The sequence below is a fragment of the Hippoglossus stenolepis genome, chromosome 22 (assembly GCF_022539355.2).
Source record: "Hippoglossus stenolepis isolate QCI-W04-F060 chromosome 22, HSTE1.2, whole genome shotgun sequence".
Classification (NCBI taxonomy): domain Eukaryota; kingdom Metazoa; phylum Chordata; class Actinopteri; order Pleuronectiformes; family Pleuronectidae; genus Hippoglossus; species Hippoglossus stenolepis.
This window is the reverse complement of record NC_061504.1, coordinates 13381643-13525821: the sequence shown is the minus strand read 5'-3', so window position 1 is coordinate 13525821 and position 144179 is coordinate 13381643. Positions and strand designations below refer to the sequence as shown.

The following is a 144179-nucleotide window of genomic DNA, read 5'->3' as shown; positions in this document are numbered from 1 at the left end:
TTTATCAAAAACTATAGCTACTAAGCAGATGTGAGTCATGTGAGTTTTCACACACTTAAAGTAATAAATAAACTATTCTCATTTTTTTTTAAACATTCCAGTGACCTCACTGGAACATGTGTCATGTTTATTCAGGGTCAGGGTCAGTGAGTACAGAGCAGTTGTCTGGTTTTGTGCTTATCACCAACTGTGTGGCCAAACTCAACACAAAAACACACAGAACAAACTAGAATGACAAACGACTGACTAGATGCAAATGCGGCTGCGTGATGTCACGGTGGGTGTGGCTCAGACGCAGTAATCACCTCTCTCCGAAAAACAAGTCGCAGCGACTCTCCACGCCCTCACCGCTTTGATCCATGGCCACCAGGAAGAGACTCATCTGAGGAAACCACACACTTTCCATGATGCTCTCTCTCTCTCTCTCTCTCTCCCCCTCTCTCTTATTTAAGCAGGAAACAGCTTCCATTACCCCCGGACTGCTGCTCCATGTGGCTCGGCCTTGACTCCCTCACCAAAAAACGTGCACACTGAACGCCTCACTCACTTTTTCCCTCTTCCATCCTTCACTTCCTGTACAATATGTTTTCCCTACTTCTGATTCGGCTTAACTCTGTGTATTTATTTAATTCATTCTGAGGTTTTAGGCCAGATGGAGGCTCTGGTTCGCAGCACTATAAAAAAACTTTAGTACGCAGATATCCCATTATTTTTATTCACACTCGTGGCTCTGTGGAACATCTTGATTTATTCATGTCCTGTGCTCGACAAGACAAAATGCACATAAAGCAGCTCCGGGTCGGACGGATTAAACGTGTTCGTAGCTGCACATGTTGATGCAGAAATTATTCAGTACCGCTCACACTCGAAGCTCCCCAATGCCAAGTGACTCAGTTCCTCAGGATTCTCAAGCTGGAGAAAACAAGGGAGGAATCACACATTTCATGTCTATATATAGAATGTTTGAGTTGAAACAATATAAGCCTCATATAGGTGTGTGTGTTTGTGGCAGTGTCTATGCCACTGTGTGTATTTATAGCAGTGACATTTGAGAGTGTGGGGGGGACCAGCCAAGAGCAGTTCTGAGCGTTCAGCCACTTCATGTGTCTGTAAATCACAGGTTCGGAAGTTACTGAAACTGAAGAGATTCACTGACACTGACACGTTTGTATTTTTGATCCACAAACTGATGTGCGACATTTTAAATATAGGCGACGGTGTGACTGTGTGTATGATGCGCGGCGTCAGGGCTTTTCTCACGGACTGGAATAAGAAGCCTGGGCTCCAGACGAGTGAGGCCATGATGTAAGATACACCGGCTTAGCTGCATATAACTTATTTGCTGATGACGTCCATCACCTTTTAAGGGCGTCCATCGTAAGCCATTGCATAATAGAAAAAAACCTCTGTTGGTTTTCCCCCATTCTGTGAAACACTGACTTCTCCTAGAGTGCCGCCATGAGGAGGAGGGGGGGGGGGGCACTAGTGGGTTTAAATTCTACTACCTGCTAAACGCTATCTTCTGCTGTGCTTCGCGTTTAAGAGCCAGTATGCTAACTTTATACCTGCCAATGATGTTTGCTTAACATGGGAGCTTAGCTTTACATATTTGTTAACGTCTTCTGAAAGCTAAAAGACGAAACAGACATAATAGAGCAATAACAGAGGAAATCATGCGGGGGGGGGGCAGTGTAGCCAATAGTTTTAGCAAGATGATCGTAAGACACAAGCTAGAAATGTCATCTTCTGGAGGAGAGACAACAGGTTCAAACACTGTTTGAAATGGACGTATGAAGCCTCAAGTCGTCTGTAGTCTGTGACTTCTGACAAATTATAGGAGCCTTTAAACGTACGTGACCACATTTAAAGGTTGTGTCGTTTCAGCAAATGTTGTTTGTCGTGTTCGCTCGAAGTCCACACGCCGACTGGTTCGAGTGTTTGTAGCATATTGCATGTAGCACGTTGCTGCTCTCGTGCAGTGACTTAGTGACTCTCCCTGGTGGAATGGCCAAGTTTCAAGCCCTGGGGCTGAGTCACTACACACACCCACAGACACACACACACACACACACACACAGACACACAGCCTGAGCGGGCCACACAACACAGCGTCTGACTGCAGCACATTTGTGCAAGATATAAATATGTAACATTTTCGATGAATATTACATCCATGTTCCTCTCACTTTATCTGGGACAGTGTATTCACACATACTGAATGTTTCGGAGCCGTGTGAGGAACCAGACTGTGCGAGCTGCAGCTCGGCCCAGATTAATGCCATATTATATTATGCCCTAAGTGGGCATTTAATTCTGATTGGTTGAAGAGAGGCTGTTAATTTTAGTTTTGCTGAAATGGACCCTTAGAGTGGAAGTGTTTAAATGCCATTTGGCAAATGACTGAGCAAACTTTTAGTATTACTCAAGTATATTATGATCATATTTTACGCTGACATGTTTTATCGTGGCTGAAGTTGGTTAGACTCCCTGAAGGCTCCAGGATCCAGGTTTTCCAATAACATCTGAAATGGGATAACAAAGCGTTAAAAGAAATAGTTTGACATTTTTACTTTCTCACAGAGGGTTACACTGTTAAAAAGAAGACAGATTCATCCTTCAGTGCATAACGCAGGGGAACAATAATACGGAGGCTCTGAATAGAGACACATAAAACACCTTTTTAACTCTTTAACACCTTGTAGTTTCCAAATAAAGAGAGACCACAGTCATAACGACAGATGGATGGTGTGAACGCACACAATGGACGATCCAGTCGAGACGCAGGAGCACACACCTGGTACAAGTCTTATTTACGCTGTAGCCACATTTTGATCCTAAACACAAAGTAAGATACTTCGGCTTGGTGACGCTTCAGCTCATTTTCATCTGCCAGATTATCCTCTGGTGTACAACGTTTCCATATTCATTTATCCCTGACTTGTTTACTCAGTACGTCTGTCTGTTGTCTGTCTGCTCTCAGGCAGTATAACTCACACTGTAACTGGAAAGTCCAATAAAAGGTCTGAGATAACCTTATCGTTCAGGTAGATAAGAAGGAACAGACACACACACAGACAGACACAGACACAGACACACACACTGGCTGCTGTCAGTGGACTCTGTCTCACCATGAGGCAAATATTGTCAGTGTCCATCCACCGTCTCCCAGAGCTAAAAATGAGAGAGAGAGAGACATTGTGCAAGTGTGAGCTACACTCAGTGACCGTGTTGCTCCAACCCCCTAAACATGACTCACACTTTTAACAACCCCCAAACAGCTGTGGGATCAAATCCAGTCCGGGCGCGTGCACGCTGTCAATTCACTGCAATTCATGACACAAGCTGTAGTTTCACAGGACAAAAGTATCCGGTTAAAAAACAAACTCTCTGCTCTTCACGTCTGCTGATGTATGAGAGAGGCCCAACATGCGATGGGGGCCTTGTCGTGATACCAGGAAGTGAGATCACCTCATCGTGACTCACATGGTTTGTTGGATTATCCGTGAAGTATGTGCGCTGCTGCCATCATGAAGGTCGATTTTGTCCATTATGATAGAGGCATGTGGACACTAGTAGGACGTATTAGTCATGCATCCAGGACACGTGCTGGGTTGATGTGGTCGAACCCCCTATTTATTTGTCTAAAAAATGTTTCTGCTGCTAGACCTTTATTATTTTTTAAATAAATATCTACATTTTGTAACTTTTTCTCTTCTTAAAACTTGATTAAATGGTCATAAAATGTATTTAATTCTGCACATGATATAAACATTGACAAAATGAGCGTTGCATCAGTTCTTTAAGATGGTCAATAATGATATTATGTCTCTAACGGAGACTGTTCAGAATGATGGATGTTGCGATCCCCCCCACACACACTGAGTCTTAGTCTGGTGGTTTTATTCCTGTGTATCATAGAGCATCACTGTTCAGTGAGACACGCTGTTAAGCACTGGCTAATAAATTACCAGAACGAACACGACCGCTGCTTGAGTTTATTTTTGAGCCGTCAATGTGAATTAAGTTGTCCTCAACAAATTCACCGCTGCGTATTAAATAGTTGCTAAAACCTGAAGTGTTTTAAGAAGAGAAGAGAATACACGTATATACTCGTCACCCCTTTTTAAAGATAAACCTTCTCAGTAAGGGAGCGGGACAGAAAGCATTGACAGATGGATTCAGTGTGTTTTGATCTTTTCATGGAAATCAACATTTTTATTTTTAACTAAACATGCAATTAAAGAAGTAACAATAACCTTGTATGGGGTTTCTCTGCTACGTAAAAATACACCGTATTTATAGTGTCTTATTTTGGTGATAAATATATCAAACCATATTACCATATGAAAGGTAAGGCTATTTCTGGTTGAGTCAGTGTCAGGAGACAAGTGAGGACATGTTGAAGAACTGCCAGAGTTTAACGTGTGTGTGTGTGTGTGTGTGTGTGTGTGTGTGTGTGTGTGTGTGTGTGTGTGTGTGTGTGTGTGTGTGTGTGTGTGTGTTGTGGGCGGTGAACGAGAATAAAGCCAATCTGCTCAGATTTCACTTTCACCCTCTTCCGTCTCAGACTCTGACACGGAAGAGAGAAAAATCTAATATTTCTAGTTATTTTTGGACCTGGTTTTGAGTTCTATGTGTATTGTGTCGTGTGTGTGAAGGGTTTGAGTGTTCAAGAGTTCATGCTGTGTTATTGCAAGTTTACAGGATGCCATGAGGTGTCATGTCAGGACATGTTGGGCTGAATGTGTGTGTGTGTGTGTCTGTGTGTGTGTGGTCCAGGTATTACTTATGTTGTGGGGACCTTAATCTGTTTACAAACTCACATGTACGTATGAGTATAGTTTACTCAAGTTTCGGCTTAGGTTTAAGTTAAGGCTAGGTTTAGTTAAAGATTAGGTTGGGGTTAAAGTTATGTTTATGTTAAGGCAAGGTAAAGATTAGGTCTAGGTTTGGCAAGTAGTTACTATGGTTAAGGTTAGAGTAAGTGTGTGTGTGTGTGTGTGTGTGTGTGTGTGTGTGTGTGTGTGTGTGTGTGTGTGTGTGTGTGTGTGTGTGTGTGTTTTCTCTGCAAAGGAGGCGTTCATGGCTTCTTAAGTTGCTTCAACCTGTCTAATTTCTCTGGGCTTGTAAAGCAAAGATTGTAAAACATCACAGACGAGACCCAAACCGTGACGACTGGATCCAAACCCGACATGTTCAAGCAAAACAGGCCACTGTGATGTCAGGTTAAAGAGCTCAACACATAGAGACACAGCAGGGGGGGGGGGTTACATTTTCTGTGTCAAACCGCAGCTTAACATCAGAAAGCTTTAAAAAAAAAAAAAGTGTGTATTTATAGTGTTTTGTGCAGAGGAAACATACAGTGGGTTTTAAATGTCTTCAAAGGGAGAACATGTGGTGTCAGTTGCCATGGCGACGTCCATAGATCCTGCTCCCTTCCTCCGATCAAAACAACACCAACAATGTGTTTGCTCATTTCAATACTCAGAGACTTAACGTAAATCCTTACAAACAGAAAACAGAGCTGTAATATACTCATGAATTTAAAAAAAGACCAAAAAATATACCAGTTTTCTTAAGAGGAAAAAGCAACAACTGAGTCTTCCACATGATGCTGCTGAGACTACAGACCGTATATAAAGATGGACAAATCATCTTGATCACCCCCTGGTGGCTGGCTGCAGTACAAGTCATAGCCTCTACCTCCTCATGTTGGTGGATGGGATATGAACTAAACAAAAAATTCAAAATAAACTTCTCTCAAAGATGTTTTTTGTTAGTTCTCATCACACTGATCAAACGTTAGTGTGATAAGATCTAACGATTGGTCGAACATGTGTATCAGTGGGACCTCGCTATCGTGGCTCCATCCCTCCATCGCTAGTACAAAGACTCTGTGTCCACATGACATCAGTGGCGGAAGATTGCAGTGTTCGTATCTGGGATATTTTGGCTTCATTTCTGGATAGTGGGAGGAAGTGGAGACAAGTCGTCCATCTTTATTTACAGGCTATGATTTAAACAAAAAACAAAGGGGAAATCTCCCGATTGACAACTAAAGACGTCCTTGTTGACGACGTCCTCTGTAACACGGCTCCACCCCAGACGCATTCCACCTCCTCTTTGACACCATTTTGAAACCCAACAAAAATGAACTAAAAGGGTGCAGATGTGTGTCTTTGTGCGTTGAAGAAAGGAAAAGACGACAAAACCAAAGCCGTTCATCCTGTATTCAGGCCATATGGCCACCCAGCCTCTCAGGACTGCGACAAAGACAACTAATCTCCGGTTGTCAGCTCAGCCCCATATAGGAGCTATAGAATATGACAGGTATTGCCCCCTCCGCCATCATCCCGGAGGACGGCAGGAAGTTGTGAGGGACCACACTGATCCAGGCTCAAGCTCTGACAGTCCCTGCCTCCCGCCTCTGCCTCTGAAGTAATTAATGGAGTGGCAGTGGTGAGCAGCACTCAGGAAATTGGCGCTGTGCAGTGCTGTCGGTGTCTTCAGGTGGCGGAGGCAGAGGGGACGGCGGCTGCGAGGTAGAAAATAGAGTAAATAGGAGGAAGATCGAAAAACAAAAATCGAGACACAATCTAGATTGAGAGGAAGGGGAAGGAAACGTCAGTCGAGATTAGAGCGAAAATGAAGGTGCGGAGGAGGACGACGTGTGAATGTTACACAATCTCTCCTCCCCCCCCCCCATTCATTTGTACATTAACAGGAGTATGAGAGTGATGTCACGTCCCGGAGAAAGCTTCGGGCGCGTTTCCAAGCTCCCATCAATTTGTTCTTTGACGACAAGGGTGAGGTGAAGATGGTGAGAAGGGCCCGATCTCATTTCAGAATGAGTGAGAGAACTGCGCAGAGGGAAATTTATACTGTGACAGGATGACAGACAGCCAGCGAGGCAAAGGGAGCTGGTATTTAACTGTGATAAAACCTGTTGTGAAAACATGCAGTGAAATAGTAGCCATAACCACTGTACTCTGCTATTATACTCTCACATTATTACCCTGTAACTCCTCTGAAGTTTAACAAGTAAAAGGAATAACTCTGTTTACTGTCTCACCAAAACTATGATTTACACAGATATCAGCAGTTCCAAAACTATTTAAGTCTCCAAATCTCATACAGGAGGAGCTGTGTGCTGTAACTGTGTCAAACAACAGTATTTCCATTTACCAAGTATTTGTTAAAATACGCTGCTGCAGGGATGGTGTATTTTGATTTGGTGAGTATAAATACAATGAGGCTGTGTTTGCCGTGTCTGATGTGATGACGTAGGTCTGACGGGTTTTGCTGCCTCCAAATGAAAAACATTGTGGATCGGAAAGTCACAAAACGTCCTCTCAGTTTTAACATATTTAATAGACTCTCTTAAAGGAGACATATTCTTCTCATCTTCAGGTTGACACAATCAGAAAACACATCGCTTTCCTCATATTGTCCTTTGAAGCAGCTCCTCTTTTACCTCCTGTCTCTTTAAGCCCCCTCCTCCCCATAAAGCCAGGTCTGACCTGATTGGCCAGCAGGTCCACGACTTTGGGGCAGATTAGCCTTTAGATGTGCATTATGCAAATGTCGGACATTGCGATGTCACGTGACACCATGATACCAGGAAGTACTGACGAGGCGTTTCAGTGTTTTCTGTGGGGGAGAGAAGTTCCATTGAACACAGACCTTGGGTGTTTTAACTTTGCAGACTTTTTTACATACACAAGCTACAAAAGCTTTACTAGACACTAGAGGAAAGAAAAAACATCATATGTCTCCTTAAGCTCGACCATGAGGTGTGAACATTAAATGAACAACAATTAGGGTTCTGGCCAAGGAATCAATAACTTGCTCGGTTAGAAATACAACGGGCTTTAAGTTGTGGTTGTCAAGTTTTGATGGAGCAACACAAACAATTTTATTTTATGCTAAGCTACGCTAAACCTTTCACGCACAGAAATAAATTTGATATTGATTTTTTCTTTTCTCCAACCAGCATATCTTCCAAAATGTTATCCCGTTCATAAAGCGCCTGCTCTGGGTTCGGACGTCTTCCACCTTCCTCTGGCCGCTGCCCGGCCCGCAGCTCGACCAAGAGAGCGACGACTTTGATGGGCCAAACCCAATACAGAGCAGCAAGTGCAAGTCATCACATTTCTTCAGATTGACTTTTATTTCTGTTCTCGAGGGCCTGAGGTGTGTGTTCATCTGAAATTAGATTCCTGGCTGCAATTTGTACAGCCTTCAGCGTTGGTTCCACTTAGCTGGAAGGTGACAGAGGAAGTTAATTGGCTTCTTTACTCGCGACGGCAAGGCTCTTGATCAAGCGTTGACGTGCAGCGCACCCTGGGAGCCAGGACATGTTCGCACTTTGTTATTATTTGCTGATGTTGTCCGAACAGGCCAAAACTCGGCTATTGTTTTTTTGAGGCCAATCATCAGATAAGACACACAACAGGAGAGATGCAGGGAAATCTATTTAGTTTATTCCTTTTTAATAGGGTTTAATCAGTCAGCGGGCAAAAGGTACGATTAAATGTCAGGCTTACTTGGAGATTACAAACTCTAAGGAGCAAATGAACTGTGACAAGATGAGCAGGGAATGAGATGTGGAAGGTGATACGCTCATCGGTGCCACGGAAAAAACAACAACTCCGACGATGTCCGTGGCCTGCTGCCCAAATTCTAACGGAGGGGAACAGTGCGGGTTAAGGCGAAGTCAACAGGAAGGAAAACAAGTCCGAGAGCATTGACGGCTGAGAAAGTGAGCACAGTGAGTACTTCACAGAGAGAACAGAGCAGATAAGGACGCGCTGGTATCAGTGTCTGATGAGCAGCAGATAACACAAGTGACAGCGGAGTTATAAATAAAAGAGAACGCGGGGCAGGTTGGCACAGAATGTCATGTACAGGTCAGGGCCCGGCAGCCGGGGTCATGCCACTCTGCTCCTAACACAGCTGCTGTCCCACCTGCACTTGTTTGTATTTCTGCCGACACGTGAGTCGTTTTCATTCGATGAGAACCTTTGACCTGGTGGAGAAACGATGTCAGCACAGATACAACTCAAGGAGAGAGTTGGCATGAGGATACGGTTGTTGTCTTTTATGATTTTATGTGCTTACCTGTCTGCACCATAGACTGTAAATAAAGATGGACGACATGACAGCTCCCCTTAGGCGTCTTGATCGATGATAACGTATGAATAATTATTTAATATTTAGATCGATTTAATTCTCTAGGAGCTCAAGCAGGCGCTCTCATCTCTACTGTCAGTGTCCACGAGAAATGTCTTTAACAAGCAACAGTCCATAGGGTTTTGACCCTAAGGGCTACCGTAGTTTATGCCTGCAGTTTATTGTACCCTCATATAGATACACTGTTAACACTTACATCAGATGGGATTTAAATCTGAAAAATGTCCCCTTCCTACGCACTCTCCATCCTTTTAACACCCTCCGCTGTGTGACGCACACCACAGGTGTGAGTTGCATGGAAGGTGACACCTTGAATACTCACGTCTCTCCTGCTAAACAATAATCTGAGGGCCAGATTACCTCGCTAACCACACACTTGCTTTGTGCGTGCGTCTAAGCACTGTAATACATGAGCGTGCGAGTGGCTGGCTGCAGTTTAGAGGCTTATCGAGCGGGTTTTGTTTTTTTGTTCATTGGTCGTTGGAGTTGCTGACGAAAAAAACCTGTGGACTGGTTAATAATATATAAAACCTCGCACAACTGGATTTGTCAGCTAGCATTGAGCACGCACACGCATTTACATTTACAGCAAAAGTACAGTGTGAGCACACCTGCGACACAACCTCAGTCTAGACGAAATCTGTCATCGCCCCAAAAGAACAGGGTTCCTTGTTGCTGCATCGAGCCGGAGCGGAACCCTCTGTATTTACGAGGGAATTCTCGACCACGTGCTATTAAGTAAAAGCAGGAACATGTTAGTGGAACGTAAAATGGCCCCCCTCTCATGACAAAGCCGCTCTTTGAAGATTAGCGCACTGTTTGCTGCTTGACTTGGATTTGGTTTCACTGAAACAAAAATACCTTAATAAGAGAGTGTGCTGGTCGAGTGTGAAGGTGCGTGTGTTGCATGGTTTAGAACATGTGTCACAAAGTGGCTGATTGTGGTGAAAGAAGAGGAGAGAGCTGGTTTTAATTGGTGAAGGCAGAGGAATTCCAGCGCTTCGACTCTTCTCTCTCATACTCATATTCTCTCTCTGTGTGAAATTAACTGTTCAAATATTCTTTGCTCAGGCAAACACTGACCCTCTCTGTGGAGAGATAGTTTCAAATCTGACTTCATTTATACACCAGGCTAAATTAGACTATAAACTGCTAAATGAATCCTCCAAGGCTATAGAAGGAAATGCCTTCAATACAAATTGTAAGTTCACTATATAATAGGTACGAAAAAACAAGATCGCAAATATATGTATCAAAGCTTTATGCCGTGTACTCCTGACCCCTGTGGATTTATTAGTTGCTATAAAATAATAGATAATAAAATTATCCCAGCGATCGTGTGGTCGGTGATTAACTTGGAACATCTTGTCATCTGATTGCAATCAATGTTTAAATGAGCATGGGACTGTCCCAAAGAGCCAAAAGTCCAACAGTTCAAAAACAATTAAGCTCTACTGGGATGATTAGATAAAGAAAATGATACAAATCTACTTTCGCTTTAAAGGACATCTTATGTTAGCGAACACATAATGAAGATTTTATAACAAGATCAAAGCTAGTATCTAACATTACTTACATCATGTTTCTCCGTAGGACAGACTTGAAATGGTCAGGTGGGTCTAGGAAAAGGTATCTGGATCGTATAATAAAAGGATCATGATATTACCTGTGCACACATCACCACACACCGAGCACTAAACCCTTCATTAGCAGCGGCCTATTCAACAGCCGGGGCCTGCCGAGGAAATCCAACCATACGGGGCAGGAGGCGAGAGAAACGACAGCATGTGTTTGTAAAAGATAAAGCTCAGCTTTGTAGTGCTGCTGCCTTCGGGGAACGCTGCAGTTTGCACACGCCATCAAAGAGAGGGCCGTCGCCAAAGTGGTCACATTAACAATGGAACAAATGCATTTTTTATTTTCTTCGTGGATATTTGAAAGCTGTTGTGTGTTGTTTTTTTTTTTAAAACCGTGACCGAGGAGTTAAACATGACAGTGAATTTCAGGCCCTGTACTGTATCGCTCACTGGCCTCAAGCTAATTCTTCTTTTATTTTGATGGCATCTATGAAGCTCTTCCCAAGTCGGAGACAGAGGCGCAGTCACAGGCCGATGAGTGCCACGGGGGTCGGTCCTGCCCACAGCTATCGCCATGGAGACAGGCCCTTTGAAGAATGTCCCTGCGTCACCTTCAAGTGACTGCGTTTTCCTTTTGTTCTTGGTAATTAAAATGGATTATCAGGGTTTTTTCTTTTTTTCGCCCCTCGCAAAGCTTTTACACATACACTTTCCTCCTCCTCCTCCTCCTCCTCCTCCTCCTCATGTTTAGGGCTTTGATTGGAACAATTAAAGTGGAGGACAGAGAGAGAGGGTGAGACACAGAGACATGAAACTAATCACAAATTGATTGTAAAAGCAGAGAGTCGTAATCCATGATGCTCCCTCAACCTTTAAACAACAAGCAGGATGGAGAGATTAAAAACACAGTGTCCCACGATCAATACAAATAAAGTGTCGAACCCAAGGTACTAGTTTGTAGCATGAAGATACGAGAAGTAGCCAGTTATGTAATAATAATATTTATATAGACAGTCAGGTTTAAGGTATTATCTTAAGTCAGTATGAAAAGGGAAAACACTAGTGCTACACATGTAAATGACAGAATTCTGATATTGGGTGGAGGCATCACTTTGAAATTATCGCTATTTTGAAAAGTTGATTTACTGCCATTTTTGGTCATGTACAGTGAAATACGTACATCTTTAGGGGTTAATATAAAGTAATGATAAATGTAATGCAGAGCCACATTGGACCTCACAAAACCCTCTGTAATAGAAAAAGTCCTGAAGGTCCAACTCACCGATGAATTCTGATTCAGTGATCATGAGTGACAGAAGGTTTACTCCTGCAAAGACCAGACAAGGACCACTCTCCCTCACGTTTGCCGACAGGAGCAGTCAGATTTAATAACCATGCAACATTTTCTAAATCTTGTTTACTCCAATACTGGCAATAAAAAGGCCCTGATAATAATTCCTAAGGCCAAGGACCCTCTTGGCTCCGCGGCCCATGGGCACGTGCCCACTTTGCCCAATGCGGCAATCTGTCCCTGGACAAGCTTGGACTGCTCAGACCTCCAGCTTCTGCAAATCCCTGCAACACATTCTGGGTGAGAAAGCAAACAAGCAGACCCCCCCCCCCCCAAACTGTCAAAACAATGGAGCATTGCAGGGATTAGCAACTGTAAAGTGAATTTCAACTTGTTTTCCCGACAATACTGTAGTGTTGCAGCTGAACACTGGCCCGGGGGGGTGGTCCTGGTCCCTTTAAAAGCTGAAACTCAAATTATGCATGTTCTAGTGTCACACTTAGCATGACAAGATGACCCGGTGATTAGAGACATTGTCCCACGACTTAATGATCTAACTTCTCATCCCTGCAACAAGCGATCTGTCCTGTCAAAGCGTCCTTCAGCATTAGACGGAGCCCCCATTAATAAGAGCATTAGCTAAACGGCCCGAGAGGCGGCACAGGAGCTATCAGAGAGTTGTAGGCTGGGGGGCAACCTTGATGTATAATTTCAGCGGCTCTGCAAAGGACTCCAGTGACAGTGATGGATAACCCGAGGAGAGAAGGAGAGACGGATGGACGGATGGACGGACAGAGAGAGGGGAAGAGAAGAAGAGTTTGAGGCAGATGTGAAGAGCAGAGCAGACATCAAGAGGAGGACTGAGAAGAAGGACACAAAGGGAAAGAAGAAATTAGCTTGAAGCGGAGTAAGTGGAATCAAAGCAGCCGAGTCTCATCTCTCGTTTCTTTTTCTTTTTTCTTTGGATGGGGATTACATAGGGAACAGTGCCAGCGAGACAGGGAGAGGTAGAGAGAGGCAGCGGGAGAATGGGGCAACCGAAGGAAAGAGAGGGGGCGCTGACCTACTTTGAATGGGAATTCTAATTCTGCATCTGAAAAAGAGGCGGAAATGAAAAGAGGAACGGGATGATGGAGGCTTCTTGCTCTCAGAGGCTCCTGCAGCAAATTCGAACCAGGCGGCGAATCGGCCACAAGAGGACTGGGCTCTCGCTGGTTTCACTGCAGCTCTCTGGAGAAACCATCTGACTCCATCGAATTTCCAGCGACCGCCGCTCCGAACGGCGCCAATCAATCTTTCCTCATAATTCGCCTGCATTAGGCTTTAATGGAAGCAACTTTTACAAAGCCCATTCGTCTTGTGTCACGGGGTGTGCGATGCCCTCCATCAATTGTGTGTCCCCCCCCTCTATACCCCATACTCAGAACCTGAATTCCTAATCCATTTATAATTAAATGCCATATATTTGAAAGGACAGGAGATTAATAAACAGAGAGGTGAGGAACGGCGGCCAGAGAAACAAATATTGACCAGGAGAATGTGAAGGGACGTATAGGAAAAGCTGCAGGGACAGAGAGGGGGGGATTGTGTGTCTTTGTTATATTTGATAGATATGACAGAGAGATAAATGGTCAGAGCATTTTAATCTCATGGTCCGGCATGAGGGAACACACACACACACACCCACACACACACACACGTGGTGCAGTCCTATAGAGGTATACAGCTCTTAGAAAAAGGGATTTCCAAATACCAGCTACACACCTTGACATGTAACACAAAAGAATACAGACACACATATGTTGAGCTTTGGTGCAGACAAAGCAAATACAGCAGCAGCTTCTTGACGGATACAAAATTAAAGGAATAGTTAAAGAAACAATCTCACTACAAAAATGTCCAGTGAAATTTACACACTGTCTCGATATATAAAATGAGCAATGTTTTTGTTTCGTTGTGTGTTTGTTAGTTAGAAGCGTTACACAAAGTCTACACGATGGATTACTATGAAACTTGGTGCCGATCCGAATAAATGGGCAGATTCAGGAATATAATTTCCCTTTCTCTGCAGCGATTCCCACAGAATTCATTGCACGTGCACATGCACACGAACGTCAGATGCTACAAAGTGACAAAGACTGAAAGAAAGCGTCTTGTGCAAAAGAGGGAATAACACAACTCTCGCTGCTGAATGTGAAGCTACAGGCAGCAGATTATTTTATTTCAGCATAAAACCTGCAAGCAGGAGGGGATCAAGGTCGTCAGGCAACCGCTGGAGACTCCAAGAGGTTCCTGTGTGTTACCGTGAAATCGTATTGAACAAGTCGTTGTTTTATACACTTTGGATTCTCAAAGATTAGGGCTGACCTGAATACTTTGAAGCATCGAAGCTTCAGACAAATCAGTATTCAAATGCCTTGTGCACCTCATTTGAAGATCATGAGGTTTGGTATCACGTGTCCCTTTTGCTTAGGGTCCCTTAAATTCTCTTGCCACACCCCCGCCTCCTCACACATGGAGACCTTTCCACAAAGAGGTCAAAGGCTACGATCAGCTGTCGTCCATCACCTGAGCTGAAGCTTGCAGCACAACCATGAAAAGCCATGTAGACAAAAGAAATAATTGCGCGTCCCTCTCCCCTCTTACCACTGCAGGGTGTTACTGCGCCGAACTGGATCAACTCGAAGCAGACTATCGCTGGTGACATTTCTGGAAAGCCAAAGGTTTTAAAAAGAAGAAGATGATGATCTGCATAGTAGGTTCTTTGTTCTCCTCACAAACATAAAGAAGAAAATGTTGCTTTATGCTGGTGTTTACAGTGTTTACGGCATTTTAAACAACAACAACCCGAGGCAGGTTACATCTTTGATGACTATCTGCTGAGGGCAGGTGGTCATGCCCTTTTTGGCAGAAGATCTCATCAGCTCCCCGGGGCAGGCAGAGAGGATGAGCCAGGGATTGACGGGGATAGAACAGGGCGTACTCACCCTGGATGAGTCACCCAGCGCTTTGGACACACACACACACACACACACACACACACACACACACACACACACACACACACACACACACACACACACACACACACACACACAGACAAACAGAGAGAGAGAGAGAGAGAGAGAGATGGAGAGAGATAGTCTATCACGAGGGTAATACAATCTTACTGAAAAATCACAGGCAGTAGATTCTCGCTCGGATGTAAACGTTTATCTCCAGCAAGTCCAGACGTTTACCTCAAATGTTCTCTGTGTGCATGTTTGTGTTTTGTGCGTAAATATAAAAACAAAGCTAGTTTATTATCGTGTTTTTTCCTGTGGTTACATTTGTAGGCGGAGTCATTCGCTTGGTCATCCGAACCGTAGCTGCGTTTTATAAAACGATTTATTTATTGTTTATGTATTGTTTTCTTGGAAATGACCCACGTGCAGTTATCTTTTAAACCTCTGCTAGGATACTTCTATACTTCCAACATTTCCCCTCTGGCAACGCTGGCTCCGTATATTTTCCCGTTGTTGTGAACGTATCTGACTCTGACAATCTCCTGATCCATTCTTGGAATTCTTGATCTGGAATTTCCGGACATTTTCCTGAAAACAGCTTAGTTTGTGTCTCTTGTTAGAGACATGTCTTTTTTGGGGGCTAAGCTAATGTGTGATTAAACATGTTATGGCTATTTTACATGTTCTACATGTCATTTTTATGTTCCTTTAATTCAAAACAACTAAAAAGTTTGGTTCTGCTGAGTTAAAAATGGTGAATCAGTCCAAGCACTAAAAGCAATACAAATTAAGAAAGCCCCCCACCTTTTAAAACACCCTTCTTTAGTGCCCAAAACCAATTAGCTCTAAATGTCCATATGTTGCAGAACTTCATATGGAACAAAAGCATTTATAAGGCTGAAAATAAGCTGCGCTCGCACACTCGCTCGCCCTTTACGTCGCCACAGACCAACCTCTCTCCAACACACACCCACGACCTCATATTCATTAGCTCTCACCCTGAGTGTGTGAGAAGCTCTTCCACACACGCTCGGCGCTCTAATGTAATTGTCTCATAGATTGCACTATCCTGTCTGCAGCAGACTAATGTGGAAACTTAAAGTTAAACCCCCCCCCCCGTAGTGCAGAAGCTCGTGAGCGTGCACGTATGTGAGGTTGTGTGAGGGATGAAACGCAAGACAGGTGAAGATGAACATCAACAACACTCCGTCATCCTGAAAGAGAATCTCTCCAGGTTAAAGATTTCTCTCCCCCGCTCGGCTCCCTCCGGCGGGGATAGAGAGCTGAGAGGCGGGGGAGGAGGATGATGTCATTCCTCCAATCGATGGAGCTACTTGATGTGATTTCGACTAAATTTATTAGCATCATACATCCCATGAGCCTCTGGGCTGAAACGAGACTGAGACTCCTCTCCGCACACATTTGCCTGACATGCTACCTCAGCTGAGAGTCGATATATTGATAGATCGCCCCAATGCCGAGTCAATAAAAGCCATTTGCTGGTCTTACAGTAAAGCCGTTTGAAGAGTTTCCACTTTCACATATGAAGAACGCAGCAGGACACTGTGCAGGTCAAACGAGGAGGCAGGACATGACGTGTGTAAATCCTGCTGCGGAAATCACATGTTTTTCTGATTCAAATTCAAATCTCAGCTCAGGTTTTTAATTGTAAAATACTAAAAAAGACTAAAATAGTCAAGCAGACGTCTCTTCTCTTGGGAACTGGAGGGTTGAAGGTCTTTGTGTCTCGCTGGTGCCGACTTCGAATCCTTATAAATAAGAGATAAACCCATGGGACACTTCAGGGCAGGCAGGGGGAGGGGCAGCGACCTGGGTCCAGTGGGAGGATAGAATCCGTGTGAGATCATTGTTTGACTGCATCCTTCTTCTTTTTTCTTTCTTCTTTCCACGCGCCACAAAACATGAAGCAGTGTGAGTGTATGAACGAGACACAAAAGAATGAAATGCATTGTAAGTGTAAGGTTTAAGATCTTTGTTGTAAAAATAGGACGGTCTGCTTCCTGTCCACGTCGTCAGAGAATTAAATCCAAGCTGCTTTCAGACATGACCTCTGGAAAATGTCTGAAAAATTGGGGGTCTGGACATTTTCTGGTGTTTCCCACATGTGGAGATCGTAGAAGGAGATTTGCTGCGTGAGAGTCGCTCACAACAACAACAGGAAAATGTCAGAAACATTCAGGCGAGAGGTGGCGTCATGTGTTTTTTGTTTACAACATATCGACACAGACATCTGCCCTTATCGCCAAGAACTCTCTAATCTCGTATTTGGCATCTTCTACGTGTACGACTCCTCTTTCTTCATCCTGAGATATTTGTATTTACTTTTGCGTCCATCACGTGTTAGAAACGTCGTCAACACGCCATTTAGTGACCATCTTACCAGAGGGCTGTCAGTAAACTTCCAGAGAATGTTGAGAGCACCCGACTCAGACATTTGTGCTCTCACCCACAGCCCCTCGAGAAAATCTCATGTCTAAAAGCCTTTCTACAGTCTCGCAGTCACGAATCAGCCTTAAAATTGTGCTCATTCGCGGAAAAAAGAAAGTCGTAAAAAAACCCTAAATAAACAGGGAGAAGTGTGCAGATGGCCATTAGGCTGAAGATTTAATCAGCTGGTGTGAAGCACTGAAAGAAACAAACGAGAGAACAGAGAGAGGAGGAGGAGGGAAAGATTGAGGAAGAGGAATGTTATGATGATTATATTGCCTCATAAATGACGTGCCCAGTCAGAGTTGGAAGGGAAAGCGTCCATAAAGCGCCCACACAGGGATTTTTGCAATAGATGTGTACATCTATTGCACAACAGATTGCGTGTGTTCCTCATGTGTTCTATGTATATACACATGCGTCGGTGTATGTAGAAACATGTTGCCCATGCGTATATGTACTTATGTAACTACGTGGGAGAGGATCAAGTGAAACAATGAGGTATTTTGACAATGAAGCTGAGATTGGAGGCCAGCCAGGGGGGGGGGGCACAGGAGAGATGACAGGAATCCAGGGTCTCACCACATCCCGATGTCACAGGGAGAGAAGAGCACGTCCCCTCTCACACACATGTACACCGTGTGTGTTGTTATTCCCTTTGCACCGGGGTCATCAGATCTGTGGCTTTACCAGACGACCTTTCACAGCATCATGCAGCCGCTGTCACACTCCATCAGGACTAATTACAAGTGGGAGAGCAGTTTACGGGCAAAACGAACGACCTTCACGGCAGGTACCGGGTTCCAGTCTCCTTCACCGCACACACATGGAGTCACATTGATACACACACACACACACACACACACACCTGATTTATGCAGGCTGGTGTGTGCACACAAGTGGCCATTATGCTACAGTCCGTAAATCAGTCAAGTGATGCAGAGGGTTTTTATAGGCGAAATGTTAAAATGTTAGCTTATAGAGGACAAACAGGTTTTTTTTTTGTCCTTCTGGTGTCAAACGACAGAGACGCGATCAGACTGAGGCTACGTACTGATGAAGTTGAGCTGCTTTTGTGTTACAGAGTTGAAAAGGCCTCTTGAACAGCTGTAATTAAACTTTTATTTTCAGTTACTAGCATCTACAAGCAGTAAATAATAGTAATAGCAAATGTTTATTCTGTGTATTTTCAAATTTATTGATGAAACAACAATTTATAAAGACAAAAACTTGATTCCATGATCACTTTTATGAACCCGTTCATGCTAAATAACATGTTTTACTATTACTATCAGAATTTAGAAATGGTCGACTTACATCATGTGTTTAATGCTGAGAGATTATTAATAGGGATTAAAATCAAGTGTTATTATTATGATCAACATATCTTAGTGTCTCAAAATACCCAGGATTTCAGAATAAAAACAAATAAGTCTCTATGTTTCTGCTTATTTCTTGAGAAATACTGTCTTTTGAGACTTACTGAGGCTTTAACCTGACATGAGACAAGTACAAACACATTTATTTAAGGGGTCGAAAGCTAAAAGAAATTGCAGCTATTGTTCTAAAGAAAAAGACGCTCCAGTTCTGTGCTACTTTTTAATCGTAAATCAATGTTTTCCTTTTGGGAAATAAAGACTTTTTGTCAGTGGCGCAGGAAGCTATCACAGAATAATGTGATTTCCACATCAGAAGAAAATGCAATAAAAATAGCAGACACATGAATAAACATGCGGAATTCTTTCACTTACTCACACATGTTAACTTTGAGCACTCAGACACATTCTCCCACGCTTTGTTTAGGCTGGTTACAACAAAATATTTTCCACTTCTGCGTAACAGCAGCTAATTGAGTCACTTTAAGCTCACTCTACCACTCAGTGTGGTTTAAGGGGAGATTTTCCCTTAAGGTTAATTCACCATTGTCTGTTTCCAAACAGAGATAAGTGCATTTTCTAGAGACTCTTAATCCTGGGTGCTGACCACAGTGGTAACTGACAGTGCAGCGTAGCCTCAGGGCGCCGCGACACACACTGCCTTTTCTTTCCAGACCGCCAGGAGACATCAACGGGGCCGATTGTACAACAGAGATCGGTGACATCATTCCCCCTCCCAGCAGGGCAGTCAACACACACACACAGTCAACACACACATACACACACACACACACACACACACACACACACACACACACACACACACACACACACACACACACACACACACACACACACACACACACACACAGCCTGGGCCGCCCCTCCACAACCCAGTGACTCTAAAAGAAGTCTCTCACAAAGCTCGGGGTCAAACAGTCCAGCATGCAGGGGCAGGCAGAGAACTCCATTGACCTACATCACAGACATAATCAACAATGGTCATTTGATGAGTCTCCACAACACACGCACACACGCACACACACACACACACGCACACACACACACAGGCCTACTATCACTTTCCAGTAAACATAGTGCACCACAACCTGCATCTGTCTCGCAGTCATAATAGGCGGCTTGTTATTAGTGAGCTCTGCCAGCCCCCGCAGGACTGTCTGCCGAGGCCTCGCCGCTTCAATGGGCCTCTTATATCTGCAGGGAGAAAACAGCCAGCGCCAAACAAGACTGGCACAGAGCGGGAACAGCGTGGGCACGTGGGAAAAGCATGGGCGCTCCGCGGCTCATCTCGTGATCGAACACAATGAGCTTTAAAATAGGGAGGCTGGAAGACGGGAAAGAAAAACACCAAATATCCTAGAAATTATCTTTGTTGTTCTGTTTTGTTTTTTTGAAATTTGCACTTTTGCTCATTTCATAGGTCCCCTCGGTAAACTTCAGGGCATATTTGTGTATTTATTAAACCAAACTAAAATTATAACCCCGGATCATTTGACTCAAATCAAATTCAAATATAGCTTTCTTTATTCCAGTCCTGACTCCCGCAGCTGTCATATGGTACAATCCTGATGTGATTGCTGGTCAATAACGGTTCTGCCTCGAAGTCAGAAATCTGCACTCTTACTTTTTATCAGTGCTGTTTCTTAATCATAGTAATTTCTGTAACTAAGCAACCAACCGCAGGGTAGACAACCTGCTTCCTGTTTACATGCGATGTTCATGTAGTTATGACGAAACAGAGCTAAAACACTCGTCTGGACAAAGTTGTAAAACTTATCAGCACGAACGTAATCCCAGCTTCGTGTCACAAAATGGCCGGCTGTTTGGGATGCAAATCAGCGGGTCCTAGGAGGATCCTCGGAGATGCCATAGTGGGAGATAGTATCTGCTGTGTTTGCATATCCTGCAGGGAAGAAAAAAACAGCAGGGACCGAAACCGGCCCGCTGGAAAAACACAGGCCGACAAATGACGGCAGACGATGGATTTGATGGCACAACTTTCAGTTCCTTATCTGTCAAACTGCTCTCTGTGTACCATAACAAGTTGTCAGATAATCCTGCACTACAGAAGATCAAGTGTGCGTTCGAGTGTGTGTGTGTGTGTGTGTGTGTGTGTGTGTCTGTATGGGTGTATGCAAAATGGATTGTGTACTTGTGTATGTGGCTGATAAGCGTAAACAGTCCTCTTAGACTGTAGCATTTGCCTACGCTGATTACATCTCCTTTGCCTCTGCCAACCAAATCAGTCTTACCTCTTCTTGCTGCAACACACACACACACTCACTCTCACACACACACACACACACACACACACACACACACACACACACACACACACACACACACACACACACACACACACACACACACACACACACACACACACACAAGGCACATGATATGTAAACACTTGAGCTCATCTGTCGCTGTCGACAAACAGGCTGTTTAGTCCCTGAAAATGTGACAAACGCAGAGGAAGAGTGAGATGGAAATCTTGGACAATGGTGAACTCATACTTTCCCGAGCTCCTGTATGCTAATGAAAGGCTTTATGTGGACGGGCTGTGTGGGGGTTATAATTACAGGGCTGCGTCGGTGCTAAAGAGCTGTAATGAGCCGTGTAGCCTGGTGGGTCCTCTGACTGGAGAGCTGGAGGGGAAAAGCCTCCCGTGGATCTTGATTCTGTATATATACATTTATATGTATACGTGTGTGTGAGTGTGAGTGTGTAGCGATAATTGTGGGAGTGCTAATTCGTGTGTTATCGAGACTGTTCTGATTCTCCAGCTGCCTCTCTGACGCGATCGATTTTGAAGTCGGATCAACCAGATGTCGGTTGTTCTTCTGCCGGTTCCAACATGGCAGCGCTGCACGGAAAACAACCACCCGGAGCCTGCGGGGGGGGGTTATTGTTTGGCTGTCGCTACGTTTGAGCCATTTATCAACGCGACCAGTAAAACGAGAGGGGAAAAGAAGCTCGTCGGTTTACTGAGATTGAGCTGGATTATCGCTCAACCTTCTCGGCTCTGGTCTTAAAAAACAAACGTGAAAGTTGGGCGACCTCGGCCCGACAGCTGGACGAGTTTCAGTGAAACGGCAGATGTTGTGTGTAAGAGTGGGATCGTCTTGTTCTGTGTAACTTGCCCTAAAGAGAAGCTGTAGCTCGGCCAGATTCCACTCAGCTCGTGCCAAACATTTCTGTTTGCTATTTACTATGTGATGATATCATTGTCTATGAAGCTTTAAATGTGACTCAGTGTCTCGAGCATCTGGTGACGAGCAGCTGTCGGCCTCAGCGACACGTGGTCCAAAACTGGTTCCGCATTTCTACCTGCAACTGAGGCCACACGACCTTTGGGACCTTTGAGCTATAAACCACGTCTCCAGAGTTTTAGCCACTCGGTCGTTTCACAGCACAGGAAACTACAGCAGCTCTATTCTGTGATTGTCCACCTGTTATCTTGCTTCAGTCCCGTCTTCGACCTCTGTGAGGACAGAGTTTTACTGCAGTTGATTGGGAACAGCATGTTTTTTTGTTCTCAAGTTAAAAACATTGAAACTTCACACTACAGGAGATCAGTAGGGCCGAGCATGGGAAGAGAAATCAGAGGAGGATGTTTTTGTTTACTTTTGCATGTTGAGAATAAAGCCTTTTTTTTCAGGAATAGAGTTGGATTGCCAATAAAGTCGAAATGTTACGAATCAATCAAAATCATGAGGATTTATTAAAGTTGATATTCTAAGAAATCTTGAGAATAAAGTGGAATTGTTGAAAAAAAAAAAAGCCGAACTAATCCATTGGTGATCTGCCGATGTTCCATCTTTCCAGTTCAAATCCGGGTTTATCTGCTAAAAGAGGAAAGAATTTCCTTGTTATGAAAACTGATTCCGAAAAACAATTTCATGAAATCATCTACCAGAGGCGTTTTTGTAGAGACTGTCATATTTGATATATTTTCAAAGTTCGACTCATCTTCCTCTCTCACTCTGTGCAGATTCCACACAATTCACTCCTCGTTCCGTCTGAACACACAAGGACAAGGAAACCAGTTTTAAAATTGTAAATCTATGTTTGTGGGGGTGAGATAAGGTCAGTGCTTCCATCCGTCTGTTCTGCCAGCGTCGCTCCACATGTGAGCCGATCCAAACTTCGGCTGATTGTGGAGACAGACGAGAGACACGGAGGAGGAACACAGGACCTCATTCACCGCGTCCGCCACCCTCACAGAGGCTTGTGATCTGGCCTTTTAACATCTGCTGCAGACTGAGCGACCTTTGCACCACACACACACACAGACACACACAGACACAGACACACACACACACACACACACACACACACACACACACACACACACACACACACACACACACACACACACACAGATCTGCAGAAAGCTCTTTGTCTCTGCTCGTCTCTGTTTTCAGTCACATGGCTGCACAGTCTGAGAAAAAAAATAAATCAAGAGTTGAAGGCAATAATGTGGATTTGTCAAACAAAACTTTAGCTGTCAACCCCCCCAGCGCCCCCCCCCCTCATCTCTTCTTTCCGTAAATGTTTTTGCTCCACAAACCGTAGCTGGAGCGGTGGCATAAAAATCCCCACGCTTTCCCCGAAAGAGGAAACTGGCTCTGTTGCTACACTGCCTCCCTGCCACCAGAAGGAGAAGTGTTTTTTTTAAGACAGAGATGAAAACAACGAGGCCAAGTCCGTTTTTTTTTTTTAATGCTTACAAAAGGGAAAAAAGTGGAAACTTTAGTAGAAGCATGCAACCGTCCTGTCACACTTCAGATAGTCTCTGCAAGCGGCTCCTCAGGTCAAGTGAGAAGGTTTTCCCCGGACTTTGCCTCCCAGTCAATCATATTCACAGAGGTCTTAGGGTAAATTGGTCCCTTTTATCACTCTGACCTAAGAGACAGGGTCATGTGTACAGAAAGGTAGATATGGGGGGGGGTGTCACAATGATGTTATGCTGCAGGGAGAGAATGAGAAAAGAGACTAAATAATAAAATGTGTGTGTTTGGTTGAACCTTGAAGCAGCTTCCATTTCCCTTTAGTTTGTTTCTGTAATTTTTGAGCCCTATAGAAATGTATGTTCCAAATCTCACCCCCTGTCAAGACGTGGTTCTTTTTGTGGTAATAATACTTGGTGTTTTATCTCCTGAGTGTAAACTGGAGATCAGGAAACGGTGAGAGCACTCGAGCTTTGTCACATGTTTTAATGCCATAACAATGATGTGTTGAAACAGGAAATTGAACGTACACACCAAGAAAGAGCTGTAAAAGACACACAGACTGAAATCACACATGCAAATTGAGGAATGGAAGCCGGCGGGTGAACGTAACCCGATGTGAGATATTCAGATCAGCTCTCTGCTTGTGCCACGCATGTCGAAAATTACATTTGTGATCAATCTCCGCTCCTCTTTCCTCCTCGCACTTAACAATCAGCTCCACGTCTGAACCCGCCCGCCCAGCCCCCCCCTCCTCTGTGCTATCTCAATAATAACCTGATTTCCTACCGACACACTATCACACAATTTAAACATCTTCACCTTGCTGCAAGGACGTTTGTGCGTATGAAGCGAAAAAAGGTTTTACATACATTAGAATACAAAATGCTTCGTGGCTTAATGTCTCCGGGTATGAAAGCGGAGACAATGTGATCCTCGGAGTACAATGTGCGAGTCGGGGGAATTGTCTATGATTGGTTGTGTTGTCTTTCTTCGCCACACAACGCCGTATGGATTATATTTGCATTTGTCCCCTAAAGATACAATTCACTGCCACATGAGGAGGCCTTTTTCAGGGGGATGGGAAATATCCTTTGAGAAATGTGTCACATAGAAAATACTGGATTTTTCTATTGTCCCTGCATCCGTAAGGGTTGTTGTTTTAATCAAAAACCAATTAATTGACTGTTGATATCTAAGTGTTTGATTAAACATTGTATCGACCAACTAATTCGTTTGTCCCTCAACAACAGAATCATTTCCTGATTGGTTATTTGTCTTTATTTTGCCTCTGCAATGCTCGGCACTGAGCAGAATTACAGAGCTTTTATTCTGAAGGTTGTGAACTTGAAGATTGCTTAGCAGATCTCTGAAATGACCAAGACGCAATGTATGACAAAATAACAGCAATTAGGTAAATAATTCACAAAATTTGGTTTCATTTCTTTAAAAAACATAAACTTTAACATCTTCATTGCAGTTAAACCAGGTAGGATGAACACAGAGTTTTCCAAGTTCACTCAGCACCTTGGAATGTTTATAAAAAGCTCTGCACACAACGTCCAGCACACGAACAATAAAAAGGTGACAGCATATTATAGAACTGTTTGAGGAGGAGTCACTAATGACTGAAGTAGCTCCGTGGCTTTACCACAGGACACGAGGCAGGTTTAGAACAGCCACTGCACTGGTAGTGATTTAAGCTTTGTGTGATTTCATCGTGGAAAAAACTGAGTTCACAATAGCCATCGTGTTTTTTCTGGGAACATAAAACTCTGAACTATATTGAGCACGGAACGACAACATTAAAAACCTCGGAGCTGAATGTCTTCCTCGAAGCTTCTTCCTGTTTTGGCCGAACACTGGTCGCAGATTTCCTATGAAGCTGTGACTCAGACTTGGAGCGTTGGTCAGGTTTTTGCAGCCAGTCGCAGTTGTTCTCTTTCTCCTTGGTCACCGAGGAAAACACGAGGCCTGCACTTACCATTGTTTCACAGAAACTGATGCCATGCTAGCTGCCTCTTCCAAAAAAAACCACTACAACTGTAGCTCCATGCGGCGAAGCCCAACGCGGCTTCCTCTCTTGTTGTGTCGTCAGTGTCATATATCGACTTTTAACATAAATAAATAAAAATCTAACTTAAAGATCATTTTACTAAACTTGAAAGGCTGCTGCTCTAATTTCAAAAAGATAAACATTTGTGTCTCTAAATCAAATTATATATATATTCTCCTCAGATTTTTGGGGGACTACTTAGCAGTGGGGCCCCACAAGTGATGGTACAGTTGCTGTACATTGAATCAAGTGAAAAGCATCAAACCTAAGCGACAGGAGTATTTTCCGTAAAAGGTTGAATAGAAAGAGAGAAAGGAAGAGGTGGAGATTTACCCTATGGAAGGAGCAGAGACTGGTGTGTGTTATAGAAGGCAGGCAGGGAGGAAGATGGATGACGGGGGGCGTTGGGAAAGACAACAGAAAGGCCAGGGAGACATCAGCATTTACCTCATTACCATTCCTCTTAGTGTCTCTGGAGTTGATGAATCAAAGGGTATGAGAGCAATTTCATTACAGGCAGCAAATAGGGAATAGGGGGCAGGAAGGGAATGCGGAAGAGTGGAGGGAGATAAAGTGCATTGAGTATAAACAACAAGCAAAAGCTATTATTTCAAGCTCCCACGTACTGGTTTAATATAACAGGAAAACCTTATATCAAGTGACATACACACAAAGCTCGCTATCAGCGCACTGCATACGTTACACTGTCTCCCTCGTCAATCTAGACTCAAATCACCTTGAGTTACTTTTTTCTCCCACACTTCACGTCGTACAATCATTGTCCACTTTCCAGAAGAACGGGCAATTTTTTCCCGGAGCAGATGATTGTTTGCTCGACCGACATTGTCGCTGCAAACCGACCCCAAACCTGTTATGTATGAAAGTGTGTGTGTGTGGGGGGTGAAAACAAAAAAAGCAGATATGACGTGACGAACTAAATTACCTGGTGTGATGGCAGGTTTCATGAGGGGTAATAACCCCCGCTTTAAAAAAGGACATATAAGTGAATTATGAATGGGTCGTTACGAAAGAAGTGTGTAGTGTTTTGGAAAGTGCCACGGGGACAAACAGGCAGAGACGATCAGCAACGGGGGGGGGGATAAGCAGTCCCGGGACTCCACAACCTGACGCAGATGCTCACTCATCAATTCGGGAGGCGGGAGGGGGGTGGTGTGAGTATGTGTGTGTGTGTGCGTGTCGACTGAGTGATGGACAGAGTATCTGTGTTTTGAAAGTCCTCCGTGACCCTAAGGGGCCTGATAGGACGGGCGTATCTGTCCGCAACTGGAAAGATTGGTTGGAAAGAGCTGATAAACAAACAAGGCCTTTTGTAGTCAGAGCGTCGAGGGGACAAAATTAGAAAAAGCACTCAGTCGGGGGCCAAAGGTAACGAGCGCTGACGCAAACACCGCAGCTGCTCCGCCGCCGCCGCGACTTTTCCATGCATGCGTCCCCTGCTTATAGTCATTGTGGTGTTCAGTCAGTCACCGTCCTATGTATGACAAATAATTGGCTGTTTTATGAGATCAACATGTTGTGACTGACGAGTCCCGGTGTTCCGTCCTTTCCGAGAGATCTTCAAAACACTGATGTGGGTTTATTTACAGTACACAGCCCAGATACAGGTTTACTGAAATGACGTTAAAGAAAGTGTAAACAGGAGACGGCATGGCGGTCATGAGATTGCTTTCCAGAGATACAATATCAAAATTGAGTTAAAACAAAAAATGTTCCCACAATCCAACTGTTTTTACCACGTCTCCAAGAAAGTTGCACAAAACGTCCTGATACAGCAACAATGAGGTATTTTGTTCCCAGAATGTTCTCAAAACATAACTGGGAAAAACAAATTACTGGTGTGTCGCGTTCTGCTTTTATCTGTTGTGTTCTTGACTCGATCCCGTGAAGTCTGCTGCGATGCTGCGATGCCAGGATCTGAGCGTAGAAACAACGAGCTCCTGCTGAGGAAGCCGAGCCGGGGCTTTTTTTAATACGACCTGCAACCACCTGATAAACTCCACTCCTCAGGAGGCCGAACGCTGGACACCGTAACGAGGCTGGAGCTGGATGTACGCATTAATGTGCTTCTGCTTTAACTACATGGAGAAACGGCTCCTGCGTGTAGAGACAGAAACACACAAAACCACAACCGAATACCAACGGTTATTATCCAGAGTGCTGGAAAGCCCAGTTTCAGTTTTATGGCCACAGTGAAGCTTTTACTCTCTCGGCAGGTTCTCGTGTTAAAACTGTTGTCACTATGTCAACATTTGCAAAACAGAAGTCAACCGTGTCACCAAGGGAGGAGTTCTTGGTGCAGATTTTTTTTTTGACATTTTCATTGATTTTCCAGGCAATAGTTCATGGATCTTGGTGAAAATCTAAGGAACTGAAATCTGTGATTATAAGGGAACTGTTGGGCCTTGTGTTGGATCTACTCTACTGTACTGGGTGCTACTCTAGTTACACCTGCATGAATATCAATGTGCTCAACAGCAAGGCATCGATTCACAAAATGTACTGGGATGGAATAAATGAATTCACGTGTATTAATTCCCGTGTTTTTTCCAGTAATGCTACCAACTACAATCACAGTCTATGTTTCTTGTTCTCTCTCACCTCACTGTCTTGGTCGTGGTGCATTGTGCACGATACTAATACAAAATCATTTTCAATAGAACAACAGAACTACACACCAGCTCGTCCTGACACACCAGCGAGATTTATTTCCTCCGACCATAAACCTGCTTCCTTCACCTCAAGGCTACCACAGCTCCTGTTTGACAGAAGATATTGTATATGGGAGCGTTTTCTGCAAACAAACAACAACAATGTTCTTCTCTTCCTCTGAGGAAGAAGCAGCTACAAAGTTAGAAATAGGAATATATGGGGGGGGATCAGGAAAACTCTCCTATATGAAGAAAGGGAACTTATTCATTTGCATAATCCTTTCACGACTGAAGTTGGTTGAATTCTAATTAGAGATCATACGTTTCAAACTATTTTGAAAGAGAAAGAAGAGGATATTTATATAGAATTAAAAATGTGCATATGTTCTTTGTTAGTGGAGATTCTTTGTGTATAAATCCACGTTGATAAAGTGCTTCGTGTAAGACGAGAGGCAGATATGAGGAGGAGGAGGTTGGGCTGTATGGGATTTTAAACTGCCAGAGCTTGTTAGGTGAAAGACATGTTGTCTGTATGATTAAATATCCCATGAAACACTCCCCCGTAATGGAGATGTGTTCCTTTGTGCCTCGTGTGCAAACTGTGACATGCTGGCTCGCAAATGTGCGTGTGAGTGTCTCCATCTTCCCTGTGTCATCCCTCCCTCGTGAACTCTGTGTGCCATTAAAAAAGATGGCAAGGCTGCAGCCATTAGTGTAACAGGATCAGACCATTGAGAGCCTCACACACACACACACACACACACACACACACACACACACACACACACACACACACACACACACACACACACACACACACACACACACACACACACGTCTGCTCAGTATCAAGCTATAACCACTGTTTCCTTCCCAGCACTTAAGTGGGCCTTTAGTTATGTTGTATATGAACACATGGTTTGTATGGCTGCCCACTATTTGGCAGGAAGTTAAACCGACGCTGCCGTCAGACACTTTCTTCTTGTCTCTTGGATGTGAGAGCACACTTGTACAAATCAGTTGCTCCCGACAATTTCTTGAACTTTTCCTGCCAGCGTTGAAGATGTGAGGATCCAGCAGGAAAGAATTCAGAATATTTGAGTAAAGCAGGCGTGTTGATGTTGAACCACGAATATTTTAACTCAGTTACTTAAAAAATAAGTCAAGCAGAAGATGTACTTAAATCATTTTTTATTATTTAACTAGTGCTCTTGTTCAACCCTCGTATATTCTTACTTGCTTGAAGAGGAAAATGGAAATGAGGTTTTAATAGCGACACAGTCTGACGTCAGTCCGCTTTACGAGATTGAGGCTGCAACGCTGAAGAACACCTGACTGATGTAAAACTGGAGCATGTAAACATCTCAGGGTGATAAAGAGGAGCCATTCATGTAGAAGATGATGAAGATGTCAACTTGGAAAGACGATGAGATGTGAGTGCTGCTGGCGAACAGGGCCGCCGCCGGTGTTGATGTGCTGTAAACAAAAACACGATTTCCACAGCAGAATTTAAACATCACGTGCGGCCTCCTTCATGCTCCATAGACTCCATCCCTCTCCTGAATGTTGTTGTGAACACGTCTGACCCGATCTCCTGCTGTGTTCTACATGCGTGAAAGGGAAACTCCCGATTCCATGTCTAAAAACAGCTCAACACAAGAGGGAGAGAAAAGCAGCACTGAACCTCTTTCACCCCCAAAACGTCTTTCACACAGTCCTGAATCCTGTCCCCCCCCCCTCCCGCAGGAGAGAGGAGTACTGGAAGTCTCCTTGTTTTTCCTGCCGAGCCCACAGCCACATCTCTTCCAGTAAAGCTCTAATTGTCACCAAACTGAAGGCAGATTACCGGAGGAGAGAGAGAGGGAGAGAGAAACGGCAGCGATGGTTTTCAAACACTGGCAGACAAAACTGATAGTCTTGACATCGAGGTCACATCATGAAGGCAAACAGAGACTAAATGAGTTGATTCTGTTACTCACAAAACACCCCCCCTGCGCCTACAGCCAAAAGAGACAGAAGAGGTTTTTGTCCTTGGCATGTTATTAGCATTTTGCACAAGATGCGCTGCTGGTAATTATTTTCTTCACCATTTGAAAACCACTGGAATGTTTTGAAAAAGACGGTAGCGGAGGAAAGAGAAAAAACGAGATCCGCAGTTATCTGTCTCTGTCGTTCTCCGGTAATGAAAGTGCCGCTGATCGGATTAGGGGAACATGACGGACGGTTTTCTCGTGCCGGGCCTTCGAGGCGTTGGGCGGGCGTGACCAAATGGGCCGCGGGCCATATTTGGACAGCTTTGGGCCAAATGGTGTTGCGTTTCCACACGGCTCGTATAACGCGGGACGCCGTTTGCCGCGAGGGGCAGAGATCAGAGATGTTATGAAAAACGATCTAAGAGGCAGAAGAGGGGGGGGGGTGAAATGAAACACACATGTCGCTGCGGTGGTGGATTCGTGTGCAATCAGGCAGACAATGAAACCCAAACATAGACTCACACATACAGGCCCGAGAACATAAACACACAGACACACAGTCGTACATGGCTCATGCGAGAACTCAAAATATATTTGGAACCGGTCTGACGAGACACACACGCCTCCGACCATCTGTCCAATCACCTTTACGCCGTGTTTTTCTCAATCACCTCTATCTATCCTGTTAACCACCACACCCTCTGGCACACATTCTCTCTTTCACACACCCACACACACACACACACACACACACACACACACACACACACACACACACACACACACACACACACACACACATGCACACACACAGATGTTGTTTTGCCAGAGCAGCCGGAGCTCTCCTATCGCCAGGTATTTCTAGATTCTCATTGGTCACCTGCGCAGCGAGATTGCAACACCCTCCGAGGGTTCGGCGACCTTCACTCCCCGAGTCACTGTGGAGCGTCGACATCTGACGAGTGAGTGACTCAGAGGGAAGTCGGCTGCAGTATTTCACACTGTGTGTTTCTTTTCAGTGATGGTTCAGCTGAAACACACAAGCAGAGATGTGCATGAAAGCATCAATATACGAACACAATGTAGGTCGACTGCTGCAGACTCTGCAACTTGCTGTTCTTCTGTTCTGCGTCTTTTAGGCGACATCCACATTACGAAGTTCTTGTTTTAACATGCCTCACCGTTGCTACGGTTACGTCCACACCACTAAGTTGTTGGTCCAGTTTTAGAGGCACGACTCAACTAGCGGAGTCAAATGCGACAGTTCCACTACGTCGCAGGTCTAAGAAAACTTTTCATCGTTTGCAGTATTTTCTGTAACCAAGCAACCAACTGCAGAGTAAACAATCTGCTTCCTGTTTACACCGACACGCACATGCTCAGTGAAAGTGAATGGTTGTGTTTTTTTTAGGTTTTAGTACTCTGGTAGCCGCTGTAAGACGTGAAATGAAAACGTAGAAGTGTGGACGTATAGTCGAACAACAAACTGGGGGGGTGTGAGGCTCTGTTGACACTCGAGGGCCCCTAGGGGTTTGAGCTATTTTTACAAAGATCCACATGGGGAATGTGAGGCAACACAACTCTCATAGGGCGTGTGTGTGTTTATATATGTAAGTGTGTGTGTGTGTGTGCTGGGACATGCCATGAGCTGGGTGCAGGTTAAACCTACGAGACACCTGCGTCCTTTTTACGGCAGTGAAAACACACCGCAGACAGTCCTGCGTTTGTGGAAACTGTGAAACACCGTCACTTAAGATGTATACAGTCGGCTCGGCGGGTTCTCAAAGGTACACACGCACAAATGGTAAAGCAACACGACGGCCATTAATGGACCCCTGTTTGTTTTGTCTGTCCTCTGAGGCCTTTCCCGTCGACGTGGTCCCTCTGTGGAATCCATCTAACGTTGTTTTTCACAAAGTAAAAGCATCGCGGAGGTAACGCCGCATTAAATAGGCCGTATATAATACAACACGGCACACATTATATACCACAGTGAAGCATATCACAGTATCACAGTATATCTTTCAACACATGAGAGCATTCAGGGGGAGAATCAAAGCCTCTTCTCAAATAGCCACACGCTGTCACTCTCAGCACCGCATGTGATAATTTGATCTTGTACCTCCACCCATACGAAACATAATAAAGGATTAGAAGACAATAACAGCCTCTTTCATTCCGGGAAGACAGGCAGTGATACCAGTGGAGGAAATCCTCACGGCATACTGATCAGCTTGAATCACGTTCCCTTGACTCGACGCTCTGATTCCCCCGCTTCCTCCATCTTGGAGTTAAACGCACATTGTGTGGATTCCAAACAGTTTCAGGTTCGACCTCAGATGCTGAACTGATAAAGATGGTCACTCGGATCCATTTGTTACGCTTCTATTTCCAGGATTTAAAAGAACACTGTGTGGGAAAACATTGCAGTGAAGTGAGATTGCACAACTTCCACATGCTTTGTATTAGTGCAGCGAACTGTGTGCCTGCTCAGTACCTGTCTCTGATCTACTGGACATCATCCAACACGTCGCTGCTGAGCCTCAACCCGCTGCAGATCCAGGACGTGGTGTCAGGCCGCACCCTCGTCTGGAGGCTCCCCTGCAAAAGTTGTTTTTCCGTAGACAACAAGGCCGCGTTTCTGATTCTGTTTCTGAGTTAACGTTCAAGGCTGCTTGTGCAGAAAAACTGTGTAAAGTTCAACCATATCCAGCTCAACAAACTCCAGTAGGACAACACAGGAGAGGATCTTTGGAGGCTATGGATAATTAAAGGTCATTGTTTATATTTTCTATTGTATTTATGTGCTGGGTTTTGTTTATCCTAATGAACCATGCAAGAATAAGCATTGCAACAGCCTACAAGAATCTAGCATAGGCTGCAACTTGTGTATTTCACATAGCACTGGGTCATGATAATGAAACTCTGACCGCTTGCTCCCCCAAACAGCCCCAGTCAGCCCTGCCTCTGTGCAAAAGATCAATATCTTAGCTCTAAACACACCAGGAGGACGCTGTGATACTTGCATTCAAACAACTGAGAGCAGTGTTGTTAATAATCTTCAGTATGTGTTGTGGCAACCCAGTCTCATCAGAACGTACACCCTACGTTGGTCCACTTGGAAAACGTAGTATTCTCACAATTTGGCCTCTCAGATTGTGAGATACCTACGTTTTGTCTGCCCATTGTTTTTTGCCTGTGCCACGTCACGTGACTCTCAAGATCCCGCCTGCGCGAAACATGGCGGACATTCTTGTATTTTCAGATAAAATGTCATTTTATAATATAGTTTGGCATTAAAATACATTCTGACACCATTTGCGAAATATGCTCTTTGCTTCACAATCTTCAGCCAGTTCATGCTGATCTATATTTTATTAGTTATCAGAATATTTTCAGATCTCGCCGAAAATCGAGTAATGTCACGTTTTATCGCTATGGTGGTTGCTGTGAAGCTGCCTGCCGTAAACCACGTCGTAGCGGCTGTTTGAATCATTGTCCGGCCGTCAGTGGCGGAACGTTATTCACGTTATTTGATATTAATATTTGATGATAGATTACACCTCATTGAGGATCTAAGAGTCCCGCAACTACATTCATGGGGCCTGCGGGAGCGGACTGTCGTGGACTGTCGTAAATAAAGTTTTTAACTTTCCGGTCCATTTAACACAAAGACGTCATAAACATGGAGCGCTTGAAGACACATGTTATAATCCTTCTGTCAGGTAAGTAGTTTATTTGTTTGTTTTAAATATTGTAACGATCTGGGTTTACAGCGAGTGCTGACAATCGAATGTGAGTCTGTCGACAGACAATGGATGCTATTCATTTGCTAATATTCTATTGTTTGCCACAGGCTACGGCCCATTGTAGCCTGTGTTACCTGGGATGTGAATACATGGTTGGTGAGACCAGTTCCAGGCTGCTATCATTGAGGTACAATATAAATATAAACATAAACAGATAATGTAATGGTATAGAAACTAACAGAAACCACGAATCAGCCCATAAATAGTTCTACATGATACAGTGTAGGTGTAGGGTGAAAGGCCCATTGTGGGGCCTTCACTATACAGTCATTCTAAGTTTGAGAGCTCCCATTTTTGGAGTGTATAGTTTGATTTCGCTTTCAAATTAAGGTGGTTTATGATTTGAACTTTGATTTATGATGCTTAGATTAACAGGGATTTGTTCACCATTACTCACAATATCAGATCAATTTGGTTTAATTTATAGTATGCAATATGACAATAATGTTTCAAACAAGATGTTCGGATACATTTAAGTAACAATTTGTTCTGTTTTAATCAAGGAGGATCCAGGAAGCTACAGGAGTTTCAGTCAAAAACTGGACAACAGTTTGTTTGCTTGATGAGAACAGGAAGGCAGCCTCCCAAAGAGAAGGACCTGAAAACAGGCGGGTTTAAGCACTGCCACCATCCACATACATCGAGAAGATGAGGGAGAGAAATCCACCATTAAGAGTACTTTTAAGTTACATACCACAAACACCATTTATATAATATACTAAATATAATTTTATTAAATCCCCAAAACAGTGAAATATAAGTTAATATCACACTGAGAATACCGTGACTACGTTATGTTACTGAATTTAGTATCAAATTATTTTTCCTTGCTTCCTAGAATGGTTATTTTGACCAAGCATGCTTCCTTGTTTGTTCAACTGGGAAAACAACTTTCCACAGGAAGGCAAATATTGAAGGAATCTAAATGTTTTGGGAATGTTGCTAATGTCATTAATTGCTTGCATTGAAATAATTGCTTTGTCTTTGAATTTCAGGATACTCAAAGACTTTTCAGTGGACATGCTGATCTAGTTGAAAGTGGGTACCCAGCAACAGTCAATTTTAAAACCTTGATGCAGGGATTGTACTAAATAGAGATCTCAAGATTGCTTGGAATGTGGCAAGCTTTTGTGCATGCCTGAACATCGCAAAAGTCTTAGGTCTGGTATAAATGGAACAAACGACTGTGCAATATGTTTATATATTAACTATAATATAGTGTTGATTTTTTTTAGGATTAAGATATGATACCAGCAGAATGCTTACGGAATAACCATGCCAAATTTGAAGTTGAGAGCTGTCTCAGGTGCAGTTCAGTGCCCTGTGCACCCTCCATGTTGCTTTGCAGTGGATGGGATCCAAACTATCGGCTTTAAGAGCAACCAGGGTAAAAATTTGAGTGCATAACAGTACATTTGTAAAATATATTTTTATATGTTAACTTGATTGATTTTTTGTTGTTCTGGCCAAGGATTCTGAGGTCTTCCTTGGTTGACTACATCCATGGACGACAAAACACGAAGTTATATTACATTGTCCCTTATTTCCGTAACGTTTTCTTGTACCAATTTATTTATGAATAAGATGTTTGGAAGTAGAACAAAACCCACCACCTTCTGAATTTATCCTTCTCCTGCACCTGTCGCCTGTCAAATATGTGCAAAGATTTCCTCTGTTATGTAAATGATGAATCAACATCTGTTCAATATTACCTTTTAATTTATACTGTTATTTCTGTACATGTGTCATTAGTTTTAGAAAAGCGATACATGGCAAATCATAGTCTGTAGTAGAAGCGTTGAGGTGCTGTCCATTGTTTTTGAGGATGAATATGTCCGGCAAATATTGCACTTCCATATCTACAAAACTGCCTTCACAGACTGCTTTTGTTTTGCTCGATGTGGTGTGCAAATACTAGCCGTATCTGCAAAGGGTTGTGCAGCATTAACATTTTGTAACTCTGATTTTGTTTTGACAGACTGTGCAAGGACCTTGAGAACATCACCCTCACAGGAAGACACAGTCCAGTAATGGGTGTCAGATGTTCAGCAGTGACGACAGGTACTGTGGAAAATATGTCATTGTTGCACAATGTCTTTGACTGTTTCAAGTCTAAAAAGGTTTGATTGTAAACTGATATTGGCACTAATTCATTTTATTCTCCTCTTCACAAGGACAACCAATCAAATGACTTCAGCATTGAGACTCTATTTGAGCATTACAGCAAAATTTCAGCTGTATCGTAGGCTGGTGAGACAACAAATGCAACTTTATGCATTCGTAACATCTACAAAATGTATTGATCTATTGTAGATGAAAATAGTCCCATTTATAAAAAAAAAAAGTTACTGGTGTATTCTAACCAGCAGTTTCTGTACATATCTCTCTTTTCTATAAATGTCCTGTAACCTCACAACTGAAACGTGATAGGTCTTGGACCTTTGACTTTAAGGCAATGTCAGATGACAACAAACATCAGTTGCCTCAGCAACTGGCTGCAGAGGCATTAAAATGTTAGTGTTTGGTACATTCTAGATGGCAATAAGAGAGACATCAACTCAGGAAAAGATTTCGTAGAAAGCCTTATGTGTATATACAAAGTTTTAATATTTGACTGAGCATTCGGACGGGACGAGGGTATTCTGTAAAATAAAGTTCAATCACAGGCTGCAGGTGAACAACAATGTCTTGGATACTCCTCAAAACATGCGAATGAGGATTAATTGAATAACCTTGCTACTGTTGCCTCGCAGCCTGAAGCTGGGTGTTAGCTTAGTGCATCATCAGACCATCTTAAATTATTGTTTGGTCCTTCTCCTCAAGTGTCCTGTTATCCCCCTCCCAGCCTGCTCCTGATGAACCCCTTTCATCCCGCAAACTGGAGAACTTCCATGCGCCCCTCCCTCTGAACCCAAACATATTTTGTATTTTTATGAATGTTGATCATATCATTTCCAGCAATCTTAATGTAATTTCGCATAATAAATTCATTGATTATAACATATTGTTCACTTATTGGCAGATAATGCTGATGAGTTAAAGCAGTGAATGCTCTGCTCAAATAAAACAAAGGATCAATGGATTTGAGTGAATGCACATTCTGGAGCGCTACTGAGTCGAAAATTACTTTCATCCATTTATAGTCACCGACACATCTGGTGTTTGATATATATGTTTAAGATGTGACGACAGTATCAGTCATGTAGAGTCCACCTGTTTCAAAATTAGTGACAGATGTTTCACAATGCAACTGATAAGTCATATAGAAACATTCTTAACATCAAAGAAGAACGCAGTACAGAATAGATGTTTCACTAATGTAGCTGTAATAGGCAGGGTTTTCAGAAATCATTTGGACATTACTTAAGATCAGTATAAGCAAATATGTTCTAAATTGTTACATCTGAGGCTGTCCCACCACTTGGAGTGAAGATAATATGTCAAACCTCAATCACCCAGTACGGTATGTTCAGGCAGTAGGTGGAAGTTGAAGGTCATTTCCATGAGCTCAGAGAACAATGACGTCTTAGTAGTTTGGGTCCTAAACATGCACCACGGTACATAGTAACGAAACCAGGACATGCTGCATTGGGTCTGGAAGGAGTAGAATGTTAAAATCAAAAGACTGTGATGAAGTGTTTCACAAGGAAAATAGGTCTACTGCCAAATTGATGCAGATATATGTATCAAGTCAGATGGATACCATAGATTTATACAGGTCAATGTCATTGGTAGTGAGTAGAAAATGAATACACTAAGATACATAAGTACATAAAATGTTCAAGTATAAAATATATCATGCAGAGTATTGGTGTAAGTATATGACATAAGACACAAGTATAAAATTGTTTAGAGAACATAAGTGAGGTAACATGGTGGGGGAGGGTGGCTGGTTAGGGGGTGGGGGCCTGGGGGACGAAGTCATCACCTATCCGATTGGCTAGTAATCCTGATTGGGCCAGTATATTGTGTTTAGAATGAGACCGCAGAGTTAGGGGGGTTAGCCAATCAGAACCAAGTAGGGCGATTGTCACACCGATTGCTCCCCAACAGCTGATGCCTGACAGGTATGGACGAGCAATTTAATTTTAATATAGTTTGAAAATTAGGCATTTGTTAATAATACCATGGCAGGTTTATATTGCCAACGTTCAGTTTGGTGTGAAATGCTAGGAATGTATAGTAGTGTAGTGTGATGGTACTAACTTGATGAAATCACATATCGTTGCAAAGTCATAAACACCACATTTAAATAGATCAAATTAATTGTATGGATGTATTTTATTTATATGTATTGAAAATAATGAATATGCTAGTATGCACCACAAACATTACTCTGATATTAATGTTTTGTTCCATTGAGGTTGGAGTAACAGCATCCCTCACTCCAACCTCCATCATCCAACCAGCCACCCATCAGCCAATGCCAACCTCCACCAGTCCTGCCAGGCCCCAGTGCCATGTTGAATCAGGTATGTTGTGACATTTTAGAAAACGAACACAATAACGTATTTTTACTAAGTGTTAAAGAAATAATACACACAAGGTCAGAGTCTAACCTTTGAAATCTTCTAAAGATGACTGTGTTTGGAACTTGTTTCTAATTGTCATGACACTACATTATGTAAATGGAAATTTGTTTTGTTTTGCTAGGTTGATATTGTGGTAATACATTGAGTATTATATTCATATATATATATATCTAGTGTGAATGATATGATCCTAAAACTGAGCTCATCATTCATGTTTACTCTTAGATTTTTTATCTTTTCACATATTTTGTGGTTTGACTCAAACATATGTCGAGGACTAAAGTGAGAAAGTGAGCAGCGGAGTCTGTGTTTGTGGGTTACTTTCCTCAGATTCTGGGACTATATTAGAAGTGTGCACTTTATATAATCATCCATTTATAGACATCAATTTGGCGACAAGCGTGATTACTAACAATTTTTAAGGAGGCATACGAATTTGACAGAGCGGGAATGAAGATATCTTTAATTTATTATCTAGGGCAGCAGGGCTCCATCAATTGCAAATATATTGACATCAGGCGTGAATACATGGCACATTGAACACCATTTATCGCACTCAGTTCTTTGTGATATGTACGCCCATGTTGATATTACGATGACCTAATTTTAGATATCTTGTACAGCCTAGTGTCTATGATTTAAAACCCATAGCATGATCTGTTTTTCCTGTTCTAAAGCCAAATAAGGTTTGCTGCATCTAGTGGTTATTTTTTCAACCAGCTGAATAGTTAATGGGTTTGAAGTCATCAGGATAATGATGAAATGTTGCTGGTCAACGAATCATGTTATTTTGCTGATGATAAAGCAAGGAATCATGTCAGTTAAAAGTGCACAGGAAGAACCCTGTGAACCCCAAACACTATTGTTTTTGTTGGGGGAAGTCACTGTTAATCGATTATTGTTGCAGCCAGATTGACACACCAGTTTTAGCATTTGTGGTTCCCATGATCTCCATGATGCATGTGCTAATCATAGCTCTGTAGAGTATTAGGATGTTCACTGACAATTGATTATCAAATTGTGCAACAAGCTAATATTAAAATATATGAGGTCAGATTGAGAGTAAGTACTTTGTTTTGTTTTTCAGAAGCAACCATTCAATCACTGGAGGAGAAAGTATTACCTGAAGAGGTACTGAAAAGCAAAGGTTGAAGGTTTATTTGTGTAATTGAGGTCAAAATGTAGTTGTAATATACAAAAATGTTGTACTACAGAGATACTAACTGGATTTACAATCACCACAACTTCAAACTGTAAGTCATCTGACCATAGGTTTGCTTTTAATGGTAAACATGTTTAATGTGTTTCAGGGAACGAATGGAACTGGTGGAGCGGCCCTGTTCCATGTGGTATGTACAATGTCTCTTAATTGATTTGATTGTCCTAAAATTATAATGTTTACTGCAATATACAATTAAGAAATTAGTATTATATATCGTTAGTTTTCATATAACATTATGCATTTCTTTTTTATGTAAATTGTTGCTGCTAATGTGGTGCTTTATTTATTTGAAAAATTTTTAAAGACAAGTATAAACTATTGTCTTGACAATTGACTCTTAATCAGGTCATTTACACTAATCAGCTACTGTTGCATGTTAAATGCATATGGCATTTATAGCTCGCTGTGTCTCTTGCCCTTCTTCCTTGTCAAGTTTTGAATTCCATTCAATGCTAATGTCAAAAATTCTTGGTTAATTACAGGGAAGACGTGCGCTTGCAGTGTGCCAAGGAGAACACCGGGAGTTGACATACATACACACACATGAATATACACAAACGATACACACACACAAATGTGACATAAAGGTTCAATGTTAAGTGTTTATTTTTCAAGAAGTTTTGTTAATATTACTTATATATATATATATATATATATACATATATATATATATATCTATGTATATATATGTATATATATATATACACATATATAGATAGATATATAGATGTATTACAACAGAGCATGTCAATATATATACAGTATATATACTGTATATACAATATATACTGTATATACATATATATTAATAATGTAATATTACTATTATTTGTATTTGTTTAATTGAAAGACTATCTTGTGTTTCTTTAGCTTACTGTTAATTTATATTTAGGATGTTGTCAAATTTGTTTGTATGTATGGTACATTAAAACCCTTCAAACTAACGCCTGGTGAACTGCTAAAACCATTTGCTGCTGGAATTGTTTGCTGAATTTTATATATAAATGATATAATTGATATATTGCCTTATACAGTATGTCTATCATCTCTATACAGTAATACAAAATAAAAATTAAAATTCAAGTAGACAGCAGATTTGTTATTATTCATCGCTATTACAGAGCACATGAAGATTAACAGTATGTACAAACAACTCTTTACATAGCAAATACAAATACAAAGTTATAAGAAAAGGTAAAGATAAAATGTATTAATGATATCAAAAATAATCTTAATGTTCATCATCAGTCCATATCAAATTTATCAAATACACAATAGGCATATATACTGTAAAATGTGCTCGCTATACTAAGCCGTCAAGATGACGGGTCGCCACGCATGCCACTCGGCCCGCCTCTATGAATGTAGTTGCGGGACTTCTTAGATCCTTCGAATTAGAGTGTAATCTATCATCAAATATTAATATCAAATAACGTGAATAACGTTCACGCACTGAACGACGCAACGCACGGACGATGATTCAAACAGCACCTACGACGTGGTTTACGCATGGCGTCACAGCAACCACCATAGCACGTAAAACGTGACATTACTACGATTTTCTGGGAGATCTGAAAAATATTCGTGATAACTAAAAAATATAGATCGTAAGCATGAACTGGCTGAAGATTGTGGAAGCAAGAGCATATTTCTGCTAGAAATGGTGTCAGAATGTATTTTAATGCCCAAACTATATTATAAATGACATTTTATCTGAAAATACAAGGAATGTCCGCCATGTTTCGTTTCGAGGATCTTGAGAGTCACGTGACGTGGGCACAGGCAATGCAAAACAATGGGCAGACAAAACGTAGGTATCTCACAATCTGAGAGGCCAAATTGTGAGAATACTACGTTTTTCCAAGTGACAACGAGGTGGTGTCGTTTCTGATGAGACTGGTTGGTTGTGGAGCGAAGGGCACGCAGGATGCAAATTGATGCAGTGGAATTTACGAGGTGGCTGTATTTATGGGAAAAAGGCTGCACAGGCTTACCAGAAAAATAGAGCGCGCAATTTTCTGCCCTCACTACTCTCTCAGTAGCATCTAGTTATGGCTCCACGAGTGAGCATGTCATCATGCTGATACTTGTTATGCCACATGCATTTTATATAACGGTGCAATAACTCTTGTCAAAGGCATTGATTTTGTTGGGAGAGAAACTTTCTCACGTGGCTGCATCTGTCGCCCGGAACGTGGTCGATGTCGGACGAGAGCGTCGTCCGGGCGATAGATGCAGGTTTCACAGAGTTAATGTCCCACCTGCTTTATAGGCTCCAGAATAAGAAGGTCTAAATGAACGGGCTCAGCCACTTAATACCGGTGATGCAAACGAGGAGGTAACCTGAGCGTCATGCGAGCTGCTGCATCAGCGTGGAGAGGAATCCCAGCTTCAGCAGCGATGGAGCTCAACTGGAGGAAAGTAATGGAGAGAGTGTTGTCTAGACGGTTTCATAATGAATGAAGCAGACTTCAATGTTCTTCCGGGCGGCTTTAATGTGCTGTAACGTCTGCATGGACTCTCGTGTAAACTGAGGTGGATGAAAAGTTGGAAACTGAGTCAGACTGAGCGAAACTAAAAAGGCAAAGATCCGAATGTGAAAGAAAAAGTGGTCACACCACCCGACGCTATGAACAACACAGAATTGTACCTGTAGAAATATACGATTCCATAAACTAGTGTTGGAAAATACCCCAGTTTGAGGAAGTGATACGAGTCAGTCTGTGTGGTTTTGTGTTAATACGCACTGGGGAAGTCATACACATTCAAACTGGTTCATTGTTTTTACACCAGTCCAGTTGGGAGTGTGAATAAAACGAGATGTGTCTGTTTTCCAGCTGCAGCGGACGGATCCCACCTCGACTTCCCGACCCCGAGTGACAGAAAGTCAGAGTGACGACTGTGAATGAGGCCTTTGTTTTAGCGACGGAACCAGAGGGACCATGTGTGTAGCTGTGTGTGAGCCATGTTATCCATTAGCCAGGGTGAAAAGGTCAGTGCCGTCTCAGTGCTTAGCGTGTTATTAATGTTACAGCTTTTTCAGGTTTACAGTGAAAAAACTCTCCCTTGAGCATTTTGAGCATGTTTGACTGTTGCTTTGTGTGATGAACATGCACCAGAAACAACAACAACAACAACGGCGGCTATATGACGTTTTCTCTATGTGTGGTTAGCACTGCTCGGTCTAATTACAGGTTTGCAGTTAAATTTAGCGTCGCTACACGTCACATCACCGACATTCACAGGCCTCTGCCTCGCCCAATATTATTTGGACCACAACATTCCTCTCTGGTGTTTGACGGCTTGTTGATGTGCACGTAATCGCCACAAACTGGTGCATGTATAAATGAGTGTTTGTAGTAATTTCCGTGTTCTCGTCTGGAAAGAGATATTTTGGAAAACGAAGGCTGCGTGGACGGAGCTTGTTTTTAAAACAGAAGGGTTAAATATAAATGCAGCAGTTTAGACAAGGCCTGATTCTTTGTGCAGATCGTTCTATCGAGCCTGGTCTGTCCTGAGTGTCTACGTGCGTCTGGCCATTGTTTGTGTTCGTTTATGCATCGATCGGCATCAGCAATCGATCCGGCCGAGTGTCTGCGGCCGGCGCTTCGTTTGTCTGTCTCTGCTGAGGTCAGCAGGAAGTTCCCACAGGCCCGCTGAGTATAAACACAGCTGTGTGTGTGTGTGTGTGTGGATTGGAGGTGAAGCAAAAAGCAAGGGCACTGAGGTCACTGCTTAAATTGACAAGGGGGGGATTGAGGGGGTCAAGTGTGGGGGTTGAGGAACCTGAAAGAAACTGTTGTGGAGGGGGAAAAGAGGGAGATGGAGGCCTGGGCCTGTTTGGGGTCCAGTGTCAGATAAGACACAGACTGGGGGAGTGGTCTCACCAAACAAATAACAGCAGAGGCTGCACCCTAATCCAGGAGCTTCATACTATATCTTAAGGCCTGGAGGGAACGTGAAGGTTTTAATTAAACGTTAAAAAGCCTTTAAAGGGGGAATGTTGAAAATACAAACTCATGGAAAAGACAGCAGAGTTTAGACTGTGTGATGACAATATTATTGTTTCTTTGCATGTCACACTGTAATATAGGTCAAGATAAATGAGCAAAGTAATGTCAGAACACGTAACAAAGGCCTGCAGATTGTATGTTGAAAGCAAATAAATACACCATAAAGAAGCTTTGGTCACATGGTGTACGTGTGTGTGAGACCAAGAAAAACTTCATGTCAATTGAAGAAGTTCCTCATTCATTTAGGAACCCAGATCTTTTAAACATACATTATGTAACTTTGGCCACTTGGGGGCTCTCAATCAAAACAACAACACAAGACCTAGTTAGATAAAGTCGTTCTTCAGAACCATTGCCACGAAGGTTGTAGCAGAGACAAAGAGAAAAGCAGATATGACACGTTACCTTAATTAAATTTATCCGGATAATGTAAATTTAAAAAAAGGAACTGAATCACAAATCACCAAAAAAAATAAAAGCTGCAAACAATCTTCATAAAGGCTGAAAGACAATTAACAGCTGTGAGAACATGGAACTAGCTTCCTTTTAAAAACCCTTTACGCTTGAATAATTGAGTTATACTGCAGATAAAGGACTTCAAATTTTCTTTAGCGAGGTTTACGGAATAATCGGAGGAGTTGAGCTGTTGCTTGTTTTGCAGCAGACAAAAGCAACTTGTTCGAGGAGGGTGAAAGGTCAGAGGTCAAAGGCCACACACTCAGGCAACTGGGAACAGGCGAGCTGAGCTGCTCGGAGTTTCTTTGAGAGGCGAGCCGCTTTGTTTAGGAGGACAGATTTATTTTGGGAAGCAGGCAGAAGGGAGAGAAAGAACGAAACTCCGCTTGCTTTTTTTTTTCATCCACAACAAAAACATCACCCTCCTTCTTCGGTTTCGTGAGAGCGTGTTATCCTCACAGTCCCGAGGCCGCGGGCTCCCACAAGATGTCTCATCATCAGAGGGTTAAGCGATGGGAAATATTCTCCGCTGATACATAATGCATCATATAGCGTGACTTATATAAGACGAGCTGGAGACGGTTCACTCCTACACCCCCGTCTTCAGCAGCGCACAGAGCTCAGAGGAGGCTCGGCCTACACGAAACATCAACGCACACACACAAGCACATATACATCTCTAACAGACAGGACGCTGCAGCAGCTGCCGAACACATGCTCTTCCTTATATAAACGCACACAGGGACAGTCAGAGGGACGTCGCATGTGCAGATCAGATGAGATCGGAGGGGGGAGCACCGCAGCGTTGCTTTTTTTTTGGTAATTGTGGGGAATAGGGAAGAGCTCTGCGGCGAGGGGAACTCTAAAGGCCCCTCCACTGGCAGAGGGACAAACCACAAGGGGTCATGTGCTACCAACAGTTCCCTGTGAGGCCCGTGTGTGTTGACATGAGCGTGTGTGTGTTTCTAAGTGAGTAGAAATACACAGGTGATAGTGAAAGTACATATCAGACATGTTGGGATTACTGTACGGTGCCTTGAGACTGAGGTATCAATATATTTTGAGTAGGAGGTCGGGAAAAAAACTTTCCCATAACATTATGCAAGGTTTGAAATTCCCCTGGAGGGCAGCAGCGAGCTCGATAAACATAGTATTGATTATATATCAGGATTGGTCATTGAAGGATTTATGTATTTATAACTATACATCACAAATACCAACAAAGAGATAGTGCACCACGATTGAAAAGGTGCAAATATATAATCTAAAATAACTATATCTTTTGGTTCCACACCTTGAATCAAAAACACAACATATTTGGAGCTCCATAGGCCACCATTCATTCTGGACTCCCTCAAGAGCGCCCCCTACACAACATGGAAGTCGTGGGGCTGTATGTTGTCCTTATACTAAAAAAGACACACAAACAACAAACACACAAACAACAAACACACAAATACAAACACAGATTAAAGGGAACAAAGAAATTTCAAACACCAACACTGCCCGTCATGATGTTCACAGCATGTGTCCATGATCATTATTCTCTTATCCGACGTATGAATTATACAGAAGTCTGACATCAAAGGATCTCTTCGATTGAACCGGATTCCTTTTATAAAACAGGCCTCACACTTGTGCTGATTCTTTCATCCGTGGGCTGATGTTTTATTCTGCTGATGAATTCATAATAATAAAAAAAAACACATTGATAAGGAAACACGCTCCTGGTTTATATTAAATGTTCGTTATAACCGAGGCACAACATGGACTGATTGAAAACCTCAGGCCACACAGGCTGGAATAAATGTGGCAATGGCGCCCCCTGTCTCTCACTTTAAAGACATCAGTTGTTATCTTCCAGCTCAGTTCAATAAGAAAACACACCATCTGCGATTCCCTTTTAGTAGTTTAAATAAAACTTGTATAGCACAGAAAATCTATATTTCCGATCTGATATCTATATATGACAGGAGACATACGAGTGACTGAAAAGTGTTGAAATCACTGGATCACAAAAACAAAACAAAAGCTGCACACAAACTTAATTTAAGGCTGATGTACAACATTTATTTAAAGTGTACTTAGTTTGGTTCACATCCCATCCACTAACATGGAGGAGGGTGTTTATGACCCCAAACTGAAGCCAGGTGTTGTCAGCGGTCAGATACAGCGGTTGAGCGATGGGAGTTGAGCTCTGCAGCAGATGATCGCATAAAACCTACAGATCAGCTAAAATGATGAGAAATAAATCACAAAAGAATCCCTTTGTAACACTTGTAACAAACACACACGTATATTATTAACAATGTCATTTATTTAAAGAAATTATATTATTATTACAATGTTCGTTAAATGAGGATCTGTCAAATCTGGTTCCTCCTCTAAAGACATATTTACAAATTTCACAGTGAATTTGGTGCATTTGGTAATTATATCATAACGAGGCCGCCTCCCCTACTCAACACTACACCCCCCCTCCCACACAAAGAACGAATATATATAATAATAACGGGCTAACACATCCGGTGCGATTAACAGCAGTTCAATTATGCAACATGCTATGACGCTCGGTCTGTGGACGTTATAAATACAGAGTGTGACTGAATGCAAATAATCAAAAGTCTGTCTAATCAGTGCTCTCTACCTAATAACGCTGCAATTACAGGCCCCCACAGGCGTTTATGTTACGGTTTCCAAGCATAAGGAGAAGTGCAAGAAGGTCAGAGGTCAGGACAGACTGAAGTTTCAAGGCAGCTCTTCCGGAGGGATGTTAATCTGCGAGGGGGAATAAAAAGTTTTCAGGGGGCGAGAGGTGGAAAAATTAGCTCTCAGCCCCTGAGACGTGTCAGCAGTAAAAACAGTCTGGTGAGGACAGAAATGTCTGGAGAGGGTGTCGGACGGAGGGCAACAGTAAATGCGCTGGTTCGTCAGTCTAGTCTCTGTGGTATGCAGCCTTCCATCTCCAGCACCTCGGGCCAGCCATCAAATTTGTTGGTCCCTGCATTGTTCTTTATATGCTGAGGAGGGAAACACAACACACACACTTGTTTTTGTTGGACACCAGATGAACCTGCATTGTCTTTATAATCAACGGATAGGATGTCCTGGTCACACAACCCCCCCCCCCCCGGACAGGGTGTGGCGTTCGGACAGGTTTTAAAAGAAAGAGTACAGTGTAATGTTCTGATAATAGACTGTAAACAAAGATGGACGACAAGTCTCCGGTTCCTCCCGTTGTACATAAATGAAGCTAAATACGGGTGTGGCCATATCACCCTTCGGACGTCATGTGAAGCTTTGATCGTGGAATCGTGAGTCAGTCTCAGCTTTGAATCACCTCATTTTTATGGCATCAAACACATTCTTCAAACCTACTTGGACAAACATCGGTGTGTTAAGAACTACTCCACCTTCTTAAAGAAATACTTATTGTACGTGAACTTTGACTTTTTAGTTTGGTCCATGTCCCGTCCATTAAAAATGGAGGAGGCGGGGTTTATGACCTATACTGCAGCCAGCCACCAGGGGGCAATAGAGATAATTTGGCTTCATTTTCTGGAGCCTTCAAGTCATCCACCTTTATTTATCACTTCTGCCAAGGAGGTTATGATTTTGTGTCTTTATTTAACATTGCGAGATCGTGTGTTTTCAACATTATACTTGGTTTTTCAGAATAATTCATGGATCCTGATCCTGAAAAAAAAAAAAGGTGACATGTTTAAGGGACTGATATTAATGATAAATCCAGATCTTGTGATTATAAATGTGGTTTAATAAGGGGACTGTTGGGCCTTGGCAGAGGTATGTGCTTTACTGAGAGAGCCTCTAGTTAATTATTGGTTCTGATAAACCTAATAGGCAACTAAAAGTCATGAATCATTAATGGTGTGTGGCTTGAAGAGATTATAAAAAAAGCCTGTGAGCTCACATTAACAATAATTAGTAATTACAGAAAGAACAATGCATTTAAAGAATGAGTGTTGTGTTTTTGTTGCCTGCTCAGCGTGTATTTAATGTCGCCATAGTTAAACGAGGAAGTGCAGAGTAAAAGAGACAAAGAGGCGAACATCACACCCTCTAGTTCATATTGTGTTCACAAAAACACACCCAGAGCGTTGTTAATGTGTATTCAAGAGACTGACACAAAGTCAAGCTGCACACACTGCCCCTAAAAGCATGACAGAGTTAATGTGTCGTGTTTTACGATCTCATAAAAGGACAATGTTGTACTCGCAGTTAGCGAGGAACTAACAAATTACACATCCAAGTATGACACCCTCTTTACATTAAAGCATACTGACGGGGATAAAATAATCATCAGGATCCGCAGATGAAAGATAGAGTCAAATATCTATTATTTCATAATCTTGTGCCGAGTTCAATGTCCTCTTTTCTGACCGCGCCTCACAGCAAACACACAAAGTTCCCCTGAGCTAAACAAACAGGTCAGAGCATTAAAGAACAACAAATAATTCAGGAAGTTTTGAGGTAGATAAGCTTAAGAATTATATCTCATGTGAGGCTGAACGACTTGTTCCCTTCAATTCAGAGGAAAACAAAGAAACTGTTGTTACCTCCACAAAGGATGTTATGTTTTCATTGCTGTGGGTCTGTTTGTATGGAGGATTACGCAAAAACTACAGAATGACTAAGGTTCACTTGTTTGAACAATTTGATTAAGGTGGAGACTCGAGGCTTTGCAGGGGACACTCTGCTGAGTATCATTCGAGTCCCTTTGTGTGGGTGGTGTTACCTGCTCAAACGGACTCTTGGTTTTGATGCCTTTCCCTCCTACAAAGATCCAGTTATCGCGGAAGCCCAAGTTATCAATTTCCGAGCTGCCCAGATCAGCTACTAGTTTCCTGGCTTCAACAGTAAGTCTACACAACAAAAGAAGACAATTACTTCACAGCCACACAATCGATATCAAGAGATGACTTAAGCAATTTCAAATTGATCACGTGAACCTAAATGGTCCTTACTTTGTTGAGGAGTCATCAAATGAAGCCATCATCACGATTGTACCATCTTCAATTTCATTCAGGAATTTGATGAAGGGAGCCACATCTACACAAGGTTACACACAGTTAACACAACATGTACAATGTTTTTAAATGGCAAAAAAAATCTAAACTCTCGGAATTCTACTCACCTCCTGCCCACAAATCAAAATTCGCTGTTCTGGTTCCCTCCCCCGTTTTCGCTGTGAAGTAAGAATATTCCATTTGACTTTAAATCTCATGTTCATGAAACAAGAGCAGTTTCAGACATGAACTCCGGAGAATATCAGGTTCACAATAACAGGAAAATGTCCGGCACATTCAGGCAAGGGTTGATATCTAGGCAGAGGATGCAGTAAGCAGGACATGACGTATAAATTCTGCTGTGGAAATTCAGTGTTTATATTTTGAGCTTATTGCTGAAAGCTCTTGAATCTCATGCCTTTCCAAGTCAACATCTTCAAACCCCGTTTTCTACATGTATGACACCTCTGAGATATTTACATTCTTCCAGATTCATGGACATTTTACTCTGACTTCAGTCCAAGTCTGAAAGCAGCTGCAGCTTTAAAACCTCAAGATGAACATCCCCATACACATTGGGTAGTATTACATCACTGCCAGTCACTGCTGTATCTGTGAAGCTTAATGACTGTGAGGGTGTAGAACTGATAAGGTTACCGTCAACAAGGGCGATGTTGATTCCTCTCCCCACATTGTTCTTCACGCCACTCATCAGTCTGCAACAAGGAGCAGAAGGAGAATAAGAGCAGAGAAAATGAAATACAACATAGTAAAACACAGTTGTGATATAAATACTTTCTTTATAATATATGTTTGTAGGAGTCATACAGATACAATATTTTTAAGCTTAAAAATAGCAGCAGTAAACTACATTAGAGTGTGACATAAATGTTTGCCTTCTTCTTTTAAGTGCTGACATAAGGACTCAAGGTAAAGTATTACAGTGGTGATTTATTTCATCCGGCAGCAGCTCTGAGACTTCATGTGAATCATTTCACCTTTATGAAACATTACGGGACGTCTTTCGGATGAGATCACTGAGAAGTGTTGAAACGTGTCATAAAGCATCAGCTATGAGAGCAGCTATTGTCATTATCAATTCATGTTTTTGTTTTGTTTTCTGGGTGGTGTGGTGCAGAGGGTAGTTCTTACATTTTCAGCTGTGGACGGTTAATATCTGACATTTTGACTCGATTAATGATTGGTAAATTATTGAAATAGCAAACTAATTGTCTGTGAACTCTTTTTCAACACATCAGTTAGTACTTTTCCGTCACAAAGCTTCTTTATGGTTGAGCAGCTGCAGTATCACAAATCTTTCTGCCAAGGAATAAAGCTGAGAAAAGAACCATCTCTGGCTTTAATAATCTAATATTCTCTCTCCAATAATTATTATGGAATTCGTGCATTTAAAAGAACCTGTACCTTTAAAAGAAGTGTTTCTGAGTTTAGTTTCTGAGGCGTTCAAGTTGAACTAAGCACCAGTCAGTCTTCAACTAATTATCCCCACACCTCAATAGACAGTACAAACATGTTTGTGTAGCAACACTCTGGCTTTCCCCATTCCTGTATCCCCACAAGTCGAAACAGCGTAAGAAGGAAAGAAGGAAAAAAGAAAAAGGTCTTTTGTGTGTCTGCAGGTTTCAAATCTCACTTCACTCACATTTTGTCCTCCAGGCACATTTTGGGCCCGACCACGCTGGCTGCTCCGCTCGCCATCTTGAAGGCAAAGTGGTTGGGTGGACACAACTTGGAGAGGCCGCACTTGTGTCTGACTACACCTGGCTTTGTTGCTGTGGACAGAAAACTCCATTTACACATCACCTAAGCGGTCGCACAATATCAGGTAACATGCAGTCAGGTAATCACATGAGCCTGGTCGCTGAGAACACAGAACAAAGGACGCTGGCACAGCTTGACTCTACTCAAAGAGATCTATTTACAGCCTAAATGCAGAGAGCTAAACTGAACACACACCTTCACCTGTGTAGCGACTTTACCTGTGTGCTCTCTATTACCATTCAGAGATTTCAAAATACAAAAACAAAAAGGAGGAACATTGATTAAAGGAGATCAGTTACTGTGAAAAAAAAGAAGAGGTCTGAAAATATTCATAATAATTTGAGTGTACTTACAGACATCATTCACTGGCTGAGATCTTGCTGAAAAGCAAAAATGACACATGTCTAAAGGTTCAGTGTGTAGAATTTAGTGACATTGGTGAAGTTGCACGTTGCAGCTGAATACCCCTGACCTGACCCTCCCCTTCCACACATGAAAGAGAACATGTGGAAACCTTCAGTTGTCATTAAAAACTCAAAAGATGTTCAGTAAAAAACACGGCAGCCTCCGTAGAGAGGACCCACTCCTGATGAAAATATAAAGTATTTAAATATAATGTACTCGGATTATTTTACATTCACTTTCTGCCAGTAGATCCCTTTCACCTAAATCTTAGACACTGGACCTTAAAGAAGATTTTCAGAAATGTTTCATTGCACGCAGCTCTGAGGGAGACGTTCCTTCTCTAAGCAAATAAGACAATTGTGCTTTGGTTAAGAAAGCAAACAGCACACGGACGTAATTTCTGTTTGGAAAGACAAACTGAACTAGTCTGATTCTATAGATGTGTATATTGGCAGTGTGGGTGTGTTTGTGTGTATGTGCAGTCTGGATGCTATGTCCTGCATGCAGCATTAATATGAAACAGGAAATAAGTCAGTAGATATTGTGGCAGATGGTCACAAACAAATGAACTTGTGTGAAACAGAGAAATGCAAAACGACTTTTGGTTCGTTTAGAAACTGCAGCAGGTGAGAGGAAGTCAGCTCTAACGTGGAGCACTGCGTTCACTCAGCTAAAAGAATGTGGCCACATGTGTCTCAGACCACCTCAGTGCATCCTGGGCGCCTTCACATCTGTCCTGAGAGCTGACCCCTTGTGATCTGATCACTCAGGACAGATGTTCATATCAGGTCAAACTTTCACTTCCTTTAACTGCTGAATACTCACTTTCCTGAACGATCTAAACTTCTTATACGTGTTTCTTATGTTAACTATTGTGGCCAAATAAAGGAATGTCTTAACTTGTTTTATAGATAAAATTACCCACCAAAGTACAACAATAAGAAAGTGTCACGCTTCATTCACGATTGAGAACATCGCGACTTCCCGTGTTCTGTAAGTTTCAATTAGCGAGAAGTGAAACTCACATATTATGCTGCTCAGATCAAACTCCATGTTCGTCTCCAGCAGCTGAAAAGTGAGGAAGACAGCGAAGAGGAAGGCCGAGACCAGCGCTGCTAGCTTCAGAATACCTGCAGGAGAAAGAGGCACAGAGAGGAAGGATCAGCTGTGAATCAACGCTGATGGGGATATTTCAAACACCACACAGAGGCTCACTTCAACTACGACTGGATCGCAACTGTACGAAATTCACCGTATGGAAAAACTGACCTTTTCCTTAAAACTAAAGCTGCTTTCAGACATTCACTAAAGTCTGGATCCACAGTTTCTCCAGAGGTGTGTGTGTGTGTGTGTGTGTGTGTGTGTGTGTGTGTGTGTGTGTGTGTGTGAGAATGCAAATGTCCAGAGTTTCTGCGCACTATCTCTGCTTGGCCCCCGAGTATAATGTCCACAGATAGTGGACACCATCATCACCCAGGATGAGGTTGTATCCCCTGCGGCGGCTGAAAAGGTTCAACCTGCCAAAGCCTATGATGGTCTCATCAACTGCAACCTGCCCCCTTCAGGACCCGAGGCCATCAGGACGAACAGCAAAAACAAGTTTTTCCCGATTGTTCCCGGTCCTGAAACTAAAAGAATGTCCCCCCACCTGTGACTGTTGTACTTTTTAAAATGGTAAAAAATGTACAGATTCATACTGCACATATCTTTACTTTCTAGTTTATAACATCTATTATATTTTTATGGTTTTTATATCTATGCTCACTCACCACCGCAGATTCCTAGTATGTGTGTCCCTACCCTAGTGACTGATTGACCAGTGTACAAATATACTAGAATGAATGGGCTAAATACTCCATGAGAAGTAACCCCACTCCCTGTGGAAGTTAAAAAAACTTCAATTAAAGGGATAGTTCACCCAAAAATGGGAATCCATTCGTTATCTACTCCCCGTTGTGACGATGGAGGGGTGGGTGACGTGTTTGAGTCCACACAGAAACAAGGAGTTTCAGGGGTAAATAGCGTGATATCGTCCATTCTCTCGTGGATCACAGACGAGATTCAGGCTAACAACACGATGCAAATTACTTCGTTTCGAGTCGAATTTGAATGTCGGCGCTTACGGACACTTCGAAAACACCACAGTGGGTTTTTTTAATACGTTTGAAGAACCGATCCCCAGTTACTTCAATTGTAACGCTGTTTTCACCCCTGAAACTCCAAAAGTGTTTCATGGACTCAAACACTTGTCACCCCCGCCCCCCCCCCCCCACCCCACACCATCCATCGACACGGAAGTGAGTAGATAATGAGTGAATTCTCATTTTGGGGTGAACTATCCCCCTCTTAGTTTGCCCTGAATAAAAAACCCCAAACAGAAAGTGAAAGTGTTGTTGTATTCGGGGGGGACCCACTCACCTCCTGCCCGGACCATCTTCACTCGTGTCCAGCCACAGCTACACAACAACCTGCGGAGAGGAAACAGTCGGTTGATCGGTGTCGGTGTTGAGCGGCAGGAATAAGACGCTCATACCGTGGCGATCATTGGAGTAAATAGATTCAAACTTTAAAAAAAAACAAAGTTATACGACGCAGCAACAGACGGGTCGCAGCGACGCACGTAGCTAACCAGCAGGAGTCAGTTGACAGGGTGTTAGCTTGGATGCTAACTTTCAAAAGGCTTCCTCGTAGCTTCCTCGTCGCACTCGGACGCGCTGACCGACACCGGGGGGGGGGGGACAAAACTCTACTTCCGCATGTGACAACAACGTCATTTGACTTACTTTGACTCAAAGCTCACCCGCTGTATCGCCCCGGTAACCACGGCTCCACGAGCGGCTCGCGCACCGTGTCCGGTCCCACACCGACTGCTGACAGCTGAGCTGCAGAGAGGAGCTGCGGTCAGAGATGCTCCGCTCTGACCGAGAAGCCGGAGACCGCCAAGAGGACGGGACGCTCCCCTCTGACTGAGAAACGTAGCTTCCGGTTTGGAATGAATCCATTTAATCGTTTGAAGTAATGTTTACTTTCATTTTTCATTAAAATGTACAAATAATATAATGAAATATAGTTAAAGTTGAAATAAAGATATAACTTACAAAAATATATATATATAGTAACATCTTCGTAGATATAAAATAATCAAATAAAAGAATTAACTAAATTATTTCTTTATCTTTTGATATATTTTCCAAGCAATGTTTACTTTAATATTTAATTTGATTGTTAAAAAGTGCATTAAAATACTGAATCAATATTACACTCGTTAAAATAAATACAATAAAAAATTTAATTTATTTAAAAAATGTTTTGCTGTGGTTTTATTTATCAAACATATTTGTAAATAATTATTCATGTCCGCATTTATATATTTATTTGTACTATTTTGCCATCTAATAAAACAGCATGTAATTTATGTCTTTGTAATTTTACCTCCACACAAAAAAAGTAGTGGCAGCTATCGCACGACTGAGTTATCATGTTACCAAACTATCTTTGTTTCCGTCTCGCCAACTTCCTGGTCTTTCTTTTTCTCTGCTCCATTTTTGTACAGACGGGACAGGTTCCTGCTTCACCAGCGCCACCTACTGGACACACAGCTGTGAAGCAAACATTTTAAACTGAAGACAAACACTTAATAACATGCAATAATTTATTTTTCACAAATACAAATGATATGAATTGCCATGTTTTTGTTTTCACATTTTGACAGACATAAAAAGGTGGTGCAAAACAGAGTAACATAAAAAAAATACTTTACATTATAAGATAAGCAAAGTAAAGCAATGAAATTAAGTGAGCTCAATATCAATAAATTAATACATTTAACAATGTCATGCTTGTCATTAAAAATCCCCAGAGCTTGGCACAAAGGTCGCTCCTGTCCAAACATGAGGCGTTAATCCAACACAATGCAGTCGACAGTCTTTTTCAGCACAGCTGGTTTCCAAAGTGGATCTGTCCGTTAAGATGTGTCATTGGATAAGATCCTGTCATGATAAGAAACACCGGTATCAGATTGTTTTTGAGAAAATCACACACTCTAAAATGGATTTTGAGCTGGAAACATCGAAGTAATAATGACGCTTACGTCGTCTGAGTCATGATGGCAGACGGTGCCGTTGCTGCTGGTGGCGCTTTCAAGATCAGGCGTGACGCAGATCTCATCGTCCTGCAGCTGGAGGTTGGAGAAGCGATACACAGGTGTCCTGCAGAGGGAGACAGGGAACCACAACAAAGAAGTGTTAGTGGAGTACAAGTGTGTGTATGTGTGAGTGAGTGTGTGTGTGTGACTCACCTTGTCCTATAAACCACTCGCTTGACAGCAAGTAGAGCGGAAGCGACAGCCACCAGGACGATGACCCCTGCCCCTACACACACCAGGATCAACACCAACTTCTCTCGCTGCGAAAAAACATGCGACACATGTTAGATTCATAAAAAAACTGGAGATAAGCATCCCGAGAGTACACAAACTGCACAACAGATGTACACACCGGTGTGTCGAAGACTGGCCCTGGAGGCACTGACACGGCGGGCGGGCCGGGGCTGGGTTTAACGCCGCAGGGTCTGATGAGTGTTTGCACGGCGAGATGAGGCGTGAAGCCACCCTCACACTTGTTGCTCGGGACCTTGCGATACCTGCGAACAGAAGCCTGTGAGCATGTGTAGAGGACGAGTGTGTGATCATTCGATAAAAGGAGAGAATATTATTACCCGGCCGTCAGCAGCTCATCCTCCTCTCCGTTCAGACACATCTCCAAAGTTTTATTCGCAGCGTCGGGTTGTCGCAAACACTCCGAAGTCTTCGGGTGACGATAGTAGCCGTAGTCACTGTAACGGAAAGAGGGTGAGATATTCGCCATGCTGTCTTAAGCTGCTTTCAGAAATGCACTGAACTCCAGAGAACCTCCGGACATTCTCAGGAGGGGCTGCATGCGGAGAATCTCCCGCTGACATTCATCTGGAGTTCATGTCTGAAAACGGCTTTAGTTACTGCCCCCAAAACACGTCTCCAGACAAGTTTGTTTGATGGATATTACAATCTGTGGACATGATAAATGTATATTTCTTCCTCTGATCACTGAGAACATGTCTTACCATAAGTAATCGTGTCTGGTGCACAGACAGGGGCTCTGCTTCTTGCTCACTACAAAGCTTTTCCCGTTTCGGCACACAGATTGTTTCTTTAGCCTCCGGTACGTCTCCTTGACCCCCAGGACGCAGGCGCTTCTCTCCGAGGCCCCGCCCCCTGCAGAATGAGCAAGCCACTCTTCATAGTCGTGATTGTTACCTGAGGAAACAGACGACGACCAATTAACAATAAACCGACTGTCGGCTGCAATTATTTCAAATAGTGGAAAGATAAAGCCGGTGTTAAAGGGATAGTTCACTGAAAAAATGAAAATTCACTCATTATCTACTCTTATTACATTATGTCAGGTACACAGTGGTGGTAGTTAGAGGTTTCTAACCCTATTTGATACCATAAAGCTGATAAAAAAACTACAAACTACATTTAAGTCTTCTAGATCCAGATTTTTATTTTGATCTGCACCAAATTGCATGTGATTTTATTTTTCAACATCCTTGAGTTATTCCCTGTGAAGTTGTTGAAAACGGCATAAAAAAGAAACAAACATGATTGTCTAAATAAACTGAACTATCCTGTGAGGTTCTGTCTCGGCTCATGTTCCTTCCTTTAACCAAGTTTCGTGGAGGAAGCTGATTGAGAAAATAAGTATATACAAAATGAAAGAAAAACAATTACAGAGAAATATGGAAATGCAGCATAAGCAGAATAGTAAACTGTGAAATAAGAAGTGGTTTGTCATGTGTTGTTTTTTACAGCATGTTGGTTTGAGAGATGCAATAGAAAAAAAAAAGAGGAAGTCAGCGTTTAAGACATTCAGGTTTTGGAAAGTCCCTTGTTTGTGTAAGAGAGACTATCTGCGGCCAGACTCCACCTCCCTCCACCTCCCTCCACCAGGCCGATAGAATTAAAGCAGCTTGACTCACACGCTCTGGTAATGACACTCTGGAAATCAATGGTGACGGCCACCCACATGGGCTGGCCGTCGTCCTCGGGCCGGAAACCCCACACGCTGACATTCATGGCCTTGGTGCCCGGCTCGGACGCCAGGCCTGCGAAGAAGAAGGGCTGATCCGTGAAGTTGTACGACTTCCAGCACTGGCCCTCGTCCGTGGAGAACCTGGAGACCACGGATAATATAACTCCATCTCTCTCTGCCTCCTCATTGACAAGTAATGCATGACGTTAAAAAACGCTCAGTACTTGATCGTCTTGACTTGTCCCTTGCGCTGGGCCTCCACGGCCACAATGAGACCCCCAGAGTCCAGTATGCTGTAGTGGTGAGGGCCCCTCAGTGTCCCCCTCCAGTTGTAGCCCCCGTCTGAGGAAACAAACACATCTGGATGCTGGGACGATGACAGAGAATCACCCACTGTGCCTGAAGACGAGAGGAGAGTTCATCTTTTAATCATTGTCACGTCACACTTACAACTCATCATTGAGACGTTTAAAGCAACACTATGTAACTTTTACTGAGCAACAGCCCTCTGCAGCCACATGTGGGGATTAATCTGTTGAGCTCCATGTCCGGGCGATTAGGTGGTTTCCAGGTCGAGGAAAAACAAAGCTTATCTATCTCTTGACTCACAACTGAACAATGGATATTACCCATGATTCCCTGCTTTCTGAACCAGAAGAGCTGCTGCTGTAACAAATCCACCAAACTCTGTTTAGAATTTTTCATATTCCAACTCAGTGAACCTACAAACTAATTTAAGAAGCTGCTGTTTTAAGGATAAAAAAGCTGCATAGTGTTGCTTTAAAGCTGAAAAATTTGAACTGGAAGTCTAAATTTTGACTGGGTAATAACAGTTGGGTAAGTTGCAGTTAAATTACCATGAGCGATGACCAGACCGATGGCCGTGGGCTCCGACAGAGCGAGCATGGGAACTATCTGGTTGTTCCGACTGTGTTCTCCGTGAATATGCAGGTTGCACTAATGACACACACACACACACATACGTATACAAATGTTTACAGTCAGCGATTATTAACTTAAACTAATTTAAAGCCAACGCACTGCATGTAACGTACTTTCTTAGTTTGCTCGCTACAGTTCACGTTCTCCGGTTTGTTGAGTTGTCGCCAGGTCCCTCCTCTGTTGAAGGAAATGACGGATCGTATACGGCCATCTGCAACACAACACAGTGGGGGAATGCATTGTGTGATTTCTCTCCTCCTGGGGTGAGTAAAGTAGTTAAAACCCGGATTAATAGATCAGCTTTCTTCGCCTGTTACAGTCAATGCAAAGCTCCACAGACAGAAGAGTGTGAGGAAAGGCCATTATATCAGCGTAGGGCTCAGATACTAAACTTTACTTTAAACTTCTGCTTAACTCTTCCATACCAAAACCCAGCATAGTAAATCCAGATGACAGAAAGAGATGGACGGCCTACCCTCGTCTAGTTTATTGGTGAGGTACACTCCTCTCAGGGAGGTGATGTTGGTGAAGTCGCTCTTCCTGTGCCCGTCAAACAGGTGGCGCTCCAGCGACTTGGAGAACAAGATGCCGCGGTCGTCCGACGTGTACATGGTCCCAAAGAAGGTGTCTAGAGCGAAAACAGACGGAAGACTGACTGTAAATAAAGAGATTTTTATTTGTCATTTTCATGTATACTAAATACTAAATAGCTTAAGTACCCATGTAAAGGGCAACAAATCATAAATGAAGAAAAGAGTGTTTGGAATTTCATAATTATATTAGTAAAAAATGAAATGGTTTGTAATCCACCTGACCTCCGAGACATTTCTGACAAACCACATGTTGTACTTGTGGAAACAGGATGTGGTTAATCTTCTTTGTTATTAATAGACAAACTAAAAGTTTCCTTTGACCTTTACATCCTCCACAAAGGTTTTATTCACATTCCGGCAGATTTCTATCCCAGAATAAACCAACACGCTGGCACCAGATGTAATGACGATAAAAGCTGGAGGTGGTGCAGCTTCTAAATAAATAATGGTGCTTTGCTGGCAGCGTTGTCTCAATGTGAATGCAGTGATAATCAAAATTATGCTAAACCTCCATACGCAGCACCTGGTGTCAGCAGACGCCGCGCTGACACCAAATTTCACAACAGCAACGTGTCACCATCAATCATATTCTAACTGGGGGGAGGACAAGCTCAGCCGAGGAGGGTGATGGACGTGGTTTACTTTTTCTAGTGTGAGCGTGTTTGTGTGCTACACATACACATGCATGTGCACATGCACGTGCACGTGCACGTGCATGTGTATGTGCGCTTGTGTTACACCCTGATCCCAAGATATGTTTGTCAGCTTTTGTGGTGTAACCTAAATCTGCAGCCGACGAAAGATATAAACAGAAGATCTGCTCCCATATCTCCCCTATTTATCTCAGCTGGAAAAAAGTCCCTGTCACCCCAGCCCACAAACTGGAGCACTAATTAAAATAATAAAAATAATAATAATAATGGAAATGAATGAGAGAAGAGGGACTGAATGAGAAAGAGAGCAGGAGAGGGGGAAGGAGAGAGAGGAACAAAAGGCCGGGCGGCTGGACTCACATGCACAAACACACTCAGTATGATGGAATGATGTGTCAGCAATACAAGGAACTTGTGAAACCAGTCCCGTCTTTACCGTTGAGCTTTTCCATTACAACAAAAGGGGCTGAGAGGGCTGTAACTCCTGTCGGGCCGGGCTCTTGGCGTGGTTTACGAGCATGTGTGAGGCGAGTCTTTGAGGGGGGGTGGGGGGTGGCGTTTTTAAGGTAGGCGTTTGACAAAGGGGATTAAATGTGTGTGTGTGTGTGTGTTTTCTCCGTTACCTCCTGGGTTGTCCACATGCATGAAGAGCATATCCACATCTCCGTCCAGGATCGAGTAGAACTGCAAACACGCACGCACACACACACACGCACACACACACACAGAAACGCAGAAACACACACTCACACACTTAGTTGTGTCTCCATGACCTCAGAGGACATTACATTGATTTCCAAGAGACATTCTCTAACGTTCCCTATAATTACAAACCCTTATCTTAACCTGAATCTAACGTAAACCTAACCTAAGGTTAAACTTTGCCTTAACCTTAACATACACCTAAACCTGAACCTAAACTAATCCTAACATTAGCCTAAACCTAATCCAACCTAAATTTCACCCAAACCTAAACCTAAACCTAAACCTAAACCTAACCATAACCTTCACATTAACTTTAATTCAAACCTAAACCTAACTTCAAGCTAAACTGAACCTAAACCTAAACCTGAACCTAAACCTAAACCTGAACCTAACCCTAGCCCTAACCCTAACTTGAACGTAAACTTAACTTTAACCTAAACCTAAACCTAAACCTTTACCTAAACCTAAACCTAAACCTAAACCTAGACTTGAAATTTAATGATTAACGTTGCAGGGACCTGGTTTTCGTGCCCATAAGGAAGAAAAGTCCCCATAATGTGACTGTAAACACATTAAGGTCCCCACAACATGAGTAATACCTTGACCACCCACATACACACACACAGGCTATATCATAATGAGGGACACGAAGCACATGCGGGGGAGAGAACTCGGATTTGCGATTACGGAAACAAATTTTGTGATGAATAATTTACTCGTCTCCATAAACCGTGTCTAATCATCGTGAGAGAGAGAGTGTGTGTTTGTGCTGTCAACAAGATGTGGTGGGTGTGTTACTGTGTATTGCTGTGTGTTACTGTGGGAGGGTTTCGCCAGAGCACATCTGTTTTCTTTGGTGTTGCAACAGGAAATGTTGCCACTGATGTTTCTTCTATAGGTAAAATAAATTCCACAGCGTTCAACCACTCAAAGCACATGTCTGTTACAAGGACAGTTTCAAAGTTTCCAAACATCAAGTCGAACTCAAAACAAGAGTGAGACATGTGACAATGGAAGTAATTATATTCCAACATCTGTGTATTTCCTGTGGTAGGAATTTCTTTCATACTAGAATACATGAGTTTTAGTCTTTGTTAAAGGTTAAATGTTTTGTCTAAACACAAGTAGCTGTGCAGGAAGTTTGAATAAAATAGTCAAAAAATATACTATAACAAATATAATATTTTATTTCTCACCTGCTCAGTGGAAGCAGAAGGCAGAAGTGCTCGACTGAAGGTATCTCCTTGGTCTGATGAGAAGTACATGACACGGGGGGACCTCTGCGAGCAGAATAATACATCACTGTGAATTCACTGGCTTAAAGAGCAGAGGGACGAGTGTGCTGTCATTGCTTCAAGTTGCAATTCTAATTTGCAAGTGTAATGTCAGTGGAGTCTTCGTCAGTGCCAGAGAATGACGATGCACGATGCGTCTCCACGTCTAACTAGTTGAAACCGACCTCAGCGGAAAAGTGAACACTCCAACATACAGAGAATGTGGAGATGATGATGTGATGAGAACTACCTAAAATGACAGAAACCAACCTTTTGGTTTTTTTGGTTGGTCCATGTCCCATTCTTAACATGGAGGAGGTGAGGTTTATGACCTATAGCCACCAGGGTGTGATCGAGATGCTTCACTATTGTAATGTTGTCCAACTTTATATGCAGTGTATAGTCTGTGCCTCATTTGCATGTCGTTATGGAACTAAATGTGTGTTTTTATCGTCTCTTACCGCATCCTCCATCACAGAGAAGAAGAGAAAAGCTCCGATGTAGCCAAAACTGAAGATGTCCTCGTGGATGGTGGTGAAGGTCTCCCCCAGATCCTTCGTCCTCTTCAGCACTAAGTCTCCCCGCTCGTCTGCCTCAACTACAGCGACAAGAAGAAAACTTAGTAACAAGTACGTGACGTCACGTCTCTGCTCGAGTTATCTTATGCTTATTCTTATTTATTGTCTTCACTCTCTTTATTGTGTGTATTACAATTGCTAGTGTCTTTTATTGGTCTACTGTGTTTTTATTGTTTTATGGTTCCTTGCCACAAAAAATAATTTCCCTTTAATGGGGACTATTAAAGTTAATCACAACTGATAACAGTCATTAAAGGGCGATTATTTTTATTATTATATTATCATGTGATAAACACTGTTAAACACGTGATAAACACTGTTTTGGATAAAACAAAACACTTTTAAAGTGCACGGTTTCTTACCAGTGTCGACTCGAGTGCAACTGAAGAACAAGTTGACACCAGCTCCCCTGAAGGAAAGAAGTCAAAAATCTTTCAGAAACACAGAAGGTTTCACATTTCAAATATCGCTTCAGTTCAATGCATCATGTGCAAGTATAAGTGTAAATATGCAGCATGGGTATAAGAACAATTAATGCTAAAAGTACACATTATACACACACTAAATCGCTATGTACAATAAATACAGCATGATGAATATGCAGTATTCAGTATTGCTGCAGATGTATGCATAGGCATAAATAGTACATGCTTCACCGAACATCTTTCTTCAGACACACAGGGATTTATTTCTTGTTTATTCTCACCATGAGAAAGAATGCACTCCATCATGAACTTTTTTCCACTTGGCACCAAAGTCGAGCGAGAGCCACAATCTGCCCTGCGTGTCAGGAGGGAACAGAGGAGTGTTTACTTTTTATTTAAGGTGTGTGCTTGATGTGTGAGTGTGTGTTTGTGTATTTGTGTGTGTGTGTGGGGGTGTGTGGGGGTGGGGGGACTTAATGCGACACATGTATTAACGTGCTGATTCTTGTGAGCACAAGGTTTGTAGGTCATGTAGAGGGAAGGAAACCACAGTGACAATCTGATTATTTGTGAGCAAAATGGCCACGGATAAGTGACAGAACAGAAAAAGGACAAAGAAGTCGGCTGCTTGACTCACGTCGATGCTGAGGGCCACGAGGTAGTCAGGGTTGAGGAAGTGGTACGTGATTGGCTCAGCCAAGTGGAAGGGCAGTTGGATGAACTTGAAGGTCGCTCCGGCATCTGTGGAGGTGAAGATGATCCCTCCTGGGTGGTCCACCACCGGCGTGTCTGCGGTCAAAATCACCTGAAATCCCGAAGCAGAGAAAATATAATTAAATCAAACTAAATTAGAATTAAAAGCTGACTATAGAAACTAATTTTCCGTTTTTTAAACCAGTGGAGTCCCCCTCTAATGGTCATTTGAGAATAACATGTTTCAGACACTTTGGCATTGGCTTCACTTTCCAAACCCGGAGTCTACGTCCATTTACACACAGCGTTGATGTGTTGATGCTATGATGCTTGAAGCGATAGCGAAAACGTACAACTGGCCCCTTCCTGCTGCTGTTACTGTCGCCAAAGTGTTTGCTTGTCAAGGCATTTCTGTGGTTGTACTGTTTTTGAACGTGTCAGCCACCACAACAGCACACGAGCAGAACTGGTTTGAAAGTTAAAAGGTGGCACAAGCTGAGCGGACGGCAAAATGTGAGATGTCCTCACACTTTTTCTGAGGCAACAACACACACACACACACACACACACACACACTTCCCTCGGTGTGAAACTCTGAACAGCTACACACAGACACACAAAAGGAAGGCCGGGTGTCAGAACTTATCGGAGGAGACTCATGGTGACTTACGGAGCTTCCTGGTCCAACGCTGACTCCGAACTCCTCCTTTATGAACGTGTTGTTGATGCGATGGGAAATGTCGTGGAAGGACTTTCCATAATCCGTACTGATGAGAGAGCGAATCAGGTGAAGTTCTGCCCGTATGAGCTCTACACACATGGGATGGATGTTTTCCTGGTGGATTTCAGACGCTTACTCACCTTCTGTAAAGTCGTGATGAGCCTCCGTCTAGATAAGTGTTGATGGGAACGCTGATCGTAGACAGCACCAGGACCACCTAGGACATATAGCAGTGCAGTTAAAACTTATCTACTATACAAATATCTGAATGAAATAGATTTCAAGTCCAGGAATGAGAAAGTTATCATTCCTAAATATAGTGGCAGCCTCAGGAAAATAGAAATGATAAAAAAAAAAACAATATGTGAGAATGCTAAAATAACCACACACTGCTGCAGTTATAAAGTCTGAATATTCCCACATGTTTGAGTCAGACTGTGTAAACACGAACATTTTTTCTGTTTTAGGAGGATGATGTGATGCTTGTAGTACAAAGATACTCACTCCTGTACCATCGCCCACCCATGTGAGAATCACATAGGAGCCATCATCACCATTAAACCCAGTCTATAGGAGAACGAGAGAGGAGACAGACGTTATCTATAATAAAACCTTTAAGAAACAAAGAGATACGTCAATCCAGATTTATTCACACATCTTGAAAAATTGTCTCAAAGAATGTTAAGTGGTTGGGAACTAGATCAGGGGTTTGAACAAACGTCGTGGAATCTGTTTAATTTCCTAATTTCCCTTGGAATTAGTTTCTCATGAATGTTCTCAATCAACAACAACAACAAAAACAGCTGCAGAGAAAAATGCATTTTCTCCTGAAACAGGTTTGTCTGTGTTGCAAGTTAAGTTAAAACTTATGACTTTGTTGGACAATGAATCTGCCCCATTCACTAAAACCCTTCCCTTGGTGCCAACACACACTTAAAACACATCATCCTTACGTCGTGAGTGTTGTCATCCAGAACTGTGTGTTCGTCCGGGGTGAGGGGGAGCCGGCAGGAGGTGAAGACAGGACCGTGAGAAAGCTTGGAAGCGCCCGAAGCGCCGCTGCTCTCTCTCCTGGGGCGTGCGCGCACTTGTCCCCGGCTCCCATCCAGCTGAGGCCGGGGCAGAGTCCCCGTCCTTCCCCCGCGGCTACTGCCCTCAGCCGCCACAAGACAGACGCACACCCCGCCGAGGACCACCAGGCTCCAGAGCATATCCGATGTGACACCTCGCCAATTTAAGTTAATAAATAAAACCAGTGAGATGTTTGGCGCTTGTGGCACAGGTTGGTGACCGTGCGCTCTAAAGGCAAGTGAAGGTGGGAAGTGCCTGCACGGGTCATTAACATAAAAAGTGCTGAGTGAGTTGGTGCGTCCTCAGCCAGCAGGTGTTTCTGCCCGGATCCAGGTGACCTGAGCCGCAGGGAGGATTTACAAAGAGGACATGTGGTGGAAAAAACGCACCTTGTGGCAACGTGTACTAATACAGTAAATAAGCACTGACATGAATAATAGTTAGAGAAGTTTGTGGTTGTTTAAAACAGCTGTCAAGGACGAATTTTAACACGTTGGGCGTCATGGTGCCAAAGTGCCACAGGATGCGTTCTGCGCTCTGACGCACGAGAAGTTACTCCTCAAGCCCAAAGCCCTGATAATCTGCCCTTTAAAGTGGGCTGCCATCTATAGGACAGGCTCCATAAATGCCTATATAGGGCCTACACTCCCCATAATGCAACAGTAAAGTACAAGTAGAAGCTTCACCATCTATTTATAGCAACAAAATTGTCAATCAACTTAGAAAAGTGACTTCAATTGGTAACTTCACTTACATGAACACAATTTATAACTTTACTTTGAAAAACCTTGATGTTTTTGTGTGTATCAAATACCAGTTAGGAGTTTTATGATATATTTTTACCTACACGTTTGTTTGTTTGTTTGTTAGCAGGATTGTGCAAAAACTACTCGACACTAAACTTAGTAAAAGGATGTGGTGGTCAATTTTAATGTGGATCCAACAAAGAGGCATTTCTTCTTGATTTCTCAGAGAATAATTCATGGATCTCGATGAAAAATACATATTTCGGGGGACTGATATTAACGAGTGTGTGTAATTTGGTGCAGATCCAAATAAAAATCTTCACCTATAGAATTTAGATGTGGTTTCATAAAGGGGCTTGTTGAGGTTGACACTCTATACCAGGTGACCTTCCGGTTTTCTCAGTCACAAAGTAAATGCAAAGTAATGATTCCAATAGAACACAGAACTGTCCAGTCAACACCGGCAACATTCACGTTTCATTTTATTGTTTTCGTTGTGTGTTATTTTATACAGCCCACTATCACAACACCCTCGGTACAAAGATCATCAAATCAGACAAGGAGATAAAAAGAACCAATCCCCACCCCTTAAAAAATGCATACAAGTATAAAAAAAAAAAAAAGAAACCGCCGGAGGAGCGAGAGAGGAGTGATTTCTCGTCCTCTCTCCTCCAGCTTGTGACGGAAAATATCTGAAATGACCCTGAATCACGTAGACATTGGGCAATAAAACCAGATTCTGATTCCAGATTCTAAGGAACTGGTCTCTCCTGCATTAAATACAATACCGTCTTTTTCTTTGACCTCTTGAGATCCTGCCCATGTAGGCACAGGCTGCTGAATCCCATTAAAATGTTGAAAGGACTCTTTGTGTAAATGGTACACTAGAGCAAAATTGGCATTATGTCTCCATTCAACCTCAGACTGAATAAGACACGTTCCTTCTTGTCTGAGTCTTTGGTTTAAAGTCAAAAGTCCTCGCGGGTCCAATATTTGGAGCCAAACTCTTAAACCTTTAGTTCCACAAATTCTCCGCTGAACATTTGTTGGACTTATTTCAGTTTCCAGGAAAACGCTGCGGAAAACTACTCATTACAACACTTCACTTTGATTCGATTCATTTTATTTAGAAAAAAAACAAAGCACATTGACCTGAAAGAATATTTCCAAAAGACAACAACATTGTAATATTTAGTGCATATCAGAGTTCAGTAGTGCCGTTACATTCGTCATCAGACTGCCAGGTGATTAAACACAGCGGTGTTTTACAGCAGATGGTGCAAAGTAGGAATAGCAGACATCCATCCACCTCAAGAAAAACTGTCCCGTGCACAACATGTCCAACAAGTCAGACATGATGACGTGTATTGTCAGCGATGAAATCAGTAGTTATTATCTCCTGCAGTTACTGTCTCTTGACCCATTGCCGGTGTCCAACATGTCCATCCAGCAGACATTGTCGCACGTCGAGATGTTTCCACTACGAGCCGATTCCTTTCGCCACACACGATCCTCTGCGGTGGGTCCTTGACGAGAGCTGTCTGTGCGTCTGCTGGTCCAGCTCCAGTGTGTAGTTTTGGTCCTGGACGTACATCAGGCCGCCGAAGGAGTCCACTATTCCGTAAAGGACCGCAAAGACGGTCAGCGCGGTTCCAATAAAGTACATCTTCAGGACTGCTGCCGCCATGGCTCCAGTGGGAGAGGACAATTGGCTGCGGGGAAGAGAAGAAAAGAAAAGGTCAGTTAATTATTGCAGACTTCTGGAGATGTTAACCTAAAACTGGGCTTGGTAATTCCTGGACAAGATAGCAAGACGTACTTAAAAAATCTGCAGCTATCACCCCCTGCCAACTCTCTCTTCAAAGCTACGCCCTCAAACACATGGACAGGCGCTGACAACTCCTCGGACTGGAATTTTATGGGCTTGCAAGCTTTCGGGCTATCATCTCAGCTTCTGTGGTTTTTGTCTACGAACTCTGATAACATGCGGATGTGGATACAGGAATAACAGGAATATTTAGGAGGATTAAGTGAGTTTGTTTGTGCTTGTCGACCAAACCGGTCGACAAGGGCTAATGTTAGGATTAGGATTAGTTTAGGTTCAGGTTTAGGTGTATGTTAAGGTTAAGGCAAAGTTTAACCTTAGGTTAGGTTTAAGTTAGATTCAGGTTAAGATAAGGGTTTGTAATTATAGGGAACGTTAGAGAGTGTCTCTTGGAAATCAATGTAATGTCCTCTGAGGTCATGGAGACACAACTAAGTGTGTGTGTGTGTGTGTGTGTGTGTGTGTGTACTCTCTGGTTCTTTATATACTGTATGTCTAGTCACTGACTGTGATGTCGCCCTCTAATGCACTTGACAACATGTACATTGTCCTTTAAAGACTGCAGGAAAAAAAACGAATTTACAGTCCACGATGCACCTAATTTGGCTGAAAATGTTTGAGTGGCATTATATATCTCCCTGTCTTTCCCTCTGTCTCTATGTAACCTATATATATTCTTATATACACTTTTTATATTCTTATTATTTACGTGTTGAATATTTTCAATGTTATATTTTGTATGGTTTTAACCCTAATATTTTGACATCTTGCATATATTGTTACGTGCCTGACATCTATTCTAATTTAGCAGAAATGTATAAAAGGAAGCTGCTCTTCATCTTCGTATAAAACAGCCACCGAACACCACAGCTGAGGCATGAATTGCCTCACCAGGTTATTGTGTCGATAAATTCCACATAAAGCAGCGTGAACATAGATTTCTTGGTACATTTTAAACAGTAAGGAGCACGGGTAAAAAAAACATATTTACAGATAAAGAATTAGTAATTAATGATTTATGGAGAAGGGGGTGAGATTAAACAAGTTTGTACTTCTTCTAACTCCTTTTCGAATACTTTGATAAAATCATAAAGCGTTTAATGATATTTTTCTCCTCATCAGTCTGTAAATAAAACTTTTTTCAGTTTTTTTTCCCCCACTTGTTTGTGTATTCTGTCAAAAAACAGGAACTTAAAGAGACAGTGAAACCAGGACATAGAACATGGATTCAAGAAACACTTACACGCAACATGCCAACATGCCAACACAACGAAAGTGAACGTGAATTCTTGTGAAAGTAAATGGTAAAAACACGTGGAGTCACAAACTCACCACACACTCAGCTGATCCTGTTTATCCTTCAGAACGCGTCAACCTCACAGAAACCCGCTGGTGTTGCACCGAGTAGTTTTTTTGTCACACGTTCGATTCCTGCTGTTGAACGACGACGATCCTCATCTCATCTGCCTCAGTACGAGCCGTCGAGCTCCTTTAACAGCGCCTGTGCGCAACAGTGACATCACCTGAGACACAGCAGCAGCAGCAGCTTCCTGCTTCTACAAACCCCCGCCCCCCAGGGAAGTTCAGAACTTTCCACTCACTTGTGTTTTTTTTTTTATCTCTGAACACAGCTTAGATTTGTGTCTATTCACGTCCCCTTTTTCTATGCTCCTTTGATTTATATGTATTTACCATAATATGGAGTCCTCCTGGCTAGCCCCCATCTAAAAGAATCAAAACAGTTTAAAACTAATTTGAATCTGTTTTCACTTACTGTTGATTTTTAAGATTCAGACATATTAAACAACAATTCATTTGATTTTTATGTGGTTCTGGTGCATTGGATTCGAGTCTATCTCCTGCACAGTTGTCGTAGCTTTACTGTTGCCAACATTTGCCGAAAGACTATATTTAAGTTTCTTGGGAATCAAAGACACGAGATACGACACAACGTTTGATACCAGTCCACTATTCATCTGAGACTGAATGTCAAGTATTTAGTCGCAGATTAAATCAATTCAATGTCAGATTTTCATGTTGACCTTGTGACACCACGGTATGAAAGTTGAAGAGGAACTGCTCTGAGGGTTTTGTGGCACCAGAGGGAGCTGGGGGAAGTTTAAAAATGTCCGTGAGTCAGCGTTAGCTGGGACTGAATAGCACAAGTGTGAGCAACAGTGAGGAAACTGATCCAAATCGGTCAGGAATTCTCTTTTTGGTGTCTGAACCTGCGCTGAGCCTGATGTTTTTTAAGCACATGCAGTGAAAAAGAAAGAATATCGAATATCGATTTAAGATTTTGGTCCGAACTCGTCCAGACCCGTCGGGACCCATCAGGCTTGAGTTGGGTATCCACCCTGTGTTGTGGAACTCTGTCGAGACTCAAATGAAAAAGTGAATTGGATTGGCAGTGAATGAAAAAGACGATACAAGTTAAATCACTCATTTAAGAAACCAAAAGTGCTAATTAATCCTAAAGCGAGCATGAATGTCTGAATTTCACAACAATCTGACCATCGCTACAGAAGTTGTTGAGACAATTCACCTAAAACCACAAATGTCAACCTCATTGTGGTGCTAGAGGGAAAGTTGGAGGATGCTCAAAGTCTGTATGTTCATTTTCTTGATACAATGAATGTATATGGGAAAAAGAAGAATTGTGGCCAAACTACAAGATTGTGCTCCTGTAATTTAGCTCTTACTCTTTGTCTGTGAATGACAGAACTTTTATTTTATTTATTTGTTGCACTTCTTTTTGAGACTTTGAACATGGTATCTGATGAAGAAAATACAATATCAATCACTTATAATAAAAGTAAAGTAATTTTGTATCTCCCACAGGATAAGAGGAGGTTTAAGAGCCAGACATTACCTTGTGTTTTCACCCTCTTGTTAAGGATCCGTGAAGACAAGAGTGAGTGAAAGTCATTTAGCAATAAAACTAATTGTTCGGCAGCACATTAACCACATACACACACACACAGCTTGATGTGCTTGCTCAGACCTGTTCCTACTTATCATTAAGTGATATGTAATTTAGTCATATGCAAAAGTGGAGATTCCAATCTTTTGGTGTGGGAAATTCCACAATCCAGAGAATGAGCACAGCTCATTAACTCTACTGGCCCGTCTTATTTGACTTCACTTCCTCTGCATCTTGGAACAGTTTCTGAGGAAACTCCGTCACCCTCCCGAGAACCACTGACACAGTTCACTGGAGGGATAATAGCACTACTCAGCAGATGGGAGACGTTTGCCTTCCAGGCTTTCTGCTATAAACCCTTTGCGAGTGGTAACTGCACAGACAGGCTCGTTTTGTTTTTTTCAGCTGAATGTAACCGAAAGTCATTCTGCAGATTCCTGACAATAAATTTCCCTGCAGGTGAACCCCACCCATTTGTGTTGTTTTAATTTTCGTCAATCAGATTTGGCATCACGACAACTCTCACAGCAACACTACTGTGAGTTATGAGTCAACAAAGTTGAGGATACTGCAACGTGTCAACTCAGACAGTCACAGCTGACTCACAACTTGCATGGAATTCAAATGATTTCTTCTGTGTGGGGAAGGATTGATACCTTGGAGCGCTTCAGTTTCAGAGAATCCGGTCTTGTGATTTCTTGATAAAACCAAAGCAGAGAGTTGTGTAAGCAGCCTCTAGACCAAAGCCTCGAACATGAGGTCTTTGCTCTGACTCTGTTTTTTTTTCGCAAACGGCCAAAAATTTCTACTTTCCCAGCAGCAACTGAACGGCAGCCAATAGTTCCGATTACAGACACACAGACACACACAGACACATCAAATCCTTTTGTTTAACATTTCTCTTCCAGGACTTAGAATAGATGACACTCAAGTACAACAAATTATAAGTTTTCTATAGTGTGTATATGCTGTTGGCTACATACACTGAAAAGATGACAAAAGACTCTGGAAGCTCTGGTTATTTGACGCATTAATCCACAAAGTTAAGATCATAAATGGTATTAATTAGCACATTATATTGATTACCTGACTGACTCAGAATATACAAATAATGAACACGTTTTAATGCATAATAGTATTTAACAGATGCAATATGTGGACTAGAAACTGATTTATTTCCTCTTTGAAAAACAGAAATCTGCACTTGGGGGAAATCCCTGACTCTTATGGAGTTTGCAGCAATAAATCAGTGCGTCCACTAGATGGAAGTGTTTGACAGTTGTGGAGAGCAAATAAAGTCTCATGTGCTGCAGGTCTGAAGTGATGTTCCTACATCTGAGTGAGAATAGTAGAGGTAATAATAGATCAGTGAATATGTGGAAATACACAAACGACTCTAAAGCGACAAACAACCTTTTTTTTAACTCACCAGACTGATTTTAGAGCATATTTGATTCAAGGTAGTGCTTTTAAATATTGTTTTTACGTTTTCTCCCTCTGTAGTCTGTAACTATTGGGATAATGTTGTGTGTCTGTACCATAGACAATTACTTTTGATGTAATTTAGAGCCAGAGTCTGCACAGTAGTGATCATGGTGGGGTGCCGTGGTTTCGAGGTCCTGCAGATACATGGTCTCGACCAATTGGGAGTCAGTCCCAGTGTCAGCCCGTTTTAAATGCATCAAATAACTCATTTAAACCAAACTTACTATAAAAAACACTAGGTTTTTTACCTATACTGCAGCCAGCCACCAGGAGGTGATCAAGACAATTTGGCTTCCCTTCTGGGGAGCTGTCATGTGGACCATCTTTATACATAGTCTGTGATTTGTACTGTTTCTATTAATGTGTTTAATTAATTGAGTGAAAAAAAACATTTGTGTACAATGGTCAATGGTTTTCTAATTTGTGAGAACGGCTGCTGGGAAAGGCGAAGCACGTCTTTGGTGCAGATGAGTTCAAGTTCATGTCATTTCCATGACTCCTGACACGTGGGGGCCACACCAGAAATTAAAACTTAAACATTTTAAGTTAAGTGAGCACAACAGATATTCTGGCAGGCGACGATCTTGGTCACATGTTACGAGTGTCGTTTCACAATCGCCGTGTTTGGAATTCACTCTTCAAACCTATGAGGATTCTCCGTGCTCCGTGAACCAAACGTGAGTGTCCTCACTGAACTATCTGATATGAGTCACAGCTCGAGTGTGACGCTGAACTGACAGCACGTCACAACAGGAATAACTGCACAGAATAACTGTATTTCATTTACTTCTCCTGTTTGGACAAGTCCATAAAAGTGAAGCAGCTAAATAGAACACACAACATCACTCAAGTGCTTTTTGTACTGTGACAGATCCTCCATGTGAAGTATAGTTAATAACCTTAAAAGGTGGTGTGTTCCATAAATGTTTCTATTTATGTTGTTCAGTGTGTCTTCAGTCCCACATTCCCACCAGCAGTCCAAAATATTGGGTGTCAGCTTCACTTTCTCTTAAATGTTGTTATTTATTCTACATTCACTTTCAGTTAGTGACATTTTATAAAATTTTACAACCAACTTTAGTTCACCCCTGAGCTCTGTTATCTTTAGTTTGCTTTAGTGTGCTTTATGGTGAATGTATATGAGACACTGCGCACAGAGAAACGTAGGTGGCGGTCGCCCAACGGCACATTTTTTAGCCTCGGTAACTCAGACTGTGTTTTACTGACTCTGTCTTGAGAGAGCTTTTCACCAGAGCCACAGAAAACAAGATGCAATTGTTCTCACAGGCCGTGTTGAACTCAGGCTTTCTGCAGGTTTCAACAAGTTACATTTTAATGACTCTAATGATTAAAGTTGAAGATCTAAGTCAAGTACGACAGATACAAAGGAATATCAGAGTCCAAGAATTACTTTGACTTAATTGAAGATACCGAGTTATGTCACACAAACGCATAAGATATGCTTTCACATGAGTGACATTAATTCTCACCTGGGTGTTTGTAGACTCAGTTATCAGTTCCACTTTGGTCTTCTTTGCTGTTTTATTACAGTGTGCTAACATAGAATAATAAAAATAAAAAACTTAAATCTGTATTGCTTTCTATGATCGTTTTCATGTGTCTATGTTTTTATTTTTAGTGTCTCTCTTTTAAATTATATGTAAAGTGTCTTTGAGTTCCTTAATAAGCTCTATACAAAAAGTATCATTATTATTATCGTATAGAAGGAACTAAAACATAAACTAACTAAACAACAAAAATAATCAACAACTAATTTCAAACTGTGTCAAATATTAAGGACTTTGACATAATCCTTAATATTTTAACATGTTTAAGACTCTTTAGGCCGAAAATTCAGATTATTAAACTTTCGACATATTAAGACACCACAAAATAAAACTCAGCTAATCGCAAATTAAATTATACCTAATAAGGTGAAATTGTAAAACACAGTGGTGCAAAATAAAATAATTTAGAGAACCTTGTATCTGTGGTACTATTGATTCAAACAAGTCCTGGGCTGTATCAGAGAGAACTAGATCATCTTAGAGATGTTTCATCACACACACACACACACACACACACTGATTGCTCTTTTGTTGGGAATGGTTACCCTTGTGTTAAATCTTATGACTCTGATTTGTCTCAGCCCGTCAATGACTGCCGACACTGTGCACATGACAGTCATTATGATTAAGTGATTGAGTGAGTCTGAGGACACGCACATGTGAAACTCAGAGTGTGCTCCTCCCGTCGCTCCTGCATGTGACACAAACCCTTTAATGCCACAGATGACGCGGGTTCAAGGTGCGACAGCAGCGAGGAGCTAAACTCAGATATGACAGCAGCATCACCACATTCATCTGTTCAGATTACACATAAACATGAAGATTTTTCTTTTTTTTTCAATATTAAAAGCCTTGATTTAAAGGATTTGTTATGTGCACTGTGTGGGTGAGGGGTTTCCGTTAACACGTGTCGGGGAAGGCAGTGGGTTGTAAGTGGGGAACTTACTGGAGCCTCGGAGGACAGGCTAAGAGGATTTTCCATCTTAACGTCCCAGCAGCTGTCACAAACATTCAGTCACCTGGAGGTGATCCCTTTGAGAAGAGTGAGGGCCCCAAGTGTGTGTGTGTGTGTGTGTGTGTGTGTGTGTGTGTGTGTGTGGGGACCTCTTTAGATGAGGATCCTTAATCGAGAACAACAGTTTCCCAAAATAGAACAATTCAACACAATCATCCCATTTATAGTGTGTTTACAGCTCACTATAGTTTGACATGTGAAATCGTTGGTGCCACAGTCTCTTGAGGTGCATTTGAAACCATTTGACGTTATTATGTAACGCTGAAACACTGGTGCAAGCTTCACTCGGCAGTGTCAAGTATGTGTTGTGTTGGATCATATAAGTCTGACCTCGGGCCTCTGGCTTTTCAGGAAGTGACATGTTTCTTCTACGAGGCCTGCACAAACCATGAGAAGCCAAACAAGTCATGCCTGTGGTAAGAGGAGCTAAATTTACACGTTCCCGGTTCGGTTTTGGAGACAAATAAAAAGTAACACACCACCATCTTGCTGCCTGAGCTGTAGGAAACTGTGCTGCTCTCTTTGCACCACGTGGCCAGATCCTGTTCATTCTAATGCAAAAAAAAAAAAAAAAATCCTCTTTGTGAAAGTGACATGGTGCCGGCGATAGATAGAAAGCAGGATTAACTGATGCGTGGAGGGGGGGAGACATGGAGGGAGCCTCGTGCATGGAGCACTCAGCGGGACAGTGCCGCTCGCTCCATTCAACTTGTGGAGGATTGCTCGGGGGCCACGACGGCTTTATCCCACATGTAAGTACAGTGCCGTGTCCTGCGCCCTTCCATTTCCCTCCACCATCTCCTCCACTATTTCAAAGACATCGGCACAGCCGCCCCTCTCCACAACAACAACGCTCTGCTGCTGCTGGCATCATTACCACAGCAACACCCTCTCACTGGGAGAATCTCCTAGGTGACGCCCTCTATTGACACGCCTAGAGGTAGCTGGTGCCTTTTTGTAGGCAGGTGCATCCGTTGCAGGAGCAGAAGGAGTCGCCTGCCACTGGTTGGTCTTTTTTTCCTGCTTTTCTCTCTGTCTCTGTGGGAACACCTGTGTATCTAGTCTGGAAGTTAGCAGCAGAGTAAACAGAGCAGGCAAAGGAATTCAGATAAGAAGATTAGACACAAATGGGGAGTTTACTTTTTTTTTTTTCCCGCAAAATGTAACTTCCAAACTTGCTAAACGTTGGTTGTGAAGCTCATATAATAACAGGGATTTCAACTTTCTGCTGTTGGGACCGAAACGTGACCTTCAGCTGGTGGAAACCTTGTCTGTTTGAAGACAAGAAAAACTGGCGAAAGGCTGCAAAACAAAGCAAAAAGGGCCACTGGACTCAGAGACTGACCTTGGACCGATGATGGAGGGGTATGGTTATGAGCACTTTATTGCAGAAGGAGAGAGGGAGAGCCAGGAAGCGGATTATCGGAGAATTGTGGGGGACACCCAGCTGCCACGTGCGAACGTTGGATCCCGGGAAGGTGAACAGTACCTCCGGCAGACCTCGCATGGCCATGGACACGAGACTGCAGCCCAGAGATACAGCGCCACGCGCATCCAGGCCGGCTTTGGCCCAGAGAGGTGAGTTACTGGAAAACACGAGGGGGAATTTGCCACTTTCAGGTGTAACTCACACTTTGTGTACGTTATTTGTTTCATTAATGTGTCACAAACGAGTTTCCCAGCAGTTTGCTATACATATTAGTAGCGTTAATGTCTTTAGATCTCTGCAAAAGATGATGATGCTTGGTCAGTTCTCTGATTGGCTGCACCTTCATGACGCTGCACATGTAAATCAACTTCATGCCACTGGGTCGGTTTACACGTCCACTCACACTTGCATTCAGATCAGCTTGCAAATGCCCTCATGTTGTTAAGTCCCCTGCTTTGTGTGACGGCCTCGGAGAGAGCACTCTAGTCCTGTGAGCAGATGCCAATGTAAAAAAGGAAAAACAACAAAGCAGAGATGTTAAGTTGCCAGGTCCTATTTTTATCGCTGCTCCCCTGCCCCCCCTGCACACACACACAATTCCACAATGCATCATCATCATCAAGGGAGGAGAGAGTGAGCGAGCGGCGTGCTGCAGGGCGGATGAACAAGGCTGAATCGGCCGCTCAGAATAGCAACAGTGCATAAAAGGAACCAGTGACCGATATATGCAATGACCGACATTTAATTTGACACAGACACATGGCCGGGGAAACGGATCCACCTTCGTCACCTCGGCAGACACATCCAGGGACCCTCACCTCAGATTATTGGAACAAGGGAGGACCAGGGAGAATGTGTTGGGTTACAGGGAAACGCTTAATCCCACCTCTGAGTCCTAATCCCTAACTTCTGACAGGCAGGATCAGCAGTTCACTATGCCATAATTAGCAACCTCATTATACTACACATTATAAAATATGATGTTAGCTCTTTATTTTGGTGATACTGCATGGAATATCAGCCATATATTGAGGAGACTTGCTAAAAACACATTCTTGGTGTTGCTAAAGTATAAAACAAGAAGCCGATGTCCCTCTTTTCCCTGACAATTTGGTTGTAAAACCTTTTATTCTGCTGCGTGAGGCTGTAGACGAGGCGATAACAGACACTGACAGGCGTATTTTTAGTCAGTTAGAGAGCAGCACTGAATTTCTTTTGTCAGTAACTCATGCCAGCCATTTGTGCTGCCGACAGCTTGATAACCAGAGCAGCGCGCTGACAGGACTGTCAAGCAATGTGAGCGGGCATGTGTGTGTGCACTGCATTCTGGGAAGGTTTTATGTTGTTTGCCTTAAGTCAAGAGATTTACAACCTATTGTCTTAAGCATGATGAGGTGTTTTGCTTATTTACTCCATTTTTAAAAGACGACTTATTTCCTTCCTCTTTCCTTAATGTCCTTCCTTCCTTTATACTTAGATTTCCCAGCAGCTAATTACCAACATTGTCTTCATGGTTTTAATTCCCTTAATTTCCTGCCCTAAATATCTGTAAACACCTGTATTTTACATTCCCTGACGAAACATTGAAGAAATATAGAATTAAACGTGAGTCTTCTTCCTTCAGACAGCAAAGCCGCAGCCTCAGCTACGCTCTGTCTCACGTGGACACCCCCCCGGCACGCTCACTACAACTGTTATCATGTGAATAAAATGTGCTCGGCTCTGGCCTTTCACTGTGCTTAATCCAGTTTAGATGATTTGACTTGTGACCAAAATTCGCAGCAGCACCTCTTGAATTCAACGTAACGTTTCACTAAGTTAAAATAAGCATGGAGGGGTTTTTTTTCCACTTTGAGGAAGGAAATCAATACGTCCTTGTTCTAATTTTTTCTACAGATCAGGGGAATGACTCAGCCACTTGATTTCCTCCTTTTTAAAGTCGTCAGATACGTCCAGCAAACAAAATGAGGATTTATTTATAATAAACACAAATTAAATAATTTATTTATCAAGTGATCTATATTTTTTCCCCAAAAAATGTATGAAAAACTTCGGTGAAAAAAATCTTTGGAGTCAAAGTACTTCATCACAAATAAAGGTCGAGGTAGTATCAACGGAATAAACACAAAAATATCAACCGTACAAGTACTAAATAGAGAGAAGTACTGTTGGAAAGATACATAGTAGTTTACAAGATAATGAGGTTTAAATGTGAAATCTTAAAAGGACACCACCGACCTAACTGCCTTTTTAATTCTCTCCCTTCTCATTCGAGACTGAAAAGGGTTAAACAACAGACTCCAGAATAGTACTCAGTAGAACCAAAAGACTCCTGAATACTCGTAATCCAGCACTGCAGGCCACGCGGAACGCTTTTAATAAAGGGCAATAAAGCACATGTCCTGTTTTTATAATGCACTTAAGTACTTTATCTGGTGGTTCGCTGCTGCTGATTATCGACCTACAGGTGCTAGTGTCCATACATTTTATATGTTGAGGTTTTATTTATTTCAGCTTTGGTTTTATTGGCTGAACGCGGCTTTTAGGATGTATTATTCTTTTCTTTTTAAGGGATCAGATTTTACTCACGTGTTTCATATATTTTGAGTGTGTGTGGTTGTTTTCTTGACTATGTTTGGGTGAGACAAATTCCGATCAATCTGAACCTTCATGTGAAAATACTACATGGGCATGTGCAAAATTTACCTTTTGAATTTAGTGCATGAATAGAGATAAATAATGGAGGCAATCAAATAAAGTACCTGAGTAATATAGTAGAAGTCCAGCACTGCCACACACAGACACACAGTCTTCATGACTTCAGAGGACATTACACTGACTTACGATTTCCAAATCCATAGTTAGTACTTGTCTAACCCTAAACCTAACCTTAACCTAGTGTAAGCCTAGTACTTGCCTTACCTTCACCTAAATCTAGACCTATCTAGTCCTAACCTTAACCTAGACCCAACCTAAACCATAGCTACTACTTGCCTAAACCAGAACCTAACCTTAACCTAGATTAACTTTGGTAATTGCCTTACCCTCACCTAAATCTATACCTAGACCTTACCTTAACCTAGACCCAAGCTAAATCATAGTTACTACTTGCCTTAACCTATACTCTACTTTAACCTGACCTTAAAACATGTCTTCAGCTTAATTATTCATTCTATTTATTAATAGAAAATGGAAGGTATTTATAGGAACTTGATTCTAAAGATAAGATAATCAGTCAGGGATGAACATCAGTAAAGTAATAATCAGTAGCGTGCGATGTTTATAATGTAAGGAGATATAAGAATAAGATGAAATACAGATATGTGGAGTAAAGACCTACATGAGGACAGTGTAAACAGTTAGATCCTAACTAAACACACACCAGGATGCAGATGGTTAAACACGCCTCTGACTGGAGACAGGGGATGTGACGCTGCTGCTGCTCGTACATAACACCAACACACACTGTCGGCACACGCTCACACACACACACACACACGGACACACACTCTCCTCTCTCCACTTTTCATGCAGACCTGCACTTTCACGTCTCGGGGCCACGAGGTGTTTTTCATCCACTTTGTCCTTCCAGGTAAAACAAAAAATCCTCCTCCTCTTCCACCTCCACCTCCTCTTCCTCTTCCTCGGTCCTCGGTCCTCGTCCTCCAGCCCGAGTTCACACCGGGGAAAGTTGCCTCCGTCCTCCCGTCAACGTGGGCATCGTCTCCTCGCTGCTACAAGCTAACGTTACCCGGTCCCGGGGTGGTGGGTGGGGGGAGAAAGACCAGACGTCGCCGGCTACGTTAGCGACGCAGCTGCAGTGATTTTATACGCGTTTCTTATCTCGAGAGGAGAAAAGCTGTGAAGTCTGAAGTTGTTCCCATTTTTTAGTTTCTTCCTGCTGCGAGGCTAAAATAACCACTGCTAATGCTAAATGCTAACGCTCTCCCCCTCCCACATGTCTGCACGCAGCTCTGCCCCAAAACTTCACGTGTGTGTGCGGTTTTTCTTCTTCTTCTTCTTCTCGCACATCTGCACCAGATGTGTCAGCTTTATGCGATATTGATTTTAAATACCCAACGAGCTAGCATCGCGGCTGTAGCCACATCAGGTGTAGCTGCAGAGTAAAGTGACTGTTTAAGCATTAAAAGGGTTATTATTATTTATATCCAGCATTTATTTGCTAAATTGCCTTTTTTAAATGTATAATTCACGTGGCTGAATGCAACTCCAGCCACGTGAGCAGCTGGCTGATGAAACGCGGTTAGCTTAACTGGTATTTTTAATAGTACTGTCGTATTCACTTAAAAACAGCTGTTATTATATAGAGCTTCCTGTGGGTTGGTTTTCTATCCATTTATTTAACTTCCCTCGCCTCTGATGTTATAGATAATAAAGTACCACCACCCGCTTTGCCGTCCTGAACATGTCAGATCGATTCGTCATCATTCAGCATCAACCTGCATCCAGCACATGCAGCTGGAACGGAAGCCCCACGCGCAGCCTCGAACGCGGCGCCGAACTCCCTTCAGAGTTCCGGCCAATTGTTTCTTCTCTCCGTCCTCACGACTAACTTAATCCCATTAGTAACATATCATTGGTTGTTCAGCGTGTGACGGGAGCCTCTCTTCAATTCGGCTCGTGTTTAAGACTAAACACACAATGAAGTGCTGTTGAATTTCCACTTTTAGCTGCTGTAGTTAAAATGCATTGAGGCTAACGTTAGCTTAAATGCTAACGCTGTTGTGATGATGTGATGCGACTGAAATGTGACAGATGCCAACACGGATTATCAACCGTAGCATTGTTGTTGTGTGTCACTGTAAAAACAAAGGTGGGTCAAGTGTGTGTGTGTGTGTAGCTAATGTTTTGCTAGCTTCTGATAAAGTAATGTAAACAGACAATTCACTCCAGCGATGTGATGAATAATGTATTTGATTCATTTTATATTATTAATCAGCCTCAAGTTTATTTATAAACCATGCGCCACCGGCCTCAGTGGTCCGGGTAAAAGTCAGTGGGTCACACGGACACATTTCACCGGGACACGCGGTCGTGTGGGGACTCCTGCTGCGTCTGTTGAAATCACGCTGTTTCCCAATGCGACAGATTTATGATCTGTAAACAAACAATGGTTTTAATCTGATGCAGAGATATTTGTGATTTATCTTTATTGTTTTGTTTTGTGCACAGCAGGGGTTGTTAGTTTCAGGTTTGAAATTATACACATGTGTGCACGAAAACCTAAAAAGTTTTAAGCCGTGAATCCTGAAATGCGTCAAGACAAAAATACCTATACAGCAACTTCTGAAAATCACAATGTCAACAAGACTGTTAAATACTTCATATATGTATGAATCATAAGAAGAGAAGGGGTCAAGAATGTAGAACTGAAAAACAATAAACTCTTTTATAAGACAATTACAGCGTTAACAGTAAAGTAGAGTTCATGTTTGCTCGGCACAATTGAGTCTGGACTTTCTCCAGATTTTCAGCAGGCGATTCTGCGCTCAGACTCTAACATGCAGCCCCTCTGGAGAATGTCAGGAGTTGTGAAAGCAGCTTAAGACAGTTAAAGGACACAAGCAATAAGAGTCCATGTCTTTTGGTTTAGCTCGTTGTCACAACATGCTCCCTGGCGACACACAGGAAGCTGTGTGAAGGGGATGCACTGTCCTTGAGGGTGTCAGACAGGGAACTCATCACACCTTTCACTTAGTGACAGACGAGAGGACGAAGGGGATGCTGACAATTCTCCGGCATCGTCTTTGTTCTCTCCAGCGCCCTGAAGAGGCCTATTGTCAGCCCAAGATTATCACAGGACTGTTAATGCTTTCATAAGAAGAGGAAGCATCTGGCACCTGCACAGGCGCTCTGACCTGATGTTGCTTGAGGGATGCTGCTGTTGCCATGGTTATGTCTTCCTGTGAGAAGGTCATTAAAGCTCTGCCTGCAAAGGGGACGTCTAGTGTTCTGGCGGCGCAATCCTCGCGCTGTCTGTAAGATGAGCATCTGCTATGTGATTTCCGAGCTGTACAGTTGATTTGAAGTTGCCTCTCCTTGTTATTTGGCAGCATGGCGGATTACCTAATCAGCGGCGGCACGGGCTACGTACCTGAAGACGGACTCTCGGCTCAGCAGCTCTTCTCGATCGGAGATGGCCTCACATACAAGTAAGTTTCCTTCTTCACAGACTTGGAACTTTTTTCCTTTTTTAAAAATCTCAGTTCAGTAATCAAATCAATTCATAGTGAGGTCTCCTGATTTTTTAAAACCTCACCTCCGCGCACCGGTGGGTGAAGTGTTCGCACAGTGCTTTGTAATGGCCAACGCATTTTGAACCAGCAGATCTGACCAACAGGGCGTTGTCTCCGACGGTCAAACGGCTGAAGAGCTATGCTCTAAAGGAGATGGGTTGACTTACAAGTGAGTAAAACAAGTCATCTTCCAACTATTTTGAAACTGTGCCATTGAAAAGCCTTTGTGTCTCCGAATGGTGAATTCAAAAGGGGGAAGCAAATGACTGTCCTAACTCTACTTTGAGACAAACCAATAAAAATCAGAAGATAAACAGAGTGCTCGTTGGATCGCTCGACCTGAACTTGGTCATAGGGCTGAAATTTGCTTCCAGTAGACGTTACTGCTTTATTAGCTTCAACTAACATCACAGTGCACGACCTGTCCTGTGTGCATGATGGAACAGCTTGTGCACTTTCTTGGTGACACTATGCATTATTAAAGGTGCTAATTAAGCGCTGATTGCTCACTTTCTGGTGACACATGCTTTAAAAATCATCACACCTTCTGCCTAAGATAATTTTTCTGAACAAATCCATAATTTTTTTATTTTCTTAATAATTAATGACAAGCAAATTGTCCGTCTCGGATGTAGTGGCTGTTGGACACATAAGCATGAAGCATGCCTCTACTTCTTACCTTTTTGCTTTTGCTGAACTAAAACTTTCTCCAAACGTCATGACTGTGCTTAACTCCTGAATATGTTTTGCCACAGGTGCTGCCACGACAGGGGTGGGGAACCTTTTTCCAATCGGGGGCCATTTCAGTTTTCTTAACATCCTTCAAGAGCCAAACTAAACTGGGAAATTCATACATTGCACTAAAACTTTCTCTCTAATATGAGTTGTCCAAGTTTGGGTCAGTCAGTGTTCGAGCAAAGCTCATGTAAACACCATGTAAATGTTGGTTGGAAAAACTCCTCAGGACATGCAAACAGTACGAGGGTCAAGCTTGTTGTCAGGCACATCAGCTTGTTCCAAGTAAAACAGCTCAACACTCTCCTGAAACCAAACGTGTGAACAAGTTCTGCAAACTCACCGGTGTACTCAGAAGCCTTTTATTCTTGCTGAGTTGGAAAATGCTGAGCGTTTGCACACAATGTATGTATCTTTATTTTACTTTGCCCATTTTTAGCAGCCGCAAGAGGCACCTTCACAAACTCTCCAGATTCTAAGCCGTCTGCTCACTCACCACAAATGTCTCTGTCAGTATGTGGTGTTGTGAAAGCTGCCAGACTTTACTGGAGAGGATTAATCTCCAAGTTCACCGTATCCAGTTTGGCTGCATTTTTCCAGCTGTAATGACATTCAAGACTTTTTCATCAGTTTGACTGCGAGCACACTCATAATCGTTTGTAAGTTTTTCTTGGAAAGCGTGATGTTCCACATCTACTTTTCTTGCCGGTTGCCACTATGCTTGTCAGCGATGACGTCTAACCATGTTTCATTCTCCCTGGCCGTGACCGGACAGGCACACAGCCAGAAGGACATTCGTCATGTTCTTTTAAACATTGCTGTTGTGAAATTTTGTACTTTTTCCATTAGTTGTTTTAAGCCAACAAATCTACATTTTAAAAGTAATTCAAGCATAGTCTTCTAAATCTTTCCCTGTAAGTAATGCTACTCCTGCTCCGTAGCAGCTAATTGAATGGAAAACGTAACAACGTCTCAGTGTGTCCACGTGTGATTGAATAACGGCCGCCACACTTTAATCAAGCGCATCACGACCAAAGGAAATGCTGCGCACATGATGCCCTGAATTGACATCATGTGAAGTGCAGGAGGAATTGGGGTGAGTGGGTTTAGTCTCAGGATGAAAGAGGCCGTACAAGCCGCTGGTCCTGTGTTCCAACCGTTTTATAACACAAGTGCCACAAATAAGATTTCAGATAACGGCGAAACAGTCAAATATGAAAGTGTTTTACTGGCACAAAAGTCTAATGTTTTTAATTATCTCCACCAAGATTTTGGTCCTTGATCGACCTTAAATTAAAATCATGTCCTGGTGTCACTGTGAACAAACTCTATTTCTGTCCTCACTATTTAAAAAGCCTCGCAGACACCACGGGGCTTTCCCCTGAACATAGACAGTCTGACAAACTGTATTTAATGTGTTGACGCTGTAAAACACATCTACAAAACATCCCTGTAATATAATTTTCATGCATCATTTTTAGGTATAGGTTAGTTTATAGGTACATACTCTTGTCTTTACCATTCACACAACTCAGTGGGTTTCAGCTAACCCATATTCTTTTATAACTAAACACACACACATAGGACCACATGGTTACGAGCTGTCCATACTGTAGTTGGCCTATCTCACATTTTTTAATCCTTACGGTTAAGTTCCCTGGCAAAGTGCTCCAATTAAACCTTGATAATAGAGTAGTGTAAACCTAGTTGGTGTGTTACAAGCACAGATATATGATTAATTCTTTTTTTCACTCGTGGAACAGAGCAAACAGTGGCAGTTATACTCCTTCTGCCAACTGTAGCTAGTCTGTCTGCTTTTGTTTTGACTCACAAACCAAATAAAGTGGTGGAAGTCAGACAAATGTTAATCATTGACCCTCCACTAAGGAGTTTATGCTTTTGTTTGTTTGTCTCTTAGTTCGTAGCTTTTCCTAAAAAAACTTTCTGTGATATTTTGAGATGTGGTGTATGGTATGGATTATCTGCACTTAAAAAAAAAAACTTCCAAATGCTTTTTGTGGGAGTGGACATACAATACTGTAGAAGCAGGTAAGACTGGTTGTGGCCATGATCAGTCCTGTTTGGCATCATTCTTTTGTCTACATTTGAACAATCCTACAACACTATATAATAATCTCCAAGCCTGTGTTTCCTTAACATTAACAAAGCCGACTGATTGAGCTCTTGTGCAGCACTGACCCAGAGTCAGTAGACTCGGCCTGTGTGCTGCAGCTGAGGTTTGCGGCCGCTGCTAAATGCTAGCAGATGTGTGCTGGGCCTCCTACTCGACCTTTACGTTTCGTTTGGATTGTAAAAACGAGGGGAAACAAACAGGACTCCTCCCTCGCAGTGTCCCATCAAGTGTGGATATTTCAGACTTTTTCCCCTCCACACCCACCACGCAAGAGCAGAGAAGATGAGGCTGTCAGCAGAATATTTCTCATATATCAAAATGACTGTCGTGAAAATGTCTATTTCTCCCCCTCCCACTCTCGCATACACCCGCCCTGCTCATCATTTACCTAATTCTCTCCTTGAAGTTTCCTCATCTGATTTCTGATGTGCAAAGCTGCCCTCATTCCTCCATCTGTCCCCATCCTGAACTCGCACCCGTCTACTAAAACCACAAATGCATACTTGCATAGTTTGGTTGAAAAACAACACACCATACCTGTGTCCAACTCCTGCTCATCCAGTCATCTCGCTCCACCTCTCATTTTGGTTCTACATAAGTTAAGGCCACATGTGAGTAAAATACTATCTTTACGAAAGTGCATGTGCAGCACCGGAGATCCTGAAGTCATCAACTAGAAAGAAATATTCAATTACACCCTGATGACAGTGGTAGAAGAAGAACTTAAACATTTTACTAAAGTAACAGTACCACATTAGCTTTTCTACTTGAGTAAAAATGAAGTACTGCTTTTAAATATACTTGCTGTGCGTAGCCTGTTCCCTAAGCAACGGTCTACTACATCAGCAACTGTGCCAACTGTGCAAAAAACGTGCAGTAACATAGTAAATGTACTTGGTTACATCCCACCCCTGCCTGAGGCCAGCTCATGATCACTGTGAGAAGTTAGTCTGTTTTGAGTCATGGTTTTGTTGTTTCCGTCACATTAACATCTGTGTGGTTTTCAGTTGCGCTCACATTTGTCCACTTTTCAGTTCAACCCTGTGAATTCACCCTCTTTATAATGTTGAGAAACTGTTTCCTGTTTCTCTTTGATATATTTCATACAATTTCTTGGTTTAAACTCTGATCTCTTTTAGTTTCTGATCATTTTAGGGCAGCGTTGATGTTTTTTCAGACCTTTCAGTCCCAAGTTGTGAGCATTACCACATGACTTTGCATTTTCTTTTGTCTTTCAGTGACTTCTTGATCTTACCCGGCTTCATCGACTTTACATCAGATGAAGTGGTGAGTACACCACCGAATGCAGTTATCCGAGAGTATGATGATACCTCTTTCCCACTGAGGCGGGCCAGTTTGAAGCCAGTACCTGATATCGAACCAGTTCCACAGCCAAAGAACTGGTTCCTGGACAAAAAACTGGTTCCAACTCTGCGCTGGTGTAGAAGAAAGAATCTCTTAGGTCAGGGCCTGGGGACAGGATTATCACGACCGACCAAAACATTATGCAACCACCATTCTTTTAACTCTCAACTCCGAAACCAGCCCTAGCACCAGGTTCACCTCTGTTGGTTCTATGAGGTCTGTTATTATTCTAGAAAATTGTTGCAAGTACATCTGAGTCAAGATTTAATGGGTGTTTTTGAAGAAGCCAATCGTTTCTTCAGTTTCGCTCCACACCTCTCATGATGATGAAGTGGAGCAGTGTCAGCAGACAGCCCATTCCTGGCAGAGCCACTGTCTAAACCATCAGCCTTATTACAGTTGAGTCTTTTTAATTTCTTCCTTTCAAACAAACCTCTCCCTAAGACCTCAGGATTATTTTGGTAACCGCAGCTCTTACAAAAATAGCTTTGTTTTTGAGTAAAACTGTCACTCTCTCTCCTCCTCGCTGCCCTGCTATTTCAGCTCGCTGTGGTCACCCACTGGCTGCTCCCTCACCCTCAGGTTTACATCTGTGTCTGGTCGGCTGCTCATCCACGTCTCTCTCGGCAGATGACGGCCGAGTTAATCTCCCGGGCTGTAGATGAAATCCCCCCCTCTTCTGCTTTGTCAATTCTAGAGGGTTTTTAATTTAATTGATATCTCTAATCTCCCGCTGTTCTCCAGCTCCTTTGCTTTAACTGTGCGAGCTGCCTGTCTGCCTCAATGCGTTGTCATGGGTTAGAGTCTCAGCGCGGCCTAGTTTTTCACTGGATGGTCGACCTATTGAAGCTTAAATAAAACAAATGCTTCCAGATTTGGCCTCGGTCCCAACTTTGAGTTGAGAAGTGAAATAATTTCCACACACAGCAGTTTGGTTTGCGTTCACTCTGTGAAAAAAACCGCCACGTGTGAGAGGAGCTGTTGTGGGAAATTCCCTGGGGCCGTGATGTTCTGGACATGTTTTCCTAACTCCCGGCTGAATGTAGCGGGTTAGTGCAGTTGTGCTCTCTAAATGGAGAAAGTGCTCTCAGGTGGTTTTCTCTTGCCTTCACCATGAACCTGTGAGAAAAGAGGCTCACAGCCTCCATAGTTTATGTCTGACACAGATAAGGAGTAAAAACTCAGACATTTTAGGTCTCGTATGCTGGTTTTTTTTTCCCATGTGCAAGGAATGTCATTATTTTCACTCCCTCCAGCTGAAGATAACAAAAAACTGTCACTGTTATGGGAATCGGTGAGAAGAGAAAATTAAACCTGGCTGTGGGAGAGGCTGTAGCAGGGCTCATTTTCAGGTTTAGGTCCCTGAGATTGACTCTGAAGTTTAATTTTCTGTAGACATCTCATATCACAAACTAGAATGATGGACTCACTGGAGCAGAATCTCCTCCACATGATTGTCTACTTTCTTATAATTGAATTATGAAAGAGTAAAGGAAGTGGTCTGATAACCCAAATGATTGTTTACCTCTGCCAAGGAAGTTGTTTTTGTCGCATTAACTACCCAACTGGTTTACATGAAATTTTGTGGAGGGATGGGACATGACCCACAGAAGAATCAATCAAATATTGGTGTGGATTCAAATCAGGCCTCCTCCCTCCACTGAGTCTGGAAACTGGTTTTGTAGTCTTTGCATAATCCCGTGAACAAACAAACAGACACAGGTGAAAGTACAACCTCTAATAGAGGTGATAAAACCTTAAAGACACACCAAAGCCAATATGTATTAGTTAAAATGAGTCTGTCTCATAAGTCTGCTTACAATGAACTTACTGGCCTCTTGTTAATTGAGGGTTTTGTGTCACTGAAATGGATTTTAAGACATTTAACGCTTTGAAACAACAGTCGAGTCCTGTATATCTGTCTAGTTCATTCTGCCCCCTAGTGGATTATACACGAAATGTCAAACGCACTCCAATGTGCATTACTGTCTGGTTTTTGTCTCCAGGACCTGACATCCGCACTGACCAGGAAGATCACCCTGAAGACCCCTCTCATCTCCTCCCCCATGGACACCGTCACAGAGTCGGCCATGGCCATCGCTATGGCGGTAAGATGACGCTTCCCCAAAGCTGCTATTGTGGAAAGATAATTCCTTAATTTGATCATCCTATAATCTATTTATCCTTCCTTTTTTGAATTTTGAATCGGGCAGCTAATGGGAGGCATCGGCATCATTCACCACAACTGCACGCCAGAGTTTCAAGCCAACGAGGTCCGCAAGGTCAAGGTAAACGAAGATTATCCCTCATAGCAGATAACTACTTTAAATATCTATTTTATGTTGTTCACTCATTACGTGTTGTCGTATAGTTGTAGTGTTTCTTGAGTTTATGGTAAATGTCTTCTTTTTAGTGTGTGTGCGCGTGTGTGTCTGTCTGTGTGTACTTATCCTGTTGTATTCTTGTGTTTGTATAACACTGTTCAATAATCATTGTGTGTGTGTTCTTTGGCTTTACGCTGCTCTTGCTTCTCTGCATAAATCAATGGGGAAACGAACACAATAATTAAAATACTTATGTTTGGTTTTGGCTTCCAGAGGTTTGAGCAGGGTTTTATCACAGACCCAGTTGTGATGAGTCCGCGCCACACGGTGGGGGATGTGTTTGAGGCCAAAGTTAGACACGGCTTCTCTGGTATTCCTGTCACAGAGACAGGCAAAATGGGCAGCAAACTGGTCGGCATCGTCACCTCCAGAGATATCGACTTTCTTTCTGAGAAAGACCACAGCAAACCTCTGGGGGAGGTGTGTATCTTTCCTTTCTTGTTTCCTATATACATCACTTGAAATTTGTTTTTATTGGCATCCCTAGTAATTCTTACATTCATCTGGGCCGATGATCTTCTAGGCCATGACTAAGAGGGAGGAGTTGGTTGTGGCTCCAGCCGGTGTAATGCTGAAAGAAGCTAATGATATTCTGCAGCGCAGTAAAAAAGGTGAATAGAAGTTTGTGCATAAAATAAAGCACGTTTATAGTGTAAGTATTTCAAATTTAATTAATCATCCTGTCGTTCATTCTCTCTGTGACCAGGCAAACTTCCCATTGTGAACGATAACGACGAGCTGGTGGCCATTATTGCCAGGACGGATCTGAAGAAGAACAGGGATTACCCGCTGGCCTCCAAAGACTCACGCAAACAGCTGCTATGTGGCGCCGCCATCGGCACCAGGGAGGACGACAAGTACAGACTGGACATGTTGGTGCAGGCTGGAGTGGATGTTGTTGTACTGGTGTGTGTTTTTAGACGTTTAAGAATAGAGTTTTTAAATATTTGAAAATGATCCTAAAGCCCTAAAATGTTGCCTCCTTAATTAATTAGTTTCTTCATAAATAACATAATAGTGTCTTTATAAATAACACACTGAATTTACTTTAACCAAAAATGTTTTTGCATTTCTAGGACTCCTCACAAGGCAACTCGGTGTATCAAATCAACATGATAAATTATATTAAACAGAAGCATCCAGAGTTGCAGGTGGCCGGAGGAAACGGTGAGTTTGTTGACAAAAGAAACAAAAGTTTCTGTTCCATTATAAACTAGAATTTCTCTCAGTAGAGCGCGAATCTCCACCTGGACCAAGATTTGCCTTAAATTCAAACAAGCTGTAGTCTTTGCATAATCCTGCTGACAAATGGAAGCACAAGGGTGAAAACATAAATTCCTTGGCGGAGATAATCATGTGCTTATGGGTGGAATAAAGCATTAGTCAAAGGACATTCATTTTGTAATCGTTTTTATAATGTCCCCAAAATCTAATACTTCTCTTTTCTGTTTCTCCACCTGCAGTGGTCACAGCAGCCCAGGCCAAGAATCTGATCGATGCTGGTGTGGATGCGTTAAGAGTGGGAATGGGCTGTGGCTCCATCTGCATCACACAGGAAGGTACTGATCCGTTTTACTGTGTCGTCTCCTGATCACAGCTTGTTTTATCTTTCTCATCGTCTGAAGTCCTGGTACCAATTAAGCAGCTGCACATTTAGATATAGGAATAAGAATATTGGGAAGTTGATGTATGATTCTATATCGGCACAAGAAGAAGGAAAGGCGATCAGTCGCCAGCAGTAACAAATACCCTGAGACCACTCCTAGTTGTCATGGTGATCTACCAAGGCCCCGATCTGGGTTGCCATGGGGACCGGCCTCTCGTGCTCAGACTAGGTCACGTTCATCAGCGAGAACAGAAGAGACACGTTTCAGCAAAAAGGACATGAACCTGAAGTATCTCAGTAAAATGGACGCTGTGTTCTGCTCGTCCCAACTCCTGCATCACCTCAGCGCGCTGTGTGATTTGTCTCCATGGCGATCGTGTTAAATGATTGTTTATCTCCCTTCCAGTCATGGCGTGTGGGCGGCCCCAGGGGACCTCCGTGTACAAGGTAGCGGAGTACGCCAGGCGCTTCGGTGTGCCAGTCATTGCTGATGGTGGCATTCAGACCGTGGGTCATGTGGTGAAGGCTCTTTCACTCGGAGCGTCGACTGGTGAGCTTGTGACACACACTGTCCTAACATCTTCCTGTCAACAAAGTGTTTCATATCTGCAGTGAGGAGGTCAGGTTGGCTAATACAAGAACGCAGGCATGACTCTCTCCCGTCTCCCACGCCAGTTATGATGGGCTCATTGCTAGCGGCAACCACTGAAGCTCCGGGAGAGTACTTCTTCTCAGACGGCGTGCGGCTGAAAAAGTATCGCGGTATGGGCTCCCTGGACGCCATGGAGAAGAGCACCAGCAGCCAGAAACGCTATTTTAGGTACTTTAAGAGGTCACGAGTCATGAAAAGCCAAATTGTGGCATCATTGGCTGAATTTACAGTCTGTGACCACTTGGGGAGAGTGTTTAACTGTGTGATGTCTTTTCCACAGCGAGGGCGACAAGGTGAAGGTAGCCCAGGGCGTGTCGGGCTCGGTGCAGGACAAGGGGTCCATCCACAAGTTTGTACCATACCTGATAGCTGGGATCCAACATGGCTGCCAGGACATCGGGGCAAAGAGTCTCTCTGTCCTCCGGTGAGTAGTTTATCCTTTTGGGGATTAATGGTTACAATACAAATGTCAGCTTTTCTTATTATATTGAAGACTATTTGTATTTTGCTCAGTTCCATGATGTACTCCGGGGAGCTGAAGTTTGAGAAGCGAACCACGTCTGCACAGGTGGAGGGAGGCGTCCACGGACTCCACTCGTAAGTAACACAAACACTCACAACTACACATTTGGTGCTTTCCATCAAACATTTATTCTTGCTGCTAATAAACAGCTTTGCTCCAGAGCCTGATAGATGATTGACGTTAGCAAATTGCTGGAAGTGAAAGTAAAGTTTCTCTATAGTTGCAAGAAAGTTGCTTGAGAAAACAAACAAAGCAACAAAAGCTATTGATGTTTTTAGTGCCAGTATTGGCTTTAATGATTTAATTTTGTTTTATACTTTTTAATCTGTGTTGATTTAATGCATTACTGATTATAATCTGGCTTTTCTATAACGTTGCACCTATATTTTATCTTGTGAAGAACCTTGTAACTCCAGTTTTGAAAGCCACTATAGAAATAGTTTATTGTCCATTATTATTTTCTGCTTGGAAATGTGATGCAGGTTGTCAACCTGGTTTTTATATATTCGAGCAAATGCTGATCTTTCTTCCATGTTTCTTCTCTTCCACAGTTACGAGAAGCGGCTCTACTGAACGGGGGTGAGGTGGCTGGAGTGAACATCGGCGGTGCACGTGAGCACACACGATCTAACAATGTCCCACACGTTAAACAAAAAAAATCTGTTACCACCCACTGCACCCCCTCTGGCCCCGCTCCTCCGTGTTGTATCCACTGCTGCTCTCTCTCCGATCCCAACCGAGCTGCTTGGTTTCGGGAAAGAAAGACGCACGGTAGCGAAGTGAGAATCATCGACCTGACACCGACTGTCTGAACACCTGGGATTTTGCACTCAAGAAGCGGCGCATCAGGGTTTTCAGAATGACATGCACACCTGTATCTTGAGTATGCAGCCTGATCCCAATTGTGTTTGTGGGTGTGAAATACTGACTGTCTGAATGAAGTGTGAGGAGTGTGCGTGTGAGAGATATAGTTTGTGTCCTCTTTTTGTCCCCTTATTATTATTATCATTATTATTATTATTATTATTATTATTATTATTGAGTCTAAAACAGCCATGGTGCAGTTTCCATCAGCATTTATTTTTATTTCCGGCTTCCACGCTGACCAGCAGAGCTCCCTGTCGGAAGCCTCATGCATCCTACTTCTTAAACACACTCGTGGTTGTGCAGAAGACGAGATGAAGCACTTGTGTGTATGTGAATCATGGCAATCCTCCCTTTCTTTTCTCCTTTTTTTTTTTTTTGTTGCGTTTATACGTCATCACAGATTTAAGCTACTTAATCAACGGTAGCTGCTTCTATTTCAGTGCATATTGTTTACTTTGTGTATTGTGGATCGCGAGGTACGAGACATTTGGCCGATGGCAGTCATGTTGGCGACGTCATTTCCTCCACCGTCACCTGAACACGGTCGATCGATCTCCAACCCACAGTCTTTAGCACTGTGGACATTTCATTCTCCCCTCAAAGACATGTCGAGCCAAATAATCAGCGTCCTATCTCAGTGTGTTGTGTTCATATGTTGAGCACGGAAGGGACCAAAAAGCTGAGGATCAGGTATGTTTAAAAGAAGACAACCTAAAGTGTATCAATCAAAACTAGTAAATAACGAAGACAATGATCGTTTCTCTGCTCTTTATTTGAAAACTTTTAGATCAGACTTTCTGTTTAACCTGATAAGTCTCCGGGGGCCTTGAATTGAGCATGAAGGGTTTTTGATATGCATGTTCGTTTTTTTCACGAAAAGCCAGACATGGCTGTATTTGTATTCTGCCTAATTGTAATTGCATACATACTGCCAAGTGTTTTGACACTTCCTTCTGACACTCTTCTTTTGTAACTTCAAAACCAAAATCTGCACAAGATGTCGCTTGTTTTTTCGTTGTCACTCGTTCATTCCTGCGCTCTCTCTCTCAGTAGGTTCTGTGTGACGGGCTTATTTTTTTGTTTAGTTTTTACCAGAGATATGCCTTGAAACAGGGATGGATACAGGCTGCAGATGACAGCTCGGTGAAAATGCATAATGCTACACACCCTCGCCTCCTTTTCTTACTTTGTAACAGTTATCGCTGTGTGTTGTTTTCATTCAGCTGATGTAGGAGTAGGCTTTTCTAACATTTTCATACTGGTTGTCCTTTTTGCCAGCTGTATTGTTTTCTTTTCTTTTTTTTTTTTATAAAATCTCCCAGAGTGTTAGAGTTCAGTTGCTTTCGCTAATGTACGTAACCCTGCACAGGGTTCACTCGACAAACAGAGGTCTTGCCGTTGGAATGAACTGCGACAAAGTGTACATGGAAATATATGAAAAAATATATATATACATCTATATTCAGTTAAATGACTGCTGCTTGTTCTCAGTCTCCCACCTAAAGACATAATTCAGGTTCTTTTAAAATGTCTTATTTGTCAAGATCTGAGTCCTGCTCGTCCATTTAAAAAGCCCAAACTGATAAAGTAAGATGTTAGTGTTAAAGTTGCCATAGTGGTAGCCTCTGCAACCTACAGCCAAAACCCGAAAACAAGGGCTTTTTAGATGGACAGAAAAGACTCAGTCGTCAATAAATAAAGTTCTTGAGTTTTTTTGAGGAGTATCACTTCAGAACATGTTTACAGTAATAACACTCGACAAGAGGAAGGTTGCTTTTTGCTGTTCAATATGTTTAAGAATAAATAAATAAAACTTGTGTTCGTATTACTGTCTTATTTAACACCAGCTGTCATGTCCCGTTCCAGGATATGAAGTCAAATGAGGCAGATGTTATAAAAACAAAACTTTTATTAAACAATGTGTTGAGCAAAAGTTATATTTGAGCATAAATAAATTAGTAAGCGAGTCATGGAGGAGGCTGTCAGATGTAGAAGCTCAGTCCACTGGTTATAGAAGTCAAAGGGAAAAGGTAGCATGATGTTCTGCCAGTAGAGGGTGCCGCTGCACCATAACTCAATGTAGCATATTGGTATGATGAGTTCATGGTTTGGCAAACTCAATATTAATCCCAGTATTTCCACATGACATTGAACGACAGTTATATTCTGCTGAACGTGAAAGTGTATTACTTCAGTAGTATTTAATAAGTGCTTAATTCAGTCACAGTACTATCTATTGGAATGTCAGAAAGCAATAAAAACATTGTACAAATAAAATCCTGTTATCTCCACTCAGTAAAATTTTTTTTTTCGGTATCAAACTTCACCTTCCTTTATCAAACATGTAAAAAGTTACAAATGACCTTTTGGCTTTTGACATTCTTGGCACTTTGACCCTCTCAGACATTCACTAATGACCACATAAGAAAGCTTATCAACCACCAAAAAACATTTTGGCAGCTCTGGGTTTTTTACGCAAAAGCTACCATGCACTACCAAATAGGCTATAAAAACCATGACAGTATTTTTGCTGCACGAAACCTTCTTACTAAGACCTTGGTGTAACCCTCGTTTGACCAGTCTGTCCTTTTATAAATCAATCGTCTCGCTGCAGATGCTCAAAGCATCGATTTGTCTGCAAACACTGATGAACTCCTCCTGCACCGATCGGTCTGCCTCAGACGACATGTCCAGGTCCAGGCTCTCCTGTGAGGCCGCGCCCAGCGTATGATAGTGCCTCTGAGGGTCAGCGTGGGCCTGGTGGCCTGTGTCCCCTCGATGGGCAGGTTGCTGAGCCTGTCTCTCTGGGCTCGGGCAGAGGACAAGCGAGGAGCCCCCGAGAGACGCTCTGTAGAAAGAACACGAGGAAGAGCTGCCCCTCCAACGTTCAGGAGATGAGCAGCTGGAGGAGGAGGAGGAGGAGGAGGAGAGGGAGGGAGACGGTTGAGCGCCTGTGACGGTTTCTCCTTGAGGTTTGGTGATGGGGGGCTGGGGTTGACAGGCCATCTCCATGCAGGAAGAAGTCCGATAAAGGCTGGAGTCAGCTGTGAGAGGATCACACAGGCTGTTGATGGGAGGTACCCTGTGGTGGTTTATGGATATGTCACTGAGGCGAATAGGCATAGAAGGGCTGAAGAGGCTCATGGGAAAGAGGGCCTCACTGAAGAGGGCCTCATCTATGCTGCGACGCAGGTTGATGGGCGAAGGTGGCCGCAGGTCTGTGGTGGAGTCACTGGTGAATGAGGATCCTGACGGTTCTCGGCCTCCTCCATCCTCAGCTTTTCCTGACCCCTGACAGTCCATATCCAGGTCCAGGTCTCGGTATGCTAAGCCCCGGTTGCTGTGGTAGAGGAGGTCCAGGCCGTTCAGACTATTACCGAGCCTCTCATCCATCAGGGTGTAAAGAGGAAGGCTCTCGGACTCTCCAAGCCCTACTGTATCAACAATGGCGAGTTTCTCCTGCTGGCTCAGGTTCCACTGGTAGCTCCCAGGTAGAATGGTCGATTTGGAGGCCAGCAGTTCAGTCCAGCAGCTTCCTGCAGATGGAAGGTGGTCAGAACAGTAGACAGGTTGTGCGACCACCAAGGCTAAGGTGAGGCAGACCCCGAGCTCACATAGTCTGCAGCTAAACTGAAAAGCCCACCAGGGCCAGGGGTGGAACACCTCCTCTCCACCGGCAACACCCATAGCATTGAGTATTGCAAATAACTGCAGTCCTGCACATGCTAAAGAAAACAATGCTGAGAGACAGACAGTTATGGCTGCACGGTCCCAATCTCGGCTCTCAGCAAAGGGGCAGCGGTTGTAGCGCTCAGCGGGTGTGGGAGAGGTGTTGTTCAGGTGGTAGATGTGCTTCGAGTCCGCCCGCACGTAGATGTAGAACACGAAATAGGCAGCAGACAGAAAAGTGGCCAGCACTACAAAGGCTCCACGGGAGATGAGTGAGAGAAAGAGGCAGAGGGGAGGCTTCTGCTGGTAGAACTTCAGTAATGTCACTGGGCCGAATGCAGTGGCAAAGTGCAGGACAACCAGGCAGGCCAGGAAACAGGGTCTCTGGAAGGCTGAGTAGGAGAGCTGCATTCTTGAACGCATGGAGAGGAGAAGGAAAACAAGGCCGAAAGCTGCTGTCAGGCAGGGAAAGGGCGCCTCGTAGAGCATCAGCGAGGCCTCTGTGAAGGGCAGGCGATCCTGGTGGCCGTAGGCGTCGTACAGGAGCGAGAACGATCTGGTACAACCTGCGGCCAGTAGGAACAGGCTGACTAGAGCGAAGTAGCCACACCCAGACGGGCATCGCAGTGGCAAGCAGAGCAGATTGAGCGCTGAGGCTAGCGTTAGCATCGCGAAGACACAACCAGCGCCATAAACGTGTGCCTCCCAAGCCAGGCCCCAAGCTGCCATGGCACTGTTCCAGTCAGAGTACAGGGGCACCAACATGGGTGGAGCCGGGATTAGAAAAGGGTTGATTGATTGGTTTGCGGCAGTGGTGTTTTGTGTGGGTCTGGTGTCCAAGGTGGGGGCGGTGGTGATGGAGTCCCACGTGTCTGAGAGGTTGCAGATCCCGGAACGTTCTTTATTGCAGTCTGGGAGATACGTGACGCTGCTGTCCACCGGGTCGAACGTCCAGTCTTCAGTGTCGAGGGGAATAAGTGGAGTTTCCAAAGTAGTGCCTGGAAAGAAAGTAGAATGTCAGCATGATCGAATTTGCAATAGCTTTAAACATCTACTTTCACATGAGATAAAAGCACATTAATTTCCCCCCTCATGAGAGTACAGAGAAGCATTTAATCAAAGTTTAAACTATCTGAGCCAGAATACAAATGAGATCTGGTCCAAGATGTTGAAAGAGTGTTTTTCCTCCTCATGTGCTAATCCCATTTAAAGCTTGTAAGAAGGCAACTTCAAACCAAGCAGAGCATTAAAAGGAAAGAAGTGTGGGTGTGTGGGTGTTATATCTTTGTGAGGACCATTTTGAGTTAGGACCTTACTGATTGAGGACATTTTGGGAAAAGTAGGACATTTCGGCTGGTCCTCGTGTTTAGATGGGGTGTTTGAGGTTTAAGATTTGCTTTAAGGTTCAAGGTTAGAATTAGGTTCCGGTTACTAGGATTAAAAATAGAGGGTTAGGGTCAGAATTATACCAATGAATGTCCTCACTAAGATAGAGTTACAAAAGTACAAGGCTGTGTGTGTCTGTGTGTGTGTGTGAGAGAGAGACCAGCCCACTCAAAACCACAGAGCCGGTTTCCCTTGCATTACATAAGCCATCTGGAGTTTCCATGCAAGCAACATTAATTATGATTGTGTTAGACATTTTAGCTTTGTGAAGGAAATGGCTGTTTCTAAGTGGTTCAGCTCTGTATACATGTGTTTGCCTGGACATTACGGAGACGCCTGCGAAGCTAATCTGCGGGCGAACAAGTTTTCGCTGTTCAATTAACTGGGGCATGACTCGAATGCAACGTAATTCGCTTCACGCTGCATAATGTCTCACAGATGGGCCAAAAGACAAACAGTATTTAGTCTCCTAGTGTCCACGTCAATTAGCCTCACATCCCCGGAGCTTCTTCTTTTTCCACAAAAGCATAACCAGCACCACATGCATGCGGTCGTTCCGCTACAGAGGACACGTTGAAATGTTGTAATAGCGGCTTAAAACTGTGTCACATTAAAAGAGAAGCAGCTTCTAATTGCGTCTCTTGTTATTTGCAGACACACTCTCATCAGTCATTTTGCTGCAGGCTTATCAGAGACAGTCGCTCCTCCATGAAGAGCCAGGTGGTGTAACGGAGCGCAGAGTCAGGGCAAATGAACAGGCTAAACCGACAGTAAATCACACAGCAGGAAGGAAGGATTAAACGTGCAATAACTTTGGAGAGAGAGATTCAAGACTTATTTTTGTAGTAACTCGTCTAAAACTGCAAAGAAAACGTGGGTTTAAGTGCGTCTAGCGATGTCTGGGGAGTCCATTATATCTGGTGGTCATGTTATGTGCCAGCTAGAGATCTTAAATGTGCTGACCTCACCACCGCAGTGTACCCTACATCTTTGCGTATAGATTGAAGATGTCTAATTTGTTTCCTGACTAAAGCTAAAAGGGGAATTCGTGCGGTCGAGCCTTTTTTGTTTCAAGTCTTTCTCATTGGTCTTTTTAATGCACTTTTATAGGTTTTTTATTTTCGGGTTTCCCATCCCACCCTGTCCTGGTTTCCCCGATTCTCCCTTTTGTTTATGATTTCCCTTCGGCCCCCGCCTTCAGAAAGAGGGAAACTCCCATAGGTGGGTTTGTTATTTTTAAACTGGGATAGTTTGTGTAGGAAAAGCCACTATTCTCTTCGACTGTCCTGGATTTTCCTCCCCTCCTGCTTGATGTTTTCTGCTTCTGCTGCTCTGTGCCTTCTTTACAAATGTTATAGATAGAATGTATATGGTGGCTGCTGCTTCCACTGTGTTTTGTGGTTCTGCAGTGAAATGGTCATGTGCTTGTGCGTGTTGACGCTCGCTGTACTCGAGTGCCCCTTGTGAACGAAGCCATGCTCTCTCTCTCTCTGCAGATCCCCATAAGTGGCAGAGGATTTTCTCAAGTGCTTTGACATAAGCCTCAGCACTTCCCTGCCTGTTGTTGAGGCTTTTTTAAATGTTCCTTGTTTGTCTCTGATTCATGTTCAAAACTTCGAGCTCCGGGAGAAACATGACCCGAAGCCAGTGCATCTTATGCTGTAGCGTGATGCAGCAGATTTATTTCACACATCTCTTCTTTTGAAGCTTCATGATTTCCTCAACAAGAGGGAAAAAAAACGAGTCGTCAAGAGGTTTGTTTTTTTGCGCTGATGCTGATGTTTTTTAATCAAGTCCTGATTAGGCTTTAATAAGACAAAGTGAGAGGCTGTCAAGGTGGCTCCCTTCTGCATCTTTTTCATAATCATCCTTCAGCAACGCCCCGGACAGATGTGTGAGCATCAGTCACTTCGTTCAGATGTGCGACGGCATGTTTGTGCTCTGTCAGGAAAGTGCAAGGACAAGCTGTGCTGCCACAGAGTCAGTGGAGCAAAAGGACTAAACATCCCGTTCCATACACTGTGGTTTAATTTGCCAGCAAGGACTGAACGACACAGTGGTTGATTTACAGTCACAGCGGTGTCCTTAGGTGTCTGCAGGCACATAATACTTTACTGCTGAAATTATATTTGATAATAAATCAGAGGAATGACAGCAAATTAATCAGTGAAGTCAGTTATGAACTAAGAAATTAGTCGCTTCTTGATATTGGAACATTTAAAACTTGCTCCTAGCTCATCGGTACCTTCATTATCTGAGAGTTGTGAAGGGCCAATCTGAGAAAACGAGCAAGTGGAGGATGCTCTCAGGGTCAGAGAACTTCTGATGGACATTTTAAAACTTTAAAACAAGTCTGCAGCTATAGCACGTAATTGTTATCATCTTACTGCTAAATAGCACTAACTGTGGCTAATTACTTTAGCAGGTATTTGGTCATAGACAATAAAGATTTCATGACCACAAAAGTCAACACCAGGCCAGCACCAGAAAAGCCAATGGATCCCTTCTGTCAGGAAGATTCATCGCCCTATATGACGATGTATCTCTCTGGTCCAGAGGCCGACCGACTGACCGACATTACTGTCCTCAGGGCCTCTGGCATTGATAATGATCAACATGAATCAATGACAACCATAATCGCTACTTGCAGCGCTACGCTGGAATAACATTGAATTGTTGGTTCAATATTGAATTAGCGCGGCAGCCATCTCAATGAGACGCAGGTGTTGTGTTGCTAAAGTGAAATGAAGGCCTTAAATATGTCAGTGCTCTAATGAACCTGCACTGATGACGTCGTCCTAACAAAACAGGAAACGTTGGAGTGGAAAACAAACTGTGGGAGCCACTGATAAAAGTAGGTGGGGTTCAGCACCGTGTCATCCCACCTACGCCTGTCTGTCCGTTTGTTTACTTTCCAGGGCAGGACTGTTCCACTGAGTCGGGTCCCGTGTGGAAAAAACGTGACGGCCGTTGAATCGGTGCCATGTTTTGCTGCCTCGCTCATGTTGATGAATGTCACGTCTGAGCTGACAGGGGGCTGGCCTGAGCCGGCCCCTGCACGGGGGTTTGGTATGTGGCGGCGGCTGCAGTGCGAGGATGGATCACAGCGTTACGTTCCGCTGCTCGGCCATCTGACACATTCCTGTGGGAACAAGCGTCTCGTGCCAGGGACAGTTGACACACAAGCAAAGTCCCAATATATTGAACGAGACTTCGCGTCTTGACAGATGATTTCTTCTGAGGCGTAGTTTCATTACGTCTCAGTGGAAACACACGGGCGATATTTATGTCTTCATGTCAGCGGGGTTTTGCCTGTAAAGGTTGACGGGTCTCCCCTAAGGCGCCGTAATCCGAGGTCATAAAGGTGAAGAGAGTCTTCTGATGTTTCACTGAGCCCCTCACTCACGGTCTTTAATGGGCTGCGTGTTGATCATGATACTGAAAAGCTCCGTGTACCTTTCATCTGATTGCCTCCGTCTTCAATTTGGCTCAACGCAGAAAAAGCAATTTAGCAGGAGCTGGCGGGGCAGTTAGACGCTGCATATTCAGGAGGAGCCGTGTCGGGGGGAACTTGGGGCCCGTTTCATCTTCTTCTAAATCAGCTGGACATAATATAAAAGCACTGCTGCGGTTCAACGAAAGCAAATTGGAGAGTTTGTATGATGACTGCAAATTTGTTTATGTGCCGCAAACGATTTATGCTCTCGGGGTGGACACTGTCAAAAGGGCAGAGACACACACTCGTCACGTTAGGGTTACACTCGTTCGATTGCTCTCGATGCAGCGAACTAGAGAGGCCCAGTGGCGCTCCATCATCAGCGAGTGGCACATTTGACAAGTCTATTTTAGTCAACATCTGCTATTCCGGGCGAGGGAATGTGGGCTACATCTGCACCTGTGAACTGGGTCGGAAGTGGATCTTTTAATGAAATGGGCTTCATGATGATGGACAGATGTAAAGGGATATTCACCATCTAGTATGTATTTTAACATTTTGGATAATGTAAATTCACAAATAGTCAAAATAAATAACGTAGGTCTGGTCGTTTTCAGACATTTTAATGAACAATTGTTAAATAGAGTATCTTTAATCAAAATTAGTGTTTTTTCCCCCTGTTTTTAAGGGAAGCTATCATCGTCAGATCTATGATTATTTATCTGAGAGAACATATAGATGTTTGTTTGTCAGGTGGGCAGTGTTTCGTCTCCCTTCAACTCTCAGGACTTCTCTGACTCACAGTTTCAGCAGTTTTCTCCCTTTGGAAGCAATTAGTAGCTCCAGGCCGAGGATGCCGGGTAATTGTTTCTCCCAGTCGCCTGACAGATTTACAGATATTGAAACAACCACAGGACAAACCAGCATGCGGCTCTTTTATCCTTCCTCCTCAAACACATGCTTAAAAGGGACGAAAGTCGCAGTATTTGTTTAACATGTCCAAGGATGCATTTGCTCACCGGTGCTCTGAGCCAGGGATGTTGTCAGCAGCTCTGCGGGCAGCGTGGAAATGTCTCCCGACCTCCTGTCGTCTTCTGCAGCAGCTGAAGGCACCGCACCTTCCTCAGCCTCCTCATCCTCCTTATCCTCCTGGCCTGGCAGCTCTGGGGAGACAAGTGCAGTTTAACCTGAGTGATGAGCAATTTTCAAAACGCACAACCATGCAGATTGAAGAGAGAACAACTGAATCTGGAGCTCGCAAAACGAAAAGTGTAACCTCTCTCCTCTGAGAGCAAATCTGTGGCCTCGCTCTGCGGAAAATGGCAGGACTACATTTCCTAACCCAGTTCTGTCAAATGGATCTGCCCATCATCCACTTAGTTGTAGCCAGTCATCCATCGCACGGTAGTCTGGCCCTCTGTAGTCTAATTATGTTGACATCCTAATGTGTGTGTGCGGGTGGGTGGGTGTGTCCGGCCTGCTCCAGCACCAGTTTCCTCCTCCCGACTCCTCGTTCAATCATCTGTCTTCGAGCTTTAACTTGAAGGGGGCAACGAGGAGCAGCGTTTCATAAAGAGCACACACGGAGAGAAAAAAGTACGAGCCGGAACACAAGCGAAGGAGAGAGAGAGGAAGTAATGACGACGAGGCCGAGCAGAATCGTCCTCTTTCTGCCTCCGGTGCTCGAATGTTTTCACAGTCAGGCCTCTGGGCTCCGGGCTTGTGTGTGTGTTTTTTTTCCAGAACAGCAGTTTTAAAAGAGTGATGGAGCAGAACTGTCGGGAGGAGGAACCTGATGAACTGACAGCGATGATGCAAAAGGAAAAAGTGTTGGTTTATAACTTTAGATTCAACATTAATAAAAGATGCCAGTATGTAAGGAGTGCGGGGAGAATAATGATATCATCTCATGATCTAGGTCATGCACACGAGGCTTGAGTTAATCACATGTAAAAGAACACACTGCACATGTAAACACCTGCACACACAGCACACAGCTGGCCTCTAGTCTGAGTTGTCATCCATCTTCAAAAGCAAAATTCCCAGATAAGAGGCAATTTTCCTGAATTCCACTGAACTTACAACTGAAATATTTAACTTTTTGTCTCAATCTTTCTTTCAGGGAATACGTCATGGATCTTGATGAATTTATAGGGAACTGATATCTAAGCAGAGGTATGAGCTTTACAAAGAGCCATTCTAGTTGTTTGCTAAATGTTTGGAGTGAGACTCTGTAGACAAATGGAAATAACGTATGTAAAACTGCAGAAAAAAGTGATAAATTCAGCACTAATGTGGAAGGTTGAGTGATCCACTAAGCTCCTGCCTCCCTCTCTGATCCCTCTTTGCTGTTTATTTTGCTCCGTCAGCAGTCGTCTGTAAATAGCTGCCCGTCAGTGATTCTGCTAAAGAGATGAGTTCCTCTGTTCGTACACGAGCGGCTGTTTACTGTCCCCGCATCACATCTGTGGCTGATCTTGTTAGATGGAGCAAATTAAGTTAACGCCACAGGCAAGTCTGTACAGTAGGTGCTGTCTGTCGATCCTTTGTTTCCCACGTGAAGAAGAATCTGTGTGTGTCTTCTTCTCCTTGGGTGAGGAATCTGTAGGACTTTATTTCTTCTTGTGCACAAACAATAACAATTCCGGTTTCATCCTGAGATCTGGACCGAATTGAATCACAATCATCAGTCCTACAGGATGTGAGCATGGTGCTACAGTTCTTCACATTGTGTTGCAGGGACTCATTATTATCTTCAGCTTCCTGAAATAATGAAAACAACACAAAAGCTGAATCTGCTTCAGTCAGCGCTGAGTGGATTTTTCCTGTTTGAAAGAATCACGCATGGATTGTGGTAACAAACACTCTGAGCTTAGAGAGATAAGAAATAATAGGAAGGGGCTGATAGCTGCGCCGCGGGGGAATCGAACGCCCGTAATCAGATGCATAAAAACTAGATATTATAACAAAGTTAGCTCATTTGGATTTTTCTCTTAATGTACTTGCACAGAATTGCATCACGTTGCTTCTAATTTGGCTCATTTTCAGTAGTTAAGTAAGCCATGGGGTTTCATAACTGTGGTACTCTTTAAACTGCTTTGAACTCAGTCTGAATAAAGGTGAGGAATCATCCCGCATCGGCCAGTTCAGTCAAATCTTAAAAACAAACAGCTTTTTTGTAACTCGTGGTTAATTTATCTCTTTGTAGTCAAGCAGTTTTCCCATTTAAATCCTGCACAAGGGCATCCGATATTCAGGGCACATCGTTGTGTGTAAAACCATTTCCATAATCAATTCATCAGTAAACGGCCGCATTAAGGCTGTTTCGTACACACCCTTCACAGAGACGACCCGTCCGTGCCGGTTTTAATGGAGAGTGTTCTGGGTCGAGCCTCGCTGCTGTTTAGTGGAGGAGGGGAGAGAGGGAGCAGGATGAAGAGAAGAAGATCGTGGCAAACTGAGATGCTTTAGAAAAACCCACATCTCCTCAGCCTCGTCCCTCCGCTCCCTCTTTCCCCTCCTCGTGTGCTCTGCCCTTGCTATCGGGTGTTGGCGTGTCCCTCAGTGGAGGATTTGACACGGAAGCCGAGCATCGCTGTTTTTATACCTGACAGCCTCCTCAAGGGCAACGCCACACAGCCAACCCTCCCTAGATCAATGGAAACACACCCTTATGACGGTGATGCTCAACTCCTCCAGCTGGTAAATGATTCACCCTGTGCAGATTTGTTCACACTGGGATAATATATGATAATGAAAGGTGGCCGTGCTTTCATTTTCATTTCCCTCTCCTCCTGTGTCCTTTGGAAAGGTGCAGTCGTTTGAAAGCACTGCAAGATTCCAGAGTAATACTACAACAAGGACACTAAGAGCTACATATTCCTCTGGTTTTTCATTCCTCTTGGACATTTTCATCCAATTAAGCATCTGCCCTCGACATGGAATCTGGAAGCGACAGGGATTTGTGTTTGCACAGAGGCAAACAAAACGAGCACGGGGAACAGGAAGCGAGGGAGGGATAGAGGAGACTAAATGGCAAGAAGCATGTTCAGCATCCATGAGCAGCGACTGGCGAGCGGATGGTCCCACGGGAGAGGCGGTGGTTTTCGCTGAGCGTGCGCTTGGAATACTGATACAGGGCCACAGCAGCCCTCCCTCCCCACCCGGGGCAGGCGAAGCCACCCTCCATATCTTTCCCCTGTACGCCCCAACTGAAAACAAGCGCAGACACAACACTGGATGCCACAGACTAAACAAAATGCAAGTGGCCAAAGCAGCGTGGGAGATATAAGATCTGGAGCGGTTGCATTCCAATGCTGGGAAGCTGCTAATTAACATTTTGACGCTTTGCAGAAAACATGACAGGTCCATTACTTGACCTTGGACACAGAAGCGTAGAGGCTGTTCTACAGCTTTTGATTTACATGGCATACGAGAGAAACGTCTTTAATCTGAAAAATAGGAAGAGTGGGAAACCTCTTATTTCTAATGATGACCATGCTCCTGCTTGAATGGCTTTTATGCCAATTGTTGCTTAAAATATTAAAAACAATGATAAAACAAAAAGGAAATTGCATGTTTATATAACAGCTATTAAGGAACAGGGGTGAAAGAAATGTGTGAGGAAGCATTACATTTTTTAGCACCAAATATAAGTATATAAGTATAAGTATAATATACGCTTATTTCATTGAGATTAATTGTGTTGTTGCTTTGCCGAATGGTTTGTTTGGACTAAAATCTATTTAAATTTCAAATTTCGCAAAAGCATAACTGTGATGTTTGGTTATTTACGGACATTTGATGGGACGACAGCTATAAAATATGGAAGCTAATCAATATGCGCAAGCAGCCCTATCACTAATCCATCCATCCGTTATCTATACGGCTTTACCCTCTGAGGGTGGAGCCCGGCTGACATTGAGCAAGAGGACGGGGTTATATGGGATAAATATCACATCTTATTCTGAAACTGAAACACATGCGTGCACCAGCTTTTCAGATCAAACAAACTGATGCACTTAAACACTATAAATCTACAAAAAGAAATCCCATAGACTAAAACCCAGGACAGGTGTAGCCAACGCCACCTCTAGTACTATCATCCGATGCTACTTTAATATTAGAGACTCGCCACGGCTGAGAATAATCGACTCATCATCTTCTGGCCCAACCTTTGACCCTGCATGATGAATGTGTCTGTCCTTGGTGGACGACCCACGACCGGAAGACTCATTAAACATACAGACACCAGACTGACACCGGCGGTTGGGGGATGGGCCACTGAGAAGAAGGTGCCGCTTCGCCGCCGCGTTAAACGTATTAGCTCCCTGCAGTCGCTGATTTAAATCGCCATCTTTAGCTTTTCATACAGTCTGGAGATCAAAACCCCACCGAGCAGCATTTAATCAAACACCGTTTCCTTCCATTCACTGAGGTAATGGCTCATGCATTGTTGGAGTGGAACTGCGGAATGAAAAGTCATTATAGACTGTTTAAGGGACAGGGAAGTTTTTTTTTTTTTTGAATCGAAGTAGGTCGGTGCCAATTATTCACTGGAAGCGATTGTGAAAAGCAGAGTTAGCCACGGGTGTAGATGAGGTCAGGAAACAACACTCAGAAGAACTTTTTAACCGTCCACAACAGATTGCAAATCAGATTCTGACGCTTTGGAGAATAAAAGTTTAGAAAAGCAGCAAAGACGTGATGTTGGAAGATGAATCAGACCTTTTTTTTTTTACTGTATTGTGAAACAACTTCCATTACAGCTTTAGCTTTGATTTACTCGTTCCAGAGGATTAGCAGTTTGAGTTATGCTTGCTGCAGTCTAGAGGATTGTCGGCACGATTTCGGTCCGATTTGGCCGTCATGGCGATGGCGTCAACCGATTTGAGACTGATCTGAGCAGATTATCCGGCCGAATAAGGCCCAAGATTCCAGCTATGAAACCACATTTACCTTCACTGGATGCAGATTTATATTTGGATCCTCAACAAATTGCTTATCAGTCTAAATATGCCAGATTAAAATCAAGATCCATGAATTATTCTCTGAGAAATCAATTCAAATATGGAAAACACCCTATCTTGTAATGCAAACAGACAATTGCTCCCACCCCCTCCACAAAATATTACTGAAATCAGTTGAGTAGTTTACGTCCACTTTCGTGTTTGTTTTTATTCTGAAGTCCCGTTCGCTTGCATTGAAGGAACCGGTGAGAAAAAACATATATGTCAAAAAATTACTGTCCCTTTAAGATTCTCTCTTTGAGCTTAACAAACATGAATTCCAACCCGTAACTCATCAGTCCAGTCACGTTAATGCTGATTCCCGACTCTGTGAGTGTTGACAGGCATCCCACAACATCTGGATTTATGCTAATCTCCACACCTTTGACTACTTACCATGTCAGACATGTTCACCGACAGCCAAACTGTCTGTAACCTTTTGACAGTCGGCTATTGGACATTTAAGACGCTGCCTGCACATGATTGATCACATCTATTGAGTGGAAGCCGGGAGCTATTGATCTGTGTAACTTTGCTTACCTCCTGCTATTGGGAAGTTAACCTTTAGGCTCAGAGTTGTGCTCGTTATGGATTCCTGGACTAGTTTGCGATCGATCCCCATGGCAGTGGTGATTACCCCCGGCTGTTCCCCCCCGGGCCCAGACCCGGCCTCGGAGACGCCCGGCTCAGCCTCACTCTGAGTGGGGTGAGTTTCTGCCACTGTGGCCTCTCCAGCGTGGAGGGTAAAACCAACAGTCGACTCTTGTGGTTTTCTGACAAACGTTGTCTCTGAGGTCGTAGGGGGGGTAACGGGCCTCAGAGAGTGTCTGCGTGTGGTCAGTGTGGTTTCGACCAGTCCTGGCTTTGTTGTGGAGGTTTGGGTAGCAGCCCATGTCAAGGCGGTGGGAACTGTGGTTTCTGGTGCTATCGTCGACGAGATCTTCCCTGTAAAATCTTCAGCCACCTCCTTATCAGTGCGTTGCTCTTGGAGGTGTCGTGCTGTGGCTCCCATGCTGGGTCCGGCTGCCAGTGTGATGCCCTGTGGAGGGTGGGTATGTGTTGCGTTTTGTTCAGGAGCGTTTTGGCTTGCGGCCGGACTGTTACTGCTGCTGATAGAGCTGCTTGTGGGAGAGTGGGAGTCTGAGACAAGAGCATCATTGTCGCTCTGCGCTATGCTGCTGTGTGGAGAATCTGATGTTCCTGTGGGAAGTGACTCAGTTCTTATCTTTGTCACGCTGATTGGGAGCCCCGAAGTGGTGGGTGTTTCAGATGCCTCAGACTCGCTCCCTTCCCCTGAACCCGAGTTCTGCGAGATTTCAAACGTGTCTTTCAACCCCCTAGCGATTGTGGTCAACGCGGCGGCCTCGTTGTTTTTGTCCGAACTCCCGATGAAGGGGATTTTTAATTTTGGCAGGGAGGAAAAGTAGGGAATGTAGGAAAACCAGCCTCCTTTATTCTCCGGTGGCTTTTCTTTCGGTGGTGTCGGTCCCCAGAGGGCCTCTTCGTCAGCCTGTCCGTGAAGTAGCAGAAAACACCAGAAGCAGCAGAGCACCAAGGTCCGGTGGAGACGAAGCATGCTGTCGACGGGGGCACACGGGCCGCTCACATGTTGTTCTCCATCCTCCTGCTCCCTGAAGCAGGGTTTGGCCCGAACTCCGCAGCAGAACGGCCTGAAAGACACAAGCAGAAACAGGACACTGAGTGACACGCTTCTCATCCGCCTCTTTGTGCAGCTAAATTTGACTCGACAGACCCTTGCGTCTGTTGATTTTTCCTTTCGCTGAACATGATTTGGACAACTGAACCCCAGGTCCTCGGAGCGTGACCTGCTTTTCAGCTGTATTTTTCCAGACCAGACAGTAAATCAAGTGTAGAAACTGTGCCACCCATTACAAGCTGCTGCCCAAGTTAGCAGGCTAAAAAAAAAACGTCACCCGCCACAAATCAGAACAAGAACTTAAGTATTGCGGACACCCTGCAATTAGTGGTGTCCTGTTGGATGCGGTGGTCAGTATTTATGTCATGCTGTGTCGCAGCGGTTGGGCGGCCACACGGACTGACCGATTAATGAAGGAACTTCCGTCCATATGTATCCTGCTCAGTGAGGAGTGGTCGAGACGTAATGTGTGAGGGTTGGGTTTTAGGGCGCGGGAGAATAGGGGTCCGGGTTGCCAACGTAAGAATAGAGGGACCTCTTTTTCTTTTGTGGCCCGCCGAGTGGTTCAAAGTCACTAGCCTGTTGCCTCAGTGAAAAGACTGGAGCACCGGAGGAATTTCCCCGGCGAGAACAACAACCTGTATGCTTTAGCTGCACTTAACTCCCCCTTTGACTCCCTCAACCCCCCCCTGACTCCCCCCAGCTCTCTTTCAATCTCAGATTTATTTGTTCTTTAAAGCGGACGGAGAAAGATCTAGTTGTGTGGGAGAGGAGAAAAAAAGACATCAATATTCACAGAGAACCATCCGATCATTGACTTCACATTTACTTTCACTTCATCCATATATAGAGTGAGAGTAGATAAGTAGTAATGCTTCTCTGCACATGTATCCTATGTGTATATATGGATGAACATAGATTATTGTACTTCTGAATGTGTCTATCAGGGTTTAGTTTAAAGTTAAAGTTAAGACCATGTCCGTCTATCTATCTATCTATCTATCTATCTATCTATCTATCTATCTATCTATCTATCTATCTATCTCTCTAGATCTATCTATCTATCTCTCTCTCTAGATCTATCTAAACACTAAGAGTATTTCTGAGGATATAAAAATGTGTTTGACAGCGTGTGATTGTGCCGATTCATGAATTAATTGCACTAAAATGTTCTTATTGTCTTGATGAATCATTTCTCACACGTTATCATCACTGTCATCATCTTTTCTTCTCTCCGACAAACTTTTTTAACGACTCACTTTCCGTCCATAATCCACGTCAGTTCACTCTGCTCCCTTATGTTCTTGCTATTTCTATTTCTAGTGCTCGTACAAGATCAACGAGCGTCTTGGGTTTTGTTGTCACTGATGTGAAAAGCAGGGACTCGACCTTCCATCCTCCCACCTGGAGGGATGAAACCAGCCTGGATGCACAGTCGGATATGGGGGGGGCTTCCCACACACTCCCCAGTTTTAGCATCTTGACTGAACAGCATGAAAATCATGTTTGATGGGGTGAGGTGTTTTTTTTTTTAGATACCTGTGTGTTCCAGCCTGCACCATGCAGCCCCCACATGGTCACATTTCATCGATGTGATTGTAGATGCATGATCGTGCAGTTGTGCACTTGCTCGCCCACGTGTACTGTTCTGCACACACACCCACACCAACTTTGCTTTGTATCTTCAAGACGTTCCAGAAAGTCCAATAATCTATTGAATGCAACTTTAAATGCAGGAGATGAGTCATATTATTTATGAGTCTGTTTTTTGTACATTTAAATAAGTTGTGAAGCTCCGAGCAAATTATCTCTCATCCCCGAAGACCATTTTGTTGATCAATTATTTAGACAACAGGGAACATGTATAATTCATTTTGGTTAACGTTCTCACATTTCACCACAGTATCAGATTAGTTCAGTATCAAACAGTTTGGTGAAAAGGAAAATTCTTACTTCACTTCACAGTCTTTTATCTGATTTTACAAACAGTGCTTGATTATATAATCTCTCAGTTAAAATAACTTTGGTCGTCTCCTTATGTTTCAGTTTGGGGCAGAATCCAGCGCACGCTTTTCCAATTCTTTCCAATCACCGAGGCAAGTAGACGACTTTCCATTTGTCTGATTTGACTCCAGCAGCAGAGCAGATGGTGGTTTGTTCATGGCTGACTCATCCTGTCATGGCAGACGTTCAAGTTTTTAATCTTCCACCTCCACAAAGTTAGAGCTCACTGCAACTCGGATATGATCAGGAGATCGCAATTATCTTTTAAAGGATCAATCATGGAAATATAGATGTTTATTCTTGGAAATATAGACATATATTGTTTGAAACATAGACGTATATGCTTCAAGGTGGACAAGCCAAGTTTCCAGATACTTCTACTACATCTCCTAGTACAGAGTAAACATGGGCGATCAGTGGAATCATCACAACCGTATTATAACCCTTCAAATTGATTGACGTTAGCAAATACACGTCATTAGCATTCATTTACATTTGTCACTTTTCGTTTGTTGCTTAATAGTGAATCCAAAATCATCTTCATCGCCCCCTGGTGGCCGGCTGCAGTATATGTCGTAAACCCTGCCTCCTCCTTGTTAGTGGATGGGACATGGACCAGACAAAAAAGTTAAATACATTTCTCTCAGGGATGGTTCCTGTCATTTTAGGTAGCTCTTATCATAACGATGTTTTGTTTGTTCATTTTTCTGATAGGTTTGGTTTTAGTTAGTTATTTGATGCTATGAAAACACGGGTGACACGTTATGTTAACAGCTTCGACAGAGCGTGAATTAGTGCAGCTCCAAACCACGATGACTGCCGAGCCAAATCACGTGAAGAGCACAAGATGGCCGTACCCATATCTTGTGTATTTTGGCATCACTTTTGTTCCGCGGGAGGAAGTGGAGACGTTTATCTTTGTTTGCAGAGTTGGGAGATAATCTTCTGTGGGTTTAAATACTGTGAGAAACCACTTTCACATACATATAGTCAAATGATCCATTGTCAGTATAAAATATTGATAATAGCAGCTTTGTCATGGAAGCAAAAGTCATTTCTTCCGCAATTTAAACTAACTTCCAATAACTGTCCACTAATGGATCTAAACCCACTCCACAGCTTGTGTTTTACAATCGTTCCTACTCGGCCCTTTGACTTCTCTTGTCACCGCTCGTCACCACATCAGAAACCCGCCCCGTTAGTGAAGGCTTTGTCTGGTTTGACAGGCAGCACAGCGAGTGGAAAGGAGCTATAAAAAAAAAAGTGTCTGTGGGGAGAATTTACAAGTCCCTGCCATTGCTTCACTTGCGTTTTTTTGTCTCACTCCTCCTGACAAAGACGAGTCGGGGGGGTTCTGCCACTGTAGTGTGTTCAATGGAGCAGAGATAGAGAGAAACAGAGGGAGAAGGGCAGAGAGCAAAAGACAAGGGCAGGAGAGAAAGAGACAGAGAACATATTGACATTCAGTTGTGGCATTCTTCATCCGGGAGAGTAAACCCTGCAGCAGCCGCCCTGATGCTTCGTTAGTTTGTTGCCAGAGCCTCTTTTATTAACTCTGTAAACAGACTCCTGTCTTTCAATTTAGTCTAGTGTGTGTGTGCATGTGTTAGTGTGTTCTGTGCATGAGAAGCCCCCCCCCCTTGCTCTCTCTTCTCTCAGGACCATCAGCCATCTTGATCTTAATCAGGCTTCAACCTGCTGCACCATGTTACTCCTCTGTTTTTCTTGAATTAATCTGACGGCAGCGGAGCCCCGGTGCGATCGTAATAAGGCCGCGGTTGTAAAGCTAATGAACGAGAGAAAGAAGAAAGGAGAAGAACAGACTCGGGGACTGAATGTAAGACGTGAGGCAAAGAAAAGAGAAGAGGTTAAGGTATAAAAGGAGAAACGAGTGAGGCTACATCCTCACTATGTTTAGAAAGATGCTAATTTGAAAGCTCCAGGGCTGCGTTTTAGTATGAACTGAGATGTCTGCTTGCCGATTGGGTCTTTTCAGTCACAACGTAGCCTGATTCGCTGATTCGCCAGGCTCCTATCACATGGCGACCTTCCGTAATAAAACAAATAAATAAAATACTCGGCTACAAGTGGATAATGAATTACAAGCGTGGCCGAGCCCGTTATCTTTGGTGATTAAAATTCTGCATTTTACAATGAAACAACTAGTTAAATGTGTTAGAGACAAGCTATTATTTGTTTATATACTTGTTTGTATCCTAGCAACCTAATGCTTCCTGTTTACACCAGCACGTTCACACCTGGTCTACATTTGGGATTAAAACTGAATATCGTAATTGTACGGATGTAGACTGAATTAGAGGAGTGAGTTATTGAATCAGACAGCCTCTACACTGAGGGGAGTCACAAATAGAGATGAATGGACTGAAGCTGACGTCATTACTATTTAACAAACCTGCCATGAGCACGACGAGGCCCGAGGATCCGTCTGAGATAACGGAGTAAATTCACCTTCCTGCAAATGGCCACGGTTAGTGGGAGTTTTTTCTTTCCTCAATCCGCTGTGTGGGTGTGCATATTTACAAGCACTGCTTTTCCACTATAGTATTATTTCCATGGTTACCTGTTACATGTATATATCCGTGTGTTTTTACCAGAGCGTTCCTCCCACATGCTGCCAGGGCCCCTGCATGTTTTTCGATTGCAGCTCTTTAGCATCAGAGGCTCCATCTCAACCTATGGCTTTTTTCCTGTTGTCCTCTCGTGACTTTGACACGACGCTGGGTTGTCAATACCGCGCAGATTCCATGTGACTGTTCGCTTTGAGCCAGCAGGGATTTATTCTGCATAAAGCAGCACATTGGAAGGGGCTTTGTAAAGTGTTGGAAGGCTTATTGTGGCAGGGAAGTGTCTGTATATCATCTGTTAATGGATGTACAGCAGGTGATCATTGCAAATCATTCTGACACGAGGGAATTTTAAGAACATACACACGTTAAGATTATTATTCTCACATGGTAATAATCATAACTCCCCTTATTTGTTTTCTTTTACAGATTAATTTTACCGTCGCTTCACTTCACCATTATGGATGAACACTGTATATTGTGCATTCAGCGTCTCCATTAACATTGATTAAATATATCATGCCGTATCCAAATTGGAATTTAAAATGAATCAGTCACTGCGCTGGTGAGTGGAATCATTTCCAGATGATCATATTTTCATAATAGGCTCATATATTGCTTTTGCACTGATTCACCCCACTGTGACATGCACTCATTGCATTCTGGGAAATCCATCCGTTATCTCTCTTGCAGGGGATGAAGATCAGTGTCTCTCCCGTATCGGTTCAGTATTGTAATTTCATTACCTATGGACAGAGCTATGCTAATTGTTTGGCCCCTATTTCCACTAGCATTTTAATGCTAAGCTATGCTAACTGTAGTCGTTGATCAGAACTCTCATGTTGGAGTTGCACGTACGCATTGCGTCAACGCACGATTTGATTGGTTGGTGCCTCCTTTGCTGCGTGAAAACGTTGCAACGTAATGCAATGGAACCACAATGCAGTTCGGCAACACATGACGTCACCCCGTTCAAAGTGTATGAGCAGCGTTTCAGTCTCCAACACATCCGTCCCGTGTAAGGGCACAGTCACACCTACGCAAATTAACGTATCATTGCTTGGTGGATGTGGGCAGTGCAGGATGTGTCGCACACGGATATCAGGTGTGTGGTCTGTTGTCTGTTTGCTGTTGACGTTGTCGGACGAGTGGTTTTTGGTTTGCAGTTTATAATTTTCATGTCCGGCATCATAAAGTAGCTGTTAGTTTGACCTGGTTAATATCAGGGTCTCCTCCATCTTGGCTGATTTTATATGACTACCGCCAATGTCGGCCAAGTGGGGTCGACCACACAAACGTTGGGAATTTGCTTTGCCGATGGAAGCAGAGGTTTTATTCGCCCCTTTCGCTCAGAATTGAAGTGAACGGGAGGCGAAAGTTCTCCGCTGCCAAAAAATACACAAATTATTAACCAGTGCATTTCATTAATCCCTGTTGAACTCAGTAATTCCTTCTTCTGATGACTAACTAATGGAGCCTGAGCTACAGCCAGCCGTCCCTGGACAATCGACCACAGAGAGCTGCTCTCATGTCCAAGAATAACCAAAGCTGCAGCCGTGGATCTGGAATTAGCAGCACCGCAGGCAGCGCTCCAGCAGGTTACGTACATGTCCGGCTGCTTTTACAACCAAACTGGATCGTCACTCATGCTATTTACAAACAAGGCTAATCCCCCTCTCTCCTAATCTCTATGCTGTCCTGTGATCACACAGCTCATAACATCTGCATCTGAAGAAAAAAGGACTTGTTGATTTGCTCAGATTGCACAGATTAAACGTCCCTCCACGCCTCTTCTACTCCATCTCTTTAAAGAACCCTCTCATGAAGCTCCCCGTGCTTGAGAATGACATTAACCGTGCCGGGCTGATGCTCAGCGCTCGGCCCCCTGAGCTGATGAATGCAGTGGACCTGTCCATTATACGAGGACGCCCTCAGACGCAGGCGTTCCACCGGCTGCCTTTGCCATGGCGACAGCTGAAGCCAAAGACGTCTCGCTAATCCGCCGGGATTTGAGCACCTTTTGGACTTTGCTGTTCCGCTTGCTGGGAGTGTGTGCTGCACTCACATGCAAATAGGCAGACACACACTCACACATATGCAAACACACACACACACATGGTTTGCAATCACCAAAACACACACACATACATACACACGTAGACATATTTTAGACAACATAAGGATGCCCAACCCAGATATCCATGAATATTATCATATTAATATATGCCTGTGCCCAGATGACACACTGACAGACACACACACTCTCTCTCTCTATCTCTTACACACACACACACACACACACACATACCATACATACCCGTTTGCTTGTTTGCCTTTAAATTCAATTATTCCCCCTTCTCTCCTTAATCCTGATTTTAATAAATATCAATGCAACAACATCAATCTCAAGCCCTGGTACACATGTTCAATGAAATACAGTATGTGTGTGAGTACACCGACACACACACACACACACAATCATAGTACAGCTGCAGCTACAGTGTCACAGTGTTACAGCATGCATATGGGAGTAAAACACACACGTACCCCATATGTACAGACCGGCTGATTAACATACACATAGAGGAAGTGTGTGTACATGCAGATGAAAACAGCTGCTTACCTGCAGATGTGTGGGAGAAGGTGGAGAACACACAGCCAGAGGTGTGAGTGTGTGTGATTGTGTGTGTGTGTGCTGCAGGAGAGAGACCGTCTTTCTGAGCCTGTAGGTTCGTCTGCTGCTGTGAAGCTGAGTTCCAGTCTGCCTCCCTCCCTCCCTCCCTCTCTCTCTCCCTCTCTCTCTCTCTCTCTCTCTCTCTCTCTCTCTCTCTCTCTCTCTCTCTCTCTCTCTCTCTGCACTCGCCTCAGCCTCTCTCGCTCACTGCATCAGTAGAGTCTACTCTGTGGCTTCCATCACAATGCCTGTGGTCACACCTCACTGAGCAAATTGTTCATTAGCAGAGATCCGCCAATGCTGTGGACACTGGGAAACAGGGTTCGGCGTCAGAATGCGAATACACACACACACACACACACACACACACACACACACACACACACACACACAACACACACACGCTGAATCCAACATACACAACCTAAACACAGAGCTGCATCTACACACAAGAACGCATTATTTTAAAAGACCCAATAAAACTCATATGCTGATGTTGACTTTTCGGCTCTGCAAATAAATCACCCACCGCGACACGAAATCAAAGCGCTTGGTCCGATTGTGGAAAACTTATTACAACTTGTGTTTGCATAGTTTTGTCCAACGTTTCTATTGGATAGGATCAAACTGTGTGTATTAAAGAAATGACTTACTGCAGCGGGAGGTCTTCCAAATGAATCAACACAGTGTAAACTTCTTATCAACCGTTAGTTAATTAGTTTTACAAAACTGCTTTTAATCAAAGTTGTGTCTGACACGTCTGACTGTGTGTCTTCTTTAAAATCAATTTATTCGCATTCCCAGAGCTCAGTAAAAAATGTGGCTGGTGTACCGTTACCATAACCGATAAAATAACCAAATAATAATTTAACAGGCGATAAAATCTAATTAGATTCTGCAAAATCCTGCTCTAAACACTCACTTGTTTTATTAATGCTCGCTTTCTGCAAGACGCCTCTCCACTTCCTCCCATGATGCAAAAATGAAGCCATCTTCTGCTGATGATTTTATCTGGAGCCAGAGTTTATGCAGTAACTCAGCCACCAGGGGGCGATCCAGATGATTTGGCTTCACTTTTGTATAGCTTCCATGTCGTCCATCTTTATATACAGTCTATGGTTAACACTGAATACAGGAGTTACAGAATTGTCTAATATGAATGTAACTTCCAGGTAGTAACACTCAATTGTTATTCTTGTATTGAATTGTATTGTATTGTATTGAATCCCTCAGGCACAGAACAACATCCTCCCCAGTCTCCTACGAAGTCCACATTGGTTGAACCGACTCACCTTTGCCACAGTTTACAACATTATTTCGTGGCGTCACCGTCTTATCTCTGTTTACATCGAAGACGTCCAATCGGAGCGTGATACTGTTGCCCAGTAACTTTGACACAATATCCCAGAGATCTCTATGATCCTCAGGATTTCCCCAAATATAGAAACAATCAGCCCGAGGAAACATCATTTCCTGAACGGTGGCCGAGCGGAGCTGCCTCTGATGAAGCCCCCTCCGCCCCACAGCCGGCGGCGCAGGCGAACTCGCCCTAATAACATGTTTGACCTTGAGTGTCCTTGCTATTCTTACCACCTTTACTTTTACCCCAGTGAGATAAAGCTCCGGTGTCCTCGCTGCACGTCGACTGGCTCCTTCATTGTCTTTATGCAGTATAAAAGGATTTAGAGAAGACACAGTATTCCTCCCCACCTGAAATACAAGCTTTTGTCTTGACCTTCAAAACTTGCAGAAGGGACATATGGTAATATTGTGTGGTCTGAACTGAACTGGAGAAGGAACAAGCTTAGTCTTAACTTAAGAGATATTGCACAAGGTTTCCAAGGTACAAGAATGGAATCACTTTTGTGTAACTGTAGACACAAGCACATATTTCGTGCCTGCAGGCCTCACTTTCCTTTAATATGTCCGTAGCCTGGATGAAGTTATGGATTTGGGACGAGGGGGAGCTGATCTTTATACTGAGCCTGAGGACACAACAGACGTGTGACAGGCATGTGTGTTCTACATAAAGCTCCTCAGTCTTCTCTGTGCTCCAATTTGATTTATTCATATCCTAAAACAGATTTTTTTGTAATAACACGATGTTGCTAAGATGTCATGATCTCAAACATTGACTGGATACTTAAGCCTAAATATGCCGGATACGGAAAAAAAATGAACACTTCAACAAACATCAGTGTGATAAGAACTATCCTAAATGACAGAAGCTGAAACTGTCTTTGAGACTTTGAAACTTTTTAATCTGGTCCATGTCCCATCCACTAACATGGAAGAGGCAGGGTTCAGGACCTATACAGCAGCCAGCCACCAGGTGGCGATTGAGTTTGATATAGGTGCAGCCTGAAACATCATTATATGGCTGAAACAATTAGTCAGTTGGTTTCAAACTGCTGGTCCGTTTGAAACCGTCACATTGAGAAATAGTTTGCAATTGCTCTGCTCTCTAACTTTGAATAAAGCAGTAAAGAATAGTTATAATTGATAAAATAATAGTTAGTTGCTGCTGTATCGACAACATTCATTATTTACTTCCACTGTCTCTGTGCCCCCCCGTACCCCCCCTGGTGGTAAGTTTCAGCTTCTCCTCCAGCTCGTCAGAGAAGCCCTGTGTCCTGTTTAACTTCATGATAACCTCTGGGGAGCGAATCGTGCCCCTTGACACATATTCCTGTGCTATCAGCGTGACTGAGGGCCGTGGACTTCAGTGTGTTAAAGGGGCTTCTCGTGCTTCTTGGAAGTGGCTGGCGACTTGAGGACACTGTGAAGCAGACTGGCGTCTCCTACAGAGCAGTGTGTGTGTGTGTGTGTGTGTGTGTGTGTGTGTGTGTGTGTGTGTGTGTGTGTGTGTGTGTGTGTGTGTGTGTGTGTGTGTGTGTGTGTGTGTGTGTGTGAGTGTGTGACTTCATAATGATGTCCTCTCCTTGTACAGTCCGCTGGCTCCGGCTCATGGAAAGTGTCAGACAATGGTCGACTGTAGAGGTCAGAGAAAGTTTCTTTGTCTGAAAGAGAAAAAAAAAACAATGGACTCTATCAATAGTTTATTGGCTCTGCATCTGTGGAGAACCCACCCAGAGCCTGTTCACTGTCTTTTTATAGTGACGACAAGGTCAAGACCCCGAACCTTTCAAAACCTTCACCCACTAAAACAATTCATCTTTTCACCACAGGTTTTTCTTTTTTTTCATTTTAAACATATTCAGCTTTTATTTTGTAAAGCATGGTTTTAGTTGTCTTTGCCTTCCTGCCTGTGTATGTTCACATCTTTGTATTTTAATTGATGATGTTTCATGTTTTACTGAGTGCTGCAGTTTATGAAAGTAAAAGCAGAGTGAGATGTGTCATTAATCAGCGTTTTAACATGTGGAACGTCAGCGTTCAGGGTCTAAATATGACCTTTGAGATAAAAATACATAAAGACATAAATACACACCTGACGAGACTCTTAACACGCAACACATCGTCCCTGTGCGTGTGTGGAGTCTCAGGAAAGAGTCAAGTGCTGTTTGTTTGTGTACAATGAAGAGCGTGTGTGTGTTTGGTGTCCTGTAAGTGTGTGTGTGTAAGTTGCCGTGTGTGTGTGTGTAAATGTTTTCTCAGACAGATTTCCCTTCAGATTTGATGCGGCAGATGAGGCCCGATAAATCAGATATGACCTTGGCGGACAAATCAAACGTGTGTGTGTGTGTGTGTGTGTGTGTGTGTGTGTGTGTGTGTGTGTGTGTGTGTGTGTGTGTGTGTGTGTGTGTGTGTGTACTTACTTAATTTTCAGCATCAACACACGAATTATACATTTATTATTTTTTGGGCCATCAGCTCATGATGGAAATATCAGGCTCTTTAGCTGCTAAGTGCTTGAGTATGTTCATCACCATTCACCCTCTGATTCTAGAGCTATGTACAATAAATACGCTTTTATTAGTTTTATTAAGCCAGGGCCTTTTTTCACAGAAAGCCGCAGCCGGCTGCTTCTGGAAACAACCCCGATGAGAATCATGAGACTGAACCGAAACCACAAACGTTTAAAACCTGTAAAAACAAAGCAATGATCTCAAAGATGCTAAAACACTGCTGAGGAAGAAATCTCTTCCACTATCCTCCTTTATTCATCATTTATTTGTTAAACCTGCTATTTTTTATCATAGTAGAAATAAATCTAATGTACATTAAATGTACAGTATGAAACTTCTGCCTCTAGGGGTGGAAGGAAGAAACACACAAAGAATTGTTACATATTATATCTTTAAGGTTTCTTTGTGAAATGAACAGACGTATTAATGAACACGATTCCCTGCTGTTTAATTTCCCCTGTTATAATATTTTATCCGATACCTGTCAAGAGAGTGTCAGTATTCTCTGTGGCCCTGGTGTAACTGACAGCCAAATTACAACAGATAGCAGATTGATTAAAACACAAAATGACACATGGAGGTTTCAGATGGGATTATGGGGCAGATGTTTGGGTCCGGGCGGGACGTGCGTCTGTCGTCTGTAATCAACCTTCATATGTTTAATACATCAGCTCCGATGCACCTGCTGGGAATCTAACACGGATGATGGAATGAAGAGAAGCTCAGACAACAAGGTGTCACACGTGAGCTTTGAGCATGTTATGAATGTAAATCACGTCAAGAAGGCAGGAGGGCGGAAGAAGATGGATGAGGAGAGGAAGCAGAGAGATAATGAACGTGTGCAGTGTTGTGTCCCACTTAACGCTTCTTCCTAGTATTAAAATTAATATTGTATAATGTTTCATGTTCAATATTGGGCATAAATCTGCTGGGGACATGTGGCTCTAAGCTCTCATAGAGAAAGTGCTGCCCATATAGATGCACTGTGTCAATGTGTGATGAAGGCAAAGAAACCTCCTGCTGAGTTCTTCATATGCGAGAGGCCAACTCTCAAATTAGGTCTGGACATTTTCTGGAGTTCATGTCTGTAAATAGCTCATGATTGACTCCGTTCTCCGAGCACGAGTAACCGTAAAACTGAAATTTCAGCATGTTTCCTGAATTTGGTTCTGGTTAAGTTCTCACGTACTTAACACTGCAGTTTGCTTCCTTTAAAAAAAGCACCAATATCTGTGTTTTAATCCGTTTTGATCATTAACCAGAAATGACATTTTTGCATCATCGCACTTCAGACACAAAAAGAAACCCTGCAGAGTTTAACCCCCTCTGGACATGCTTGGTGTAACATCATCGTATGCATGAAAAGTTATGGAGGCACATGACGTCAAGAGCAAATATGACAGAGATGAGTGAAAAGGGGAAAGACTGGGAGAAGAAGCAGGAAGCTGCAGTGGAATTTCCAGACCCTGATGTGGGTGGACCCGTCCTGCCCTGAGAACAGAGAATTCACATTCTCTCCCCCCTTCTCCTCTTTTTCTTCTCGGCCCCCCCCCAACCAACTTTCTCCTTCTTCGCTGGGACAATAGGGTCCGCGGAGAAACAATGTGAAAAGGAAAAGGCCGGGGGTTTGTGAGGCAGCGATAAAGGGGGTGGTCTGAGGTGCAGAGAGGGGGGAAATGGGTGAGAGGGTCCTGCAGCTTCGCAGGGGAAGGAATGTATAGAAGATCAGCGGGGATGAGGGGCGACGTTAAAGGAGATGACATAAGATTGAGGAGAAGGGGAGGAGAGGGGTAGCTATGGCATCGAGGGTAACACAGGAACATGGCCTGTAGGGGGCCTGGGGGTCATGTTTTTGTGGGACTCAATCATTTTTCTAGCTGACTGAGCCTGAAAGTGACCACGCTGAGCCCAGCAGAGAAAAGCTCAGGCTTCCTCTGTCACTCACAAAGTTTGAACACACAAAAAAAAACTGTCATCAAAGTGAAAACCAGTGGAAATAAAGCCGCTCTAATCAATATTTTTGTGGGAAAAAGGAGAAATTGGAACATGAAAGGAGTCAGTCTCAGTTGACTGTCAGTAAAAATGTTTTTCTCATCAAGACCCCTGAATAATTCCCTGACAAATCAACAACATTTTTAGAAAACATCCTCTCGCAATGTGAAAGACAATGATCCGGATCCGCATCAGAACTTAATGAGTTTGTTCCGGACCCACAGCCTTTAACCAAGTTTCCTGCTGATCCGTCCGGTAGTTTTTGTGTAATCCTGCCAACTAACAAACAAACACAGATGAAAACACAACCTCCGAGGTAATGAAATCCCCGTACCCTGTCTTTGACCTTTTTAAACACATCCCCCTGTTGAGAGCTTCAGATTTCTCAAACCAAACCCAACATGTTTACACCCAGGCAGTGGTGTGGTACTAAAATGATATATCTGCAGAATTGCAGCATGACTTGGTTCTCAAATATCAGATCAACGGTGACAATAACATGGACGCAGGGAACTCTATCGAACCCCCAAAAATAATATTTATCCAATATTCTACTAGTTTGCAATATTATAATAGTGTATTCGACACATAAAGCTCTCAGAAGGTCACACGTAAAAACAGCAGTATAGGAAAGTGTAAGGTCATGTGTGTGTGTGTGTCTGTGTGCGTGGTGGGGGAAGGTGCAAATCACTGCAGAAAATAGATCCAGAGCGAAGGGCGTGTGTGTGTGTGTGTGTGTGTGTGTGTGTGTGTGTGTGTGTGTGTGTGTGTGTGTGTGTGTGTGTGTGTGTGTGTGTGTGTGTGTGTGTGTGTGACCTAAAACTGCCTCTGCTGCATGTGCATGTGAAAGAATGGAAAGATGTGATTGCCCCTGTGACGGCCATTTTAGAGTCACCTACACACAACTCAACGCCGTCATGACGACAGCGACTCACATCTACAGCAAACTTCACTGAGATGAACCGACTGGTGACGTCAGAAGAGACACCTTCATGGTTTTTACATGAGCTTCATTTGAGAATTCAGATTAATCATTATAATCAGTGTTAAACACCAATGGTTGACCAGTGGCACAGACTTTACACTCACACGGCCAATATCTACCACTTCTATCAATCAACTACTTCCAGTTCTACCAGTGTTGAGGCAGGAATTCATCCCAGTGCTCCACACAAACTAAGTTCTCTTCTTTCTGCAGAACAACCAGCTGTGTGGGTCTCTAGCTCCATCTTGTGGCACGGACATGTCTTGCAGTCATGGGCGGTGGAGAACACAGTGTATTTGTCTGGCTGCAGAAGGATTGATTATTACATTGTGGTTAGATAGAGCAGCTTGTTGACCAGCAGGAGCAGAGAGAGCTACAGGTGATGGGTTCGACCCCTCAGTCGTTTAATCATCTTCATCTTACGTGCACTTTAGATCTTTAATCCTCTTCATCGAGACTCTTCCTTCCAACTATGTTTGCAGCAGTTCACTAAGTCAGAGGCAACACACTTGGGTAACTATGATTTCATCACTTTATACAGACAGCGACAGCCACAAGGGCGTTTATACTATAAATACCTCTGTTTAATCTGCAGCATCAATATATGTATATTTATTTATATATTATGGTTATATAAGGTCTGTTTACCTCTTTGTTTCCTTGTGCTGCAACACAACAATTAAAAAATCATGAATAAAATGTTTAATAGATTAAACAACAACAATACTAATATCAACATTTATAGTCATAATAATGTTTTGAGAAAAGAAATATGTAAATAAAGTATTTATTATTATAATTATGATGTATATTATAAGTAGTAATAGAATTATCAACAGTATAACTATTATTAATTATAACAAAAGTAATAACAATGTTTTGAAAAATGATACATACAAATGTTTTCAGCAATATTGACAATGTTAATAAAAACAATTGATAATAATAATAATCATCATCATCGTCATCGATACTATTATTATACTGTTATATACTTAAAAAATATGTTATTATTATTGTTGTTGTTACAATGTGAAACACGTTTATAATACGTATAATGATGATGACGATGATTTATTTAACAATTTATCAGTTTACATTTCTTCCTGCCGTAAATCAGCTGTTCATCTGACGGGAGCGAGCGCCTCGTCATGGGTAGCCCGGCAGCAGCGGCTCAGTGCGCGTTCACGGTCCTGCAGGAACCGGTACCGTGAGTAAAGAGTCGGAACAGAAACACAGACACAGGCGTCGGTTCCTCTGCTGCTTTCATTGTTAATAACAGCACTGACACACACGGTCCTTCTCCGGCGCGGAGAGGAGAACACACCGGGGACAGAGCCGACCCAGTGTCCGACAGTCTGCAGTGTCCGGGCGGGCAGGAGCACCGGGACGAGCCGGGGCCTGGTCGGTGTCATGGGGAATCTAGCGCCGACAGCGTAAGTGAAGGACACGGTTGCTCTTATTGACATTTGCTCACCTTTTAGCCCTGAATGCGGAACCTGCGTAACATGAGAGGACGCAGGCTGAGAGCAGATGCTGTCTGGGGTGGGGGCGAACATGCACGTACATGCACGAGCACATGATGGAGTGATTGTGGTTTAGGCCTGAATGAGCTTTGCTGGTCAGTTATAACTATAATAATATTAATCTACATAGTATTATACCCTCAAAGGACAAGCAGTATAGATGATCAATGGAGGGATGGGTATATATCACACCAATGGCTGGAACTGCTTCTCTCTGGCGAAGCATCTGGTGTCAGATGGTAGTGATGATGATGATGGTGATGAGTCAAACATAGTCTTTACAAATGTCAACTTGCCGAGTCTCTTCATAACGGAGAAAAATCCTGAGGATGTAAACCAACTATTTCTAAATATAACTCAATCAGAGGAACTAGAACAATGTCGATCTGCCGGTCGTCAGGCTCGACAGGTTCAGGTGGTTCTTCGGCTCCTTTTATTTAGGTTTCATGTTCTGAAACCAAATACCTGAAGCAGCTTACCAAACACGCCTACATGCTCAGGCATCACGTCAGGCTTTCGTTCTGGCAGAGTATCGGAAAATGCTGTGTTTGCATACAGAGCGCAACTTAGCTTTGTCGGGTTTTAGCAGCTCTACGGCAGCAACAAGGTTTTATCTTCTTATCTGATAACTGGCTCACGGCTAAACGTTTGGTCAGAATGTGGTCTTGTGAAAGCTGCTTGTTGGACACGTTAACACCACTTGAATGCGTCCACTTGATCCATGTGCGTTTGTAGCTGCAACTGATCCGGTTTCCAGCTGTAAAGACGCTTGACGTTTGCCTTTTTTAAACACTTTTTAGCCAAGACACACTGGCTTGTTTTTACGTTTACAATTTCCATGCTTATCTCATATAAACATTTCAGTTTTCTCTGTCATGCTAAATCTGACTTTTTGTCGTTTTGTCTTTTGCTCCAGTTTTCTCTGGACTGATCACACGATGCCTGAACAAAACAGTGGAGGGAGGTTCATGACCCGGAGGATCCGGAACAACATCACTTATTATCACGCTGCATTTCCAGAGGCAGGTAACCAGGTAACGCTGTGTCCAACCGAAGACTCTCAGACACCCCCCGCTCTGTCAGCCTCAGCTCTGCCCCTCAGCGACTCCCCCTCTGCAGACTCCCCCTCCTCTCCGTTGCTCTCTGATTCACCCTCGCACACGACCGCCTCCACCCACGGCCAATCACATGCCCGTCCGCTTCTTCTTTTCTTCCCGTGGCTCGGTGCCCGGCCGGTGGCGGTTGCCAAGTACAGGGACCTTTACCTGACCCGCGGCATCGACGTCCTTGTGGTGCAGAGCAGTGTCATGCACTTCCTGTGGCCTCGTTGGGGCCTCGACTACGGATTGGAGGTGTTGCAGGTTTTGGAGGAGCCTCAGTTCTCGGGTAGGGAGGTGCTGGTCCATTCGGCCTCCATCGGGGGCTACACTTTCACCCAGGTACTCGCCCAAATCACTCAGGGGCCGAAACAGCACGCAGGCCTGACCCAGAGGGTGATAGGGCACGTCTACGACAGCTTGGTGGTCGGCACCCTGGAGCACATGGCGATAGGTGAGTGAGAGTGATCCACCGCATGTCCACCAGGGCTCGGGTTACAGTCCTGTCGAAGTTGAGTGTCACATCTTTAAATAATTTATCAGGCAGCCGACCAACTGGCCCAGTTTCTCCAGGCTGCAGGAATTCTTGGTGGCAGCTTGTTCCTAACGTAACCTGCCGGAGGACAGTGGCTGCAAACGTCAATTCACATTTATATCAGGCTGTAACTCAATATATTTTTAGAGATAGATTATATAGAATAGATAAGAAACATCAACCAATAATAAAATGAAAATCCTTTTTGCAGCCACTGTCTTAATGCAGGCTCCAAACAAGATGCAGGTTTATATATTCATTTAGCTTTTTTAAGGCTTTAACTCAAGATTTTTTTGTGTAGTATCTTTCTATATCTCTATTGTGTTCTTATTTTATTATAAATAGTAAACAAACGTCCACCAGGTGAGAGAAGGATAAAAAATGTTTGAAATTCTAATCTGCACATAAAGTATATACTTTTTTGCCTTGTGAACACGATATCTCTAATACGCCTTGAGGGAATGTTTTATAACTTGGTCCAGGCATTCACTTGAACTCAAAGATGAACTGATTAAATTTTGGAGGTCAAAGGTCACTGTGACCTCACAAAACATGTTTTTGGCCTAAACATTTTTCAAGTAATACCCTAAATTAAATGTATGAACCTGAATATGAGCACAATATGTCTTTTTAATGTCATCCTCTTAATCATATGCTCTCTCGTTGCTGTTCAGGCCTCGGTAAGACTCTGGTGCCACGTTTCGAGGGCTTCGTCAAAAACGCAGCCATGTTTTACTTCTGGCTCTTCAAGTCCCACACAGCAGACTTTTACAACAACAGTATCCAAGTTTTCCGCAACAGCCCGATAACCACGCCAGCCCTGTTCTTCTTCAGCGAGAACGACGCCCTTTGCGACTGGGTTGCCATGGAAAACATTATTGACCTCTGGAGGAAGAGAGGCATGACCGTGGAGAGCAGGAAGTGGAAGGAGTCGACACACGCGGCGCACATGCGATGCCACCCGCAAGACTATCTGTCGACGCTGGAGAGATTCTTGAAGTCACTGCCGACGCTCTCCCTCAAATCAAAAATGGAAGATGCTTTGTGATTTCCAATAGATGAATTTGTATCTTGCACCTTGAACAAAGATAGTTTTTTTTAGCTGTTTGACTTTGTTGTTTTTGAGTCTAGTATTTAATATATTTCTGCGGAGCTTTTGTCATGTGATGCCTGTTTTGCACAACAGGTGTTGGTGTAAGCGCTGACACCAGAAATCTGGAGCCTGTACCATGAAACATCAGAATGCTAATCGCTAATCTTTACAATAATAATATATCTGTGTTATTAGGAGTAATCCATTCATTCATTGAAGTCTGAGGTGAACTGGGGGAAGATGAAGATGAAGACTAGAATATGGTTCCTCTTCCTTAAACCAGTCAGAAGTCTGGCGGGAGCATTTTGCACCAGTTGTAGACACAAGGATGACTGATGGAATCACAAAACTGTTTATTTTTTAACAATATGATCAAATAGGAATACTCTTTGGAATAGAACAAGAAACGCCAGGAATACTTTACAATTATTAAAGTAAGGCTAAAGATATAAACTGGAGTTAAGTGCAGGAATTGTTTTAAGGGTCCTTTGAATATGTTTTTTTTTTTTTCTGATGATGGAAATGTTATGAAAATTCATTTAAAAAGTTACATGTAATCCAGTGATGTCAAACTGTTTCTACAGTCAAAGAGAAGGAGAGAAGTACTGAATACCTGACGGCAGCAATATTACTCTACTGGCTTATGTATCTTAATATCTATTACTCTTTGTTATTTGTCTTATGGTAAAATATCTGTCTATGTACGGATTCTATGAGAGTTATGACAAAATTTTTCTTGATCTATCTTGATAATCTGAGGTCAGACCAAAGAAACCTGGATAACTCACTGATCTCACTTATTGGCACACGCCCCCTTATTGCTGCATGCATATCAGAAGCATGAATGAAGAAATGAATATGATATGTGATGCACAGACAAAATTAATGTGATTGTTTGGGCTTTTGTAATCATGGAAATATATTTGCAGTGTTCGCACTATTTTTCTAATAAAAGATAATGAAAGTGACATAGTTTTCCAATCATTACCAGACTAAAAAATTATATATATATTGATATATTTATATTATATTGAACATCATTTAGCCCCTTAATACAATAATATATTTAATAGGTATTAATATATAATCCGATAATATTAAAATATATTTATTTAAAATTTCTTTCAAATGAAATTACATGATCAAATATGAAATATATAAATATGATATAAAATGTCTATATATGTTGTTTTTTATCAAACGTTTTAGAAAAATGTTTAAAATGAGATAAGTATCATATTTCCAATATTATATAAATATTTTAAATATTAAATGTATTTGTTTCGTTCTACATATATATGATATATGATTTCGTTTTAAAGCAACAACTCCTCCAACATTATTTATTTAAAAAAACAAACGTCAACTCCCCCCTGAAATCTCATTGGTCTCTTCTGTTTCCACCCCAGACCTGACAGGTAGTTGGTTCATTCCCTGAAACTACGATGTTTACGTTTCTGGTGTCTGAGTGCGAGTGAGCGTAGCATTGGCTAATGCTAATGTGTGTGTGTGTGTGTGTGTGTGTGTGTGTGTGTGAGACAAACAGGAAGTAGTTTAGCTGACAGCTTCCTGCAGACTGACACCAGCTCTGCTGACGAACGGGTGAGTAAGTTTAACAAAGCTTGTGTGTGTGTGTGTGTGTGTGTGTGTGTGTGTGTGTGTGTGTGTGTGTGTGTGTGTGTGTGTGTGTGTGTGTGTGTGTGTGCATAATCCTGCTTGATAACAAACAGACAAAGTGAAATCATAACCTCCTTGGTGGAGTAAAATAAAAAGCAACAAATAATGACTAAAATCTTTATTTCAGAGTTTAATGTATTTCTGCTAAAAAGGAGATTAATGAAAAAATATTAAAACAAACAACACTTCAGATCAAATAACAATTAAATCAATGTTCATTTCCATACTTATTAGATTTTGCAGCCAGTAAAATATGCTCAAATTAAACATTGAATTATATAAATAAGTCTAATAAACACATCAACATTTTATATATGTTTACATTTATATATATTTTATACATAGAACTCGCTCCTTTGCAACTAGAGGAACAGCGTCACATTGAGAATTATTCTGAAAACAGTATTTACAAAATTCTAAAAAGAATTATGTGCAAAGACAAATTGCGATATTGAGTACATTGAGCTATCTGTGCAAACAGGCCTCTGTATATCTGCATGACGGCCAGACTCTGCATGTTGAGTGTGAATCCTCAGCAGACCTTGAGCTTGTCCTCCTTGAGGAGCAGCATCTCCATGTAGAGCTGCACCTTCGTCAGCGTCAGGTACAGTTGACTTTCCGGGAACTGATTGTCTGCGGCCTCCCCGCTGGGCCTGGACTGGACGGGGCAGTCCAAGATCTGGGCCAGGGCGCGCACCCGTCCCTCCAAGCTGGAGACGTCCGCCTGGACCTGGCTGGCGAGCCTGGTGAAGGGATTCTGCAGCTCTATGTCCAAGAGTCCAAGCTCGTGGCTGATGCTGGAGAGTCCATCGATAGAGGGAGTGCTGACTTCTATCAGTGGAAACACCGACAGCTAAGGAACAGAAGAAGAGCTTTAAACCTTTAAACCTTAATTAATACATCCTCCTTACTTTTTATATATTTATTTAAACTATTAAAGCACCGTGATATTTTCAAGATAAAGTTTTCTTTTAGCAATAATTCAAAAACAATAATCTTTTATCCCTTTATGGAAATAAAAGGCCATCAAATATACACATCTAAGACTTTTCCTGAAGACACACAGATTCCACAGCACTGGGACCGACTTCATACCTGTCTCCTCACTAACTTGATGTGGACCTGAGTTGTTTGAACCATATTCTTGATATCGTAGATGGTGTTTCTGATGGAGCCTCTCCTCGAGCGGCGACTTGTGGAACCAGCAGCCGCCATCAGAGCGGCGCAGAGAAGGGTCAGAGGGATGTGCATCCTAAAAAACACAAAGAAAATCAGTTACAACAAAAAAACTAAGTTATATAAAACTTTAACATTGCATTTACAGTTTTTGTTTTTGATTATTTTTTTTAAAACAATTTTTGTCTCTCTATATTAAAACCCTCTATAATTGAAAATACGGTGGAATATTCTCACCTTGTAGCTGCTCCTGACAGATGACACATGGCTGTTTGCAGGTTTCCCCCCATTTAAATACTCCTCTGTGACTCAAGTCCCCCCTCCCGTCTCCTCCTCCCGCTGGTCAACACACTTACATTTATTATGAAGCATATTGACACGTAAAAAAAAATAAAAAAAATAGAAGACTTCCCATCTTTCTGACTCCGCCGTCTGGAACTCGCACACATCCTGTTTTCCCACTTTTGTTTCCCCCTCAGATTACATCACTGGTGTGTCTGCTGATGTAAATCGTGACCTTTAAGTACTGGCACGTGTGTAGGTAGGCTGTAGCTTGAGTTGGCAAAAACATGCAGTGCAAAGCCACTAATACGTTTCTCGCCTGTTTTTATTATCGCTGTTAGAGACGACAAACATAATGATGGTATGCGCACAGGTTCGTAAAAACTGGGGTGGTAGTTTCCGGAGGTGTTTTGTCAGAAGGCCTGATTAACCAACCACCAAGCTTCTGAGTGTGTGTGTGTGTGTGTGTGTGTGTGTGTGTGTGTGTAATGACTGTATGTACGGAAAAATTACAAATCTTCTATTTAGCTGCAATTTTGTTTTCTTAAATCAGTGTTTCCCCTGTAGCAGTTCACACGTTGGCCGACAACAGAACCTGTTTTAACACCGGTGACACAAAGTCAAACTGTCAAACCCTTCAGATCAGGCTCGATCAAGTCTGAATTATACATAGATCCACATATCTCCATGGATAAGATAGAAAAAGCCAATTTAAAAGGCATTACTAAAATAATATGCGCTTTTAAACAATCTAGTATTATTGATTCATTGATTTTTATTTTATTTCTTGCTTTACATTTATTCTGTTTAATTATTTTACTTAAATAGAATAACTAATTAAAAATATACAAAAATATCAATAAATGTAAATATTATTACAAAGACACTTTTGCTACAATAAATATATTATAATTGGAATATTTTCGAAATATGTTAAGACTGTTGTAACTGTCATAGAACTGACATCATAAATGTGTTAGTAGTTGTAGTAATAATCATAATAATCACAGGTTGTCACTTAAAAATTAATACATTTTTCTTTCTATTCAGACAAATCTATTCAAAAGTGTAGATATCTATTCATGTTCAAAGAATAGAGAATGAAACTGACTGAATTATGTTTGAGCCAACACCTCAAAACACTAAGTGATATTTTAATGATCTCCCTCTAATGTTTAAGGAGAAATAATTATATTGTATATTGCACAATTGTCTCTTCAGTTGCTGATCCGACAGGAAGTGATGAAATGACTCCTTAGACATATTCCTTGTGGTTATGCAACTCTCAGCCTGGATCACGGCAACACATGTGGCTAAGTTCAACTCAAGACAGTAAAAATATCTTTTTACATTGTTTCTGAGGAAATCGGACTCATTGAATGATTCATCCTACGACTCATCCTGGTAATCTATGAAAAATACTAAGGCAAATTAATAACATTCCTCTGCTGACGGGGTAGTGGACGAATGATATTGACCAGTCGCTGATTGGTGAACTGTTCCCGCAAACTGATTCTGTTGTGCATCTATCTCCCGTTTGAACTCTTGAGACCCTGGTTCTGTCAACCAGTGGCAGAAACTTCCAGAAACTTCAATTAAAGAATGAATGCAACTTACCAAAACAGTTTTGTCCATCCAGATCGGCTGCTGAACACATCGCCCTATTTGACATTCCCACAGGAAGAACCGTGCGCAGAGGGAAAATACTTTTCCTTTGACGTAAATCTAGAGAATCTAAGCAAACATGGGCGGAGTCATTTATTGGAATATCTGCTTTGTTCGATTCCAGTAAGCTGCATGTGGAATATGTTCACCTCAGTTCACACCCCCGCTCCCTCATGTTCTTTCATCACCAACTGAACCCCCGTCTGTTAAGAACATTTATCACCCGAAACTAGTAGTCTAGGCAAAGTCTGGTCTGAGGAAACAGCTGCGGTTTAATGACTAATGAAATAACTGCACAGTAGACCTGGATCTTCCAGGAGGTTCGGACGTCAGACAGATTCATCTGAAGTTCATTAATAAACCACAATCTCTTAAATAACACATTTTGTAGCAATGGTGTCTCGTCTGGTGGATGACTTGAGGCTTTACTTGAGAAAACTCCTCCATGAATTAGTTTCTTCCAACTAAGATGGTTTTAGTCAGATAAAACTCACACTTCTGTGGCTCCATGAATGAATGAATGACTGAAATGTCCTGAAATTATCCAGAGGGACCGTATGTGCAAATTATTATGTATATGAATACATGACTGTATTGTTTAATATAGGATGATAAGTATCAGAAGTTTGAAAAGATTGTGCAATTCTGTCTAATCTGAAGAAAGAACCCCACGGACTTGGAGGAAATTCTTTTGTGATGGTCTGTCAGGTTGTCATTGGCTTATCTGAATAATATAAGAAGTTTTATAGTTTCTCGAGAAGCATGATGATTAAGACTTTGGATCAAGAGGGAGGGAAACTCAGGCGAGCACTGACTCTCCACAAAAATGATCTTTTCTTTATTCTTAAAAAAATTACTTTCTTCTCATTAAATTTCTTCTCTATTCTTGTAAAATCACAACTTTATTCTTATAAGATTATGAATTTTTTTCCTTGTTAAATTACAATTTTATTCTTGTAAAATTGCGACTTTATTCTTGTTAATTACAACTTCATTCTTGTAAAATTATGACAGTATTTGCATAATATAATGACATTTAATTTTTCATTAAATCACAACTCTTTTCTTCTTTAATTTGCAACTTTATTCTTTTAGAACTATGACTTTTTTCTCATAAACCTAATATATGGAATGTTATGAAATTCTTCTGAATATGGCCCCAACAGTCTGTCGTACAGTATAAATGTTTCTACAGGTTTTTGTTTTCTTTTCACTGTTTACCTGACGTAATCAAAATCGTATAAAATGTCCTCATTTTTCATGTACAACAATACTCATGACTATACAACACTAACCATGCCTTTAATAGAAGCAGCTTGTCCATCTATTGAAAGTTACGACCAATCTTTCACAACTTCTCTATTGTTTCTTGTTTTTGTGTCATTGCCAGTGGCCAGAATGAAAACAGTAGCATTGTCAGTTCTACCATCAGCAGCGTGAATAACTGGAACAGGATTTTATCCCTGGTTGAGTCAGGTTTAGACGCAGGCTTGTGTCAATAAAGTTGAATCATGTAATCACTGTGAATGAAAGCAGCAATAACATCAAGGCACAGACAAGAGCTTTGGAAAAACCCGAAAGCCAAGAAAAGCAAACTTCTCCTCAGCCGCTGTTTTGTGTTAAACCAAATGAGACATTATGTCGTCCAAGTTTAACTCTTTTTACCGTAACTTTGGTGTAAACACGTCATAGGGAGGAGACTACCAGTATGAAACTGGTAATTTATGAAAATTAATCAGATAAAAAAAACATTCTGTCTCCAACTTGGATCTTTTATTTTGAACAGGCGTTGTGATGGAGCTGTAGTGAGTCCTAGGTTGCAGTTCTCAAAACATCCTCTGGAGGGCTACAGCCACCCAGAGATACAACAGAGCACCAGTTTGTCAGTTTGTGTTTGAATTCGTCTCATCAACGTTTGACAGTCTTCCCCTTTTTATTCATTTTCTCCGACTGGAAAACAAACCATATAGAATTTTATATGAAATGAATAATCTCGTAAAATATTAAAGGCTTTGATTTTATCATGTTGTTTACATCAGTGGTTTTTCCAGAATAGTTTTATTCCCTTTTACTGAACATTTCTTCTATTCTTTGAAACAATAGAAGAAATGTTCAATCATGTTGTGTTGTTTTACGTCTTCGTGGCAAATCTGGAATCCAATTATGTATCACATAAATTCTTTTAAAGAATAAAAAGTCCAATGTTCCAAGCAAAAATAAACATAAATTTACTTCTTCTGTCCAAACCTTTCATTTTGTACCAAATTACATGAAGCCACAGATATTCAAAATAGATATTTTACAGTGAAATAAAATATCCTTTCTGTGTCTCTTGCCTGTGGTCACCAATTTGATTCACTCCATAGTAAGTGGCAGAGGAGCAAAAGTGCATCCACCAACCCACGTCCGTATCTGATGACACGGATGAGGCGCTGGCCTATTTCCCAGGGCGATGTGCGACACAAATTTGTGGGCCACGGTCGTGATTTAGCCGAGAATCTCCAGCTCCGGAGCTGAAGGTCAGTCGGCGATTTGTTTGGTCAATTAGCGGATGCAGGGGGGGGGCTTGGTCTACTGGAAAACATGGAGCTCGTGTTGGTCTGTAGACGCTCACCAGGCAGGCAGAGGTGGCATTAGTTGGCACTGTTGTTTGTACTGTGTTAGTTTTATATACAGTATGTAAACAAGTAAATCTAAATAAATGGGTTATTTTATGATTAGCTGCTGTGGTCGCTGTGTTTATGGACTTTTACTTGAATTGTGAGACAATTAAAAAATTATCTGTGATAAATTATAATTGCAATGTCTGTATCAGTGTCATTTATGATTCAGTAACAGTAAATAATAACACACACTTAGTTGTGTAGATACACAAAGTGCCGGAACAATTGCAGCCGATCCCAGATGATGGTTGTAATGTTTTGGATGGACGACAAAACAGCTCGGTCTTAATTGAATTTAATCTTTATTCATCAACATTACAATAACAAACATGTAAGAGAGGAAAAACCAGACAGAACTGAACATGTGGAACTACGCAGCATGACATTACAACATCAGAGAAGAGGGCGGGACACGACACACGTGCTTAATCTTCCTCGCTGTGTTTACCCACTATATGTACAGTACGTACACACGCGCGTGCAAACAGTCACTGAGCGATTTTGGTCACGCGTTCCGTGTGAGTGACGCCTCGTCAGCGCACGGGAAGCAAAGCCTCAGGTCTTGATGCATAAAAGCCACATTGTGAAGGCTCTCGGGGTTTCGGATAAATAATCTGATTTATGTAACACAGAGAACGTCAAGGGCTCAAAGACGCACGTTTCCTGTCCCTCGGCTCATTTGGTCACTGTGTGTGCATCTTTTTGCCTGGTGATGAGATTCCATTGTTGAGACTGACACTCCTATAACATTACAAAACAGGAATTTCAATAAATATACCATCAATAAATATAATACTATATACAGGAGCATGTAATCTAAAATACTTTGAGTGTATAGATTGAAGCAACAACACACTTTATTTACTGTCTCATTAGGGATAATGTAAAATCACAGAAAATGTCCACACAAACACACAAATACAGCATATAAGTGGCTGATTTCATTAAAAAAATAACATGATACAAATCTATGTATTAATTATGAATGCAAAAGAGGGGTTTTAGCCAGAAATAGAAAGAAATACATGGTTTCCCCTGACGTGATGAAAGCAGGATTTGACATGTGCTGTAAATGTTCCACATTTAAGGAGGAGCTCACTGTCGTTTTGATTTAGTTTTTCCAGAATCTACTTCTGAACCGTCTCAAAGCTCCAGGAACTAATCTACATTTCTCTTTGCCTCCACCTCCTTATCACACTTTGACCATAAAGATCATGTATATTATTCTGCTCTTTAATGACACTCCCTGCCTATGTAGTGTTAAATTATACTGTATGAACAGTATGTGTTTTTATCCTATTTAAACCTATTTATAGCTTCTATTTCACCCTTCATCTTTTATTAAATAGTCTCAAATCAGGCATCGACAGGTTTGCTCCACACAATTGTACCTGTACAGTGACAATAAAGATCTCTTTGGCCACGCCTTGTACAATCTCACATCCTGTTAGATCTTAACGCACCTCAAAGTACGACTGTGAGGTTGGCCCTCACTCTGAAACTCCCCCAGAGGAGACGTACTCACTGCTGCATCAGGGAAGACAGAAGGAACGACATCTCGCCTCAGATGCCAGAATCCAGTGCAGATACTTTTTGGGGTAAGGGCTTCCTGGCTACTGCCTTAGGAACAGCAAGCCCAGACCGCAAAAAGACCCACAAAGGACAAAAGTGTTCATGGTCCCAACCGCGTGCTGACGTCCTCAGAACCTGCAGACAGAGAAAGAGACGTCAGTGCATCAGATCCATGGAAAGAGTTCATGAAACACGTTGTTTTCGTCGCAGTCGGGAAAAGTACAATTACTGCATTGGAACAACATTTTTTAGTTACACCTTTTATACCAATTTTTATTGATTTGTTCAAATGTCCAGAAAATGATCCACACCACCACACCGTCCACTCAACACGGGCAATATCAACATTGGAATAGACAAATCTTGTGTCCACCCCCTAATTCTACAGTAAAAGAACAATAATCTTCAAAAAAGAGTCAACACCTCAGTATAAACCCTGTTTTCTTGACTCATTTCACCCACTTGTCATCCTCTGAGTGCCCAACAGACCTCACTCACAACATTTATCTTTCTGTTTTCTTTACACCTGTTCCTGTGAAAACCCAAAGCAAGATTCATGAAGTATTGTTTTGCACATCTTCTAATCGAATATGGTAAATTTTGGCTGAATGGCAAAACATGTAGACGCCTTCAGTGCTGCTACATCAGAACAACACAACTGAAACACAACACGCTGATGTCGTGAAGATCTTCAATACAGAAGAAGTGCAGAGTCACTTGCACTATTACTTCAGCAGTTTGAGATTTAAAAGTCTATATATCGTCTGACGGGAAACTGAGACTTTAATGTTTGATTTGAAACCAGTGAAAACATTTATCAAGTTTTGCCCTAAAAATATAGGCATTGCCAAAATAACATGTTTTTCATCGCTGTGAAGCCACAGAGGACTTTAAGAATCACCACTCATGAAGAACACACACTTCCCACCTGAGGCATTTGCCCTTTTCCTCATGAAAGGGATGAAAACTGCAGTGAATTTGTCGACTTAAATGCAGCGTTCTGGTGAATCTTAGTACAGATGTTCAGCTGCGCTCCTCTGGCGTGAGATGGGTGTGGACACGAGTCAGAGTACATCTGTCGCTGCTCTGTACGAGAATGATGATTTCTGAGTATTCCAGTGATAGTGGCTCCATTAGCCTCAAACCAGTTTCCCAGTGGGAGCAAATAAAGCATCTAAAGTTAAGAATATTGATGTTACATATGCAGCCAGTCAAAACCATGTCAGGTTCTTACAGTAGAACAAGTTAAGGAGCTTGTTCTAGTCCATTTCATATTTTGAGAGAGTCCTCCGTAGTTTCCTCCTTCACTTCAAAACAGTCTGAGCAACATGGAGTCCCACTGCTGGCTGAAATATACAATGCCATTCTCACAGATGTCCCCACCGTCCTCAGGCCACCAGGACCCGACCCGGACAGCTTCCCCTCATCCCTTCACCTGACGAGACTTCGCTGTCTGCAGGAGACTGAGCTGCTGTGGTCCCGTCCTTTGAGAGTGGGAGCTGCTCTCTGTTCTTTGGGCAGTAAATCCCACAAGGCACGATTTACAGATTGTCCCTCGTCATCACCGTTTCCCGAGCTTCAACCTTTGCAGACGATTTCACTGCAGCACGAACTGTCTCATTTTTAAATACAAAATCCCAGTTTCCTCAAATTATCTATCTGTCGCGATGGTGTGTAAATGAATTCCTCTACTTGTCTGAAACGCTTTTTTCACCCACCTCTAGTTTAGAGAAGTTGTGATATCAATGGTCTTTACCTGTGTGATGTGCAATAAGAGGGTGGAAACTGTTTTTATTTCTAATTCCAGGATTCCTGGAAAAACAAGCTTTATATGTTTCCAAAACCACCACCACCACCATCAGCAGCAACAATACACCTCTGACATTCCAGTATAAGATCATTCAAACAGCTCAAAATCCATGGTAAAAGTATCAAAATAAAAGTCTCGGCCTACAACAAACACACCACATCCAATCAGTTTAGTTCAGAAACCAGGAAACACAAATCACTTCATCACGAAAGTCCCGAATCCACCAGTGTCCCATAGAGAACACAGAAGACACCAGATATAGTGAATCTCGTATAGCTGCTCTAAACGTCCCAGTGCCCCACCCTCATCATAATGAACCTATTGCCTGTAGAGCCGCCCCCTTCTGAAAGCCACAGGTAACGTGATGTAAACCTGTGTGATTCACATCTAACTATTGTGTTTGCTTTATTCTCTACACAAAACAATTAAATCCTCCTTCACAACGTTTTCTAACCGTATATGTTCACTTGTTCACGTTTAAGTATTTGAATTTTTTCACCATTACTGCTTTTATTGAGCTTTTCTAAAGGTTTGCGTCGCCAATATAACTGGAATTACAATTGACTTTCTTTTATTGTAAAGTATTTCGTTACGATAAATTCCAGCCGTTGTATCGAACAATACAAACAAATGAATCTGTGCTATTTTATTGTCATTTAATAAAACAGAAACTACATTTACGGGCGATTGATCTTCAGTTCACATCACGGACGAGGCATCACCATACGAATCAAATTTTCAGATTTCCGAAACGTAAATGTAGAATACACTCCGTTTTATTTATTCATTGACTCTAAACAGGCATGAGTTTGATCCCTAACGCCAACTGAGAGGATCACATTACACACGTAACCTTGACTTGGTGTTTTTCAGTCTTCTTACAACAACTACCAAAAAAAAAAAGAATTACATCTGTATTTCTGAGATCCAGCCGAGCTTTCTACTCAAATCTTGAAAAACCTGCATCATCGGATTGAGCGGCGGATAATCTGCGAGCGTACATCCACTCAATGTGCAGGCCTACATCAGGAGATTTCATGCTCCAGTAAAGAACAAGTTCATAAAAAGCCTTTTTTTTTAACAGGGGCTTTTGTGGCGTCTATTGAGGAGGCGTGCACATCACACGACCACATCTGGTGGACGGAGAGAGGGGGGGGTTATGCCTGTATATGGGTGTTACGTCAAGCCCAAGGCGGATAGGGACTCACAGACTGGACCATCTGCACACGTAGGCATCTGCCACAGTTACCTCACCACATGCGTCATATGTAAAGGGGGAAGTGTCCGATTCTCCACTGCTCTTCCTCTAAATGTGCTCTACATTGTCCCATATCCGTCTGACTTATTCATACACTGGTGGGAGATGGTGTTTTATTATTCATTTAACTGAAAGAATAACGTGGTGTGTCGAGAGAAAAAACAAAAACAAGCTCCAATGATCTAATTTTTTTTCCGCAAACGTCAGTTCCGAGTCAGGCGCCCGGACGCTTTAAGGTCTCGGGTCCTGAGAGACGTTCCTGAGGTGGGTTCACGCACGTTCACCGCAGAGAGGACGATCAGCACAGAGTCCAGAGACGCTTCTGTTGGACCTGATCATCTGAGACATGTCGGAAAGAAACGTCTCGCTCTCCTTGGTGCTGAAACACACCGTGAGCTAACTGGTCCTGAAACACACACACACACACACACACACTAAAAACTGTGTGTGATGCTGAAACACACACAGAGAGAGAGAGGCTGTCCATTGTCCTAAAACACACACACACACTGGAGTTGTACACACACACACACACACACACACACACACACACACACACACACACACACACACACACACACACACACACACACACACACACACACACACACACACAGAGGGAGCTGTCCGTGGTGCTGAATCCAGCTCATGGTGAACGCCCTGCACTGGAGCCCCGATGCTGGGAAAGGGGGATGAGTTGGTTGGTTGAAGGAGAGAAAACGATCCAGTGGACGTGAGCGTGACAAACAAATCTGAAAAGCCTGAGTACAAAGAATAAAAGAGCGCAAAGCCTCAGTTTCATGGCGCCACCGTCGCCGTGCAGGCTGCGGAGATGCCATTGATCGTGCATGAATTGGCACTTGTTGCCATAACGCATTGAGAGCCCGCCGCCGAGTGCATGCGCCCGTACACACATGTGTGGCTGCTGCGTCCGCGCGCGCACGTGCACGAGCTCGTGCACCAACCCGCCTGGAACGGTCTGATCTATATATTACACACTCAGAGAAGTAACGCTACTTCTTCTTCTTCTTCTTCAAGGTACCACGCGCACGACTGCCCCCCCAACACACACACACATTTGAAAAGTAGCCTCCTGGCAAATGATGAGCGGCTTCATTTATGTCTCGATGTGAATTATTGTTGCATCTTACATCCAGAATCCTGTCAGAGACACTGAGTGATAATTAGACGACACCGCTTCATCCTCTCATGTTGTTTCTCATACACGTCTGGTCGTCACATTCTAAAATGTATTTCCCCTCCGTGACACACACACACACACACACACACACACACACACACACACACACACACACACACTGTCAGCGCCAGTGAATATCGATGGATGCAGAATTTGTGTCTTGCATCGGGTGTAATAATAACAAAGCTGGAGACGGAGCACGTCCACCGCTGCGGTGCACGATGCGAGAGATGCAACACTTTGAATTTAGTAATGTTCGCCTATCTTTTTTGTGTTATTTCTCCGCTCACACCGACACGTCTCTCCGGAGACCAACACCGGCCATGCACTCACGCTGCACCGTCAAAAGTCGCGGACAGATTTCTCAATGGCAACACTGACTAAAAGCAGAAGAGCAGAAGAAAGGCAGCTTGTTGTTGTTGTTTTTAAACTCTCTCTCTCTCTCTCTCTCTCTCTCTCTCTCGCTATTAGAAAATAAAGGAAACAATAAAAAGAGAATGGGCTCACCCAGTCATCCCGGATCCGAGGAAGCGTGCATCTTTTCTTCCACCCCCACCCCCTTCATTTTTCCCTCCAATAATCCCTGGGAATTTGAACGGCGCCCATTGATATGCAGCAGTAGCCCCCCCCCTCCTCACCCCCCCACCTCCTCCACCCTCCATCCTCTCTCTTCCCAGACGTCAGTCGCATTGCCTCCCCTTCGTTTGCTCCCGTATTTATTTTATTTCTTCTTCTGCCTCTTTTTCCTTCTTCTTCCTCTTTAATCTTAATCCATTTCCCTCTGTCCTCCTCCTCTTCCTCCTCTTCCTCCCTCCTCCTCCTCCTCCTTCTCCTCCTCCTCTCCGGAAAATGCTGCAAAACCTCTAATGGAAGCCACTCAATTCCTCCAGTCTGCTTCTTGCTGGTGACCTGCATTGACGTCATTGCGTCATTAGGTTTCCCCTGGAAACACGAGAGGGCCAAAAATAGAAACACATTAATTCAAACCCCGGGCTGGGGGAGGGGAGGGAGGGGGGCTGGGGCAGGGGCAGTGGGGTAGTTGGGGTTTATTTAAATATATTTAAAATATATTTTATATATATGTTTTTTTAATCAATTCATAATGTTCTGCAATACTGCCCCCCCATCCCTCCCAAACACACACACACACACACACACACACACACACACACACACACACACACACACACACACACACACACACATATTAAAATATATTTCCATATAAACTCTTTGATAGGGCATTTATAATTGTATTTAATAATTTTTAACTTATATGTCTTTGTATCGTCTCTTGGATCTTTTGTCATGAAGATACTCTCACAGAAATACAGAAATGCATCTATCTCCAGCTGTAATTATATTTATATTTTATATCTTTATTTTTACAGACATATCTGAATGTATCTTTCTAGTGTAGATAGAAATATGAATTGTCTTGAAAGTCGACTATTAGACTTTTTATTTATTTTTTTGAATTGCATTTGATTGTTATATCGTCGTCATCGTGTCATTTCCACCTATTTGTGATCTTCAAATGACATTATTCAGTTTTCATGGAAGCATTTTACTATATTCACAAACATTTGCTAGTACATAGAGGCGTGTGTAGTAAATTTAAATATTGTTGTTTAAACTTGATCTCCAGGTGAAACCTTTTGGGTTTGTCCTGTCAGGATTAACCTGTGTAGGGGCTCCATGGTAAAAAGCTCTTTTTGGGGGGCCCTATTAAAGTCCCTTCCTCCCTCTGTGCAATGTTTTAACACTACAGCTCCATGTGACATAATAACAGTTGTGAAACTAGAATTTGACACATAGACCTGCTCCAGAGAAAGGTCTTCGGATTAGAAAACAAAGCAGAACCTGACTTGTGATAATAAAAAAACAATATTACGATAAAGTTAACACAAACCAACCGACATAAAATAAGGTTGGAGTCTCAGGTACTCGCCAACATTGCCCACGCTACTGTCAACAAGCTGCTGAAGAATCTATTGACAGAACTAAATCTATGGAACCCGGTTTACCTAGTTTTGAGTATGGCTGGTTCCCTTTATCGTGTATTACCCTTTTTTCTGGCAACTATAAAAAAATGGTACTGTGATAAAAAAGACGTTATGTGACCAATAAACAAGTTCAAATCTGTAAATTTCCCAGTAAAACATGCGTCATCGCACCCCTGTTACATAGTTTCTATAAGAACCAAGCAAAACACAAACTGTGTCTCTAATTTACCAGTTTGTCATTCCCCAAACTATAAAATATTGAAGTTCAAATTTTAAAGATTGGATTGTGAAAACTGTCCTACAAAGATAATGTAGTGTTCTTAATATTATGCTTTCATTTCTGTAATAGCACCAGAAGAGACTCAGAACGAGAGAGGGAGAGAGTGACGACTATGTCAGTTTACACTCTTAAGTTAATTTAGCAGGATGGGAGTGAGTTGGTAACCTCCCTCAACCCCTGATGGTTCTTATAGGATCCTAACTTGTCATGGGTGGATGGATGGAAATATAACCCAACACAAAGCAGCATCACACCGGTAGAAAAGCTTGTTTTTCTTCTTTCTTTGTGATCGTGTGATGCTATGATGGAAATGTTTGTCCCTTTGGCAATTTGGTTAAACTGTGACCTTTGCCCTCAGGGTGATGGTCACAATAAAACAATCAAACTCAGACAAAAGCAGAATGTAGCTAAGAAAATCAATAATTATATAACTTCCTCCACATGCAGATTTGGACGGGACCTTAAGAGGGATACGCCAATTCAACAACATCTTCTGTAGCATTCATTCATTGTTCTTTGATTCATGTACTTCTCCTCTTAATCCCTCCACATATCCAGGGCAGCCACCTTCTCCCGTGACGCAGAGTCCTCCTCCCGCTTAATCACTTTAGCTTCATCTCTGATGCTCTGATGCTCTGATGCTCGAGATCCAGTGACATGCGCCTCCGCCACCGTGCACCTCCACTCACACACAGGGGCTTGCGCTTCACGTGCACGCTGGAGGCGCGCGCACTGGCACACGAGCGGTGATACTGCTGCACTCACACCGGGGCCTCAAAGAAAAGAAGGGAAATCAAGAGGGAAGGGAAACACTGTGGAGGCATCAGTATCACGAGATGATGGTGGATGATGGCAGATGTAGCCGAGGTGATTTCACTAAACAGGCCAAGAAACAATACTGTTTTATTCCTGTTATAATCTTATACACTTTTATTGTGAACCAAATCCGTAGAACACTCACTTCCAAACTAAACCCGTCACAAAACAAGTCAATACTACAAAACTCCTCCCCTCTATTGTTCTTTGTTTAACTGGTCCCAGATAGTAGCTTATTTCCTGTGTTGGCTTCTCTTGACTTCTTCGTTGCCATTCACACTTTCCTCAGATGTGTTGTTGTGGCATTTCAAATCCCTGCAGAGCCCTCTGCCACCAAGATGACCTTATCGTCATCTCCATCTGACCATGAACTACAACTGACCCCAGGCCAGTCAGCAGCCAAAGGGCTTATATCCTGATCCAGGGTGGT

The 144179-nt window shown here is 42.8% G+C and overlaps 6 protein-coding genes and 2 long non-coding RNA genes across 18 annotated transcripts; 2 read left to right on the top strand and 6 right to left on the bottom strand.

The window, feature by feature from the left end:
- Positions 1-46670: 46670 nt before the first annotated feature.
- Positions 46671-54524, bottom strand: fam3c (FAM3 metabolism regulating signaling molecule C). Of its 4 annotated transcripts, none has more exons than XM_035147445.2 (10): positions 54388-54524; positions 54006-54055; positions 52613-52717; positions 51536-51562; positions 51064-51193; positions 50058-50116; positions 49529-49579; positions 49359-49443; positions 49130-49256; positions 46671-47393 (listed from the first exon to the last, which is right to left on the bottom strand). In XM_035147445.2, exons 2-10 carry the CDS (start codon positions 54019-54021, stop codon positions 47304-47306), a joined length of 690 nt encoding a protein of 229 aa, XP_035003336.1. In that variant the 5' UTR covers positions 54022-54055; positions 54388-54524; the 3' UTR covers positions 46671-47303. The 4 variants fall into 4 exon arrangements, with proteins under 4 accessions (XP_035003336.1, XP_035003335.1, XP_035003337.1 ...); XM_035147444.2 differs by having other exon boundaries at positions 54371-54506; XM_035147446.2 differs by lacking the exon at positions 54388-54524 and adding an exon at positions 54217-54295.
- Positions 54525-55433: 909 nt separating this feature from the next.
- Positions 55434-65531, bottom strand: si:dkey-159a18.1 (sortilin). Its single transcript, XM_035147443.1, has 21 exons — positions 65196-65531; positions 64747-64809; positions 64383-64459; positions 64192-64288; positions 63466-63633; positions 63110-63183; positions 62766-62812; positions 62287-62423; positions 61748-61831; positions 60470-60530; positions 59076-59228; positions 58714-58811; positions 58516-58615; positions 57883-58057; positions 57606-57799; positions 56688-56880; positions 56304-56420; positions 56084-56228; positions 55885-55991; positions 55678-55795; positions 55434-55576 (listed from the first exon to the last, which is right to left on the bottom strand). The coding sequence occupies exons 1-21, from the start codon at positions 65451-65453 to the stop codon at positions 55562-55564; spliced, it is 2481 nt and encodes an 826-aa protein (XP_035003334.1). The 5' UTR covers positions 65454-65531; the 3' UTR covers positions 55434-55561.
- A 993-nt stretch (positions 65532-66524) lies between these two features.
- LOC118101552 lies at positions 66525-71198 on the bottom strand. Its single transcript, XR_004694568.2, has 2 exons — positions 69217-71198; positions 66525-67771 (listed from the first exon to the last, which is right to left on the bottom strand). It is a non-coding gene; the product is annotated as an uncharacterized LOC118101552 (long non-coding RNA).
- Positions 71199-75848: 4650 nt separating this feature from the next.
- impdh1b (IMP (inosine 5'-monophosphate) dehydrogenase 1b) lies at positions 75849-94644 on the top strand. Of its 6 annotated transcripts, none has more exons than XM_035147229.2 (16): positions 75849-76453; positions 82379-82477; positions 82653-82730; positions 86669-86717; positions 88802-88903; positions 89009-89083; positions 89393-89599; positions 89703-89790; positions 89886-90085; positions 90256-90346; positions 90643-90738; positions 91192-91335; positions 91461-91605; positions 91718-91861; positions 91951-92034; positions 92512-94644. In XM_035147229.2, the coding sequence occupies exons 1-16, from the start codon at positions 76230-76232 to the stop codon at positions 92531-92533; spliced, it is 1848 nt and encodes a 615-aa protein (XP_035003120.1). In that variant the 5' UTR covers positions 75849-76229; the 3' UTR covers positions 92534-94644. The 6 variants fall into 6 exon arrangements, with proteins under 6 accessions (XP_035003120.1, XP_035003119.1, XP_035003121.1 ...); XM_035147228.2 differs by having other exon boundaries at positions 82650-82730; XM_035147232.2 differs by lacking the exon at positions 75849-76453 and adding an exon at positions 79745-79896.
- Positions 94645-94718: 74 nt separating this feature from the next.
- On the bottom strand, positions 94719-116325 carry prrt4b (proline rich transmembrane protein 4b). Its single transcript, XM_035147227.2, has 4 exons — positions 116196-116325; positions 107867-108996; positions 102338-102481; positions 94719-97494 (listed from the first exon to the last, which is right to left on the bottom strand). The coding sequence occupies exons 2-4, from the start codon at positions 108900-108902 to the stop codon at positions 95417-95419; spliced, it is 3258 nt and encodes a 1085-aa protein (XP_035003118.2). The 5' UTR covers positions 108903-108996; positions 116196-116325; the 3' UTR covers positions 94719-95416.
- Positions 116326-123400: 7075 nt separating this feature from the next.
- Positions 123401-128311, top strand: LOC118101913. 3 transcript variants are annotated; one of them, XM_035148002.2, is made up of 4 exons: positions 123405-123605; positions 124213-124528; positions 125535-126169; positions 126925-128311. In XM_035148002.2, the coding sequence occupies exons 2-4, from the start codon at positions 124506-124508 to the stop codon at positions 127296-127298; spliced, it is 1032 nt and encodes a 343-aa protein (XP_035003893.2). In that variant the 5' UTR covers positions 123405-123605; positions 124213-124505; the 3' UTR covers positions 127299-128311. The 3 variants fall into 3 exon arrangements, with proteins under 3 accessions (XP_035003895.2, XP_035003893.2, XP_035003894.2); XM_035148004.2 differs by lacking the exon at positions 124213-124528 and having other exon boundaries at positions 123401-123605; XM_035148003.2 differs by lacking the exon at positions 123405-123605 and having other exon boundaries at positions 124139-124528.
- A 957-nt stretch (positions 128312-129268) lies between these two features.
- Positions 129269-130515, bottom strand: LOC118101710 (leptin-B). Its single transcript, XM_035147662.1, has 3 exons — positions 130434-130515; positions 130116-130272; positions 129269-129873 (listed from the first exon to the last, which is right to left on the bottom strand). The coding sequence occupies exons 1-3, from the start codon at positions 130484-130486 to the stop codon at positions 129553-129555; spliced, it is 531 nt and encodes a 176-aa protein (XP_035003553.1). The 5' UTR covers positions 130487-130515; the 3' UTR covers positions 129269-129552.
- Positions 130516-135089: 4574 nt separating this feature from the next.
- On the bottom strand, positions 135090-136492 carry LOC118101700. The gene is made up of 2 exons (XR_004694576.2): positions 136270-136492; positions 135090-135547 (listed from the first exon to the last, which is right to left on the bottom strand). It is a non-coding gene; the product is annotated as an uncharacterized LOC118101700 (long non-coding RNA).
- Between the last annotated feature and the right edge of the window lie 7687 nt (positions 136493-144179).

Excerpts from the sequence above, each read along its gene's own strand:
- fam3c (XM_035147445.2), bottom strand. Across the intron at positions 51,194-51,535 it reads TCAGCCAGTGAATGATGTCT|CAACAAAGCCAGGTGTAGTC; the intron begins GTAAGTACACTC and ends TTCTGTCCACAG. Across the intron at positions 49,580-50,057 it reads CAACATCGCCCTTGTTGACG|CGAAAACGGGGGAGGGAACC; the intron begins GTAACCTTATCA and ends CTTACTTCACAG.
- si:dkey-159a18.1 (XM_035147443.1), bottom strand. The coding sequence starts at position 65,453 with ATGCTCTGGAGCCTGGTGGTCCTCGGCGGGGTGTGCGTCTGTCTTGTG. Across the intron at positions 63,184-63,465 it reads TCGTGGCCCTCAGCATCGAC|GGCAGATTGTGGCTCTCGCT; the intron begins GTGAGTCAAGCA and ends CCTGACACGCAG. Across the intron at positions 60,531-61,747 it reads CTTCTGCTTCCACTGAGCAG|TTCTACTCGATCCTGGACGG; the intron begins GTGAGAAATAAA and ends GCGTGTTTGCAG.
- impdh1b (XM_035147228.2), top strand. The coding sequence starts at position 76,230 with ATGATGGAGGGGTATGGTTATGAGCACTTTATTGCAGAAGGAGAGAGG. Across the intron at positions 91,336-91,460 it reads TTCACTCGGAGCGTCGACTG|TTATGATGGGCTCATTGCTA; the intron begins GTGAGCTTGTGA and ends CTCCCACGCCAG. Across the intron at positions 91,606-91,717 it reads AGCCAGAAACGCTATTTTAG|CGAGGGCGACAAGGTGAAGG; the intron begins GTACTTTAAGAG and ends TCTTTTCCACAG.
- prrt4b (XM_035147227.2), bottom strand. The coding sequence starts at position 108,902 with ATGCTTCGTCTCCACCGGACCTTGGTGCTCTGCTGCTTCTGGTGTTTT. Across the intron at positions 102,482-107,866 it reads TAACTTCCCAATAGCAGGAG|AGCTGCCAGGCCAGGAGGAT; the intron begins GTAAGCAAAGTT and ends TTGTCTCCCCAG. Across the intron at positions 97,495-102,337 it reads ATCCCTGGCTCAGAGCACCG|GCACTACTTTGGAAACTCCA; the intron begins GTGAGCAAATGC and ends CTTTCTTTCCAG.
- LOC118101913 (XM_035148002.2), top strand. The coding sequence starts at position 124,506 with ATGGGGAATCTAGCGCCGACAGC. Across the intron at positions 124,529-125,534 it reads GGGAATCTAGCGCCGACAGC|TTTTCTCTGGACTGATCACA; the intron begins GTAAGTGAAGGA and ends CTTTTGCTCCAG. Across the intron at positions 126,170-126,924 it reads CCTGGAGCACATGGCGATAG|GCCTCGGTAAGACTCTGGTG; the intron begins GTGAGTGAGAGT and ends GTTGCTGTTCAG.
- LOC118101710 (XM_035147662.1), bottom strand. The coding sequence starts at position 130,486 with ATGGGGGGAAACCTGCAAACAGCCATGTGTCATCTGTCAGGAGCAGCT. Across the intron at positions 130,273-130,433 it reads CTGTCAGGAGCAGCTACAAG|GATGCACATCCCTCTGACCC; the intron begins GTGAGAATATTC and ends TGTGTTTTTTAG. Across the intron at positions 129,874-130,115 it reads TCAAGTTAGTGAGGAGACAG|CTGTCGGTGTTTCCACTGAT; the intron begins GTATGAAGTCGG and ends TCTGTTCCTTAG.